The sequence below is a fragment of the Haliotis asinina genome, chromosome 4, assembly GCF_037392515.1.
Source record: "Haliotis asinina isolate JCU_RB_2024 chromosome 4, JCU_Hal_asi_v2, whole genome shotgun sequence".
In the NCBI taxonomy this organism is placed as follows: domain Eukaryota; kingdom Metazoa; phylum Mollusca; class Gastropoda; order Lepetellida; family Haliotidae; genus Haliotis; species Haliotis asinina.
Window position 1 is genome coordinate 79,577,427 of NC_090283.1, and position 144,179 is coordinate 79,721,605.

Consider the following 144,179-nt stretch of genomic DNA (forward strand, 5'->3'; position numbering starts at 1 on the left):
ATTGTGGACTCTACCTTACTGAGTGAATTTGAGTGGTTAGTTCATGATGACCTTTGTGGGAGTGATCATTTTCCCACTATATTAAAATCTGTGACACCTTCTGATGTCCCTCCATCATCACGTTGGAACTTTGCTAAAGCTGACTGGGATTTGTATGAAATTCGCTGCTCTGTTAAACTAACACCTGATGCTTTTGTTGATGTTTCTGATCCGATAAAAATCTTCTCTAAAGAACTTCTTCAAATAGCTGATGAATGTATCCCGAAGTCCTCTTCAAATCCACATATACGTAAACCATGGTTTACTGCTGACTGCAAACAAGCTAGGAAGGCTCGGAAGAAAGCTGAATAGTATTTCCGGCGTCATCCTATGGTCCATAATTTAAACAAATTTAAAATTTTAAATGCTAAAGCAAGGCGTACTTTTAAACAAAATAAACGCCAGTCATGGCAAAATTACGTTTCAAAAATAAATTCACGTACGCCAGTTTCAAAGGTATGGAACATGATCCAGAAAATAAAAGGTAAGGGCTCTAAATCTAGTATTCACCATCTTAAAGATGGGAATCAGTTATTGACTCATAAATCAGATATTGCTAATAAACTTGGTGACACTTTGGCGAAACATTCTTCCTCGTCAAATTATGTACCTGAATTCCAAAAATATCAAAAACAGCAGGTTACTTCGGAGAATGGGGAAGATTACAATGAAACCTTTTCAATACATGAACTTCATACTGCTCTTGACCAAGCTCACGATACTGCTTCTGGATCTGATGGTATACATTATCAACTTCTGAAGCACTTGCCAGAATCCTGTTTAGAGACACTTTTACATATTTTTTATGACATTTGGACAACTGCAAAATTTCCTCCTTCGTGGCGAGATGCCATAATTGTACCCATCCCTAAACCCGGACGTGATCATACTGATCCATCGAATTATAGACCAATTTCACTAACAAGCTGCGTTTGCAAAACCATGGAACGCATGATAAATAATCGACTTGTTTGGTACTTGGAGACTCGTAACCTAATAACAGATATACAATGTGGTTTCCGTAAAAACAGAAGTACCATCGATCATCTCGTGCGTTTAGAATCTTTTGTTAAGAATGCCATAATTAATAAACAACATGCTGTGTCAATTTTTTTCGATCTAGAAAAAGCATACGATACGACATGGAAACATGGGATTTTAAAAGATTTACACGACTTTGGATTACGAGGCCGTCTGCCTCAATTTATATCCAACTTTTTAAATGACAGGCAATTTCAAGTCCGAGTGGGTTCAACCCTGTCTGACCATTATACTCAGGATCAGGGCGTCCCACAAGGCAGTATTTTGTCTGTCACTCTGTTTAGTATTAAGATCAACAGTCTATCAAAGGTTTTAACTGATTCAATCGATGGATCACTATTTGTGGATGATTTTAATATTTCTTGTCGCGGTAAAAATATGCGCACCATTGAACGGCAATTACAGTTGTGTTTAAATAAAATAAATAAATGGTGCCTTGAAAACGGCTTTAAATTTTCTCAAACAAAAACTAATTGTATACACTTTTGTAGAAAATATAAACCGCATAAGGACCCAGAGCTATCTTTAAATGGCACTCCCATCAAAGTTGTAAAGGAGGCTAAATTCTTGGGTATAATTTTCGATTCTCATTTAACCTTCTTACCACACATTAAATCTCTTAAAGTTAAATGCCTGAAGGCACTAGATTTGCTGAAGGTTGTTTCCAATACTAAGTGGGGAGGGGATCAAACCACCCTCCTTCATTTATACAGATCATTGGTGCGATCCAAACTTGATTATGGTTCTATTGTATATGGTGGAGCCTGCAAAAGCAACCTGAAACTATTAGATTCTGTCCATCACCAAGGTCTAAGACTTTGTCTTGGCTCCTTTCGAACATCACCTGTCGACAGCCTCTATGTCGGGGCTGATGAGCCATCTCTTACCCAACGCCGTGCCAAATTGACTTTACAGTATGTAACAAAATTATATTCCAACGAATCAAACCCTGCATATAACTGTGTATTTAATCCCTTGTATGAGGATTTGTACAGCAGGAAGTCTTCACTTGTTCCCCCTCTTGGTATCAGAGTGAAACCTTTCCTTTCTGCTGCTGGCATTGAGCTAGAAGATATAGCTCCTGCTCGTTTACTTTCTTCTCCTCCTTGGCAATTGGTTAGGCCACAAGTTGACCTTACACTGACAACATTTAAAAAGTCAGAAACGAATGAATCACAATATAAACAAGAATACCATCAATTAAAAAGTAAATACAATACCTATAAATACACATGCATACCTGTTAAAAGGTGAAGATCCTCCGTTTTGTATCCCTTGTGATGAGAGAGTCACGGTCAAGCATATCCTGCTTGACTGTGTTGAATTCTCCATCACAAGGGAGAAATATTTCAATGTCAAAACCATCAAGGATCTTTTTAATAGTGCTAGTTCTCATTTACTTATTGGTTTTTTAAAAGAAATTGATTTCATGATGAAATTTGATTAATAACTGTTGTAGATAGCTATATTTTAATGATTGGTAGTGTAACTTAGCAACTGGTATTGTTAATGGCTGTATCCTCAAAGGGGGTTAAAGTATCGTAAAATTATTGTCCTCCTGAGAGGGTACGTAAGTCCCAAAACTTTCACAGTTTAATTTCCGCTTACCCGATTTTAAACGTAGTATATTTGTTCTTTTAAAAGTTGGCTAAACATTCGTACAATCGCCAGCGGCTGAAGGGATGGTGTAAATCCAACTAGGGTCCATGCAGGTAGCAAAGGTACTGTAAGACCCCATGGACCCTGGTATGGTGATCTACCTTCAGTTGTCGGCGGTCTATAGCCTGTTTTTATATTGTACCGTCCTCTATAGTTGAATTGTTTTAGATTTCATTACTAGTTTTAAATATTTTCCTGTGATAGTCTAGTTGCTTTACTGTCCTTCGTTGACAGATTTTTTACCATTCTCTATTATGTATGACATTAATGGTTCTCGTCACGATATGGCTGAAATATTGCCGATGTGACGTTAAATGTTAACTCACTCACTCACTCACTCATCAGGACGTTACCACACACACCCAACACACACACACCTCCAACCCCCGGCTTTTATTGGAAATGATGCATAGAATATACGTGCAAAACACATGGATTTCTTCCCGTTCACAATGTATTCACCATAGATACACTGATTACATAGACACCAATGATTCAAAATGCTAACTGTGCGTTTCTTTTTGCTTTGAGTAATTTATTTCCAATACAAAATTACTCAGAATATTTTTTAAAAAACTGAGTGAAGGACACATTGAATTAACATTTGAAAATATATTATTGGGTGTTAAGGGGGAAAATAACAACCCTCTAGACATTATCTGCCTAATAGCAAAGATGAATATTTACACTATGAGCAGAAAAGAAGTTAAACCAAACTTTCACCTGACCAAAAGTGACATAAGAATATACTACAAATCATGTAAATCCATTGCCTTTGCACACGGCAACCAAGCTAACAGGTATCTCTTGGGGAAAAAACTTGGAAAAACGTCCTAATATTTTAACATGTTAGTCCATTTATAAAAATACTCACTACTAAAAGTAGAACGTTCATGCGCCAACGCTTTACATATAAATAAATAAATAAAATTAAATCCATTTAGAATATACTTATCTTCTTAATAGACTAAATATTCCAACAGTACAACAGTCAATCAAGATCACTATAGCCCTGCTAAGGCGATTTCATTATAAGAGTAGGGGTGCATTTTTCATCTTTAATCAGCTTTGTTTTGTTTGCGACTGGAGATGTAAGCGAATAGAGATATAGGCGAATAGAGATTTAGGCGAATAGAGATGTAGGCGATTAGAGATGTAGGCGATTAGAGACTAAACCCTACATACATCTGGTGCACTCTGAGCATGTTGTTCTAACCTCGGCTTTTTACTCAAGTTGAACTTAGCTGAAAGCTGACACGTGTACATGACAAACAGTGCCACGCCAAGTCATCCAAAATGGTGAAAGAAAGCGGTTTGAACATTTACAGTAACCTAGGCTCTACCCTATGATGACGCCCACTTTGACTACAGTCTGAAACATTTCACGCACACAAGTACACCTGACAGTTCAATCTCTGCTCGACTCGTCAAGGTCATGTTGTATAGACTACAGGTTGTCAGTTCTACTTTTGTCGACAGGTGGCGTAACTGCGCGTCAGTAGATCCTACTACAAGTGTGGCCGTTCCACATTGTCAGGGGAGATATAAGCCCTAGCATCTCGTCCGTCAAGGGGGTTAAGTCAAGAAGTGACTTCGAACTGTCTACATCACAATCGCCCCCCCCCCCCCCCCAACCCCCCCCAACCCCCCCCCACTAAAAAGATGACCGTACATAACTCGAACTAACCCAAAGCAGGTAAGATCCTAAACGTATGCCTCAGGTCGTTACGTAACCAGTGTTGCCAATATGGCTGCGGCGTAGTATTTAAGATTGAGCACAGTTTATTTTCAACGGCTGCATAAATTCGCTGAGTGATGTGATATTTGAAGATTTGTAGCAAAGTTTCAAGATGGTATGTTATATCTCTCTGGCTTCTATTCTCGATTCACAGCGAAGACTAAATTGTGCCGATAAAAACTTCTTTCACACATTCGTTTAATTTTTGAAAGGGAAACATGCCTTTAGTTGAACGGTATTTGCAAGTAATAGTGATAGTTTTATGACTTAAAAGAATTGATGGGGTGTAATTGAGGTGTGTGAAAAATATGACATATCGCCGATCTGTTCAGATCCGCCATTAAAATGCTACACGCCGTTGTTTGAGTGTTTCTAGTTATTTCTTCAAAAACATCTTTCCCATACACCTTTATGCTTATGAGGGGAATATATTGTCAGGTGAGATGTGTTTGGAAGAAACAGTGATAGTTTCATAATCTAAAACAAACTGTTAGGGTGTATTTGAGGTGTGTGAAAAATATGACATATCGCCGATCTGATCTGATTCACCATGGATGTCTTGTGATGCTTGACGGTTATAGTTCAATAACTCCTTTCTTTCTAGTTGATCTTATTATTTGACAAAACGGGAAAGGCGTATACAACGTTTTGTGACAGTTTTACACTTTCTGTTTTTGAGTGGTGTGTGACAGTGCCGGTTAACATTTTGTTAATGTCTATTCAATTGCCCACATGCAATAAGATATGTGAACTGATTATTAATGTCAACAAAAATGTCTCAAAATAGATTTTTTAAAATGTTAACACATGTGTTCTTGCGTTCTTGAACATGTTTTGGGAGGGAAGGCCAAGGTGTATGATTTATTCTTTCATTCATTCACGAATGTACTTCTTTTATTCTTTTTCCTTATTTCTTGCATCCATTCATTCATTCATTCACACATAATTCTAACTCTTAATGCTTAGTATAATTCATTCATTCATTGTATAATTCCGACTGATACAATAAACTGGCCGAAGCTCTGTTAAACACAGCTGAAGTTGCGCTGGGAACGAACCAAGTCACTGTGTGCGTTGGAGCATGACGAGGCACACGTTAATTAGTACAAATGGTAAAGAAAGGAAGCGAGTGACCTATCCCTGTTGTGGAGTATCCCTGGTTGTACATTATCCCTGCCCAAAGTAAATTGGAAAAACACACCAACTCTGTAGAATTTTTGTTAGAATTTTTGTCACCAAATATTAAAGTTCTTTATCAAACCATCATTATTTTCATTCGATACTGCAAGATTTGTATAATTGGGTGTAGCAACAGCTCAGGTAACAGCCAGGTAAGAGAAAGGCACGTTCGATGTTGATTTCATCGATGGGGGAAGTCATCACACTGCTTCTGAATTGGATATGGAGTCGCTGCTGTCAGGGTCATCAGAATGCACTGGTATGATAACAGAATTGAAAGTCACCTGTTGTAAGGCGCCAGTACCGATTCTCCATAACATTTTCAACTAACTTTCTCAACTGATATTTTCCATGTTGTGAAATGATAGCCATGGATTCGTGGGCTAGATTTTGAACGTCTGTCATTTTATACTTTGTGTTGGTACTGGCAATGTCAGATTTGATGATACCCCAGATTAGTTCAGGCGGGTTCAAATCGCAGTGATAATGAGGCAAATGTATAACATCATGACCTTGTAATTTCGGGTAATGGTCACTTTTATTGATTTTAATGATTTCATGAAGTTTTGGTTTTTGTTGTGTGATGTGGAATTGCTGCATGTCTGACTTTCTTGAATTTGAAGTTGGGGCTCTATCAGGAACCTGGACACTATGATATGGAGCATTGTCCATGACAATTAAGCTCTTTGATGGCAACGCCGGTTCCAGTTGATTTTGTACCCATTCCATAAAAACCTGGAAATCTCGGTTGCCTTTGACTATAACCTTAAACACAAGAGAACACCAAGGGAAGAATTGCACAGATTTACAACCTGCATGAAGCACTATGAGTCGCTCTCCTCTGCTTATTGACAGTCTTCTGGAACATGCCTCTTCAGTGCTAGCGACCCATTGCGTTTCTGCAGTGCGGCTTGCATTCACCCAGGTCTCAACAAGATAAACAGACTCAAACCCCTCTCCCCTCTTTTGAAGTACAATATCTCATCTTCCACAACGAACACGTCTCACTTCCCCTCTAACTTTGGTGTACCGAAATCAATGAAGCAATTTCCAAAGTTGGCACTTGGACATTGAGAGGGAATGTTGAGTTTCCAGTTCTCTTTGCAATAAGCGTAGTGATAAGTGTCAGTGTCACCTGAATCGGGTTTCACACGTTGTACCCAGCACTTTAACCACTAGGCTACCCCACCGCCCTCGACTCTGTGAAAGTAGGTCTGGAGAGTTTATATGTGTCGTCCACAGTTGGGACAGTGTTGTTGATTACTAAATGGCAACCACGTCATACTCTCCACATATTAATTACTTTGGCATAGGTACATGTGATTTATCTTGGAATTCCCCATCATACTACTACATGTAGATATTCATCACGTTCTTGAGAGTGGTACATTTAAATCTTGTTGGTGTACAAGTATTATTTGTCCGTCAAATGAAAAGCGCGCATATTCTATTCGTGTTAAAGGTATCTTTTTAACCGGGTCGTGTCTGGCTTGATTTTGATTACGTGTGTACATACAGTGTAATAGTTCGTTCAAATTGTACCTGAAACATATTTGTGTCCAGACTGGAAAATGCAGGGTATTGCTGATCGTTGACTCATCTCCGTTCAGCTGTTTTTTATCTATTCTATTCATGTAAGATTATTTTGTTCTGTCTCAAGGTGACCGTCTGCCCTTACCTCGCGAAACCTACGGCAAGGCAAAACTCTCCATGGGTGGCCTTGTAACTTGTTGCGATGTCCCCATTGCTTTCCCACTGATGAGAATAACCGCAGAACTAAGAAATCAGAAAGTAGATATAACCTGAGCAGAAATCAGGATGTGATCATGAATATGGAAAGTGCCCCGAGGTCATGAACAAAGTTTCATGCTCAACTCAACTTCGTGCTCAATGTCGCGCTCAGTTGATTAACGTACTGGGAGATTATAAAGCGTTTTGAACAGGTGCTCGGCTTGGGAGTGCTCCACCATGATTCCGTATGCGATCGTTATCAAGTTTAACTCTAGAAAATATTACCACAGCTCTCACCATCGGACACAGCACCTTTTGCAACCCATCGAAACTGATGTGATGTAATGGAAAGCTAGATGAGGAGTAAATATCCATTGAGGCCAATAACAAATGAACGGCCCTGCTGAATGACAAGGTTCTGAACCGCCTTCCAGCAGATTACCGTAAAATATATAGTAACTGTTGTCCTCGAAATAGTTAGAAGGCAAAAGGCTTTACCTAATTTTATCATGTCTAAAGTTAACACGTGTAAGACATTTCATCGATCAACCATCAGATGTGCGATATACGATGTAAAGTATATGCCATCATTAATTATGAGTGAAAGGCTTTTAGTAACGTTATGACAACACACATCACAGACAGAGATAACGTCCAGTATGTACGTTTATTTTCGTAATTTTAAAATGGCTCTTGGTAAATATCGTGTTAAATTTGATAGACATTTATGTCAAGGTAACCAGGTTCAAAATGATAAATAACATGCAACAAAGAGTTAAATCACTGATGAAAAAATAGATCGTGATTGAACATTAAGAACGCATTCATTAGTGAAATCAGGCACTGGAACTGGGAGAGGAACCGTCTCGTGAGGAGTATTGCCCCACCTGAAACACAGAATATGTATTCTCCAGTTGGTATTGTTTAGGGTTGTTTATTATTATGTTTTACAGAGTAAGATTGATATGCAGCAGAGAGGGTTCGGGTGATCCTGGCACAGTCAGGCTGGTCAAACTCATCATCAGCTCAGGGCCCTCGCCCCCTCTACACGCAGCCCAGACAGCGAATGGGACTTCTCCCAGGAAACACTGCCTAGTCGAACCCATCAAGAACTTTCCGGAGAATATGGAGACTCCCCAACACTGCAGCCTTCTGCATTACCCAGATTGTCAGAAGGGCTGTGTTCCCGGTGGAGAACCCGGGCACTCTCCTGATCTGCGCCAAGAGATCAGGAGGTACCAAACCAAGGGCACCGAGAACAATGGGGAGCCTGACGACAGTGTACTTGGGATGCAAGTGAGACATTTCAAAGGCGAGGTCCGCATATTTATCATGCTTTTCCTGAATCTTGCCAATCACATTGCTGTCAAAAGGGACAGAAAATTCTATGATATAAATAATTTCATTGGCTTTATCAAAAAGAACAAGATCAGGTTTGCTGACTGGAATTCGTCTCAGGCTGTATATTGGCCTATTCCAGAGAAGTTTAAAAGCATCATTTTCCAGGACGCCCTGGACATGTTCAGGGTCATACCATGGATGGACCTCGGAGTCAAAGCCACAGGCATGGCGGGACGATAATAAAAGCAGCGAGCCATGCCATCATGTCTTTTAAGATATGCTGTTTGTGCCAAGGAAGGGCATCCACTGACAAGGTGTTGGACAGTCTCTGTGAATTCATTGCAAAGACGAGATTATTATTACACCGCTCCCCCACACTGAAGTGTGCCTCTCACAATTAGGGCACCTCTTTGTTTTCCCAGAATAGCCACATTTGAGGTTTTGTTTTGCAGGGAACCCGTGAATGTACGGGGTAGAATATAGCTATAGCTGGTATATTGCTGCTATAGCTGGTATATTGCTGCTATAGCTGGTATATTGCTGCTATAGCTGGTATATTGCTGCTATAGCTGGTATATTGCAGCATGCGCCTAGAACTCACTCACTCACTCACTCACTTTGTTTTGCAGGGACAGGTTTTACTTTTCGCTAGAAAGACCTCTTCCCAGATTTTACTTTTCGTTAGTAAATCTCTTCCCAGGTTTTACTATGTGCAATCATCCTTTCCTAACTGCATGATTAATGTATGAATATGGCATTAATTATGTATGAACATAACTCTGTGTGAACATCAACGGCATCTTATAGTAAAATACCTCAGGGAAGTTGATCTGTATCATAAGTTGTAGTTTTGTAAGAGAATAACGGATTGCTTGCTTGATGCATTTTCTGTTTGTGAATGGTGGTGAAGTAGGAGTGTGTGTTTTTGAAGCAGGACGGTTTTGGACCATGGACTTAAAATGGTAATAAATGCAAGCATGATCTTGTCACTCCATGGCTGGAATAATGCCGATGTGACGTAAAACCCAACTCAACTAAACTCAACTCAATGAACATCAACATTCAAATGATATATGAGTGTTTGAAATTGATTGAAAAAAATCGTTCAAGATTAAGCTCATTGTACAAATGTTCTCCTTGGCAAAACTGAAACTGAGACTCATCGATTTGACGGCCACCGAGCCAAAGAAGGAAAGGGAGTGAATTATCTATTTAGATTACTGTCATTAAATTGATTTTACGTGCGCTTTACTTATTGTTATGTAGCTTCATTAAATGATCATCTGCATTGTAATTATCCATCACTGACGGTATATATGTTATAGATTTCCCATCTCTCATATTACACCCTTTATCTCGCACATGCATCACAGCTCTCCACCTCTCATTTCACACCCTTTATCTCACCCCACCTCACATATCACACCCTTTATCTCGCCGCCCTACTGCCCATTTTCATCCTCTCTTGACACACCCTTTATCTCGCACTTGTACCACCGCTCTCCCATCTCTCATATTACTCCCCTCATCTCGCACCCGCTACGCTCTCCGGCACACAATATCCCTTATATCCCGCACCTGTACCTCAACGTCTCACTTCTTGTAGTAGTACAACCATCCCTTCTCCTCCTTGCCACGAGATGCCTTGGCCGCCTGGAGCTGGCACAGGGACTTAGTCTGGTGGTGGAAGAAAGCTCTGCACTTGGAGTTCACCAAGCAGTGGAAACTGCATGCCCCAAGGTCCAGGCTTGTCTTCGACATGACGACATTGGACGCCAGTATCTTGTCGTCCATGGAAGGAAGCCTGTCAAACAAACTCTGCTGTACCTCGGCGACGGCGCACAGCGAACCCATAAGGAGAGGAGCCAGGAATACCAACATCGTGGGTTTTCTCCCTTGTTCTGGAACAGAGGTAACGGGCAAGCTACAGTATTGATGTAGTAACAGTAGAGTAGGTGGTACTTTTCCAAGATACAGTATTGATGTAGTAACACCAGAGTAGGTGGTACTTTTCCAAGATAGAGTATTGATGTAGTAACAGTAGAGTAGGTGGTACTTTTCCAAGCTACAGTATTGATGTAGTAACACTAGAGTAGGTGGTACTTTTCCAAGCTACAGTCTTGATGTAGTAACACTAGAGTAGGTGGTACTTTTCCAAGCTACAGTCTTGATGTAGTAACAGTAGAGTAGGTGGTACTTTTCCAAGCTACAGTATTGATGTAGTAACAGTAGACTAGGTGGTACTTTTCCAGGCTACAGTATTGATGTAGTAACACTAGAGTTGGTGGTACTTTTCCAAGCTACAGTATTGATGTAGTAACACTAGAGTTGGTGGTACTTTTCCAAGCTACAGTATTGATGTAGTAACAGTAGAGTAGGTGGTACTTTTCCAAGCTACAGTATTGATGCAGTAACACTAGAGTAGGTGGTACTTTTCCAAGCTACAGTATTGATGTAGTAACAGTAGAGTAGGTGGTACTTTTCCAAGCTACAGTATTGATGTAGTAACACTAGAGTAGGTGGTACTTTTCCAAGCTACAATATTGATGTAGTAACACTAGAGTAGGTGGTACTTTTCTAGGTAACACTTTTTAATTTATGGGTTAGTTTGTTCCCAGTCTGTCTCACAGTCCCTGAACCACATTATATTGCCTACTGCCAAGCATTGCTAAAGCCCGAAATGAAGAAAGTCTAGATTTCCTCATTTCTAAATCTCTGGTCTCCCTAGCTGGCGCTCCTTTTCATTTAAAATGGAAAAATGGGTTTGTTTGTTAATATCATAATTACATGTATTGAGAGAGTAAGTATTAGTCTAGTTTGTTACTATCGAAGTTATTTATACTCAGGGACTATTAGTCTATGACAACACCAGCCTGTATTTTAGACACGGAGTGACGTTCAACGTGATGTAGCGTACCAAGTTTAAAGAAAAGGCTACCTCGTCACGTTTTGACATAGCACGATTTGACTACCTCACCTACTCTTGCAACGCCATGAGTCTACATAGGTAGATCAAGGAAACTCCTTTGTAGGATCCACCACTGCAGTTTGACTCCAGATTTCAAATAAAGGCAACATTTACGGGTTCGTCAATGAAATAAGTTGCCATTAATCTCAGTGACAGATTCACTTTTCAACATAATATGCTTACTTGTATAGTGCAGCCACTGGTCACCTTGCCCGTGTGTCTGTCTACCTCAGGAATCTGGACCCATGTCTTCACGAGTCAGACACAGTCACCTAGGCTGTGTATCAATATTGACGTGGGAACGTCTCTCGACGTATAGAAACGGGGAATAGGACACGTTACTTAATAATTCATAGCAATACAATACAGGGGTTCAATAAACCCATCGCCCGACGCTCGGGACAAGTCAGTTTTCATTTCGGGCAATCACATAATGGTATCTTACTTGATCGTGGACTGTTAGATCATTTCCACTTATGGTTTCAAACTACAAATAATCTTGTATATTTCATTTCATATTTGATCATAATGAAGCTATGAAAGTTCGCAGTAACAATAATAATATAGTTGAGCTAGTAGAGAGTGAAATTATCACTCTTCGATAAAACAAATCCAGTAAACACTAGCATCATTCATTGTGTCATAACATCAGGACAAGTTGAAAATTAGTCAAGGCAAGTCTTGAAGTCATTTGCCTTGTGACAAGTGGCTTTTCAAAATATTTGTGAACCCCTGCAATATATGTTTTTAACACATGCCGCCTCGCCTCGGTATCCGAGCGCTCTATAGGGACAAAACTTGTTACAAACTATGCCTATACTGAGAGTGTGCAATCCCAAATATAGCATATACAGTGCAACATGTGTTTGTTAAAAACGATAAAGAAATAAACTTGATGTCTTACTCGATTCTGAGTTATGGCGCTTGTTCAATGCTTTCCATCACGCGTACGGTGAAAGATCTCTTACAGATACAAAGGAAGAAATATCTGGACTCATCTTTAATATATTTACTACTTATACACCTGTGGACCACCTATTTACACACACGCGCGCGCGCTCGCTCACAGACAGGACGGCTGACAGCTGTATAGAGGCCCGTACTTTGTCACAGAATAACTGTCTTATCCTATTCATGGTAAACAATGATGTCGCATTTGCAACAGGAAATGGACCGTAACAGTCAAAAACGTGTTCAGTAATCTTTCTTTAAATGTTTCCTAAACCTTTATTTTCACAATGACTGTGTCTTGTCAGTCACAGTCAAAACTCCTTCAATATATTGTCTTTTCAGAGAGCACAAATTGGGTACTTTTGTACGACAGTTAAATTTTCCTTAGGATTATAGACATGTGACTCTTTAGTGTCTGAGGTAGATAGATAGATAAATAAATAAATATTCTTTCTTTCCTCCAGTTGAATGAAGATTACGATGTGCAGTTATGATATATTTTATGTTAAATGATTAAGATGGATTAGTGCTTTAGTCAGGAATGTTCATATACATACGCGCGTTTTAGCAAGTATCGCCATTTCCTTATAAATCTGCTTACATTAATCATTACTTTTGCCAAGACCCCCCGTTCTAGTTCCTTAATACATTCTGCTTGACATCCACCGAGTAGAAATGCAAGAATAGCATCATGGTCTTGATTCCAGATCTTAACAAAAGTATCTACATCCAGAATATCACATATGGAGTTATAGAGTTCATTTCGGTCATTCATATTAATCGTACATGCCATAAACACGTGCTTTACAATGTCATTGGCGACAGTTTACAATAACATTCTCTTGAAACGATTTCAGCTGATCCATTGAAAACAAGTGTTCAATATCAGTGAACAGGTCATTCTTCTCTGTGGTTAGCATCCTGAGATAATGTTCCTTACTGGTTCTTACATTGATATATCTTGACAGACTAGGTCTCGAGTTAAGATGGACATAAAATAGATCGTCTCTATGAGATTTAATGGCATCATTTACGGTCCTTGACCAGCTTTTCTTGTTAAAAAACTGACTGTTGTTGACATGGTTTGCTACATTGCAAGTAGAGCTATCCGAACACATAAACTGACCAGGGAGAACTAGAAACATTACTTTAAAAACATAGCCATACTTTGCATTACACAACTTTCCTAACAGGTAGAGTCCTCTTTTGTCTATAGTAGTACTGTAGTGGCACAATACCGATGGCATCCGATACAACAATACTGGGAGTGTGCTTGTGTAGTCCGTGGACTTTTTTACTAAATTGTTGTTGCACAACTTCGAGCATTTCATACTCTTTACAGACATGTAACTCTTTAGTGTCTGAGGTATGAAGCGTCCATATAATATCTTAACGGACACCACAGTGAGTGAGTGGTCTTCAACGGCACAACATCACGTCGAAACCATCGTAACACAAGACAGGCCTGGACAAACTATACACATGCTGAAAGCACTATATGTCATTCAGTTCCTCTCCTACCGACCGTCCGTCCGAACTATACACCTGGGAAATAATGGAGAACCTCCTGTTGTGTATTTAACGCTCAGTTCTGCTCGGCTGACAACCTCTAACTGTATTCTCATCCCCCCTAGTCATACGGCAAGAGGTACCCGCTGCTATTCCTTGCACTGTGCGGCTGCTCCACCTGAGTGCTGGCGGGTGCAATCTCAACAACCAGACATGATCCGGCAGTAGATTCCAACTTGCACCCATGGCTGTCTAAGGTAGCGCGGTGAAGGATGAATTCAAAAGAGTGTTTTAAAAACGTTTGCCCAAAATTATTTAATGTTTGGTAATTACAGGGAAAGATTCGTAAATTTTCTGTTTGTGTGCGCATCACCTAGCTTACTGCTGCTTTGATTCCTTCAAAGGTTAGAAAATTGGTCTTCAGTTGATACTTCTATTACAATTCTTCGAATGTTAATGTCCTACTATCGTCATGCATAATATCATTAACAAAAGCTACACCTTTAGTCTTCCAGTTTTCATACATTATCCGTTTGTCATCAAGAGTTATGTTGGAGTTACCCCAGATAGTTTGACTTTTAATTTGGTTTTCTGATAACAGTTTCTATGCATATTATGCTGGAAAGACTAGCTTCCCATACAGTAAAAACGTCTTTTCAAAACCTGTTGGATAAATTAGGAATACATATTTCTCTAATTTGCTTTGAGTTACCAGACCAGATGGAATATGGTTTAGGTATTTTACGTAGAATAATATGGCCCCATTTATTATTTGAAGTAATATGTCTATTTATTTAAGTTCTTGAGCATTACTTACGTTTCGTACGTCTGGTACCCTGATCCCACCATGTTCTGGGTTTAAAGTGGGTATGTTTCTTTTTACTTTATCCGGCTTATTATTCCATATAAATTCTGAAACATGTTTCTTTGTAATTTCTCTAGCAGTGGCTTTGGTGGATTGGGAAGAGCTGAGAACAGATGATTTATCTGTGAAAGTAGAAGGGATTATAAAATAGTATTTCTCCCAAAAGGAGATAAGGGACGCGTTGACCAAACATTCATTTGCTTTTCGATTTTTGCAGTTTTGTTCCTATAATTGTCTTCAATCATAGTGTCAAGATTAATATTAGATTATGTTTGTTTGTTTTACTTTGATGTGATGTTTTATCAAATGAGATGCTTGCATTCACGATCCACGGGTTGAAGTACCATGCAATTACCCTCCAACCTACAGCGTGGCATGCATGATGAACAGTTCTAAGTAATTAGTATTGTTGTGTGACAACACATATAACAAATGCGCTTTTAAGTAAACCTGACACCTGGAGATCCGGTTTAGAATTGGGCCCAGATTTTCGAAGCTCTCTTAGCGCTAAGATAGTCGTAAGTTAATGTTAAATATATGGCACTTACGACTATCTTATCGCTAAGAGAGCTTCGAAAATCTGGGCCCTGATCTTGAGCGACTTAAGGGATCGGGTTGTCGGGCTCGCTTTGGTTGACACATGTCATCGTATACTAATTGTTACCCATGCTACTGATCACTAGATTGTCTGGTCCACACTCGATTATTCACAGACCGTCGCCATATAGCTGGAATATTGCTGATATAGCATAAAACTAAACTCTCTTACTCGCTTATATGAAACTCTGAACAGGTATAAACTTGATCTCGTCACTATGTTGCTGAAATAACGCCAAGGCGACGAAATATTGAGACTCACTCAGTGCACACATTAAGAACATCCGTTGAGACAAGGGTAGCTATTGGCGCCTCGCAGTGTTGTGAGTGGCATCAGTCGAGCTACTGGAACAGGTGCGTCTCCCTCACAACAACAGCCTCATCGCCAATACAGGTCATTTGCTGTGCTGCATCAATAACAACCTTCACACACCCTGGCAGCAAGCTGACTAGTCTGTCTCACACCATATTTCTTCCATTCCGCCTACCCTGACTGTGTTGCAGAACACTTCATGAAACAAGTCAAGATTCGCTCAGGTTGAGGATCTTCCATCTGAACGGGTCTCCATTAGTGTAACTGAGTTATTTGTTTCTGTTAGAAACATATATTTTGAAGAGTTAAACTTTGAAGATGATTGACGGGCTGTTTGGTTGGTTGGTTGGTTTATTGATTAGCGCTGCACGCAACAATATTCCAGTTATATGACGGCTTTCAGTAAATAGTCCAGTCTGGACCAAACAATCCAGTGGTCAACAACATGAGCATCGATCGATCCACACGCAATAAAGATAGATGACAATCAAATCAAAAAGCCTGACGAACCGACCAGGATAGTCGCCTCAGCATGGATTACTGAAGACCAATTCTAACCCGGATCTTCACGGGTTCCTTGAAGATGGCTACAAAACCATTGTCTCGGGTGGATCAGTAGTACCAAGTATTCAACATAACATTTTCAACTGTAAATACTTACATCGGACATAATAATATTGCTTAATTAAAGTTAACATTGCACAATGAATAAAACATACTAATCCATAGAAGATCGTTTACATTTATTCAATTCAAACAAACAATATACATACGCTTAATAAGCTCGAATAAAAACGTGTGCGTGTTTTGAAGTCAAAAAGTAATGTCGCACGTTCCCTCATATGACCTTTGCTATCACTGATTAACGTATGTAGAATAATCGCATGTTACAAGGCACGACTGTATTGTTATTCCGATCTATTAACATGATAACGCATATCTATCGAATGCACTGCCCTACAGTCTCTGGCTGTCTTCTCACAGGCGAACTGCGACACTGGGAGCTTAAACGACTCGAGACCCATGCTGAGGTAAATGACAATGAACATTAGTTCAGCCCCAGAGAGCAGAACCCGTTTTATTTGCTGTAAATCGATCTCCCACTCCGAAAGTTTGCTTTGTTATTAAGCAGAGGCCGAGTTTATTGTACGCAATTTTTCTAGTTAATAAAACTATTATCTTGACGGCAGGTGCCCGCGCGATTTGTGTACTTCCGGTCGGTGTTGCTACGGCGACAAGGTTTGATCACGTGACCAGCAACCTCGCCAGTAGCGGATATATGGCACTTGTTCGGAACGTGTTTTGAGAAGCGGAACCGTGTAGTCTCTGTCTCTAGATCAGAATATTGTAACATCGAGTACTCGCCAGGATGCACAGATCATACACTTCCATATTACCTACGTCCAACAAGCTATTACAACAGCGGTGGGACTCCACATACTACAATGAGCACAGACGGAAAGTGAGTGAACAATCTTAGCTACCACTCGTTAAACGATAACTGTTTACAATACACAGATTTACAGCTACTGGGCTTTAGAGAATTGAGTAGGAAGAGAATTTATTACTGTTTTCGAGAACATGAACGCTCTGTAAATGTGATGAACTGTTTTGTTAGAAATTCATAAATCAATATTTGATCTATTATTATGAGTGAGAAAATTATTGCTTGAATGTTTGTATTTGTGAAATATTTATATAGTAATGTTTATTTATAAAGCCATATGAGTATTGAGAGAGGTGGTATAACAGTCATATCAACATATGTTATGACAGTGTTATAAATATTGTGTGAGAGAGTAGGGTCAGGATTTCAGTACAGTGTATTATTGTATACACAAATGTTTAAGTGTGTGCCATTGTGTTGATGGGTGCTAAGACCTATTCAAATACATCCTTGTTTTGTGTTATCACCCATTCAGCTGCGAACTGGCCCAGCCTAAGTGTGTTTATTATTTTCTGCATTAGTAAGAAAGGATTTTCTCAAACAAGTGTTGTTTTTTCCTAACTCTTTGCACAGAAGTCCACACAATATTTTTATTAAAGAATAATGATTATTCCCTGACTTGTGACCCCAACATTAGGACCCTCACTTGGATCATATCATTCTGTAATTGACTCTTTTATATCTGATCTGTGTAGTACATTGCAGTAAACAACAGTCTGTGTTTTCTGTCTATATCCACCAAACAGTGATCATTTGATCCTGACAGGAAAGATCGACATCTAGTCTTACTATCTGTACATATCAACATATGTCATATTTGGGATTTCACTTTCTCAGTAATGGCATCGTGTAATCATGTACATATCAATGTGAACGGAAACCATGTTCCAACCACCAATATTAGTTTATCTTATTATTAGTGGTTAAGTCATATTTCTAAATCAGATCAGTAAAACATCAGGGTTGTTTTTGTATTGTTTTTTTCTCCAAAGTTTGTATGTAGAGTGAGTGTGGTGGGGTACCCTAATGGTTAAGGCGTTTGCTCGTCATGCTGAAAACCCGGGTTCAATTCTCCACATGGATAGAATGTGTGAAGCTTATAAGCATAAGCTGAATGCAACGTAAAGCTATGCTCAGTCAGTATGTACAGTGTGATGTTAACCCCTAAAACAGCCAGAAAAACATTCACTGCCATTGTTCATGAAAAAATATGGAAATTAGTCATGAAATTAATGATTATATGGAAGGCCCTTCAGTTGTTGCGGTTTGTGTACATAATTATAAAAATTAAGGACCCCTAAATCAGAATGTACAATGTTATTTAAAAAGTGTCAGATGCAACAAATGTTATATTTGGGATTACACATACTTTGTGATTGGGGGCATTAGTCCCATCCACGATTCAAGCCTGACCTCTTCTTTGAAGATGTTGTAGATTGTGCTTTCATTGACTAGCTTGTTAGTCTATAAGCACTTGCTGCATTGCTAAGTTAGTCATTTCATACCCTTAGTATAACTTAAGAACTTACATTGCTTTTTGCCATTTCAAAAATCTGAAGCAACTCTAGAACAAGGTTGTAAGATCATAAATACTTGAATAGGTCTCTGAAGAAAAAAATGCTAGTGCCAGCAAGCAAATCCGTGACTCCAGAGGAGTTTGAAGTCGTAAGACAAAGAGAACACTTCTGTATGATCAGTTACATACAGATAAGAAAGCCAGATAACCTTTGATACACAAATGTTACATGAAAGCTACCTTAGCTTTGGCTCTTTTCATGAAAGTCAGTTCAGCACTCAGTGGAGATTTAAGATCAGTCTATTTTCAAATCTGTCAGCCATCTATAGGATTTTGCATGATTCATTCCAACATACTCGATTCAACAGTAATGTTCAGTATATTACCACAGTATTCTCATGTGATGATGCAGTGGTTATTTTTCTGATTAAGTGCACCTTGAATCCAAATACCTCGTCTAAATGCAAAAAAAATCCAAGCAGTTCATAATCATATTTTCTGGCCGTATCCTGCAACACAGTATGTTATGATCCATCATGGTGTAAGAAGATACTGTATTAGATTACATTCAACTCAGGACAATCTCACGAAATAGGCTTCACCATACTTCAGTTGGAAGTAATGTTGGAATACAGTGGAAGCTGTCTAAACCGGCACTCATTAGGGCTGGATATAATCCAGGTTAGACAATGTGCCAGATTGTAGAGCTGATGATAAATGTACAAGCCATGGGGATGGACTGAGATTCTATGACAGTGTTTACAACTTGCCAGATTAGACAGGTGCCAGTTTTGACAGCTTTCACTCACAAAATATTTTCATGACACAAATTTGGAAAATGACTCCCATTTTTCAAAGTCTTTGTAAAAAAACAGCATCCATTATAGTAAGTTACAAATATGTCTGTATCAAATACTCATATTACAAATGATAATCTTTGGACAATGCAACCATTAACTGATATAGCGAGATAGTGGACATGGACTAGTTTTCATGGCAACCAACCCCTGTTCCAGCTTAAATGTGTCTTATGACCAATGTCAGTGCTACACAATAAGATCGAAACAATTAATTACAATACACGAACTTGTAAGTCAATGGTAAAGTATGGGATGTACGAATGTCGTAGCACTACGATCGCCTTGAGGAATGGGGCCCTGTCCTCTCAAACAAGATATGGTCAGTACACAGTTACTTACCATGTTCATCGTGAGTCCGTGCAAGGATATATGGATGCTTCTAGCTGGTAGGATATCTAAAAACAGTGATACATCATAAACAACAACAAAACAGCTTGACCATTAGGCATTCAGTATTTCTGAAGTGGGCATATACCATGAGTCGAACACAGCCTGCCTGGGGCTGAAGTGTAGTAAGTTGCATTAGTGGTTGGTTAGTGGTTAAAGCATTTGCCTGTCATGCCAAAGGCTTGGGTTCTATCCCACACGTGGTCAGAATATGTGAAGCCCATTTCTGGTGTTCCCGCTGTGATATTGCTGTATGTTACTAGAAGTAGCGTAAAACTCAGCTCAGACTCATTCAATTTTATCTGGAATCTGAATGCAATATTCTCCTGAAGTCAACCTGAAAACAAGACAACAATTACCAAGATTATTTACAGTTGCTTGTGTGGAGATATGCTTGAAGAAGTACAAGTTTGGTACAGTAAAACTGTACATATTATGAGGCTTGCCCATACGACTGATTGAATGCAGGCATCAATCATGGAGGAACACCTTGTCAGTGAACAACCCAAAGATGCACTACACCTCACTGGAAATGTTTCATTGTTGTAAAGCTGAACAACCTGCAACTCCTTTGTTATCAGATGAACTCATGAGCTAGAAGCAAAACAAGTAGAATTCCATGAACCTGTTTAAAAAGGCCAGTAGACAGGATCGAAGAGACTAAAGATATCTTGAGTACTAGAATGAAAACAATCAGTACCTAATGAGGAAGTAACTAAATATTAAATGGTTGGAAACTAGAGCTATAGTCCTGGTTAATGTTTCAATCGAGAGTGGTTTTTAGACGTGTCTGACGGAGTTTGACATTTACTCTTGTTTCAGGTGAAAGATGCAGCACCGATGGTGGATACAAAGGCTCCACCCACATACATGCACCTGCATCTCAAACTGAAGAAGCTACAGGTGAGCTGCCAAGAAGCACTTGCTTTGTTATATGCTGGTCTCCTCACCCAAGCAGCACTTTGTTAAAATTTCTCTTTATCAGCCCATGCTAATGTCTCACCCCAAGCAGCACTTAATTAAAATTCACCTTTAGCAGCCCATGTTTGTCTCCCAGCTAAAAATTCATCTTTGGCAACCCATACTCATCTCCCCTCTAGCAGCACATTGTTAAAATTTATCTTCACCAAACCATGGTTGTCTGACCCCTAGCAGCGCTTTGTTACAATTGATCACAGGCATTACGGCTCTTAATCAAGACATACATTCAAAGTTTAGTGCCAGTTGTTGATTTTCTCCCATTTTTAAGTAACCCACCCCCACCATTACCTTTGTGTCAGACTGATGAAGTAGTGCAGGTGTCTCAGGAATACAGTGACGTATTACCTCCATGCCATACCTAGACTTCTTTGTGCATACAGACATATTTCATAAGCCTTGATTTGCAGATCCTGAATTCTGCAACTGGTTTTGTAATTAAGTTCATAGCAGCTTGACTGAACTGGTGCCATTTTACAAATATTTGATGGATGTGTATACAGTCAGGCCGCGTTAATCCGAACACGTCCGTTTTTCATCAAAAACGTTCGGATAGTGAAACGTACGGACTACTGAAACGAACTTGTGACTAGCAGCATTGTTACGAAGTGAGATCACGTGTCAACCAGGTGATTGCATCTGTCTGTCAAACGATCATACCAATCACAAAACATATCCGATGTCCGAAATTGTGCTCTTGCCGATAGACTGTCCGAATTCTTGACCAAAATGTTTACACATAAGATCAAAGTTGGCTTTAGGGTTTTCTCTTTTTTTCTTTGTGCGGCAGTAATTTCACATCTTTTACGCCTAGGGGCGGGACTTTTCCATTATGACTGACAAGCGTCAGGTGATCTCATTTTGACACGATCAGTGTTTTATACAGGAAGTAAGCATGACAGGTATTACTCCAACTAACCAAAAGTGAGACCTACTAATTGATCAAAATCACAAACTAACGACATCTTCAACTCGCAGGTGTCACTTAACAATTACCACTGAATGGGGCTCATGGTTTGAAGGGATTATCCCAACCTTTTTGATGTACCGCCGGATTAATGAAGCAAAACTATGTGTAATTAGCTAATCTGTTACCGCTGATTAACGTTCGGATACGAAGAGTGAAGCACCGGATTACTGAATCAACAGGTAATGAGTTTACATAGTAAACAAGATTGGTTACAGTTAGCTATCGTTCGGATATCGCAGGAATCGGATTGTCGGGGTCCGGACTAACGCGGCCTGACTGTATATTGTTCAAACTGAATGTGAAGTATATGGATGTGGAAAAGTCCTCATTGTCTCCTGGTCAAACCACTTGTTAAGTCCTGGATACTGGAGGGATAACCAAGTTATCATCCTGGCTTATTGCTGCAATGAAATTGTAACATGACAATCGAGAGATATAAGACTCTACCACTAAAGTTGGTTAGCTGTTATAAGGACAAATAAAACATTGTTGTTCAAATTTCACCTCTTTAAATATAATGGTAGGTAGGAATGATTTTTCTGTGTTTTTCAACATTGGTTTAGAAGTAAAGTACAAATAACACATTTATTCATATGTAACTGTTTGTTCAGTCAAACTCGATTTCTCTGTCAGAATGACCGTTGGTGCCAAGAAACAACCATGGTATCTAAAGGCTTATTTTATTCTTATCTTTTAAGAAAAATAGGGTCAGCACCAGAATTCAAGGGTCTGTTGGATAATCAGGACCACAGCAAAAAAAAGTTTTAAGAGCTAATTCATTTACTGTTTACAAATAGAAAAGGTTTGTGAAAACTTTTTGGAATGAGTAGAATGTGACCTCTGTGCTTTTATATACAGACGGACACTCATGAACCTGTTTCAATAATTGGGCGGCTTAGAAGTTGATGTATAACTTTGACATGTAAGATTTAGTAGCTGAATATTAGGGATTGTTTTGACATGTCTGTCTCCTCACGTGTGAAAAAAAGTCTGACAAAATAAGATATGACTGTGTTGTTGGTCAAGAGATTACCATGGGCTCTCCTAGGGGGTTGAGATTAAGTAGCTGACTTAACTTGACTGTGTGCTTCAAGTACTCGTCATTATCCAGGAAATGGGGGTCACTTACCTCACTGTTACACCCCAGATCTGTATTGTTCTCAATGGATCATGGGTATTTTGCCAGCAGATGTACATCATCAATGTTCGACACCAAATGTTGTTGGTATGGCACGTCAGCTATCAGTATGTTAACTTTCAATGTAGAAGAAATTTAGAAACCACAAGATCTAGCAATTTGAAACATTGATTTGATGAGAATTGTTATTGTTATATTGTAATTTATCAATTAAGACAAATTTTGAAAAGACTTGACTTGACTTGGGACATGTGAACAAAATTACACCAAAGAAAACCAGTTTGCACCCTCATCACATAAGATTTTTACAAGTGACTGAGAGACAAGTGATGTAACTCTAATAGTATGCTCTGTGTTCAGCTTCATTTTGTGTGCACAAGTAAGGATTAAACAGTCAGTGAGTTGGGATTCATGTTGCTTTGCCATGGTGCAGTGTTTGGAGTGTTGGCCTGGAGAGCGGTAGGTCAGTGGTTCTATCCCCAAGCCCACCTAACCAAGAGTTGTTAAAGGATGTTGTATGTTGTTCCTGTATCTGGGTCTCAGCAGGAAACAGATGAAAGGACTGCTTGCTCAAAGTTGGCATTGTCACTCTGGAGTGTTCCATGGTGAACTGTGCCATTGTATCTCACAAGACTAGCAGTGAAAGAACAGCTTTAGCTCAAGAAAAGCAAGGTTTATGGATCTAAACTTCTTTATTGTGAATAACACAAGCATATGACAGTGTTTGCTCTTGGCATAACAATTTATAACTCCTGGTGTCATGAAAGGGAGTGGTGGACATGTTTCTTGGAATCAAGTTTAGTTTGGAACTTTCATCAAGACATCAAATGTGATTGTTTAATAATGATAAAAAACAAGGTAAGGCAGGTCAGTTATTTAATCAATACTGAGCAGTTCACTAGCAACCAATAGAAATACAAGTTGAATAGATTACTTAAGGCCCAGTATCTTTACGTCAACAATGACGCAGACTTCCAAATTCTGTGCATATTTTAGATAACTTGTGTGTCCAATACGCTGCAATGCTGTAGTAATCATAAATGTGACAATATTAACATAGACTTCACATCCCAAAGCTACATGTTGACTGTGCAAGTGCACATGACTGGAAAGTGACTTTCCTTGTAAGGATGACAAGATACACAACATAACAAAGTGTTGCAGTGAAACAAGGATGATTGAACATTGATCTTTTTGAAAAATCAATATTCTGCATCAACCAGAGACATGCACAGCTCCAGAAAACAGATTTCCTCACCATGAAAAACTGACAAAAAAGCTAGATTTTATAGGATCTAAAAGGTAAATGTGATATGAGATGTACTTTCACTCAGGTTTAGATGATATCTCTTGTAACTACCAGGATTATAGAGTATACAGACAATGACAGTGTCGTTATCTCCCACTTGAGTGGTAACAACATACCACATCATCGCTACATAGCAACAGCGACATTGCCTGAATGTACTGACTGAAATGGCCGTCTGCGTCTTATCCAAGTTTTAGTCTAGGTCTACTCGGCCATGTTATATTAAGTTTAGAGAACAACCAATGGCCTATGTGTATAATGTACAAATTGTCCGTCCTGAGTGAATAAGTGTAACTCTTGAGACTAAGGCAGCAACAAATAATCTGTAATTCCAAGTAGGTATGACTGTATATTATCAGTTTGTGTATTTATGTATTAAAAGGGAAGATAAAGAAGTAAATGGCGAACGAGATGTCATCCACATGAAGAAACTTTGCTGGATGCAGTCTGTTGTTCAGATGACTTCATGGAATCAATTTCCTTATATCATAGTATAATAGAATTATTAGCAAAGAAGGACTGTGACATGTGGCATCTTCTGAGCAGAATCACAAAAATCGACATGAAAATGTCGGAAAGATATTTCACATGATTTTTCGACCCTCATTAGTAATAATCATCAATCACAACTGGAATTTTGGTTTTGGGTTTTTGTTAGCTCTGGAGAAATATGGAGAATTTAGTTTGACAGTGGGTTTTTCATTTTTGTTTCATCTTTCATTTTTCGTAGAGGTCAGTGTGTGGTTCAGTGAACACACCTGTCATCTTTTTGTCAGTCAACCCAGTCAGCAAGCCTTCAAATATGTAAGCATACATTTTAACATAACAAGGCATTCTTAATGTAAAGCCAGTATTCGCTTTTGTACGAGTGTGTGCAGAAATAAAATTATTAATATGTAGTCCATTGCACATGAAATGTTTATGCCAAACCTGAATCATTTCAGAATATATTGTTTCTTCAAGTGTTGCTGTTTTAAGGTACTTTTTAAAAATAAATAGATCAGAATCTATGCGTGCAAAACTCGCACACAGAATGTTCTTTGCATGTTTTGTTGATTTTGTTTTTTGCGTGAAAAATGCAGGTTTCAGTAAGCTGTCTTTCTGCTATCATGATGACAATTTACATAAAATCATAATAGCAGCCACCACCAGCAAAGGGGGTTACGTCAACAGTTTTAGAAATTCAAACACGTTATATTGCATTTTAACACAGAGGCATTATTTAGCAATTTCGTCTTCAAAACTCTTGTTTAAATATCTGTACTTAACCTCTGTGATGATTATAATGTTCATGTAAAGAGTTGAAATGTTTGAAAATGTGATTGAAAGTTTGATTCAGTCCCCAGGATATGACCATTACACCTTTGAGCCATGACACTGTCAGTAACTGGTGTCTCTGTCAACAAATGAGATATAATCAGGCCTTAGATTGAAAGGAAAGGGTGGTTAAGTCCTTACAAACCTATAATAATAAATGTGTTCTTTGGCTGCGAGTCAAGCTCTCCATTGTCAGGACCCATGTTAACCATGAATACCAAATGGCTTGGGTTTGTGCAGTTTGATAACAGTACGTGCCACACAGTTGTTTGCTAATGTACTGGATGCATAAGGGAGGAGGCATTTGTGGGCAATATGATCACACACAGATGTATGCCCAACCTTGGATCTACATGGATTCAATTAAAATGTCATCAGTGACTATACTGTTGGTGAAACGTTAAGCAACATGGTTGTGCTGATCCTAATGTCTGGGTGTGACCAGGTTGCTAAACTTAAACTAGAAATCTATGGATGGTGTAAAGGTGTGAAAGGACAACCTGAGGCACTGTGTTTAAATTAGAGGGAGGTTGGCTTGTGTAGACCCAGGGAAAACCTGAATCCTCAAAACCGCACATTAGGGTTACAACAAGGCCCTCCAAAATGTTCAAACTGAATTTCAAATACTACACTACCATATCAATATGGGCACTTTACATAAACATTCAGATTTCCTTCTCTTTTCATACCCCCACCATAATATGGCTGGGGTCATATAGGGTTACCCTCAATGTCCATCCATCTGTATGAAACAGGAAATGTTCTCTGTCCACTTCTCCTCAAAAACTACTTTATGAAATTCAATGAACTTATGCATGGGCTTGCATGGGACTTTTTGTGTGCATCTCACATTTTGTTTTGATATTTTTTTGTTTGGGGGTATATTTTGTAAGTTTAGAGACATTTGTAAAATTACCTCTCATCTGTTTACTTGCATCTTATAATAAACTTGGGTAGCCTACAACAATCTGTAAGATGCATCTTTCAGGGTTATAACTGCATTAAAACAAACCCAGCAAACAATTAGATGCTTAAGTTGAAGGATATCATCTTTGCTGACAAACATATCTGGCTATCTTATTGGTCAGCCCAAGTTAAAATGGGCTTTCAAAGAGGATTGTCCAAACCTGCTAGTATTTCACAGCAAGATTGCAGCAGTTGGCAGTAAAACTTACCAAAATGAGAGTGGAAATTCATGTGTAGATAGTCATTACCCATATCTTGGCTTCAAAAAGGTAGATAGTGACCTCAGATAGAGGTGGGTGTATATCATATCTTTCAGGACCAGCAAACTGGAAGAGCCTGTAAACATACGGTTTACATTGTTGCAGTGTGCAAATGCCTCAGATTTTGGGGATTGTTGAAAAACTTGTAAAGTTTCAATGTTTTTGTAATTTCCTATCAAATGCATTCTCTTCCCACAGAGGTTACTCCTGTCATATATTCCTATGTAACCTCTGTTCTAATACGGCCATATTTCCCAGTCATCGAGAAATCCCCTTGTGGCAAAAAATCGCAACAGGAATTATTTCCCTTGTTACTATCCAATCAGAACATGCGTTAAATAGACTTAGTTCCAATATGGCGGCCCCCATGGAGTTGGTTCATCAACGTGCGAAGGAAAACTTTGGTATTTCATGTTTAGCTGAAAATTAGGAACTGGCAATAGAGAGTGCAGGGATCAATCGCCATGATGTGTTTGTATAAACAAAAACTGGTAGTGGTAAGTTTTCCTGATGCATTCGGAATTACCAAGATCTTATGAATGTTCACTCTTGAAACAACGTCTCTGATTGCACAACTGAATCTGAACGCCTCCAATCGCGAGTCTTGAGCACTCGCACCATGAAAGGGCCGTATTAGAACAGAGGTTACATAGGAAGATGTGACAGGAGTAACCTCTGTGCAAAGAGAATGTTCAAATGAGAATCCAAGATAAATCTCCACTTTGGTTCACATTCATGCCCTACCTGTTGTAAATTACCATACTGCACGCCATTGTAACTAAGTAGTCGTCATACTCCTCATGTTGTAGTGACACTGACAGCCTTAGGATTAATGTCCTTACTGAGCCCAGATTTATACCTGACATTGTATGTAGCACAAGTCAAAATCAAATGACTAGAAACGTTTAAGTTTGGCATTTCTGGACCAGTTTTTCAGGGCTTAAATCTGCTGTCATAGCCGGACCCAGAGTGGGGTTGCAGGGGTGCACACCCCACCACCCACCCTCTGCAGAAGGTTTATGTAATTAACTTTGAAACTGACATGAAAACAGGTGAAAATGAACTGTGCATCCTCAAAAAGACATATTCGCCCCTGGTTTCTGATTGGGATTGGGAAATGTTAACAGTTTTGTGTTATTCAAGCATGACTAGCTACATTGTGAAGGTTTGAGGGAGAATGGCATGGCTGCTGGAGGCAAAAAGCAATAAAAAATATTTTATTTCAAAATCTGATCAGTAACAAGTCGATATTAGTTGTTTTGTTCAAGGACATGAGTGGACCAGTTACCAAAGTGCTGCTATTCCCAGTACATATTTGCATCCCTGTTCCTCCAATGTCAATATGATGTTATATAACAGGAACACTGACACTGACAGCATTAAGGCCAGAACATTTTGTTTCTTGTTTTACGGATCTTCCAGTCATATATGTTCAAGAAGAAGAAAAAAATCAATTTTCTCCACTCATGAAATACAATCCTCATGTTTTTATTGACCCAAAAATGTAAGCTTACAAGAATTAGATATTTTTAGATATCTGCTTCAAAAACTGTCAAAAGTAAAATACTTTTAGTCTTTTGTAGGAATATTACATATGCTGGTGGTTTTATTTTATTTATTTATTTCCCTCTTGGTTGGTATTATTGTCTCGTGATGCTCATGGAGGACGCCAGTTTGTTATTACCTACTGAAACCTACACTGATCATAACTGACTGCTGGTCTTCTTTCCACTGTCACATCAGGTCAAATTAATTCAGGTAGTTTTTGGGAACACAGGTAGTTTTAAACATTTTTTCGTACAGAAAAATATCTTTATTTTTTTTTACTTGTATTCATAAGCTTTATACATTATTTGATATCAGATTTTATGGTATATCTTCTTTAAACCCTACTGAATCATGGTGGTTTTATATTCACAGCTTGAGGAAGAGAGGCTGGCCACCATTGAGAGAGACAACCGTATTCTCCTGGAGAAGATGTCTTACATCATGAGGACAAGAGGGCGAGTTGACAACAGGAACAACTACGAGTACAGGAGGTATGTACTGCTGCACCATGAGTCTGGGTTTGATTCCGATTGAGATTGTTCTCAGTATAAATACTGTAAATCATTAAATTTTTGCGTTCATGATATTTTTGCGAAAATTGCGAATGAGTTGAGCTCGCAAAAATATCATGACACAATTTGCTGGTACATTTGCAATGAATAATCAGCAAACAACCTGTCCTATCTCCGCTTTATTATTCACCAGTTCATATAATTAACAATAGATCTAGACAATACATATATTAAACAATGACAACAATGTGGAGAATGACTAATTACTAGCATTACTCGTACTCACGTGTCACATGTCAAACAATGGATACCTGAACAAAAGTCACTCAATCAGTACGTCCGATAGTCCAGACAGGCGCCAACCACAAAACACACATTTCTTAGAGACTGTTTGAAAGGCCGAGACCATCCAGCGGGCGTGGATAGGTTTCATGACACTTGTCTGGAGATTAACAGCTTCGCTGACACTGACTAAACTGGTCCTTCATCAGTGCCAATTTATTAGTCATTCCATTTAATTTAATCCCTTTGAACTGTTTTAAACTTATCTTGCCTATGCCGCAAGTGTTGTTTTTAGGAAAACATCACTGATTGCATATATGCGGAAGTACTCCACTGAATGGTTTTGGCTTGAAGATTAGCGGCAAACTTTAATATGTGATTGGATTTACTTCAAATAAAACTTTCAGATGCAAGTAAGCTTTGAAACTGTCAAACTAAACTATGTTTTGAGAATTAGGCAAGTCGCAAAAATATTGTGACGTAAAAGCATCTGTTGGTCGCCACTCACAAAAATATCATGACGCAAACATTTCGTGATTTACAGTAATCAACATGTTGATGTGGGTTAGTGACTGAAGTCCTGAATTGTCACCCCAACAGAGTTGTCTATAAAGGTAGATCATAGAGAACAACAATCGTTGAATAAATATCAATCCAAAACGGAGAAATATCGGAGAAACAGCTGAAGCAAAAATGTCTCAAGGTCTGAAAGAAATCAATGTGTTTTACATCATAGGTGATAAGTGAGATATATATTCATGGATAACTAACAAAACAGCATCCTGAACACAGTTCAGAAGTAGCCAATGAATACAGACTTACTCTCCACTCTACCCAAACCAAGATTTTTAAAAAGACACATACTGTGTTGGAAAATCAGAGGTATATAACGCGATTATATACCTCTGAATGACTTTGATTAACCAATTACAATCCGGTATTTACTGAGGTCATGGTAGAATTCTGATTTGCAGTATTTTTACCCTGCCCTTTACCCCAGTGAATACCCAGCGTTGGTAACATTTTTCACAGGATAATTGTTGAAACTGGCATGATACAAACATTCTCAGGAGTTTGTGTTTATGTGGCCTAGGTATTCACCAGTTGTAAGAATCTGACTACAGAAGGTTATGCCAGTTACACAAACAATGGGGTCGAAGAAACATAGGTTTGCCAGGTACATAGACTTAAGTAGTTTTAACACTCTTGAAGATGTGAATCATGTGGATTATTAATGTGTGCTTCTTTGTTGTTGATGTTGTTGGACTTAAAAACTGCAATGTTGGCTGTGGTTTCTAAAGGGACCATTGTATGACCATTCACAGAAACATCTCTGTCACCATGGTAACCACCATGCATTGTATTGTGTTGCTAATATAGTCGTGACATGATACTCATGTTTCGATGACATCAGCTGGAGTCATGGACCAAACCTCATGTCCTATTGATTTCCTTCTGTGATAAATACAGGTCAGCATCATGTACCTGTAATACATTGATACCACTAGCCAAGATGTTTGCCGTATACGTCACACATTCCGTATGAAGCTGCCTTCAGGATGAACGATATCGACTTGTCTCTGTCCAAGAAAGTAAATGCATAAAACCAGCAATATCGAAGCCATCAAGGATGAATTCACTTTCTGCGTGTCTGTCCATACTCAAGTGCGAAGAAAAAGTATGTTCAGTTGTTTTCCTGATATGATCTATATTATGTGATATTTATTTCATCATCTTTTGAACAGTTTAGGTCAGTCAACAACACATAATGTACCAATGTATATACATCACGCTTTGTCATATAGAACCAAATTTGTAAATTATGGTAAAGGGTTTGTAGAACACTGTGATAATCACTATCGGGCTGTAAGTACTTGGGCAAAGATTGATTGGTACAGACACAAAAGTGTTGTAGACTATTTTCCAGCAAACACAATCACATTGGATCAATGTTGGCCCAGTTTCCTGCTTAATGTCCAGTGTACACGATTTTGGTTCAGTATACTTCTGTACAACTTTTTCATTGTGGTACAATCAAAAGCATAACTACATTTTGGTCTGATATTGTCAGCACATTGTACAAACATTATGTCACTACAAAGATCAGATACCATGTACTTGATTTCGTTACCCAAACAATTTGAATGTTATATTTGTTAAAAATCTTTTTTTCCTTTTTGCTGCTGCTGCATTTATCTTAATTCATAAGTTTAGGAGAACTCTTATCAGTTACTTTGCAGTTCATACATTCAACAATACCTTTCTTCAGACTTTGCCCTCAGTCAGTATTGCCTTTTGTGGATAACTTCATCACAAGCAGCTTGATAACAGTGTTAGTACCTACACCGAATCATCACACTCATTGCCATAAAGAAGTTGACTATCCATAGAACTTAGTCGTCCTGCCTTTTGCAGGTTCATGAGAACAGGTATTGACCGAATTCACCATATTTTAAGATTAACAAAAATTCACCTACAGTGTTGGCACAATGTTCAACTTATACTGGCCAACTGCAACATGCCAACATTCAACAACACTTACGCTCAATGTTTTCTTTGGATGACATATGATTTCATGTCTAAAATATTAGAGGTGTGAGAAGTCTTTTCACTCAGTGAAAGTGCACATGAATGCAATGTTGGAAACCCATTATTTGTGAATGTATTTTTCCCCAATAATCATCAACCATGTTTGTCCTCATTTTTAGTGTTAGACAACAGTTTGTAGATTATGAGGGAGAAAGTCAACATGGCATGTTTTGAGTTTTGCCAGAGATTTCTGCAGGACAGCGTCATTTGCATATTTATTGAATACTGTGTTTACAGGAAGAGTTTGTTGCGTGGATAACATGAGCTGTTTTCTGAAACTGTGTTTTGTTGCAGCTGATACTTCTCGCTAGATCAATATGTTCTGTTTGGATAATTACAGTGTTTATGACTTTGCGATTGTAATGTTTCAGGAGTTATATGCCTTTGCTGCAAACATTTGCAAGCAGTTTATGATGTTAAATAATATCAGGAACATACCTTGTTCTCATTGCAAAAGTGAAAGGTCCTTGATACTCACATTTAACGTTTAACTTTTTGCATTCAGTTTGAATCGTGAGAAGCGGCAGCGAGAATTGTTGCGCATCACTCAAGAAAACCAGTTGATACTGCAGCGTATCACAAACCGTGGCGCCGAGTATAGCGCCGATCAGCTGCAGCGGGACTGGGAGGAGAACCAGAGGTTTATGGACAGTATCTCACACTTCCCACAGGACTGGTGGGTGAATGACAAGGACAAGGTGAGAAATGGATGTAATTTAATGGAAAATAGAGAAACAGGGAGACATATGGCATTTATGAAATAGGGAACAGAGTACAAGGTGAGATATGGGAGTTTTCTCATGGTTAACAGAAAAGTGTGTGAGATATGGGATTTATCATATAGGGAACAGAGTACTAGGTGGGATCTGGGAGTTATCTCATGGAATAGAGAAACAGGACGAGATATGGGATTTATCATATCAGGAATAGAGTACAAAGTGAGAAGTGGGAGTTATCTCATGGGGAACAGAGAAACATGGTGAGATATTGGAGTTATCTCATGGGGAATAGAGAAACAGGATGGCATATGGGATTTATCATATCAGGAACAGAGTACAAGGTGAGATGTGGGAGTTATCTCATGGGGGAACAGAGAAACAGGGTGAGATATTAGAGTTACCTTATGGGGAATAGAGAAACAGGGTGAGATATTAGAGTTACCTTATGGGGAATAGAGAAACAGGGTGAGATATGGGATTTATCATATAGGGAACAGAGTACAAGGTGAGATGTGGGAGTTATTTCATCCACAGAAACGGTGAAATATTGGGGTGAAATATCTCATGGGGTAAAGAATAGATGGTCAGACCTGAGTTAGAGAAGAGGGTACAAGGTGAGTCTATGATATGTGTGGCTCAGCTGAATTTGAGGGCTGTTGGGACCTTTTGGTGACTCGGTGTTAGAATCGGTGTTCTGACTGAGGTGTGAGCCATCTGAAGTATTGGACTGCAGGGGTTACACCTACACTGGCTCACTTGTTTTGTAGGGTAACTAATCTAGGTTTTAGTGTCCTAGCAGGAGGACTCCTGTACCTAAAGTAAAACATCAAAATGTTTTCCCTTTTCAGAAGAAGAACAGTCGGAGAAGTAGTGCTGTGTCACAGAGGAAGCAGCGCCAAAAGGACAGCGCGTCAGTGAAGAGTGACTCCCCACAGGAGGAAGATGAAGATAAGGTGAAGGCCAATAATGATAATGATAAAGACAAATCGAAGAACACTAAAAGCAAGAAGGACTCTAACAACAGGAAAGAAGCAAAGAAACAAACAAAAGATTCTACAAAGGGAGGAAAGACAGAAGAGGAAACAGAAAAGAAGGACGAGGAACCTGAGGATGAAGAGAAACAAGCAGTTAAAGCATGAAAAAGTTAAATATAGAAATACATTTAATGATCAGTTACAATAACCACAGTAAGGGCAAGCCCTAAGTGAGCACTTGTGTAAAACTTTCATCAGATTATTGGCAAAAGGTTTGTATACATTTCATTTTTATGTTTTGATATTTGGAGTAGAATTAATCATGTTAATGGTGATTTTGTTCTCAGAATTTGAACTGTTTCATCTCATGTTTTTGGGTTGTGTCAACTGGCTGAGGTTTAATTCAGTAGACTGACTGGCAGCTGCTCAAGTTGTGAATAGCAGACACTGTGCAACAGAGTTCCCTTACGAAACTCAATCAGTGCTCATAATCTTGTCATTCTGCCCCATTCTTCCTTGGGATAAATGTTAGTTGTAGATTGTAAATTTTCACTGATACATTTGGCATTCAGCCTTCAGTTTGTATGAAAAGGCATTTAATATATATTATATTGAACACAAACGGGAATTAGGTAAATATGGAAGATGTGTGATATCTCATGAACATGTGTTGTTTCATAATTAGAAGTTTGGAATTAGTGACAGTGGTCGTATTGCTGTCACTGGAAATACTTTCTTCTCATGAGCATCATAATATGCTTTAATTTTCCCTGGATATTGACAGAATTAGTTGATGTTCTGTCGGGATGTCAGACGTTATGAGTTTGTGATGGTCCTGCTTCACCTGTCTGGTAGCATGGACATGTTTTGTGTGTCTGTTATTGTTTGTTTTGATCTGTGATAATTGTTATATTCTACTAGTTGAGAATAATGAAATGTTTACTGTTTGCCTTGTTATGTAATGTGGCATTTCCACCTGTGATGGTGATGCTGCATGTTGATGATGGTGGTGATGATGGTGGTGATGATTGTGTTGATCATGGTGATGCTGTGTGTCGATGATGTTGATGAGGTGACTCTGAATGTAACAAAACTCAATTAAAGGGAATGTATGCAGCAATCTGACTGGTTGAAAACATCAGTTTGATCTCAGAGATCTTTGGGACTTTTCACAGCATGTGGATTCTTTTGAGACACATCTTTTTCGACATTCCAGAATTTGAAATGTATGAACAATTTTCAAAATGGATATGACACTAGTGAGGTCATTCAGTCCAGATGTACAGAACATTTAGTAATCTGTAACAAGACTGAAAACACATATGTTTATATCCTAATGACATGTAAGTTATGGATGTAGAAAAGATGAAACTGGCTGTGTTATATATAATAGAGTTGACTCTGAAGAAAGGAACTACATGTATTTCATGGCAGAGGCAAGTCTTAATGACTACACTCATTTTTTCAATTTCAGTTGAGTATGAAATAAAGTGTTACATACAAGTCACAACATCGCCATGAAACATTTGTCCTCTTCAGCCTTGGACATAAGTTATTTGCTCAAACTAAGATCTTGTTACAGAACAGTGTTAGTCATTATTGCTCATTTTTATACCTTGATACTTCTGTGCTTGAATTAGATACTTGTTCAAGTCTTACAACAAGTATGTCAGATTTGAGGTTGTGCTCAAAATAAAGGTGAACAAGCAATGTTTTCTTTGTGGTGTGATGGTATGTATATTTATAATAATGAGGCACATATCTCTCAAAAAACAGCTCTTATTGCCAAGACAAATCAGTTGTATGTAATTAATTATTCCTGCTCTGAAAGTATGCAACCATATATAGAACATTATATAATAAAACATTATAACAGTCAGCCATGTTTATGTTTATACCCATGTGTCGTCCGCCAAGTGTTATAAGTGACGGCTGTGAACATGTTTGATTCCCTTTCCAATAAATAAGTTTCAGCAAAATGTTCAAATGTAGTCCCTGTGAATATTAAGAAGGGGAAATTACATCGCAGCAACTTAATTAAGACAATACCCACGGGAAGGACACCAAGATGCTAGATTTGAATCGTTTGATTCACACAGATTGGCTGAAGTGTACGATCCAAAACCCATGCTTCAAACAGTTCCAAATTAACATTGAGGTGTTTGGTAAGATAAATATGTTGTTCACTGGTTGACTCAGCCCATGCTGCCCTCGTGACCAGTGAACAACTTATAATAAAACATTATAACAGTGTTTATATTTACACTCTTCTGTGCCTTAAGAATGTATAATACTGAGCACTTTCTATTTAGTGGCCAAAAAAACGGGCATGAAGAAAAACGTAACACATCTTTCCTTTGACTTCCACTTCCATTATAAGTTATGCATGCAATAAGTATTTGACAGAATGTGTTAACAGTTGTTTCAAGTGAAATGGTACGTAAGACTGCATGCTTATTATTGTTGCTATTTGGAGCCAGGAATATTACAGCACCACAGAAACATATACTTAGAGAGCAAAATAAAGGAACACAGGAAAATTCATGTGTTTCTTTAATATTTTCCAGCTTTCATCACCAGCTTTGAATAGCGCTGTGGGATACCATGAAGAGCTGTTCCCTCATTTGTTTCCCTTAGTATATATTACAGCATCAGAGGAAGTCACTGTGTTATATGCATGTGTGTATAACATATTGCCTCAGAGGAAGTCATTCTGTTATATCCACATGTGAATAACATATTGCCTCATCAGAGGAAGTCATTCTGTTATATCCATGTGTATAACATATTGCCTCATCAGAGGAAGTCATTCTGTTATATCCATGTGTATAACATATTGCCTCATCAGAGGAAGTCACTGTGTTATATGCATGTGTGTATAACATATTGCCTCAGAGGAAGTCATTCTGTTATATCCACATGTGAATAACATATTGCCTCATCAGAGGAAGTCATTCTGTTATATCCATATGTGAATAACATATTGCCTCATCAGAGGAAGTCATTCTGTTATATCCACATGTGAATAACATATTGCCTCATCAGAGGAAGTCATTCTGTTATATCCATGTGTATAACATATTGCCTCATCAGAGGAAGTCATTCTGTTATATCCACGTGTGTATAACATACTGCCTTATCAGAGGAAGTCACTGTGTCATATCCACGTGTGTATAACATATTGCCTCATCAGAGGAAGTCATTCTGTTATATCTATGTGTGTATAGCATATTGCCTCATCAGAGGAAGTCCTGTTATATCCATGTGTGTATAACATATTGCCTCATCAGAGGAAGTCATTCTGTTATATCTATGTGTGTATAACATATTGCCTCATCAGAGGAAGTCATTCTGTTATATCCATGTGTGTATAACATACTGCCTCATCAGAGAAAGTCATTCTGTTATATCCATGTTTTTACAACTTTTGTTTGCTGCGTCAGAAGAAGTCATTCAGTTACATCATTTGTTTACACTTGTTTGTCGGCTGGTAGTGAGACAGATGATCCATTTCCCCATCCCTGTCATTCTTCAGAGAAACTGTATCCCGGATCCATCACAGTTTGTTGGTTCTGATGAATGGAGTGCTAAGTGTTGTGATCAATTATTCAGTAATCATTAGCAGCGGACTGTTTACCACTCAAGTGTTATGTCAATAATTTGCAGTGCTGTGTTAGATGCTCAGTCACATAAGGAGTCGACTGGAAGACCAAACATCACATCAATCATTTAGTCATCCTTTAAACTTGTGTGGTTGTTCAAATCCACTCGGAATTAAGCTTTCAAGTTCAATCGTGTTTGTGAGTTGGTACTGAGGAGAGTTGGCATGGGCATGTTTAAACTTTCATGTTTTCAGGATGGATGATATTCTCTCCATGAACTATTCACACTGACAGTTCAACATGAGGTTAACAAGCTTTAGTACCATGGTTTTTTTTAAATATACAAAGATAGAGTGAGATGAATCAGTCTGTCTTCGAGTTTGGTGTAGTCCTGATAATGAAGTATTTCAGACTAAGTCTATGTTATCACTATTCAGGTTTGTTCATGATTCAGACCAAGCTGCGTCCCTGAAAGCATGAAGGCACAATGGAACACCCCAGTCTTTACTGAAACAGTCCGTCATTATTCTTATCCAAAATGGCCAAAAGTCAAGTTCACTGACTCAGCAAAAGCCCCTGTAAGAAACAGGTTAATGATCAAGTATCCAAGCTGGCACTGGGGTAGCACAGTGGTTGAAGCATTGACACATCACACTACGGACCAGGTTCTACTCCCAATATGGGCACAGTGCTTGTAACCCACTGCAGGTGCCCCATGCTATGACATGACTGAAATATTGGATAAAATGACATAAAACTATGCTCACTCACTCATTCTGTCCACGTTGATTATTTTACAGTGTTATCACATGAAGCGTATCAGTACGACCCTCATTTTTGTATCTATGCCGTATATCAGAACGACCTCATGACCATTGATGCTATATAATTTTACCAGCAGTATTATGAGAGAACAGTAAGCCTCTGTAACAACGACACTTGTGATTACAATACATCTTAAATGACCTTCAGGTTAATATGTATACTATACCATACATTCCTAATATAAAATTTCCTAATATATGACATTCCTAATGGACATTCATTGTACAAAATGTTTAGATACTACTCTTATAGAAATGAATAAAGGAACATATCAAAATGCTAGTGTTCCTTTATTTCCAGAGTTTCAGTCGGAGCGATACATACCTTGTGAAGAAAACAGGAAAAGAATAAAGGAACACTTGTCTTTTCATATGCTCTCTTGTTCATTTCCATGAGAATATGCTTATTCCTAACTCTGTATATCTGGAAATCATCAATAATGATATTACGATCATAATGCATGAATGGAAACGGGAGATGGTACATGCTGAGTAAATATATGAATGACTGAGATTAATTAACTACAAGATACACCTACAGAGTAAAATGGTAATCATGCTTAAGTTAGCATCACACAATTTCTGTCCTTACTTTTCTGCAGTCTTGACATATTTCATTTTTTGTCATCCATGTCTTGAATGAAGGAAGGCTTTAAGTGGATGTGGCTTCAGAAAAGCCGGCAAGACATTCCTGCAAAAGTAAACCAAATATAATGTAAGATGCATTCTGGCACAGCTCCCTTTAAACAATTTTCCAGTTTGAACCCGGAAAGTCTGTTGCTGAAAGGGGATGTTCAAAGTATTCCACGTTTGTTATTTTGTAGTGAGACGCCTCATGACTGATGGAGGATCGGCTGCAGAATGTGTCCTTGGTGGATATTGGATCTCTATAAGATGTACATTTTGTATGTTTAGGGAAAGTGGTGTTAATATCTTATTTATATTTGAAAATTGTTTTTGAAGTCATGTTTTTGTTTACTCAGTATTTAGTTGTCTTGGAAAGACATTTATTCATGCAAATTAGTTATATGCCTTCTTTATTTTAACAGTATTACATCATTAATTTCAGCCTGTTTGTTAATGACGTCACCAGTGTTTGCTGTCTGTTCTTTCACTGCACTGTTAATAACATTCTTTGGAATAAATTTTGTACTGAATGATATGTTTTGTTATGTATGTAATTTGATTGATTACCCATGGTGATCCCCCTCTAGTTTAAGTTAACTATGGGCCCTGTAGAATATGGTACAGGGACAGTTTAATAGACACTCTGTTTAAGTACCAGTTGTTCAATAGGGCCCAATGTCTGAGGCACAGCAGTTCGTCCTGATGACCTCCCTTAGATGTGCCAGAATCTTGACATTGAATCAGAGTTCAAATCCTACACTGAAACTTATACTGTGAGTCAGATGTAGTTATCAACACTACTGAGTTGACCATGCCACCATGTGCGCAGAGCCAAAATGGTTTTTGTGTAAAAACATTCATCTAAGGACCTGACACACTAAAATATACGTGTATAATTCAGTTCCAAGTAGCAAAGGATCACAGTTCACTCACTCACTCCAGCCATTTTGATGTGGCCATGTCATTTCAAATGTTCATGGACTAGACATGTAGCATTCTCCATGGGGAAGACTGTGCAATTAGTGTCATCATTACAATCAGTGATTGAAATAATTTTTCAGCTCAACCTGACAGCCAGGCTGGTGGCCCATAAATGGTGCCATCTTGAAAGTTGCCTGCCCACGTTTAAGTAACCCTCTCTTTGATTGGTTCTTATTGAACCATGTGACTGCAGATATCCAATCATAGCGTAGCTTACTGAGCCAGACAGTTTTAGTGTCCTATCTTCACTGGCTGAAGAGTTGTCCATGTATAATTATGGAATATGCTCGTAGCTTTCATTCATCTTTCTTAAATCAAAATATGACATGACAATTAAAATGGAATAATCGTCCTGAGAGCGAACTGAAAGAAGGTCAACCTTAAACATTTCAGCCAGACAATCAGGCTGGTGGAGAGAATTTCCAGGCAGCCCGACTCAAAATTTACCGGCCACAGGCAGTTGGGCAGGCAGTTATTTCGATCACTGATTACAATGCTGGATTTAAATCCTACACCTCAAAAATGAGATCTTTCCTACCACATGTGACACATGGCGATACTGGGGCAGCAAGCAGCAATGATTTTTTCATTCTCATTCTCCCTGGATCTGTGTGCATTCAGTCTTTATTACCATTGAGTGAGGTTCTAGAATGTAAACACCTATCGTTGCCTGAAGAGCGGCATATTTCAAACAAAGTCACATTCATATGGAGATGCAACACTGTGAGCATGTTTCAAGGTGGGGCATCAGAATCTCCCCTGACTCAGCCCACATAACACAGTCACCCTGACGACTACTTTCCATAACTGGCATTAAGTAACTTCACCTGACTTGTGCCATGTGCCACCATTATGTCAATGAAGTTTTTCCAACAACCTACAGTGATGACAACAGTATAGTGTTTGTGAAGACAACAAGCAGCTAGTCGATGTAGGTCAAACAGTCATGTAGACCCCAGTCATCAACACACATCACAACAAATAAAGCAGAATAATGAAATAAACTTCATGTATATTTACACATGTTCAAACAAAACAGTACCCTAATACATATTGTAGTATATGTCACTAAAAAATGTTAAACACATAATCATTTTATCAAAAAATAACATTATCCCAGTCTAACAGGACACAACACAACTTGCTGAAACACATGGATATTTGAAGGAGAGTTTTAGCAATATATTTACAGTCAAGAAGGAACATTAATACTGTCAATAATAATTTATTTCAACCATCATCCATACATCTGAGAAACTGAGGTCCAGTAGTCATATTTACAAAGCATTTTTCACATGATCATTAAGAAACTATGCAAATATCACATACTACCAAGAGAAATGTCCCATGTTATACACTGAAAGATCGGACCACTCCTCCAACACCTCTAAATATCATGATTATACTCAGTAGCTAACACAAATTAACTAAAAACGTCATGCTCAAAAACAATCAAATTTAAGAATGAATTATCACAGATACTGATTTGCGCAACACAGTGATTAACATATTAGCAGTACGGCAACATTTTCACATCATGGAACACAGTATATTGATGTATGGAAATAACATAAACAATCATAACAATATATACTATAACAAGACTATGTAATCTGGAACAAATTACTGAGACCCTCACAGACTGACATCTGAGTGTGTTGACTTACACAAGGAGTTATACAGGTATTATGGCTACCAAGAGCAGGACATCTCTCAGTAAGACTTGGTTTCCTTAGCTGTGATGAATATCTTTTACTCTCAGACATAATTTCTCTTTACACATATCCTAAACACACCCTGATTTTCAATGATAACTATTTTGATTTAGCTTTCTCCGTTTTTGGAGTGTATGTTCACCATTTCTGTGCCAGACATCTTAAGACAAGTTGGAGCATGCGAACTATTCATCATAGTCTGAAAATTGCCACATAAACAACAAAGCATTGATTAAAAACAGTAAGGAAATTCCAAGAACAAATTTCATTTTGTTGTGGCCATATCTGTGAAGAACTGACATATTTCACAAATGAGAAAGTAAAAAGTACAATTCCAGTTTATCACAATTCGTCATGTTATCGCTTGGCTAACAGCAGTTGTGGATATAATGATTAGTATTCTCCTTGGCTCACCAAAGTATTAAGAGTAGTGACAGACTTCTAGTTTGCAAAAGTCTGAATCCCCAAAAACTGTTTGTAGTAAGTTTCTACTGTATTAAAGTGGTCCTGTATATAATGGCTGTACACAGATCTCCAATGTCATGGTTCAAAAAGTTACTGCTGACATCATGATCACCTTGCTTTCAATGATATCCTTCAGCCATTTTTCCCTGAACCGGGACATCCCAGGTCTGAAAATAAATAGATGGTGATCATCAACATAATATGATTACAACAATACCGACAACAGAATTACCACCACCACATTAAACATCACCCTGAAAGCAAAACTCTGCACACCATAACTGAAGCATATGGAGCTTAAAGCCAGGTGAGTGGGTGAGTGTGGTTTTATGCTGCTTTTAGCACTACTCCAGCAAGATCACTGTTGAGGACACCAGGAATGGGCGAATCAAGCCCCTGTCCTGAGGTGAAAAGCTAACACTTTAACCACTCACCTACCCCCTTGAGTCAGGTAAAAAGGTCAAAGGTGGCAAAAAATGAAACAAATTCCATAAAACCATACTTAAAATACATATAAATTGTTTGGGAAACATCTGGTACAGATTTAATGTAGTAAAACTGCTTTGCTATGGGTTGTACTATTTCGTTAAAAGAACCTGTGTCTTCATGTTTTTTAAATAGTACCAGTAAATATCTTTCTCACAAGTAATGTCACAAAGAGAGCTCACTAAAACCAGACTAAGTAATCCATTGTAAATGTTATCAAAATGGGGCAGTAAAAACACTGACAAATCATCTTGATTCAAGAATGAGCATAAATTTACTGCCAAAATACTTAGTGGCTATCTGTCACCATTATAAAGTGCAACTGACAGTCTGTATCTAGACATCACAGCAATCTCGGCACTCCTGGGGGTAAATCAATAGACGTCAACATGGCTGTAAGCTTGCCTAACAACAGTGTTACATTTGCCATAGCAACTCTTTCTTATTATCAATAAAGAAAGATCTGCAGGCAGATTTCATGCGAAACAGGTCACTGAACACATAATTACACTAGATGAAATATATGTAAATTTTAAATGTTTATGTCACTGGGTTTGTTTCAATATGTATAAATGGCTTAAAGTTACTGTTTTTTCAATACTAAACTTCTTCTGAGGAGCATGTACAAGACTATTTAGCTTGAAGTATAAATAATTACTTCCTGACTTCAACTGTACTAAGAAAGACTAAGCAAGTAAGAGTTACCCTGCTTTGAATAGCCATCCATTACTGTGTTATCACAATATGACAGTGTGGAGTCGCCTCATGTTTACTATTGATAATGTTTTCAATATTTTGATACAAGAAGATGAAAAGTGGGAAATAATGTGCTGTGTTCAGATCATTTGTTTTACAAAAGTCTAATCTCAAAGTGTGACATGATTGGATCTGTATGTATGCTTCAAACATTTCTCAAATTCATATCATATTTCCCCACTTACAACATCACAAAACCATACTCTGAGCCCGGAAATAACAAACCCTTCATTTGTAGTTTTCATTGAACATTACAATCCATTTACATATTGAAAATAACAACAGACTCAAATGCTATCCAGTGCAGGTCCTGCTGAAAGCATAAGCTTAGGACATGGTAGGATGTTGGATTGATTGGAGCCTGTTGCAACGGTTTATCAGTACTTCTGTTCTGATAAGAAATGTGTGGGCAGTTATGTCAGTTTTCTAACATGTAATCACTCAACCTCAGTTCGCACAAAGAAATCCAAATCATGCTTGATTGCTTCGTTTCCTCACAGTTCAAGATGAAAATGTTAGACATTATTCTTACAATAAATATGAAGTATCTATAAAGGATCTGCTAAATAAGACATAAATGACTCCTTATTGAAAATCTAATATTTCTTTTAATTTTTCTTGATATGTTTGAATGATATTTTGCTCAATACTTACTTGTGAACAAGACGGTTTGTTTCAAAAACATAGAAAACTTCAACTGGATAATTCTGAAAAAAAAACAGAGAAAATATGAGAGGACAAATGACAGATCCTGACAAAAGAAATGGGTGATGTTAAAGGTTGTTAATGTTATGAATGGTGTTATGATTTGTTTTCTCCTGCTTGATGATTAATGGGATATTCATTGTCGGACCATTCAACAACCACTGATAACATATGCTAATATGAGTGGAAGTTACATTAAAAGGTATTTGATTAGCATGATTACCCTGGGTTTTATCTTGGAGACAACGAATGTGAAATACACTGAAGCTGTTGCACGTGGAATGGGTTTCCTTCTTGTGGGAATACTCCATCGAACACGGAACTGAAAGCGTCTGTCAAACTCATGATCATCTTCACCCATGAAGTCAACACAGTACAGCCAGCTGTTCTCGTACTCCCAGGTCTGTTGACAAGAATAATCACGTCATAAAATCTATGTGTTCAAGCTTTCCTGAAATTATATTTGTCCTAAGGATATCAATATTATTACTTCAAATCATATCGATGAATGAGTAATGTTTCATAAGATCAGAATAAATCTGAGAAACATGTAAGCATCATGTATTAAGATGTATGATGCATATGACACACTGTCACAGTTACATGTGGAGGTTGACTTGACAAAGAATGATTTGGGGCTGATATCAGCATTTGCTTATTATCTTACTGACCTTGGGATCGTGCCAATTTATGCTTGTCAGTGAATGAGTATAGTTTCATGCCACTTTTAGCAATACTGCAACAACATTATGTCGGGGGATGCCAGAAATGGACTTCCCACAGTGTACCAATGTGGGGAATCGAACCCGGGTCTTTCGCATGACAGGTTAATGCTTTAACCACGAAACTAACCCAGAATACCAGTTGTCAGACTTCCATTTTTTGTGGAATCTGTTGTGGCCTAGTGGGTTAGATAGCTGACTTTGCGGGCAATGAGGTGCCTCACTCCAACTCCAAGATTGTTGGTTCGAATCTCTGGATGGCACTCAGACTCAAAAAGTACTAGATACTGTACTTTACTGAAATACTGTCATCCCAAACACAACAAGAGTTATATCTGACCACATTCTAAATGGCATTGTGTATTCTTACTAATGAAGAGCTGTGCAAACATAACAGACCGCAATGAATTCATTTATCTTCTTTTCTGCAGCATCAGGGGAAAATTCTTCTATTGTTAACCATTTGATATTCTCAACTTCATAGTCCTCCTCTCTGATTATTGTGGTCTCTCGAGAAGGAGGCAGCAGATCAGACCTTTGGGAATCGCTGGTTTTCTCCCGCTCAAAGACACCTGTCTCTAATCGTTTCAGTGCATTCTGTATGACTTCGTCCACCATAGATTTGGCCTCACCGGCATATTCATCACCTGGCTCAGACATCTGTAATTGTGGTCATAAACGTTGGATTGTAGTGTGTGGATTATTTTCCTTTACAATATGAGATCTACAGCCTTACAAAAAGGTAATAAATCTCAAGAATACTCCTCATCTGCGTTTGCTTTGTGGAACTGTGGTTGGTATTTTAATCATTTTGTTGTTATTGTTTTTCAAAATATTCATCATTATTCACTGAGGTTATTTGTTGGAAGCTCAATGATAGACAGTGCTGTCAAACAAATTACAACGAAAGACATGTGTCCTGACCGCTCCTCAGACCTGAGAAACAATGACAATGTTTGACATTATCTGTATCCGGTAAAACAGGAGAAGTACAGAAAAGAAACCTGAGAACAACACGATTTAGCATTTCTGTTACAAAGCCGTAATGTAGAGATACATGTAAAACGATATGAGGAGAGGTGGCATCTGGATCAAACTACATACCTTTCCTATATCGTGGTTTCCAATATCAAAACGATAAACGGTTACAAAATCCAAGTTAAGCTGTATTGTATTTACATCATGTAAGCCGCCATTTTGTACACTATACTGTTGCTATGCCAAACATCGACCAATAGAAAACCTTTGTACAAAGAGTAATAGTCAACCCGTTAAACATTGGCCATCCGGTTCTATTAATATCCAATGAGATTAATTGTTAGTAAGGCGAACGGTAGATCCATTTTCATTGGATAAATACATAGTTCTTTCAAAGATGGCGGGGGAAATTGAAGGAAGTGCTCCTCAAACATCTGCCGAAACCAAAATAAACCTTGTAAGGTTGAGAGAACGAGTGAGGAGTTACATTGATAAGGTAACAAGTACCTGAAATAGACATGCACCACCAACGTAGTTATCGACGTTGCTTTACTGAGGTGGAGACAGTTGACATAGGATCACAAATCTATCACTGGCATGATGTTTTCGAAAATGTGATGTTAACGCTACACAGCAAGAGAAATGATTGTATAGTAATAGTTAAAGAAATAGATATTCAGCACCTTGGGACAACATTTGGCTAGAGTGCAGTTTACCGGGCGCGCGACCCGGGACTGCTCAGCGCTCGCTAATGAGCGCGCTATAGTAATACTGAACTGTCTCACTTTAACGCGCTGATGTATCCTTAGGGTTAGGGACCCCCCCCCCCCCCCCCCCCTTCTAGATCCTTAGGGTTAGGGACCCCCCTTCTAGATCCTTAGGGTTAGGGACCCCCTCTTCTAGATCCTTAGGGTTAGTGAGTAAAGGTTAGGATTGGCTTACCTTAGATGCGATTATATCCATATATCCATCCACGAATCGAATATATCATATCATTGGCTGCACAACACCTTGAAAACAATGCCTAGGTGTGGCTTCTCGCTTTGATGAATGGGTAGGCGGGGCCTAGTTCTGCGCATGCGCAGTAAATGAAAACAAACCATAATAGTTTGTTTTCATTCACTGCGCATGCGCAGAGCTGGTGGGGTAATGACCCGTTAAACGAGCACTAACTACCTGTGATCGCACCGGTGGTCCCGAGGTAGCGTGTGCGCTAATTAGTCTAATTAGCCAGTTGGAATCCCACGACTCCTGCTGAGAGCGTTCGAGCCCCGCCAGCACAGCGAAAAAAATCTGAAAAAGCGCGCCCGGTAAAGTGCACTACTCCCATATATTTGTACATGTTTTCAGTGTTATATCTGATTCTGTATATATTTGTACATGTTTTCAGTGTTATATCTGATTCTGTATATATTTGTACATGTTTTCAGTGTTATATCTGATTCTGTATATATTTGTACATGTTTTCAGTGTTATGTCTGTATATGGCTGGACTAATGTGCAGCTAAGGATGGTACTTTTTACTGAAAAGACCACTTAATTGGAAAGTAAATGTTAAATAGTCTGTTCAGTATTAATTGTACAACACAGCTTAGAGATTGTTCTAATCTTGTATTTTTTAATGGTTTTTCTATGGATTCAAAACATGTTTCCACAATGAAGCATATGATTCAGAACATGTTTCCATAATGAAGCATGGTTTTATGGATAACAACTCCTTGTTTAATATATAGAGCAGATGTAGATTCTAACACTAATATCAGGTCATTGTTTTCTCTCCAGTCTAATGTGTAGAAGAAAGTTCAACCATGTTGTAATAGTGACTTATTTTCATTATTATCATACTCTACTTATGTTATGCTGAGTTCCAGCCAGGCTGCTCACACTTACAGGCACCATTGTGGTGCTTTTTCAGTCAGTGCATTATTTAGTTTTGATAGATGGTTTTCGGGATTTAAGCTTATTCATTCTTATTCATTCTGATCTTAGTGAAAATTTTGTTTTTCAGCACCACTATGATTCAGCATTGTTTTGGGCAGATAAGCTTGTATCACTGTCTGGAGGTATGTAATTAACTTTTTTTGTCATTTAGTACATAATCTTGTTAATGCATGTATTTCCAACTTCATGTTATAAAGTGTTGTTGGAGGTAAAGGAGCATCAGGCCTGAAAGAGGAGTGTCAAATACACTGGGTGGGAATGCAGTTTATCACAGACAGACCCGTGAAGGTCCCGGGGTAGAATAGGCCTTCAGCAACCCATGCTTGTCATAAAAGGCGACTGTGCTTGTCGTAAGAGGCGACTAACGGGAACGGGTGGTCAGGCTCGCTGACTTGGTTGACGCATGTCATCGGTTCCCAAATTGCGCAGATCGATGCTCATGTTGTTGGTCACTGGATTGTCTGGTCCAGACTCGATTATTTACAGACCACCGCCATATAGCTGTAATATTGCTGAGTGCGGCGTAAAACTAAACTCACTCACTCACTCACTATCACAGACATGTTGCATATCACAGACATCAGGACACCTTGTTTTCTGAGAGATATGACGAAGATTGCTTTGGAGTTGATTGTCTTCAAAATTGTCTACATTTAATTTATGTATCCAACGTAATCAGCTTCAAAGGTTTGTGGAGAATGTGGCTTTATACTACAATTGATGATACAAAAAGTAGTTACTTAGACTAGGTTATAGTGGGTATGGTTGAACTGAACCAACAGGAGAGAGAAAATGTGTCCAGAACTGATTGCTGTTGTAGTCTTTGTAACATATGCTACATAGATGTGTTATGTCATGCTCTATATTCCATTACTGATGAATATTGCAACTTAGCATGTGGCTTATATGTAAAGAATTAATGTTGTTAAAACAGTTTTTGTTAAAACATCTAATGCAGGGGGATATAGTCGAAGCCTCATCCTTCTTTAATCATTTTGTTTCCGGACTTAAAACTGTTCAGTATTTTCCAAACAAAATTGGCAGATACATCAAACAGAACCTAAGGTGGTGCCTTTTGTTATTTACAGGTTTTGCAATATTTATTTTTCTCAGTTTCTATGGAAACATTTTAGACTTAAAGGGAGGGGTGGCTTTCATTTCTGGAGCTTAACTAAAAAAACAATCAATATTTTTTGCAAAACTTGGCTGATATGCAAGCCAGATCCCAAAGTGGTGCCTTTTGCTATTTACAGATCTGTCATATATGTTATTCTCGGTCTCCATTTCTCAAAAGGGAGGAGTGGGGTTTCCTTTCCATAGCACAATTGAAAAAACGCTCAATATCTATCAGAAGGACTTGGCAGGTATTTGAGACACATCTTGAAGTGGTGCCTTTTGCTATGTAGAGAATTTTTGTCATTATTATTTTTTCTCGGTTTCCAATGATTCAGATTTTCAGAGCACAACTTAAAAACCTTAAAATATCTTTCCACAAAACTTAGTAGATATGTGAGGCAGATCCCAGAGTGTTGCCTTTTGCTGTTTACAGATTTTTGGCATTTTCACTTCATTTATATTTTTCATGATTTACATGGAAATGATTTTTTTTTAAATCAAGTTAAACCTTAGTAACTGTCAGATAATTTGTTCTTTCAGATATGTGGTGTCGGGGTGGTTTGTCATCTACTGATGACTCTTGTTTATTCTTGTGGAACATTGAAATTACTTACAGGAGCTTATAATTTCCTTTTCACTGTATACATGGTATAGTATAGTTGAGTTGAATTTAACACCCTCTTGGGCATGCTCGAATATCTCAGATATCAGTACACAAGCTGTCTTTGAAAAAGTTGATTTGTTTTCTTAAAACCGATTTCAGAGTATATTTATGTTTTCTGTTGGCAGGTTCTGTGGAAGATGTATATTGGTATGCTCAGACACTATATCTCACAGGTCAGTACCACCGTGCCTCACATCTACTGCGGAACAAGAAGTTAGACAAGGTGGGTTGTCTCCCTTTATGATATGTTTAGCGTAATATTGAAACATAGGCAGTATCAACAAATGAAATGTTTTAATCAGATTAATATGTCTCTCTGTCAATATCCGACATACTCAGATTTGACTCAAGCGTTCAAGTGGCGCTTTCTGACAACACTTACCAGGGAGATTTGATAATGCGTGGTACTGGAGATATGTCATCACTAACAAAAGAAATTCTGATTTTATAGATAGTTAGAAACAAGAGAAACTATTGGTGTAAAACTTAACCTTGAACCATAATTAGACCAATGAAGATTCAAACCAACTGGTTCCTAGTGTGCCAAGGGAACAAAACTTAGTGCAGGTGAAAATAATTAAAAACAAAATTTATGGCAATTGAAATGAATAAAAAAAGACTTCCAAAGAAGTCTGTGTTTTATCTCTGTAATCTCTGATCAGCCTTTTCAGAAATCATTCAACTGGCACTTACAGACTTCACCTGGCTCATAGGCATGTGAATTCAGCAGTATATAGCAATACTGAACATATCTGTGTGGAATGTGTTAGGCATTACATGATTTGAACCATGGAGCAGCGTTATCAACATTATCACAGTGATTTATACAATGTTCGTGTCTGAAATGCTTATTAAAAGCTTGATGGTACAATATTTTTGTCAGAAATGCTTAGTCAAAGTTTAATCATACTTTTGTATTTGATAAATACTTTGAATTGCACAATGATTCAGCATGTCATTTGGTAAGCCGACATTTTCATTTCAGACACATCCATCATGTAGATATCTTGCTGCGAAATGTCATGTAAGTACATGGTTTGAATTGTACAAAACTAGTTTACACTAAAAGTAGGCAAAAACAAAAGCAAACTCAGCTGGATATGGTGTTAGTCCAGTCAGAACTTGGATTATTGCTTTGTTTCTTATCAGAGTTCTAAATGAGTGTTTACTCACAATGATAACATAATATCATTTAGAAAGTGGTCAGATGTAACATGTCGTATTTGGGATTATACTTTCTTAGTAAAGTACAAATTCTAGTACTTTTTTATTAGTGTGCTGTCAATAAGGTGCCTGACTGAGGGTGTGGGTTCGATTCCAAAAATACTACTAGAATTTGTACTTTACTAAGAAAGTGTAATCCCAGATGTGATATGTGTTATATTTACTTGCAAGTTATTCACTTGTATTAAGGGTTTTCTTTGGATATTTATGCTTCCTTTAGCCCCTGTCATTGTCATCTCACACCAACAATATCTCCCTTGGAACACATTTTTGGATGATAAACAGTTTGTCACTGTTTGGGTCCAGAAACCGGGTGTGAGACTGAAAACATTCTGTGATTCCTGTTTCAGTATGAGTGCCGGGAGTGGCAAGAGGCACTCAACATCCTCGACATGGTGGATAATACTCACTCACTCAACACAGCACCACCTAAGTTCAACCTTACAGATGTTGAGTCTAACCTTCTTATCAAAGATGTACGTACAAATTCTGTCTTAAATGTTATATAATTAGGTAAATAAGTAGTTGTTCTATACTCAACTCCAAAAGAAACATGATACTGATACTTGGTTGTCATTTCCAGTGTGTTGATAATATTTGACAGTTGCATTTTTTGACATAAAGAGTACAGATTATGGTTGTATGGATGTCTTATGCAGGCCTTCCATAGACCAAAATCCTCCTTTTTGCTGCCATTTCTGTCACTGCATCATGTCTTTTCATATTAATCCTGTCCTTGGCAAAACCTTTAACCACTATACCCAAACACAACCAGTGTCGCCCCCAATATCACATTCCCCGTGTCATTACCTACATGTTCATGTGAACATGTCATATTCACATGTACCATGTGTGATTCAGGAGAACCTAAATGTATCGTTTGTAGAAATGCCACAACTGAATAATGATGTTGATTACGGGTGCTAGGGATGCTTGATGCCGGCATGAGAGTCGCTAATGTTGCACAAGAATTTGCTATTCATTGTGCAACCATCTACAGACTTCTGGAATGCCATAACCAATCCTATACCATACAGTGACGACCCACAGACAGGATTGTTACATTGTGAGCTCCCATTTACGTAGCAGATTCCTTTAAGCCATGACAACAGCCAATCAAACTACTGGTGTCCACAGTCGGTTCTGTGGTTACAATACATAGACGTCTAAGGGCAAAGGCACTGCACTGTCATCGGCCTTATGTTGGTCCGTGTGTTTTGGAAACTGATCTTTGGGGAGGGTCTTCCATTATGATCCGGAGAGGAATCAATCGGGTCTGGCAAGTACAAGATGTCATCTTCCAAAGCAGCGGTTTTGGTCGTGGAAGAGGTGTGCCTGCACAAGGTTAAGTGGATGAGGTGTTGCGGCTTGTTGTCCCGTTTTTAGCTACCAGACCTCAGTTGGTTCTCCAGCAGGACAATGCGAGAACACACACCGTCAGACTCACCCAACAATTCCTTACTGTCAATAATATCCAGACGATGAACTGGCCAGCTCTTGTAAATAGGCCAGACCTCAACCCTGTGGAACACCTGCGGGACGAGAGTGACAGATGTCTACGTCAGAGACCACCTGATCCATGTGAGCTTGGACAGTCAGTTTTAGATGTGTACAACAGCATCCCCTGTGTATTCATTAGGCAACTGTTCAAGGCCATGAGGAGACATTTGGCTGTTGTCAAAAATAATGGCAGCCATACTCGATACTGACAGTTTTTCATGACATGATAACATGACAATGTGTAACACATTGGTAACAGGCAATGACAATGTGGTAACAGGCATTCAGTCTAACATCCAGGTTATCACTGTTGAATGTTAGTAAAAAACTTTTGAAAAGCCATATCAGTTTTTGTTTATTGTATTTGCTTTGGAAGTAGAGGGATGTGTTAGCCATCACGACCACAAGTTACTGGTACCTTGTTTTATATGAGACTGGTCGTCATGTTTCTTTTGGAGTTGAGTATACATTTAGTAAAAAGATGTCTGGAGGATATTACATCATCTAGCAAGCTTGAGCAGGAGCTGGTTCATCTGATGTCCGTGAAGATCCAGATCTGAATTGGCTATTGCACGTGCCGTGAGAGGCAACTACTGGGATTAGATTTACTGACAAGGTTGACACATGTCATCGTAACCCCAATGTGCAGTCTGAGTAAACTCAGCCTTAGTACTTTTCGTTTACTGTCAACTGCTGAGTCTAACAAAACCTTATGAGAGATCGCGTCAGTTAATCTTTGAGATTGACTAATCGGAACACAGATTACCCATTTGCGAAAGTGGACGTTCGCACATGCCTTTTGAACTTGTTATCTCAGAAAGCTTTGTACCTGAACGATTCTGAATGCTATTTAGTGTATGATCGCTTCCAGCTGATGTGCATGGCACATGTTACAACCATGACAACGGTAAGTACACAGTCACTGAAAATACTGTTTTTTGGCAAAATTCAAGGATGTCATCTTGCAGAAATATTAGCAGATGGTAACCATGTCAACAGAAACCCCAAAGCATATATACTGCAGGTCAAAAACTGTGCTGATTTTTATTTGTGATGAGATCTGTGTCAGTGACCTGAATATTTTGTAAGTCCCTCCAATCCCTTAGTAGTAGTCGTTGTCTGATTGGCTAAATCTATTTAACCATCTCTCGTTTGATTGGACAGTCATAGGTAGCTCAAAGGTTACCCGACGCGACCTTCTACCAGGGGTTGTTACACTCAGTGGTGGAGTGTAACGAATAACACTGAGACTAAGTTGACTTAGACTGCCCCAATGTGTAGATTGCTACTCGTGACGTCAGTTACCCAGACCTTCGTCATGTTAAAGCAATGTTAGCTACTTCAGCAATAACCAACATCTCAAAATTTGAGGAAACACATATTTCTTTCACTGAAACATATCACCTGAGTGTTATTTTGTATGAAGAAAACACTGAGAACATTTGTGAAAACACAGCACTAGAATAACGTGTTGAATAGCCACAAATGACTATCCATCACCTTAACACAAATGGTGCGTTCACATGAATGTTGTCAGTATATTGGTTCTCCTTGATCTCTCTGTCCATCATATATATTATATATGATAAGGTTCATTCAGTACATGAGAATGAAATTATGGGTATCATCCAAATCATTTTTCCAGCATATTCAGTTTGTAATATTACAGAATAATAGATACATAGATAACCGTAAGATCAAGATGATTGGACTTAAAAATTGCATAAGAGTGTCCATTTTTTGTTGCCAGTCAGAGAACTCTGTGAACCTGCTCCGAGGTAAAATCTATGAAGCAATGGATAACCGACAACAGGCAGCAGTATGCTTCCAGGAGGCACTGAAGCAAGATGTCTACTGCTACGAAGCATTCGACCTCCTAGTCAACCATCACATGCTGACAGCAGAGGAAGGTAGGAGTTATCTCCCTTCCATCTTTGTTACAGCTTTTGATTTCACTCTTGAAAATGACAGTGTCTTATAAATCATTTTGTCTGCGTGAGAATGTTGATATGATATAGTCTGCCAATCTATTTCCCTGCACATGTCAAAGTGGGGCTGTCGAGTAAGTCTTGTGCTGGCCGGTGTGCATAAAGAAAGGTGTCTAAATGGCTTGGGGATTGTTCAGTTTGGCATTATCACTGACAAACCAGTGATTTAATATGTACATACTTCTAGGACAGGATTTGTAAAACAGTAGTGGCCAGTTTGATGTCATGTACAGTGGAAGTTGTAAAACTGGCAGTTGTCAAATCTGGCAAGTTGACAACACCAGCATAAAATGTCAAATGGCTAGTGCATGTGCTAGTGGCATATGGGTTTATACAGTAATCAGTGCTGTCTAATCTTGTGTGGGTGAAGCAGTCAGCCAGATGTGTATTGTCCCCAATTAATCCTGCGTTAAAACTGCATGGTTGCCAAGAAAGTTGATTTATTCATAGTTTGGTACGAGTATATTTGTAATGTAGATAGTGATTTGACACATTTTATTGTCAATGTGTGCAGTAATTAAGAGATGCAAAAATATATGCTGTGATAATCAGAACACTGCTGTTTTTCATCAGGCAGCCTTAGTGATTTACACGGTATCCAAACAGAAGCTAGCCGTAACCAATCTTGTTAACCAACTATGTAAACTCATTAACTGTTGACTCATTAATACGGTGCTTCACTCTCTGAATCTGGACATTAATTAGCTTCTGAGGTGAACGTGTCATTAGTTTGTGATCTTAATCAGTTAATTGGTCTCACTTGTATGTTCACTGTCCTTTCAACAACAAAGCGTGGATGACATCAGACATGTTTTGCGATTGGCTGAGATCTTTAGACAGATGCTATCACATGGTCAACACATGATCTCACTTTGTGACAACGCTGCCAGTCACAAGTGCGCTAATGTCATACTGACCAATGTCAAAGTTTATTTCCTGCCTCCCAAAACCACTTTGTACGTTGATTGATTGTTATGTAAGAAGTTTTTATGTTTGATTGTTATATAAATATCGAAGATTTTATGTAGTGATGTACATAATCATGATAATGGTTCAATTCAGTAATCCGTATGTTTCACTATTCAAACGTTTTTGATGAAAAATGGAAGCATTCTTATTATCACGACCTGACTGTGTTGCCTGGTTTTATCTTCATCTTGTCACCATGGTTACCTTGTTGGTGCTGCGTACAAAGACGAAGCAGGAACTTTCTTATGACTTGGTGAAATTTTGAAATGTTCTAATCAGGCCAAAATGAGTTATCAGTGCTGTAGTAGTAGTGTTAGTTAAAAAAGAGTGAATGATACATATTTCTTCAAGCAGATAAAATCTGTCAAAGATCTTTTGGTATTGTTTCACTATCCATTATAGTGTATCTTCCAAAATTATTTTTTGACTTGGTTTATGTATTTTCTACAACACATCCAGCAGATTGCGAAATAGAAATGGAGTAACCTCCCTTGTCTCAAGCAATAATCATCCAGTAGGTATAGACATCTAAGGCACTGGTACTGTACTTGAATGATATAGTCACTGTAGATTTTAGACTGTAGGAATCTGACTGTATATTGGATCACTAGTTTAATGAATCCTATCACACATGTATGGCTCCTTGACATTTAAACGAAGACCCATTTTTCCCTTTCTAAACGTTAACTGAAAATTATAAACAGTGTATCCTTGTTCAGAGAACTTTTTGGAGATGAATGTGCTGTGAACTGATCTATATTATCAACCGGAAAGTAAAGGAGCAAATTCAAAAACTGTTTTCATTTCAACAAAATTGGTAATATTCAGATCTATAAAGAATGTTGAGGAAGACATAGGTACCATTACTAGCAACACTAAGCTCTAAAAACCGTTGTTTTTCTGATAACCTGCACACAGCTTTAGGCTATGTGTTTTTTGTAAATCAGATAGCTGGTAGTGTAAAATGAAAGACCACATGTTGATGGCTGTACTTAAAAAAATAAGTGTACGGAGGAAATGATCTCTTTAATATTACCTTCAGAACAAAACATATAAAACGGTGTATATAATGTGTCTTACTTGTGGTTGTTGTGGAGGCTTTACCGTCCGAGAAACAGTGTTGGCGCCTGCCTTCATAACAGATGTTGTGATTCGTGTATACCCTCAGTCCATTCCAAAACAAGGCGTATCCATTAAGAGTTGGCTAAGGGCATCCATCGTTAATTCTTTGTTTCTCATCACCTGACTGCTCCAAGAATGGGGCGGGCGGGGGAAAATGAAAAAAGGGCCCCAAAAATGTGTATGTTCACTGATAGGGAGCTTGGTTACTGTGAGGATGGATTCTTTTTAATTTTTGCGACTGAAACTGTATGATTTCTGACAGAGTCTTTATAATGATATGCATTATGATAAGATAAAATTGAAATTTTAGCTTTGGTTTGTGGTATCAAAGGCTGTAATATTTTCGACTCTGCATATATCATCTTGCTACAATATAGCAACAGCATAGACATCAGTTTTATCATAATTTGCAATGAAAGTCATTTTGATGATAAAGATGAGTATAACATCAAGATTATCAAATCTCAAAAAAAAGTAATTATTATGAAGTTTTTCAGTGGCCCAAATGAACTAGTAACACAATAAGATGATTTATGATATTTATATATTATTAACTCAAGGGACATTTTGTGTGTATCATGTACGGTTCTCTAGTCTATAAAACATTTTAATGAGTACCTGCCTGTGATTGAAAGTCACAATACCATTATCTCTCAAAACGTAACACATACGAATAGATAGAACAAACCTCCATTCACAATGGCATCATGCTGAACCCACATTGTCTGTACAAAGCAAATATTTTCAGAAGAAGACACTGAAGTCAATATTGATGATGATGATGATGATGATGATTATGATGATTGTGATCTATACTTTTGTTACAGATAATAATTATTAAAATGCTATCTGTCATAATTAGTCTTCCAAATGTAAAGCGTTGTCCCTTGTAACACAATAAATGCTACAGGCTTGAAGAGCAGACTCTAGTGTTACATCCTTGTTCAAGTGGTGACACGTGGCTATTTTAATCGTGGATTCATTACATTGGTTTTTACTGTATGTGTTTCCGGAATATTGAAGTAAATCTAAGCATGGAGAAAATTATCCAAATATGGAGGGTATGAATAATATTAATACCAGGAGATTTTCAACCAAAGTGAACCAATCCTGCACAATTGCACTATGAGTAATGCACACAATATTCATACTCTTCTTGGTGGAATTAAAAGCATGGGACAAATATCACCACATTACCCTTTAAAACTTATGATGTTCTTGTCAGAATTATCCTGACATGGGACAGTTCAGAGAAGAAATATGAAAATTTTACATTGTTTAAATGACCTCAAAGTATGGCTTAAAACATTCATATTATCTTTAAACACCACAGATATGTTAATAGAAACGTCCAATTACAAATCATGAATTATCAGGATTTCATGATTTCGGATATTCTGTCCCCTCAATTCCTTCTTTGGGACTGTTGATTCTCTGTGACCAAGAATGAATGTTCCGTTACAACAATTTCATAATCAAATATTTTCTGTCACTATAGAGCATCTCAGTGTTTTAAATATGTGTCCGCTTTTCACTGATTAAACACCATGTGCTTCTTTATAGTGGGCGATAAACCCAATCAGATTGGTGATTGTGGATGCTACAATAATTTATTTAATCATTTTCTTCAAATATATCAATACATTATAGACAAATTATGACAATTTCAATTTATGACTTTCATGATTGTCAAGAGTTTTCTGAGTAATATAACTATATTCGATACTGAACGAACATAACATTGAGGTAAACATGGAATTAATTCCCCATTATAGCTGATCTTGGATGTCAACACGACATTTATTGTACGTTACCTTGCTTATGCTATATGTAATCACAAAGACTGTGCCACAAATAATGAAGTTTTTGTCGCAAAAAATCACAAAGATTCAACCCTCTCTGTAACCATGTCCCCTACCAGTGACGCACGATATTGTTTAGTTGACCGTCATGTATGTGCGTGAAAATCTTCCTAACATTGGGATTGTAAATAATAGTGGATGGCAATCTTAAGTCGTGACAGAGAGCAAAGATGGAAGAGTTGCTTCAGGCTGAAGATTCACTTTCGTTTTTCAATGAAATTTAATCCGAAATTGTTAATCAGAGGTAACAAAGATACCTGTTTTGATGAATTTGATTATGTTTAAAGAAATATTGTTGAAAACCAATAGTATTTGTTGTTGAATTTAATTATAAGAATTGACTGTGTATTTCTTTCATTGCATTGAGGTATGAAACTAAAAACCAGTGTGCAAACTGTAGCGGATTGTTACAAAAGTTTGCACATTGGTTTTTAGTTTCATACCTCAATGCAAATTTGCAATGAAAGAAACGCACAGTCAATCCTTAAATAAAAGTATAACTGTGTGTGTTGGATGTGTAAATTTAAACTTTATTTCTTCACAATATGTTATACAAGATGCTGTTGATAACAGTTTTTATATTGATAATCTTTCATAATTTCTTTCCATTGACAATATTTTCTTTAGAACAGAGCCCATCCATCAGCTTGTTTCACCTTTAAACTGTACATGTTTCAAGAAATGTATCCTGGTATATGTTGTACTCCATGAAGATATGATAATATACATGCACGCTATAATCCATTGCGTAAATTGTGCTTTAAAATATCAAGTGATAAAAGGTTGATCATGTTGATGTTAAATCAAATATCTCACAATTCTTTGCATGTAAAGTTCAAGACATGGTCCAAAATGAAATGAATTAAATAAATGTCGATCGATTGTGAGTTTTGCTGTGTCTTCAGTCTGCATACAGTAGATATCCAGAGAACAGGGAGTGTCTGCCAGTGTCTCCATACACATAGTATATACCCGCACTCAGCTCAATCCACAGCCGATCTCGTTCCATGAGGCGAACTGCAATGCTGTTGCTAACTCCCGTGTAGCCACCCGTCTCCCGGGAATGGACAGAGCTGATTATTCTTGCGTTGTGGAGCATTGTTAGCTCCACTGCTCGGCCATACTGGGATAAAGCATTGTAGGATAGGACATAGGTTCCATTGTACGGAGCTGTGAAGATGCCAGTGATGAGGTTATAGGCTGATCCTGGCAAGATGAGGAAAAATATGCAGGGTTAGTAAGGAGGATGGGTTCTGTGCAAAACTATTTCAGGGCTAAGGTGATGGACCAGGAGCTTATCTGGGGTCAGTACAAAACAGTGTTAGTTCTAAGGTGATGGACCAGGAGGTTATCTAGCTTCAGTACAAAACAATCTTGGTGCTAAGGTGATGGGCCTGGGGCTTATGTGAGTCTTGTACAAACACAATCTTAGGTCTAGGGTGATAGACCAGGAGCTTATCTGGGCTCTGTAAATAGCCAACTTAGGGCTGTGCTGAATAACCAGAGATTTATCTAGGTTCTGTACAAAATAATCCTAGTTTTAGGTTTGATGAACCAAGAGTTTATCTGGGTTCTGTACAAAACAATCTTAGTGCTAAGGTGATGGACCATGGATATATCTGAGTTCTGTACAAAACAATCTTATGATCTTAGGACAACAGTCATAGCACTAACGATGCTTCCTACAACAGCACCAGGCCCGTATACTATAAGTAAGGAATATACCGGTATATTATTATCAGGTATTGTTATTAATACCTTTTCTCAAGGTATTACTATTAGTCCGAAAGTGTCTCAGAACTGAAATATATTTCCCTATTAATTCATAGAAAATGCTCCATTGGTGACCTGTTTAAGGTAATACTTGAAAAATAGCTGGAGAGGATTCAGTGCTAAATCGTGTATTATTGGTCCAGAAAAACAAAAGAAAATAATTTTAAAATAATTAAGTGACTGTCAAGGGCACTTGTTAATGCCTGTAGTTATCAATCCAGAGAATTCTTGCTTATCTTAATGAGAAGTTTGGATATTCATTTCAGTAGTGGGTCAAATGAAACAACTCTGCAACTTAAACTGTCCCCATCATATTCTTTATTAAAATATAGTTATAAGAAAAAGCAACTGACTTTATCCATATTGACATGTATTTTTTTCTATGTGTCTCTTATATTATTACCATGAAGAAGGTGCATAAGATAAAATGCTTGCTCAAACAGTACATTTATACCTATGGTAATCAGTGGGTCCAGATATGTAGCAACTTGCATTAATCAAAATATTGATAATTTTTTATCAGCTTTTTAAAAACAAAATTTTCAATTAGGTTTTCATAATGTGAACCTGGATTCATTCATAAAATGAGTGTAAATATTTGAAATTTTCAAGGTTCAGTGACTCAGAAATAAACATAAGGTTCTGATATTCCTAAATGAACAAATCCACTGCATCCAAGGAGAGGGCAGCTAGAGCCTGCGCCTCCCTCCATCACCAACACCTCCACATCTTGTTCACATTATCTCGTGGGAAATGAATTAGGTGTTTTAGTGCAGTGTTTGATGCGGCGGCCCTCACAGGGTTCTGATCTTAATATGAACAAGAAGGAAATACCTCTGATTTTATGTGAAAAATATGGACGTGGTCTGTGATTTTATTCTATTATATTCAGATGGTTATCAGGCAATTATTTGAGCTTCTTGTGCTATATTCCAGAAGATATTTTTATGATTTTGACATGGTTTGGAGACTTTGTATTCTATTACATGAAAAGGATTTATTAGTTTTAGGACATCCGTGTGCTCTCTAATGATTATCACAATGTTATATCATACTATGTTTGCAGACAAGTTACATTTTCATGTGGACAATTTGAAAGCTTTGCTTCAAGTTTGAACCAAACTATGAAGACAGGATTGTTGTGACTCTTATGTTGGCCTGTTATGCCCAGTCAATTAAATCTTAAGAAGGACCAGTGGAACTTATTAAATGATTGTTCACTGCTTTAACGTGATGATAATGCACTGTAAATATTTCTTTAATTTGGAAGCAGAAGTCTGAATCAAGCTCAGAGCACAATAACAGCCTTAACAGCTTTCTGAGTATATTTCTACTTCTGTGACAGTATTACATCACAGAGATATGTAGATCACTTATGAGCCTGTTCAGCAATATCAGAACTATTGTCAGTTGGATTGGTAAAATTAAAGATAGTTTGGGTGTTTATCTTGATGATCCAAAAGGCTGTATCCAAGTAAAATGAAAGGTGTTGCTGTTTTTTTATTGTAAACTCCCTGTTTTTTGTGAGGGAGTGTACGTTACCTTCGTTCAGGATGATGTCCCTGTACTTTAGTGGTGTGGCCAGGTTTACGGGGCCCACATTTTCTGTAAGTGCGGCAGTGAATGCAACACGCTTCTGCTTCGATCTGCTTCCTTGACCTGAAACATATGAATTACATACTTTCTAATTGCCGGAGAGATCAGACGAAATGTGAGGATATTCCAGTAATTTCAACCATCTGATGTGGTTGTGACCTAATTTCTGGCATAGTTGTTGATGTAGCAAGAAACTGTAGTGACCCACTTACATGCAGAAGTAATCATGAATGAGGAAGTATCACAGTTTCGTAGCTTTGAAGATAAGCATGACTTTTAGTTAAAATTAAAATACATCCTGTCCATGTTAGAATTTGGTCCAGGTAGATCTGACTTGCACGGTTGTTCCATGGTATAATGGAACTTCTGTTTAGCTAATACTCTGTCAAAGTCAGACGCCAAATATATAGTGTTTATGGATGGATATGTGAATATTCAGTTTCAAAGTTTACAAAAGTTTGGTAAATCAACTGCAAGCAGAGTCATGATTTTGTCCTCTCAGCTGGAATAATGGGGGATATAGCAGTCCGTCTCTCCATCTATCTCTCTAGAGCAGAAGTAAAAGCTGATACAATGGAATGTTTCTTGATGAATTTGTGACACAGGTCAGTCTAGTGATGAACTGGTGCCTTTTGAAATACTGAACAATATTATTTAATTTTTCATCACTGAACTGAAGGTGTCTTGTCACATATGGTAAGCAAGATTTATGGATGTCAACGTCTTCATTGTAAATAATACAACAGTAACGAGTAAGAAGCGGACATCTATACATCTTGCTTTTCTTCTTCATTCCATTTCTAATGCCATTAAGAGATTTCGTCCTATGACTGACATACAATGCTAATCCACGATTTCCTAGATATATATATAATCCTACCTACATACACTTTCCATCAAAAGTTTAGACTAGTGTGAGTATAGCCGCATGCTTCAAGCAACTGTTCAAAACTACATTTTTTCAAAATATTCCATTCTATAAAATGGGTCTGTTGACACATGAACTAGTGTGTTCAAGAGAAAATCTGGACACTGAAAAGATTATTGTCATGAGTTCAGTAAGTGATAAAAATCAGTGAAAATTGTTGAATTCTTAGCAGAACTTTACAACAAAATGCAACTGTTCACATGCATGATATGTGCACATGCTTTTCTGCTATTTGATGTATATGTATGATCCTCATGCAATTCTGCATAAAGTTTGTCTTTGGCTCCCCAAAGTTAGTGGAGAAATCAATCTTTGATGTCACTATATATATAATTAGTGAGTGTCTTAAGTGAGTCTTAACTTATTATGGATAGAATATTACTAACCCTGTCTCACTGTCAGTTGTGGATAGGCCATAGAAGAGTTCTCTCCCTTCAGCAATATGCGGTACAATTACCAGAATTAATACCATTATAGTATTGTGATTACTTGGTGCCAGAGCCCCAACTGTATGAGCCTGTCTGGCTCCTAGTATCTGGGTTATATCTAATAATGTATGGTTTATATGTATGTTTGAATATAGGATGGGGTTCAGTCAGTAAGCAATTTTTCTTGTTCCTATAAATCTTGACTTGTGTTGGTTCACTGTTTCCACCTGTAACATGTACCAATACCAGCTTTTGCAGTAGAAGTCATTGTGCCTGCTTTTAGAGGAGAAACACTGTCTCCCTTCGAAATTGGCTGGTGAGTGACACTTTAAGTATGACAATTAAATTTAGGATAATCAGTCTCCTTTGTGATTGTTCAAAATCATGAAAAAACGTGCTATGCAAATATATAATGTTGCATGGTTCATTGTGTAAATATAGGTTTGTCATCTAGTGTCTTCATGACTAATATTCAAAATATTTTCACTTGGCCATGAAAGAATGAATTCCTGGTTGTATTAGATAGAAGTGCCATTGCACCACTGGATATTGATTGAGTGGATGTTTTTAGCTTTATGTCATATTGAACAATATTCCACCTAGAAGACGGCAGTCTGTAAATAATTCAAGTCTGGACCAAACACTCCAGTGATTATCAGCATGACCATCGATCTGAGCAAATGGGACGAAAACGTTTCAACCAAGTCATCAAGCCTAACCACCTGATCCCATTAGTCGTCTTATGACAAGCATGGGTCACTGAAGATCAGTTCTAACCCACATAGTGACTGATATTTTTCAGACTGTTTTGGTTACTCCCTAGGGAGCTGAGAATACATTTTTATATCCAGCTATGACAGACTGACCTGGTACAAATATGTAATTAGTATACACTCTGTTAGGGAGTCAGGATCTTTAGAAGTGTCCAATTATTTTAGGAATTATCAAACAGAGTAATCCTTAAAATGTTGATACAGGGAGTGTAATAAATCTTTCATTTTATTTTTATTTCTTTAACATTGTAACATGGACTGTAAGATATGCAAGTCTTTACAAACTGAATAAGTAGGTGTCAGCCTCCAGCGTTTGAGTGTATAGTTGTCCATCTTCATTTAAAGAAATCACAATGACAGAGATATCTAAGGAATGTGGAAGAAAAAAGAACTAGGGGAAAAAATCACAGAAGCCTAAAATGTGGTTATATAGAATGGCGCCCCCAGCTGTTACAAAGAACAGTATCACTGTGAGGCCACTCAGGCTTAACAACTCATCTCATTACTACAGATAAGCCACACTGTGCCCTGTCAGTCTAAGCTGATACCCTGTACACCACCATACACAGCCTCAGAATTACAGAGAATATTTTTAACAAGTTCAGTAGCCTAAAGTAAACTTATAGCTTAACCTTCGTAGTTTGTGTCTTGTCTCAAAGAAAGAAAATGTTTACTCTGTTATTGTCTAATTTACTCAGCTCCTGTTAAAACGTAAAGCTTTCAAATGCTGCTTGTCAGTATTAACTACCATCATTGCTTTAGCTTGACCTCAACACAATTTAGTCATCTGGGGCTAGCAGGCTATCATGTCTTTCAAAAGCTTGATACCTCACAAGAGCATATGATGTTATGCATTAAGATTCGATAGACCAGTAATGTACCTTGAAACCATATAAACTAATGTCAAAACATTAACCTTTTTCCATCCCTAATATGATTATCAGAACAATAAATGAAAAGGTTAAAGATGAAAAGATCAGTGTAAAGTGACTGAACCAGTGGCCGCGTAGCCCATGTGTCAGCCATATTGTCAGACAGTAACCTCAGCCTGGGTGCGAGACAATAGGTGATCCTGTAGAGGGGTTCTGCTGCCCGTTTGATCTCTACCATGGGGATCAGATGACTAGACCCACCAGGGCCACTTCATTTGAAATAATACAACTTGCACAATACGTCACTCAAGCGTGATCCCACAACAATTATACTACAACGTCTGGAGAATATCCAGCTTAAATTTCCATTATAAACAGCAAGTTTTAAGAAAGCAATATGTGTCCTTACAGACCAAAAATATTTCCTTGACATCAACATAAAAGAAGATGAAATATATACATAATCCTTCACAGTTTATTTATCATTGTCCCTGCTACTAACAGCTGACACAGTGTATAACACTTCAAACAGGGGCACTGGGAAAAGGATTGCCAGTACTGGACTATGTATGGTTCTATGTGTTATTTACATGACATCAAATTGTTAAATAGTGCAAATTGTGACTAAATGTGACTACGGATGGATTTCAAACAAATTGTAAGTAATTAAGTTTATTACATAATGTAAGTCACTTATTCATAAGGCAGTGGGGTAGCCTAGTGGTTAAAGTGTTCACTTGTTGGGCCGATAGTCTGGGTTTGAGTCCCCAGGGGACATGAGTACAATGTGTGCGGAGTTGTAGCCTAGTGGTTAAAGCTTTATTCATCACAGTGAAGACCCAATTTCGATTACCCATTACCCCCACCATAATACTGCTGGAACATTGGTAAAAGCAGTGTAAAAATAGACTCACTCACTCACTCATGCATATTTATCTCGTCATCAATACATGACAACATAGCATTATGTAATGTCGTACATGGCACATACGGTCTCACCTTAGGCAAGTGAGTTTGTTCAAATTGCCTCTGTTCACCCAGCAGAAAATGGGTACCTGGTGAGATAAGTCATGTGACAATAACATTCTAGTGCCGAACAGGCAGCTTTGGTTATCCGGGGTAATAATATGCCTGCTTTGACTGTTAGCGCTACGAGCATTCACTTCGTGAATGGAGTTTAGTGCAATATAACTGCACATGTTATTACTGTTATTGTTACAGCCTTGATTGTCAGATGGAACTTTGCATCCCAACACTTCTCACATCTAAACATATACAGACTGTGTTGGTACTTGTTGTATACGTGCCACTGCTTGTCGTAAGAGGCTACTAACAGGATCGCCAGGATCGCTGACTTGGATGGCACATGTCATCAATGATCATTGGATTGTCTGGTCCAGACTCGATTATTTATATACTGCTGCCATATAACTGGAATATTGCTGAGAGGGGTGTAAAATTAAACTCACTCACTCATTCATTCTTGTTTATATTTTGTTTAGTTCATCACGTTAATGAGATTCTGTGTACTATTTAGTATGTATTTTCTACTGATGATCTTCTTGGAGTCATATCTGTTGGTTAAGGCCTAACATGTTATTTTACTCTAGTGAAGTATTTACTTATTCCTTTCAAGTACATGTAGTAATTTGTCTCTGAATACATAATATTGTACATTACTCCATTGCTATTTAAAATCTGCATAAAACCACAAGTATCTCCCTACATAGTAGATATCAAAACTATATGATGGGCTGCCCATGGACCTTCATACACTACTGGAAGAGCCATTATATTTTCTTTTAGGGGACTGGGTCTTTTGCCGAAACTTTTTTTTTTCATCACTTTACGAGGACATTCTATTTCTTTCTCCAAAAAACGAACTAAATATTTTTAGTATTGTTTTTGAAATCTGAAAATAAAATGTAAAATTTCCTGGCAATATTTGAGGCTGTATAGAAAAAATATGTTTCTGGAAGAATTATTTAAACATTTAATGGGAGATTTGAGACTCTTTCCGAAAACTGAGCATTTGGTCTGCATTAACTATAAAGTGTATCATACCTTGTGATGCTGGCAATCCCGGCACACCAGGGGGACCCCGATCACCATTCCTGCCAGGAAGTCCATCTGCCCCTTGCAATCCTTGCAAGCCAGGTTCTCCTTTCTGACCAGGAATACCCATAGGTCCCAGAGGTCCCGGAGGTCCTGGAGGTCCTCTCTTGCCTGGGAGACCCTCTGGTCCCCGAGCCCCGACGGGACCTGGGAACCCTCGTATTCCTGGTGGCCCCTGAATCCCAGGGGAGCTTCGAAATGGCCCCCCTGATGCTGGTCGTCCTGGTTCCCCCTTCTTACCCTCTTGTCCTCGAGGTCCAGGAGGTCCAGGCGGTCCACGGACCCCTGACAGACCCGGAATACCCTTTTCCCCCTTTGACCCCTTCTCACCCTTTACACCACGCATCTGAACATTTTGTGGACTTGAACCGCGATATTGCATGTAGTTACTTGGATGGTTTCGTCGATAGGGTACATCCTGAGGAGCTCGCAAAGCTCTGCGTTCATGTCTTGAAGTCGTTTGGCCGATGACATTGCTGCAATCACACTTACACTGACTGCTGTCACAGACGCCAGGTTCACCTTTCGGTCCCCGCATCACGGGCATGGCCATGGGCATGACCGGCATGTACTTCACGTCCTTACCATCCTGGAACGACCATGTCGCTTCCTGCGAGTCATGCTTCTTGTCACATTTTTCTGATTCCTCACTAGCAGATTTACCAATAACAAGAACTGCCAATAGGACAAAATATACAACTCTTTTAAATGCCATTTTGGAACTGTCAACAAGTTGGTAAAATCCCTGATATTTCCAGTGTTTGAGAGCCTGTAGAAGTTAACACTCAGTGATACAGCTGTGGTGTTGTGAGGTAGGGAATGCCGTGTGATACAGGTGTATATCACACTGTGTGATATGAGAACTAGCTCCTCTCACCTGTATCGCCAGCTGCCCAGCCACTCAGAATCACTGGTCCCTCCTCCCACAGCTCAGAGCTCACTTCTTCATCTTCAGTGAAATGAGGCTCCACAGGAGGGGTGCAAAAGTGTTCACTCTGCTATTTGTTTGGAGCATAGTGTAGGTGATTTTGTTCTGCTGTGTTACAAAGTTGCAGGTGTAACCAAACTTACGTTTATCAATTTGAGGTTATCTGATGCTCTAAAACTGAAACTCTTTTACTATGCTGTAAGGTACCCATTGTTTTCTGTGATAGATGCTAGAGGGAATATCTTTTTTCCAGAACAACCACTGCTCCTTTGATGTAAACAGTTAACATCCCAGTACTATAATGTGATATTGGGGCATTATAGTTTTGGTGTTTGTTTAGAATAAAGTGGTTCAAAGGAAATGTTAGCAATAAGCATCAGCAGATGTGAATGGCTGGTTGGATTATGCTTGTTGTTTAGATTATCACACAAAGTTGGTAATGTTCATAATTCCTGAGTGCAGCAGAAGGATATGAGGTGTGTGTTCAGTAGCGAAGCAGAGAGGATGAAAATATTCACAAGTTTAAGGTCTAACATACATTCAACAGGTGGTGATATCAGCATTTTTGCTTTCCAATCAATCAGGTCATCTGTAACAGGGTGTGGTTGTAATGTCTCTTGGTTTTTTTAAAAGTATTTATGTACAAGTATGCTTGAAGAAAATCTATTTTGAATAAAATCTGCAAATAAATAATAAATGGTTCCTAAGTAACAATCATAAAATATAATCAAAAGGAGTCAAAACACTTTCATTTTTTTAGAAATTTAGACTTATCACATACACTAGACTTGCATTAGTTTTGTCAGCAATATTTGTTTGTGTTTTTTAATTGTGAGTTTTGTATTCAAAGTCTTCAAGCCATCAGGGGATACTTATCAGTCATTGTTGGTACATCTTTTGAAGAATATAACACCATGAGACTGTTGCTTGAGAGGATAGATTAATTATTAGACCTCGATTGTCTGAACCATGTTTATCCATATCTGCTGGAAATGGTTTTGTGGCTGAGGATACAGAGTACAATGGTTGGACAATATTGGGGCACTGGTTTAGGTAAAAAGGTGCAACTCAGCTGCCCAAACATCCCAGGCGTATGTTTAGAAAGGTGTCGCACATCTCGGTGGTCTGCATTACTTGGATGTGCCAACACCTCTGTTATGGCCAGTCTGTGTGGGACGTCTTGATCCAGGCAGACACAACTTGCCATATTGCCGTCTGCCTACGTCTGCCATATTGTTTACAGATAAATGAATTTATGTACATCTGCTGAAGAAACCTTTCATGCTGTGTATATAATTCTTTGGTTTTATTTAGTTCAGTTTCCTTTCTGAGGTAAAAGTCCAAAATGCCCATAAGGCAAATCACAGTGGTGGAACAAAATATTTATCTTTTTTATATTCTTGCATCTCCAAGACCTTCTACATGAAGAACGTATTTCTATTCAAAGGAGCTCTCCAGAGTATTGGGAACTTGTGTTATCCAGTCACTTCCATTCGATCTACAGAGTTGGGTCCCCTAGACAGAATTCTTATGACCCACGATTCACCTTTAATCTTTGTTTGTCATCAACATCCTGTGCCAATGTGCTTAATCTTGGTTTGCCATCGGTATCCTGTGTTCGTGCATGGAACTTTATTTCTCAGACTTGACTCTCACTTGAGACTGACAAGCTGTGAGATGGCTAAAAACTTGTTCAAAACAGAATTTGAACCATATTCAATCACTCACGCATTCACTCACTCACCTACCCACTCACCCACCCACTAAGTTATCAGAAAAACTTCATCGTTTATCAAACAGAGCTACAGATATGATTTAAGTGTTGTTGATTTGTCAGCTGTTTTAAAGATTTTACTTGATGATGATGCAGTTTATGTATATGATTTATATCCTGCAGTGTACATATTTTATATCCCACTGTGATGTAAATACAGCTTGTGAGGGTTAGTACAAGTAAGAGTGAAAAGTGAGACACAATGTCATGGTTTTATTCATGTTTCCCAGGCTTTAGAATATCAACCATTTTAGGTAAAATGTGAAATCTTTGAAGTGCACTTGCAAGTGTAATGCATAAGAAAGCAAGATTCATGGTAGGCAATTTCTTTATTCAGAGTGTATGCTTGCTCCTTCATCAGGTCCGTAAGTCATGCTTCCCTTAAGACAAGTGTGATTTCGACAAATTATTTTTATTCAAGTTTCAGTCAGATCATTGATTTTGAAAAATAACACTTGTGAAAATAAAACACAGTCAACAAGTAATATACATTTTTTAAAATGCCTTTTCAATAGTAGTTTAATCACTGTATCAACTACTGACCCAATATGTCATATACTTTCATCTTTTGATGATGCAGGGTGGTAGGGTAGCCTAATGGTGGAAGTGTTCGCTCCTCATACCTACAGCCTGGGTTCTGTTCCCCACATGTGTACAATGTTTGAAGGCCATTACCACATGAGCCCCCAAATATTGCTAAAAGTGGCGTAAAACCATGCTCACTCACTTTTGATGATACAAACTCAAAAACATTTGCTCAGTGTTCCTGCAGTGCTTAGACTTGCCAAAGTCTCTAAGGTAATAATTAATTTTGTAAATGATTATTTCTGAAGAATATTATTAAAATTAAACATTGTTCCTCCAACAAAATCATTCTGAGCATGACTGTTTATCTCGATTTGCCAGCAGGACAGAATAACGAAACATCCATGGGCTTACTTAGTATTTAGTACAGCCTTGAAGCAAGGCTAGGCAGTGTTGTATTCCTTGTTAATGACTACACAGTGCAAAACATAGAAGCCATGTCAGATATTAATGCCAATCGGTGTGGGTGACAAGTGTTTTTGGTACAAAGAGAACATGAAAGTCTGGTAGGATGTTGGTATGTCGGCACCTGAAGGACATGCCCTGTATTTCCGAGGTTTAATTGAAGCAGGAGGAAGTAGTCTGCAGTGTGGCATGTGATGTCTCCCTCCCACACGATGGCCCTGATAGACCAGGCGCTAATCACTCGGTCCAGTTCAGTACAGTGTCTGTGTGTTTGATGTTGACTAACATTTAGTCTCTGAAAGTGGATTATTTTTATCAAAACTCTATTTGAATTGAAAAGGAGCCCCAACAAGCTGAGAGATTCAGGTGTGGTACCTTGAAAAGTCTAGACTTGCTTCATTTAAGGTGTTTACATTTGAAAGGGCTGGGTGGAAGGAAAAATAATGTGGTTGCTCAGAGGTTATAGTCCCCATTGTATTTTGTGCTGGTGTTATACTTAACTGGGCAATGACTGCACATTGGCAGTCACCACTAGACAAACAAATATGGCAGATTCAGCATGTATTATACTGAAGAACACTCCACAAACAGGTCAACTCTTTTTGTAGCATTTTCTGCAATACTCAAGCAATTTACAATTACAAGAATGAGGGCTGTTGTTTCTTAAGTGATTCGGAAAGCCTGTAAGGTGTTTGGAAACAGAAAATGTAACACCAATTATCACCTACAACACTTGCCTAAATATTTTGTGCCAGCTGGCTATTGTCAGGAACTTGTATGCATGATACATGAAACTGAATGACCACAACAACAAATATCATTCGGATCTTCATTTTGGAAAAATTGTAATTTTTGAAAATTAGGTCCCATTTTCTCCTGTTGCTTCCAGTATTTGGAACACATGGTATAATAACTACAAATTGTCTTTTTTGTTCCCTTATAATGATGTTCAATGGTGATAATCTCTCTATTGTCTTATATTCATACAAAAAGCATTTCCTTTCTTATATATTTATGAAATTAATGATAAATAACTCTGATAATATGAAAGACATGATTGATCAATCCAGCCATGTGTTTTTGAACAATTGTGAAAATGTCAGGTAAGAGGGATAATTGTGAAGAAGAATATATTAATGTTTAATAAGATTTAATTAACTGGGCTCAATTTTTACATATTAAGTTGAACATGGCACCAATGGGATCTTTTTCTCTTTTTCACAGGGATATCACAAAAAATACAACAGAGGTCACAGCACAGCAACTACACTGTAAGGGTGTAAGAGCAATTTAATCACGCCATGTTAAGTACAGGAAATTACAAACCAATTATTAAAAGTTCAGTATGTTGCCAGTGGTCAGTTGTTATACCCATGACAACTGAGATTATGTTAGGGACATTTATACAGTATTGGGATTATATATTATGAAAAACATGCAGATAACATTAGTAACCCTAACTTTCAAGCAAATTTAAAATGATTATAATTGAAATTCTTGTCACCATTTATAATACCTCAATCATGCTTCCTGCAGTCACACATTTGAAAAAACCCCGTCTTGTTTTTCTTTTTCTTTTGAAAATAAAGAATCTGAAAATATGCAGTGCTGAGACAGTCCCTGCGCTCAGTCAACGATAGTTTGAGACAGAAATGTAAGATGTGTTTTATAGTCAGTTTTATGTGTTTTGCAATGTTTGTACCTCAGCTTCATCCCTTTGATCTAATGTTAAGACTGGTATTTAGAGCATAATACCATCCACAAGTTACAGCACAAGGTATTAAATGTGTCCAGCATCACTCAGTGAGGTATGGGATCTAGTTTTGTCTGACCACTTGTGGTGGGCATCGTGTTTCCAGAAAGTTAGTTTATGGACAAGTTGAAACCATTCAGCTTGTCTTAAGTTTTTCGGTGGTGTTCAGAAGTTTCTCCTCACTCTGGCTGTTCAGCATTTACTAAGAGACTTGTGTTTTGTTTCCTCTAGTTCTTCTTCCAGAGGAAGGGAGTTATTTGTGTTAGGAACTGGAAACCAAATACACTATTGGTTATTACAGGACTCGTGACTGATTATGTTCGAAATAAATACATTTTTAATGTAATTACCAATTTTAAGGGTTTTTTCCAAGTTTTTTTCTAATCAATTTGAATGTTTGACAAGAAAGTGTGGCCATCACTTGCTAAATATATCAGTTTAGAAAGGTAGTTAATGAATGTTACTCTGTTCAGGAATAATGTATACCCAAACATCTTTTCATATATTAGTAATTGACATGCATCACAGAATAGACCCTTGTAGTGGCCTGCTCAATGTGGTCGGTACTGTATTGTTTGGGGTGGCCGGTACTGGCCTGTTGATTGTGGTTAGTACTGGCCTGTTCAGTGTGGTTTGTGCTGGAAATTCAGTTTGGCTGGTACTGGTCAGTTCAGTGTGGTCGGTACTGACCTGTTCAGTGTGGTCAGTACGGCATGTTCACTGTGGTCAGTACTGGCCTGTTCAGTGTTTTCTGTATTGGCCAATGAAGCTAGTCAGTACTGGCCTGTTCAGTGTGGTCCGTACTGGTCAGCTGAGTGTGGAAGTACTGGCTGGTTTAGCATGGTTACTAAGTACTGGTCCGTTTAGCGTGGTTTAGTACTGGCTAGTTGGGTGTGATCATTACTAATCGGTTCATTGTGGTCAATCCTGACAGTTAAGTGAGGTGGGTACTGGCCGTTTCATTGTGGTCTGTACTCAACAGTTCATTGTGGTCAGCACTGGCCAGTTGAGTGTTGTCAGTACTGGCTGGTTGAGTGTGCATTCGTAACTACTCGTGTCATTCCGCCAAGCCGGATGGCATCTCGTATGTTTACGACTGGGTCCTGTCTAAGTGCAAACGGGCATGAAGATGAAAATACTCTAATAATACGGTCGTTCCCTTTGCAAATATCTTTCAGTGTTGAAAATTGTTCATCTTTTAGCTCAAAGTTTATGTTTAAATTGTGCTTTGTATAGTGTAGCGAAGTTTCAAAGTTCAACGGTTCCACCAATTTCATGGTTTGAAATGCATTTTACTATGCACAGTTTGATTGATTTGCCACGATTCTTGGCAATAATGGCATACGAGAGGGGTACGAGTCTTCTCGTAGGTGACGGAAAGAGACGAGTAGTTACGAATGGTTGAGTGTGGTCAATACTGGCCAGTTCAGTGTTGTCAGTACAGGACGGTTGAGTATGTGGTTGGCTTTCACTGGTTGCATGTTGTCAGTACCTGACCAGTTGAGTGTGGTCTGTACTATTCAGTTCGGTATGGTGAGTACTGACCAGTTCAGCATGTGTGAGTGTGGTCTGTACTGGTCAGTTCAGTGTGGTCACTAATGTCTGGTAGCACTACTGATCTGATTAATCACGTTTGACTGCAATGAAAGGTAAGACTACAATAGTTCTCTGCACTGTACAATATACAGTTATTTCAAGCTGTAAATATTATCAACATAGACAGAATTCATCTCAACAATACTTCCTGTCTAATTTGTCCAGTACAGTGATGCTACCCAGCAGTACAGAATATTTAAGTCTGAGTGGAGGGTGAGAGAAAGGTCAGTGTTTTCTGTGACAACAAGCTTGTTGTGGTGGTAGGCTACCTTATTCAGCTCACTGTGGGGAGTCAACACACTCAGTCCTTTGTTCCAGCAGCACTAAGTACATGTTTGAGACAACGTCATTAAAAGACCTACACAGGGGGAGTTAACCAAACAGTCTACTTACACACATATATGTCATTGTTGAAATTCTGTGAAAGCCTTTACAACTATTGTGCCTTGTGTTACTTAGACCTTGGGCTATTGTATAACTACACAGTGGTAATGTGAACATAAACCTGCTTTATCTACAGCTATGTGCAAACTCTTTGATAGACTTGCAAAATATGTAAAAAATGTTGTATGTCTTCAGAGGACAATATAAATATCTCATTACATGGACTGTTTTCAGTGGTTCCTCATAAATGCACACAAACTGCTGCAGATAGTTTTCAGGTTTCACTGACCGGAATATTCTCACTGGCTATTTAAGTTTTAGTATTAAATATCTTAGATTTTGCCTCCTGGATCTGGAGTATTGGGTATTTTGAACCCAAACATTCACCAGATATGTGCTGTTGCTGGGAGGGATTTCAGACTGTGTATTTGGGGCGGTTTGGTAGCCTAGTGGTTAAGGCGCTCACTAGTCATGTCATAGACCCATTTTTGATTTTCCATGTAGGTACAGTGTGTGAAGCCTGTTTCTGGTGTTCTCTTCCTTTCCGCTTCACCCGGGATGGTGCTGGAATATTGCTCACTCACTAAACTGTGCTCCAGCTCACAACAGTGATATTTTATGTGATATGCGAATGCAACAGTGACTCTTGAACACGTCAGACACAGCAGCTGAGTTGTGATGTTACCCCTGCCCTGATTCAGTCAGAAAATGCTAGAATTATGAGGAGTTAATGCAACTATTTTAAGAAGTAAACAAGCTGCCAAACTGTAGGGGGCGGTGGGGTAGCCTAGTGGTGAAAGCGTTCGCTTGTCACGCCGAAGACCCGGGTTCGATTCACCACATGGGTACAATGTGTGAGGCCCATTTTCTGGTGTCCCCCGCCATGATATTGCTGGAATATTGCTAAAAGCGGCGTAAAACCAAACTCACTCACTCACTCACTCACGAAACTGTAGTCAGTGGTTAGTGAGGAGATGTTGTTTTATCATGTAGTTTTTTAGTATTTTCATCTATATTTGTACACTGGGTTTTGCTTCTGTTTCTGTTGAAGAAAACCAAGCTGATGAAAGACTGCTATTTTCTATTCCTGCATAGCCTATATATTGTTGTAAGTTCTACATGGTGATAATGTAATTGGATCACCATGGTAGTCAGTCTGAAATGTTGAATCGTGTATACTCTCAATATATCACCTGTAGTTATGTTGGAAGCATTTTGATTGGACATATGCTGAATGAATTAGATATTTTACCAAGCTGCTAGAACACAGGTAGGCAGAAGGAATGCAAAACATGTCTCGTTCATGCTTGGTAATATCCTTTCATTACTTGCCATATGGTCAGGTGGAAACTAGTTGTATGCCAGCCAGTACATTCTGGCTGATACTAGCATCAGGAGAACTTATTCTCATTGAGATTCAGAAACAGCCTGCTGCCTGTGGAGCATCACTCAGCTTGTTGCAGTCAGCAGCAGGTGGATTTTCCCAATTTGTTGTTAGGAAATTAGTCTTGCTACATCAAGTCTCATTTTGTTATAGGTAGTTTCAAGATATGCCACTCCAATAGTATATGTAATAAATCTTCACAGTGATAATTGTGGCAGTTTAACACCTTTCGTTACGTGCTTTCATGGAAAACAAATTCAAAGAAAAACAATGAAAGTAACATGTATTTTTCCATAGTTTGATTTGTGGGTGATTGATCTGTAGCCTGGCTTTAAACGATTTCCCTGACATCCTTTGACTGTAGCAAACATTTTGAAACACAAATGATGCATTTCTCTACTTTCTGAACTAATGTATGCTGCACGTATTTGCTTTTCCTCTGTGTATCTTATCATAATTAATTAAAGATCAGTACTGTTGAAATTCAAATGTTTATATGTACTGACTTTAGGAAGCTCTGATGGTATGTAGGTGTAAAGGCTAGTGCTCTGTACAAGAGGCCATATTATTTCATTATCATAAATGACCCTGAGTAACCACAAGTAGATTTGACCTTCTACTTCATCTTAAACTGGCAGGTGGTCTGCTTGAAGTCATATGGCAAACTGCACACTCATTGTCACACTCACTCACTCACTCACTCACTCACTCACTCATGTGTGAAGCCCATTCTGGGGTCCCCCACCTTGATATTGTTGTAATATTGCTAAAAGCATCATAGAACCATACTCACTTACTCATTCACTATCCCACACACATATACTCGTTCCACAACACTTAATTCCATTCTGCTTACCCACCCTTCACTCATTCAGTATCACACAATCACTTTGCACCACTCCACCCTGATCACTGGCACACTCACTCACTCATTCACTATCATACACTCACTCTCTTTATCATTCACTATCGTACGCTCACTCACTCATTCACTATCTTAGAGTCACTGCTCTCCATCTGTGTGAAGCCTGTTACTTATGTCTCTAGAGTGATATTGCTGGAATATTGCTAAAAGCTGCATAAAACCATACTCACTCACCCATTCACTATCCCTCACACATACACTTGTTCCACAACACTTAATGCCATTCTGCTCTGCTTAGCCACCCACTGACTCATTCACTATCGTACGCTCACTCTGGTCCACCCTGCTCACTTGTTTATTCACCCACTCACTCATTCACTATCGTACGCTCACTCTGGTCCACCCTGCTCACTTGTTTATTCACCCACTCACTCATTCACTATCGTACGCTCACTCTGGTCCACCCTGCTCACTTGCTTATTCACCCACTCACTCATTCACTATTGTACGCTCACTCTGATCCACCCTGCTCACTTGCTCATTCACCCACTCACTCATTCACTATCGTACGCTCACTCTGGTCCACCCTGCTCACTTGTTTATTCACCCACTCACTCATTCACTATCGTACGCTCACTCTGGTCCACCCTGCTCACTTGCTCATTCACCCACTCACTCATTCACTATCGTACGCTCACTCTGGTCCACCCTGCTCACTTGTTTATTCACCCACTCACTCATTCACTATCGTACGCTCACTCTGGTCCACCCTGCTCACTTGTTTATTCACCCACTCACTCATTCACTATTGTACGCTCACTCTGGTCCACCCTGCTCACTTGCTCATTCACCCACTCACTCATTCACTATCGTACGCTCACTCTGGTCCACCCTGCTCACTTGTTTATTCACCCACTCACTCATTCACTATTGTACGCTCACTCTGATCCACCCTGCTCACTTGCTTATTCACCCACTCACTCATTCACTATCGTACACTCACTCTGGTCCACCCTGCTCACTTGCTCATTAACCCACTCACTCATTCAATCAACTCATTCACATCCACTCCCACATTTTAGAAGTGTGTCAGATCTACAATATGCTTGTTTAAGCTGCTGTTGTGGTATTAATAATCAACTCATCATCACTGCTTATATACCCTGCAGTTTTTTAAGACCCTTCTCAGCCTTGTTTCCCTATGAGAAGTCAGTATCCTCGTCAGGAACCGCTTGATGATTTCTTCACAAACAAGGTCAGCTGTCGACATTTTCTGGTAGAACGGCACTTCTCCAAGCAGTCTTATCTGATTCCTTCCTTCATCTCAGTGTGTCAGAACAAACCAGAGCTTCATGATTCATCAAACTGCATGTAACAAGATTGTGTTGAATGTATCAGATTGGAGGGAGGGTTTGCTTTCGAAACATGTTTCTACATGAGATATGGAATACTTCCTAAAGTAAATAACACCTAGGTCGGCTGACAGACTGTTTTTGAATGGTGGATTTGTTGTTTAGGCAAATTGGGGCTGCCTGCCAAATTGCATTTGATGACAAATGTTCTTGTTCAGACTGATTCAGATTATATTTATTGATATTTTAGTTATTTGTTTTCATATTTTGGGGTATTAAAGAAAAGATGGATGTAATTAACTTTGAAAGTTTCAATATATAAAGGATCCTTATTTTAATCAGATATTTGTGTTAAATTTTGTGGGGTTCAAGAGGTCTGTCATATATGTTTGACTTTTGTTCCAAGTGGGTTCAGGGTCGGTGGAGTAGCCAGTTGGTAAAAAGTAGGACTGCACGGTATTAGTGGTATACCGTAATACAAAATTGTAACAATTACGTATCAGAATTCATTTATGATGTACAAGTATACCGACAAAGATTTCTTTCTTCAATTTTAACCCATTCAAAACCCCAGGGAAGACTTTCGCCCACGTACCCCCTAAATTTCAATGGCAAGAAAAAGATAAAGATGTATATTCAGGTAATGTGGGTGGTGGTGTTGGGTGGGGCTTGAGCAAAAGTTTTTTTCCAAATGATTGGCAACAGGTCCACTTTAAAGTTGTCAAATAGCAAAGTACCGACATTTCAAAGAAATCATTAAAATTGAGTAAGCAAATGAATAAAATCAAAAGTTTTCATGAATGTTGTGAAATGTACATCTATGTTACTATTTCCATTTTTCGTGCAATTATGTTTTGTAAGTCAAGTGGCATCTCCGCTCTCAGTCTTTCATCATGTCGATATTCATGCTCTTTACAAATCATGAACCTGATAGCCAACTGTGTCGAAAAAGCATATTTAGAAACCAATCTTTATCGAATAAAATTGCTGCGTTCAATGGTGAAAATACTCCTGGCATTGTTTCGTTGATATCATGATAAGAGCTTTCGAACAAGACCTTCCATCAAATGAATTTTCTCAAGTGCTGTTCATACGTAGCTTCGAAAGTGGAGGCATTTCCCAATGTTGTGTCATGTGACTGGGCGGAAAGCCACATCTGTTGGGAAATAGGCGACTGTTCATGTGATGGAATTAATCTTAAGTAATTATTTTCCGATTACATAAAAATGAAAACATAAAAGAAATAAACAGTGCTCTATTATGGCATATTACAAATGGATTAAAATAGCAGGAGTTTGGGGGTTATCTGGACATAATAAGTATGTAAACTTGTAAATTTCTTTCAGAAATAAACTTTGAATACACAATGGCATTTAGAAAGTGGTCAAAGGCAACATATGTCACATTTGGGATTTGCTCCTTTTGGGTTGAGTCCCATCCGGTGCGGGTTTGAATCCCGGATCAGACTCAAATCCCAGATAGGATGCCCCAAAAAAGTACTAGAATTTGTACCTTACGAAGAAAGTGAAATCCCAAATATGAGATATGTTGCATGAACGTATTACAGTTAAGTTGTATTATTTGGATAACAGGATAAAATTACCTTTTGTATTTTTCAACAGTTGGATTAGACCTAAAAATTCTAAATGGTGTATGACATGTAGTAGCAATAATGTTTCATGAGTTGATATTTTCCTTGATAAACATAGGCTTCTATCATATACATGTATAAAGCTATGTTTATCATGTTTCATGATTTTTTCCCATTTTCTATTCAGTCTAAATAAAGTGCACTTTACCTAATACAGATTGACTTTTGCTAATCTCGAGTGTTTTGTTCAATCATTTCTTTATGAGAAAGTGTCTAAATTGACTAGCCCAGAGGACAAGTTATACTTTTTAGTTATTGTTGATCTCTGCAAAGTTTGTTAAAATGAAAATATATACAGAAGAATGTTCTGGGTTTTTTTCCATGTTTTTCTTTGAAAGAATCTATACAATGATACAATACACAAAGGTTATTCAAATATCCTGTAGTTTTTTAAGATAAAAGAAAGTTACAAAGTGGACAGATCTCAATAGCTTATCTTTTCAAAATATATCGCAAGGAAGGAGAGTGTATCACAATATGTCGCAATAAGAAATTTCGTGGCAATACACAGCGCTAGTTAAAACGTTTGCCTGTTGCCCAAAAGGCCCAGTTCAGTTTCAAGCATGGGACAAGGTACAATGTGTGAAGCCTGTTTCTGGTGTCCCCTGTCATGATATTGCTGGAATGTGGCGTAAAACAACACTCACTCACTCACTCACTCAATCATTCACTCCATGGGGTTTCAGCAGGTCTGACATATTTTTGTTCCACTTTGATTCAAAAAGGTTTGATGACCTGAGTTTGTCAAGGAATCATGATCTCAAGAGTTCCTGTGATATGAGAGAATCATGGTCTCACTTGCCCATCCGGTGAGAAAATCAGTATCTCACACTTCCATTGACTGAGAGAATCAATGTCTCACAGTTCCATCAGGTGAGAGAATGTCTCACAGTTCCATCAGGTGAGGGAATCAGTGTCTCACAGTACCTTCCGATGAGAAAATCATGGTCTCACAGTCCCATCCGGTGAGAGAAATCAGTATCTCACAGTTCCATCAGGAGAGTGAATCATGGTTCACGGTTCCCATTACGTGAGAGAATCCTGGTCTCACAGTTCCATCAGTTGAGAGAATCAGTGTCTCCCAGTTCCTCTCAGCTGAGAATGTTATTGGAGGGAGCTTAAGACATTAACATTAAGAAACCACTAATGATTCCAGGATAGATATTTTCATGCTTGAGGTGTAATAGCTATCAAATATATGCACTGCTAATCTGCACTGTCTGACCTCTCTACCTGGGCTTAATATGGATGGATTATCAACATATACCTGTGACCTGTGAAGATAATTATAATTGAGTGAGAGCTGTTTTACACCCCTTTCAGCAATATTCCAGTATTATCACTGCTGGAGACACCGCTCATACAATGTACCAATGTGGGGAATTGAAGCCAGGTCTTTGGCATGACAAGCAAACGCCACTAGACTACCCAGCCACCCTGGATAATGGGGAGGTTCAGACTGCACATTAGGATCAACTTTGATCAGTGTTTGATCAAATACACTAACATATCTTTCAGGTGACATTTAATGTTGATGCACATCAAAATACAGCCTCAATGTAAGGGAACACTGCATAGTCAGATTTGTAATACAGTCAGTCTGAAAGTTCAGATGGTATTTCCAGATTTTTCAAGGACTACACAGCATGACTATCTCCGAACTTCAATTTCAGCTACCTTGATCATGGTAGCCAGCATGTGCTCAGAATGATTGCACTGTGTGTAATTAGTATTTATATGAGTAACATGTAAGTTGATCATCATATGATCTCTTACACTAAAACGATACAATGGTTCATAACGAGTATGGAACTGTGGTGGGTTCTCAGATGTGTCACAGGGCATTCATCAAAATTCTTAGGTGTGCTCTTTTGAAATAAACGATAGGATAAGTAACGTTTATCATTAATCTCAAGGAATTCATTTCCGAATACCTAACTGTATATTGTGTATCATGTTAAATTTCACATGTTAATCATATTCAGAGTGTTTGTCATGTTTATTTGTGGTTCTATATTATAAACATTTCAACAAGGTATGTTTGTTGAATAAATAGTCTATGAGTGTGTAGCAGGGCGTGGAGTCATCCCACAGATGACATCTTTACCTTGTCAGCTTGCTGACGGGGTTAACCTCTTTGGTCATGTGGACAAGGCGTCCGACTTCAGATCAGAGGGTCCGTCGTTCGAATCCCAGCACGGGACTCGGAAATTTTGTGGCCGCTACATTGGCGCCCAACGTGGGGCTGAGCACGTTCATATGAAATTTGAACAAAATAAGCCTCAGTACCCAACTATGCGGCCCGGGACGTGCCTTCTGTTGACGGGGGAGTATGTAGCAGGACGTGGAGTCATCCCACAGATGACATCCTTACCTTGTCAGCTTGCTGACAGGGTTAACCTCTTTGGTCATGTGGACAAGGCGTCCGACTTCGGATCAGAGGGTCCGTCGTTCGAATCCCAGCACGGGACTCGGAAATTTTGTGGCCGCTACATTGGCGCCCAATGTGGGGCTGAGCACGTTCATATGAAATTTGAACAAAATAAGCCTCAGTACCCAACTATGCGGCCCGGGACGTGCCTTCTGTTGACGGGGGAGTATGTAGCAGGGCGTGGAGTCATCCCACAGATGACATCCTTACCTTGTCAGCTTGCTGACGGGGTTAACCTCTTTGGTCATGTGGACAAGGCGTCCGACTTCGGATCAGAGGGTCCGTCGTTCGAATCCCAGCACGGGACTCGGAAATTTTGTGGCCGCTACAAGTGCATTCGTGGGCATCTTTTTCAACCTTAAACGTTTAATTTTCAAACATGCTATTGGTGATCTCCTATCCTCTGAAGTATATTTTGTTGAGGAGATTTGATCAGATTTGTAATTATTTCCATATATATTTATAATTCATGTATAATATCCTCGAGGCATGACATTAATGGAAGTAGTAATTAATGGGGTACATACTTGACATCGATTTAGTTGATGCAATGACAATATGATTGTTGTCAAATGAACTTGTTTTTATGAAAAGATGTTTTTCAATTTCTTTGTTCACCCAATGGTGACACATGTTCATCAGTCTATCAACGTCTGGATCCCTGCGTCCAGACTTGATTATAAGTAGGCTGCCATGATGTTGAAGATTTCTGAAATTTGTAAACAACGAAATCTCAAGCCTGCTTGATTTTGTGCAACAATTGCTATGTAGAAACTATGGTAACTGGAAACAAAAAGGATACCGGTACTCTGAAACAGTAACAGTCTCAGCTGTGTCGTTTGATGATCAACTTCTTATCTGAAATTCTGTTTGTGTTTCCAGAGCGAAGCCTGCTGGATTGTCTCCCCTTCCACTCCCAGTGTCCAGAGGAAGAGGTGGACCTGGTCAAGTTCCTGTATGGAAACAAACTGAAGAAGGTGAGGACATGGCTGCCTATTGTCTGTGTGACAAGAGAGTGTCCTGTGCAGATGCACCCCTCTATCTATTCCTGTTGCTGCCATGCGCTATGAAGCGCCAACTGTCAACAATGATGTTTATAATGATGATAGTTTGTTAAACAACTTTTTGTATGATACAGTTTATGGTAGATGAAAAGGTGTTTGGGTATATGTCAGTCATGAACATTTTGCCTTGAAATATTTATTAGCTTCCTTTATAAACTGATATGTTTAACAACTTTCTAGTCAATGTAGGTTCTGTGAGCAAGGAGAAGTAACTATGTTCAGACAGCCAGACAGTGTTGTAGTACCCACCAGCTTGGACAAAAATACTTTTTAATTTCTCTTTGTTGCACAAATCCTGGCTGCGACCCATCACAGGGTGTTGCCTTAGGCACGAAACATACCGTTTTGACACTGAGTTTAATGGTGAAGTTTGGGGGGTCGGCTTATCTATGCGGTGGGCTTATCTACTGTTATATACAGTAAGTCCATGGTAGACCCAAGTTGTCAGAACAGCTGGAATAGTGACTGCAGGAAAAAGCATGTTCTTGTCTTCTAAATGTTGTGACTTTGATGCTTTTCACCATGATCCATCTTGTTTCAGTACAACAAGCCGGGCGACATTACCCTACCTTCCTCCCTAGCATGTCTCAATGACAACCTTGACATGGTCGTCAACCTGTCCGAACGCCACTACTACAACTGTGATTTCAGAGAATGTTTCTCAATAACATCAGAGTAAGTAGCAGCAAGGAAACTGAACTCGATCACTGAAGCAGTGTGCACTCTATACATATTCTCAACACCCTGGGGAGATACGCAACTAGATCTAATTGTGATGCATTACCAGGTTAACATACACATTACCATCTCTTCCCACCTGGTACCCATTTACTGCTGAGAGAATGGAGGCATATATATGAGTCACTTGCCTGAGAGTCGACACTGTTTTACGAGTGTTTTAATTATGGACAGGTTAAAACCCAGTCAACTCAGGGGGCAGTGGGGTAGCCTGATGTTTAAAGCATTCACCAGTCACTCAATGAAGGCACGGGTTTGATTCCCCTCATGGGTACAATGTGTAAAGCCCATATCCAGAGTCTCCTGCTCTGATATCGCTAGAATATTGCTAAAATACGCATTGCTCATTTCTGCACTACTCTTTCCTCAGTCAAGTCCATTTTCAATGTTTCCTATCTCCTTCTCGGTGAGACTCATTAGGCCAAGATATTTCACACTTTCACATTAACTACATAAATTGTAGATATAAATGCAAAAACACAGTTTTTTTCTCCAACAGTACTTTAACACTGTTATCAAGCAAGTGATGAACAGATAGGGAGCATGTGTCGTTACAGTGTCTGGCTTCATAATATCTGGTGTACTGTACAAACATCTCCTGTAACTTACATATGTTTCAGTGAGATTGTGAAATCAGTCTCATCATGAAATTACTAACAATTTGTGTCATTTCATGAAATGACTAAGAGGATCAGTCATTCAGCATGATGGTGTCTGTGTTCCAGGGTATTGTGTAAAGACCCATACAACAGTAAATGCCTGCCACTTCATATAGCTGTGTTAGTTGAACTGAAGAAAGCCAATGGTGAGTTCCACTGACATTTCTTATGTCTTCTAGGGCATTTTGTCAGAACAAATTTAGAGTTGTTCTAAGTGACACATGTTCTGGAGGTTACCATGGTAACATGTGTACTGGACAATGGACATATTACCTCAGGTAATAAAGTACTTAAAAACATTTATAAGGAAAAACTGATCCATTTAACTCCATGGAAATCATTGGATAATCTGGTCCAGACTCAATAAATTACTTGTTGAAGACTTATTACAGGATTTTGATTACGTTGGACAATATACACACAATCAATGGTCCAGTATGTAGTAGAATCATGTCTTTCTCTCTTTGTTTCAGCATTGTTTTATATAGCACATAAACTAGTGGAATTCTACCCAACAAAACCAGTGAGTGTGTTGTCAAAACTACTAAATATTTCTTTATGGAATAATCACAAGTCCATCAACATAATCCTAACTTTAACAATAGCAAGAAGCTGATGTTGCAGGTTATCAAGATTAATCTCATATTTATTTACATATGTTTTGGAATGTAATTTTAAAATATAATTATCAGCAAATATATAATCTAAATAGTAAAGCGTACACCGTCCACTGAAAGTGGAGGCAGGTGAACCAGTAAGCCATGGTGGGAATGGTCACATCCTTAGACATTTCACGTAGTTGGAATCCAACAATCCTGTGATTCATGGCTCCAGTGTTTGCTGTAGTTTAATTTGCCAGTTGGCCATCAGGGCCTGTTGTCGCTTGTAGACTGTAATATCTACAGGCCCTGAATAAAATCTGCAGGCCCAATTAGCTGTTTTTTTAAACGTCAAACCAATCAAAACAAAATATGCTACACAGTACACAGTTTCACACTGTTCCTACAATATCACTTAGTGAATCATATGGCACAGAGAGACGTTTTTATTTGTTTACTTTCCTATATGCAAAGCGCTGAAATACCCAGAAGTGAAGCTGTAAGTTATAGTAACATGAAGGAAGATTCCTGAAAACTGAGAAAGAATAAACAATAAGGAAAGATTCTAGTGGAGAAAATTGCAGAAAATTTACTTGAGGCCACAAGGGCATGTAGGTATTTGAACCTGCCTTCCCCATACAATAACAGCCAATGCTGAGTGTCCAGGCTGGCGATTATTGTCTTTCAAACGCTGCACAGCTGAACTGCAACATACCTGTGCTCTTGCAATCCACAAAATGGAGATCTGCAACAGCCAAGATACTGTGATATAACTGAAGGTTGGAACAACATGACACTAATCCCATGTCTATGTGTGTGCTCTCCAGGTGGCCTGGTTTGCAGTCGGCTGCTATTACCTGCTTATAGGTAAAAGTGAGCCTGCCAGACGATATCTCAGGTATGTAGCAATATTAATACTTATTCCGAGACATAGTTAACTCATTAATGAATTCAGATCGTCAAAATATGTAGTGACATTTATGTGGAGGCAAGTGTGAACTTGTCAAAACATTTCAAGACTTGTTTTGGAAGTGTTATTACATTTATTCACCTGTCTCAGAGACAGAGACTAGTGTATAATCTGAGCAGACTTGACATGATGAAAATTTACTATAAGGGGCAGTGGGTGGTCTAGTGGTTGCAGTGTTTGCTCATCACGCCAAAGACCCGGGTTTGATTGCACACGTAGGTGCAATGTGAGTCGTGTACCCTACAATGATATTGCTGCAATTTTGTCGAAAGCCATGTGAAAACCATACTCAATTACCCATTCATGATAACAATTGCATATTGAGTTGTACAGAGTCAGTCTCAGTCCCTCAATGGCAGTGTTGTGCAGTGTCTATGCCCTACAGTGTCAATGTTGACACTGATGAAGCAAACACAGTCACTGTTGTTGACAATCATCAGCTAGATGTTGTGTATTCATATGAAAATGTTGACAATCATCAGCTACATGTTGTGTATTCATATGAAAATGTTGACAATCATCAGCTACATGTTGTGTATTCATATGAAAATGTTGACAATCATCAGCTACATGTTGTGTATTCATATGAAAATGTTGACAATCATCAGCTACATGTGTATTCATATGAAGATGTTGACAATCATCAGCTAGATGTTGTGTATTCATATGAAAATGTTGACAATCATCAGCTAGATGTTGTGTATTCATATGAAAATGTTGACAATCATCAGCTAGATGTTGTGTATTCATATGCAAATGTTGACAATCTGATTTCAGTAAAGCCACAACATTAGATCGAGCGTATGGACCTGCATGGCTGGCGTTCGGACATTCGTTTGCCGCAGACAACGAGCATGATCAAGCCATGGCTGCTTACTTCACTGCCTCTCAAATCATGAAAGGGTTAGCAGAGTTATCTCCCTCTACAATTCCTTGATCTATGCTGGCCCTAGATTTTCGAAACTCACCTAGCACTAAGACAGTCTTCAATGCCATACATTAACATTAACTTACAACAATCTTAGCTCTAAGAGAGCCTCCAAAATCTTGGCCTTGTTCACAAAGTGATCACAACCATGTACCTTGCCTGACAGAGTAGAACCTTAATAATCACATCTCTATGTTCGCTGTGTGGAATACGGCTAGGCAAACTGGGATCAATATCTGTCCTTTAGTGAAGTGTAGCTTCCATTTAATTCAGAGTTTGTAGGAACAGTTTAGAATCCATATCTGTACAAATTTTAGTTATTTTGAAGCAAATCCAAATTTCAAAATGAAGTTTGGTTCAACCAGAAACTGACAGAATAACCTTTTGCTCAGTTTCATCAATACGATTCAAGTTCAGTTATTAATATATGATGTCTGGAGAAGACAATATTGGTGATATCCTAGTGGTCTGCAGCTCATTTTGGAATTATGGTTATGTAGTATATATCTTGGCACTCCAGATTGTTACTTAACGGGCAGTGGGGTAGCCTATTGGTTAAAGTGTTTGTTTGTCATGCTGAAGAACCGGTTTTGATTACCCACATGGGTACAATCATCCTCAATATCTCCAGGGTATACATTCTGATAAATCTCCATTATACCTGGGATGCATCAATCCATTGGCATTACCCCATTTGACTCACATTTTATCATATCAGGTGTTTATGCTGGGAAGTGGAGCATACCAGTCACAACTCACTTTCACTTTTTAAAATTATCAAACAGATAAACCTTGACAACACAAATCATGCCTAGGTACTCTGAAAGATGTGGAAGGAGTTCTCGAAGATTTCTTAAAAGTTTCGGACCTGTTAATTTGTATGATTTTTCTGAAATCTGAGTGGCACTGACTCTGGTAAGCTTGGTGGTCACGTCAGGTTAGCTGATTGTGAGAATGTGGAGCCAGCAAAGGGAGGCAGTAAAATTATTGGTAGCCATAGATGCTTCCAAGGTGTAGTGGAGATTTATTTTAGAATGTATACCCTGAAGATATCAAGTATGAGGTAGAAATGTGTGAAAATCATTTCCTCTATGGTGATATTGCTGGAATATTACTAAAGGCAAGGTAAAACCAAACTCACTCAATCACTCACTACTAGTTTTGTGAGACTGTAGGGCATTATGTTGACTGCACTTGTGCAGATCATTGCTCATGAATTTTATCACTGGGTTGTCTGGGTTGATTGTTTTACAGATAACTGCCATATATCTCAAATATTGCTAAGTGTAGTGTTCAACAAGACATATGAACTGCTGATTACACTATGGACATATCTGTTGAAGGTGTCACCTACCAGTGTTGTATATTGGTCTGGAGTACGGACTCACCAACAATGCCAAGTTAGCCGAGAAGTTCTTCAGCCAGGCCCTCAGTATCGCACCCGAAGATCCTTTTGTCCTTCATGAGATGGGCGTCATAGCCTACCAGAACAACGAGTGAGTCAGTTCACACACACATACAGAATGACACCATGGTACTGTATCCTTCGTAAGTCAACAGATTTATCAAAACTAACAGTCACAGATGGCAATTATTCATATCCTTTATGTCTTAATTATGGGTGGAGGGTTAACTTTTATCAGTTACCTGAAGTAAACTTGCAGCTGTCCTAAAATCTATAATACATTAATCTATAGTCACATGTGGATATATATAATGACATGCAGTTATCTGCCATGACATGCTGTTGTCTCCCCTGCAGCCTGGTGGAGGCCGAGCAGTATTTCCTGGAGGCTCTGAAGAAGGTGAAGGCCATCAGCAAACAGACCATGGCGGAGAAGTGGGAACCACTACTCAACAACCTCGGCCATGTCTGCCGCAAGAGAAAGTAGGTCACTCTTCCTTTCTCTCCTTGATATGGGTTAGAAGTGATCTTCAGTAACCCATAAGAGATGACTAATGGGAGCGGATGGTCAGGTTTGCTGACTTGCTTGACACATGTCATCAGTTCCCAGTTGTGCAGATTGATGCTTTTGATATTGATCACTCGATTGTCTGGCCCAGACTTGATTCTTTTGTGACAACTGCCATATAGCTGGAATATTGCTGAGTGCAAGGTAAAATTAAATTCACTTAATCATATTGTGCCGCTTAGCTTGTATACATTTGACAACAGCACCATCTCCTAACTGTTGTCTGTTACCAGGAAGTACGAAGAAGCCCTTGAATACCACAAGCAAGCAGAGATGATCTGTCCTCAGAACCCTTCCACATACTCCGCTATTGGCTACGTCTACTCCCTCATGGGCGACAACATGAAGGCCGTCGACTGTTTCCACCGCGCCCTCGGGATCCGCCGAGACGATGCTTTCTCTACCACTATGTTGGGTCATGTGATCGAGGCCCTGATGATGGATATGTCACCATGTGAAGGTAACGTAGTGTGGCCAATATGTGTTCAGTATGTGGTGCACGGACATGTAATATTTGTTGCATGACAGTCGTGAGATTTAGACACATTTCTTACAAAGATATTGTAGATGATGTTGCCTGGTAACTGAAGTCAAGGCAACAGAGGTTGTTAAAACATGTTGACTGCCGATACAAGTATACTGGTAGCATTAATTCTGGCCAAATTTGCTACCACAATTTATCTCGTAGCTATATCAGTGGTATATTAAAACAAGTTTTGCATGTTGGCAAAATAGGCACAAGAAACAAACGTCTCCTGGCAAACTTTGTCACCACCAGGAGTCAGTTGCTGCTTGTGCCTGTTTTGCCAACATTTGCCAGACATTGATGCAGTATACTCATTGTGACTGTCAATCTGTAGAAATCATATTGATAACGAAAAACAGTTCAGTGACTTGAATATCATACTTCTTTCTTTCACATTACTACGTTCTGCCTTCCACGTGTTATCGCTACACTTGCATGTTATGATGATTCAGTGTTATTACTACTGACTTTTGATTTACTGATATACGTACGTGAATATTTTTTTCCTTTCACTTAATTTTCATGTTTTGGATGTTTGATCCAGTTAACCGGACGTCTCGCTATCCCGGCTATTTTCGAGTGAAACCAAAACGTCCGGGTAAACAGGTTTCGACTGTATATGGAAGTCAACATTATCACATTTTGACTGAAAAACATTTTGAAGAGTTTGGGCAAAGCGATGCAACTCAATTTTTATATCTATCTACCTAAAATCAATCATATTTATGCTGCTATTAGTATATCAACCCAGTTGTTACTAACTGGGGTCACCCGTGAAGGTCCCGGGGTAGAATAGGCCTTCAGCAACCCATGCTTGTCATAAAAGGTGACTATGCTTGTCGTAAGAGGCGACTAACGGGATCGGGTGGTCAGCCTCGCTGACTTGGTTGACACATGTCATCGGTTCCCAAGTGCGCAGATCGATGCTCATGTTGTTGGTCACTGGATTGTCTGGTCCAGACTCGATTATTTACAGATCACCGCCATATAGCTGGAATATTGCTGAGTGCGGCGTAAAACTAAACTCACTCACTCACTACTAACTGGGGTCTTATCTCTATTTATGCCCTCAGTAAATCACTTAAAATGATGTTTTATTTCAGGTAGTGAAGAAGAGGTGCCAAAGTTTGACAACCCAAAATTCAAACTGGTGGCTACACCTACAGCAATGTCTGTTGCTGAGGACACGTCGCCAACTGCCACACCCCCTAACGACAGTCTAGCGGACACCAGCCTAGCAATAGATGAGGTTGAGATGGATGCAAGTGACTGAAAGAATGGAGACAATCGTTTCACTAAGTCCATGCTGGACCGACAGCTCCCATCAACCACAGCTTGGCATTACCAATATGAACTTATGTGGAGGAGGGTGTGGTTAGTGGCGGAGATTATTGTTGTGAAGCCGACAGTCAATAGCTGATAGGGAGAACTGTTAACACAGAAAACAATTTCATTGAACTCTGGTGTCTTCCAAGCTACCACTCTAGGAAAACAGTTGTCAGAGTTGAGGAACTGCCTGAGATGAAAACTGCAAGGGTCATCAACAGTGCGACATGAGTGGAGAATGCATTGGAAGATAGGGGCAAGGTGTCTACATTTTGTCTCAAACTTGGCCATGAACTGAACATGATGTAGCTTCCAGTGGAGAGAGCAAATATACAAGATTAACCTCCACATATGTGCAGTTTGTGATTCTGAACTGTGTGCTTGTTCATCTTATTTAATTTCAAGGAAAAGGAAAGTTGTTGTTATCAAATATAACACTCACACCACTGCCTCCACTGTACATGAATGTTGCTTTACACAGGAAATGTAAAGACATGCCTGGTCCAGTCACACTGTCAAGTTATGCTCCCTCTTAATGGTGTCTGAAATAGGGGATTAGGGATTGAAATGAAACATATTTACAAACAAGATAACACGAAGGGTAAACCTGGGTTTCTGCAGCAATGGAAATGTTTCGGACTTAGTCTCAAAATGGAGGGGTGGGCTTCGTTCCCCGAGCACAACTCGAAAACCATTTCATATCTTTCAACAGATCTTGGCAGATATATGAGACATCTTGAAATTATGACTTTGCTGGTTAGAGATATGTGGCATTTATAATTTTCATGAATTCCATGGAAACAATTCAAACTTAGTCTAAAAAAACAATGAGTAACTCTCAGATTATTTGTCCTTTCAAACATGTGGGGGCCGGGGGGATTTGTCATCTTCTGATGACTCTGGTTTGTTGTTGTTAAATTGTCGGACCTATCAATGCGTCTGTATGATTTCCCCCAAATCTGAGTCGCACCACGAACAAACCTTCGCAGCCGTGACCGCTATCTTTGTTGACACTGGCAAATTCAGTTGTAATGGCCTCTTAGCCAAATGGCTACTGTGAGAATGCGGAGCCAGCAAAGGGAAGTAACAAAATCTTCGGGCCGAGATGTAGATGCATCCAGGGTATAGTGGCGATTCATCGGAATATATACCCCGGAGATATCAAGGATGCATTCACTCATGCTCACATACATTCACATCAACACTCACACCACACTAGCCTACATTTGCTCAACCTTTCACAAACCAAATGGGTTTGCTCACAGACATGCTCTGCCTACGTAAATATTCTCTGTGCCAGTCCAACTTATCCTTGTTTGCCAGTAGGCCTATAGAGAGGTATTCAAAAGAAAGCAAATGCTATAAGTTGTCATGGTAGCAGGGTTGATCTGCTGAAGTTCTGGGTATTCAGAGATATGTTGGGCTGAACATACTGGTGACCTGTATCTGGTTGGAGCTGTGACATCATGCCTCTTCTGTGTATATAAATGAATAAATGTATGTAATCAGTGATCATTGTACTTGTATCTGGACATCACCTAGTGTCAAAGTCTGCAGGTTTCCACAGAGCTGGGACTCAAATGTGTGCATTTTGAGGTTGCATCATGCACTCGGTAAATGAATGATCCATGAAGTTGTAGCTAGCCAAACTGGGACCAACCTCCTTAGCGCTGAATTTTTCACTCTCCAAGACAAGACTTCCCATCAAGTACCTACTAGTTTGGCTATACTGTTCACTCATTCCAAAGACAACCACCTCCAGTTTAATTCAGAATCCGCCGCAGTAATGTGATTTCAGTTATATCAAGATGACCATCATGACAGGCAGTATTAGTTTGCCTACTCCAGGCTATTGCTCATGTGCATGCACATTCAACCTTAAATCATCCAAAATACTTACGGTTAACTTATTCTGACATAATTACAAACCTGCCGTAAGGTATTCGTTTTCACTTGTTCTATAAATACCTCTTGCAGAAACAAGAGTCATCAGAAGATAACATATCCCCCGGCCAACACATTTTTGAGACTAAGTCCAAAACGTTTCCATGGAAACCAAGAAAATAATAAATCCCCAAAACCTGTCCATAGCAAAAGGCACCACTTAAGGTTCCAATTGATACATCTACCAAGTTTTGCAGAAAAATATTGAATGGTTTAAGATGTGTGCTCCGAAAAAAAAGCCCATCCCTCCATTTCGAGACTAAGTCCAAAACATTTCCATGAAAACGGAGAAAATAATAAATCACAAAAACCTGTAAAGAGCAAAAGGCACCCCTTTAGGTTCTGATTGATAACCTACCAAGTTTGGAAGAAAAATATTCAATGGTTTTTTGAGTTCAGCTCCGGAAACAGCCCACCCCACCATTAGACTAACACCAACATGTTCCATGGAAAAAACAAAACAAGCGTCATCAGAAGATGACATATGTCCCCGGCTCCCACGTTTGAAAGGACAAATAATCTGAGATTTACTCATTGTTTTTTTAGACTATGTTTGAATTGTTTCCATGGCATTCATGAATATTATGAAAGCCATACATCTGTAACCAGCAAAGTCACAATTTCATATATCTTCCAAGATCTGTTGTGCTCTGGGAACGAAGCCCACCCCTCCATTTTGAGACTAAGTCCAAAACGTTTCCAAGGAAGCCAAGAAAATAATACATCGCAAAAACCTTTAAAAACCAAAAGGCACGACTTTGGGGTCTGCCACACATATCTGGAAAGTTTTACTACCAGATAATAAGAAGTTTTGGAGTTCTGCTCTGGAAATGAAACACACAGCCCACTTTTTCAGACTAGGTCCAAAACATTTCCATGGAAACCGAGAAAATAATAAACCACAAAAACCTGTACATAGCAAAAGGCACCACTTTAGGTTCTGATTGATATATCTACCAAGTTTTGCAGGAAAACATTGAATGTTTTTTCAGTTCTGCTCCACCGGAAACGAAGCCCACCCCACCCCACCATAAGACTAACACCAAAATGTTCCAAAAAGTACATAGCAAACAGCACAACCATAGGCTGAGATTACTATCTATCAAGTTTGGTCTAAAAATATTGAACGGTTTCTGAGTTATGCTCCAGAAACAAACTGATTATGGACGAACAGATAGATGGACAGACAAAGGGGTCAACTATATCCCCCGTATTACATGCCTGGGACATAAAACGTGCCAGTTAGCATTTATGTCTAGTCCAGAAAGCCTACATCTCATATACACCTGCTGATTGTTCCCTGGAAGATCCCAGTTTTCAGATATCATGCTTTCTACATATCTGGCTGGTGTGACTCGCTGATATAGTATATTAACTGAATAGATCACTGCTCTTGGTGTCCTAATTTTTTTCAAGACCAACATACAAATGGAGTACGTCTGGTTATACAAAAAACAAAAAAAACGTATTCCCTGGACATGTTTTATTCTTGTCTGTACAATTGTATTTACTCTTTGTCCGACTTTCCTGTGAGCTGCTTGGTACCACGAAGACGACCGGTACGCCTGGCAGCGATGAGACCGACCTAGAAGAGGAATACAACAACATACAATATAAACAAACAAAAACAGACATCCTCTAAACCTGACAACCTACCATGTATTGTGTACGTAAATCCTTAGAGGGAATCTGGGCAGTGTTAGTAGCTTGAATAATGAGTGAGTGAGATTAGTTTTACGCCACACTCAGCAATATTCCAGCTATATTGCGGCGGTCTGTAAATAGTGAGTGAGCGAGTTTAGTTTTAACGCCGCACACAGCAATATTCCAGGTATATGGCGGCGGTCTGTAAATAATCAAGTCTGGACCAGACAATCCAGTTATCAACAACATGAGCATCGATCTGCGCAATTGGGAACTGATGATGTGTCAACCAAGTCAGCGAGCCTGACAACCCGATCCCATTATCGCCTCTTACGACATGCATAGTCGTCTTTTATGGCAAGCATGGGTTGCTGAAGGCATATTCTACCCCGGGACCTTCACAGGTCAACTTGAATAATGAATGGAGAACTATTACTACTTACTATAAGGAGAAGCATACATTGTACAAACTCAGAGACTAAATAACACCAGCCTACCTTTCTACCAGCAGAGGTGTCCCTCCTGACGGTTGAAGCCTTTCCAATATGTTGATGGTTACCACCACCGTGGGGATGCTCAACCGGCTGAAAAACACAACATGGACTCAAGAGGCACGAAGATACTCCAAAGGCCAGAATTTACATCTGTGTGTAAGACACTACTAAAAGTGAAATCACAGCAGGGGCACGTCACATCGTGGCAATGCACTTAAAAGCATGTGTAATATCAAAGGACAAGTTAATCAACAGAAACGTACATCCTATGTCAAACACTATTCCAGTGAGATTACAGATAGGTAGGTACATGTCACAGCACGGTAAAGGACTTAAAAGCATATGCAATGTATCAAAGCTACGTTAGGCAGGACATTTCCTTAACCATAAGCCTCCACAGACAAATGGTTCTGTCCCAAATACATATTTATCATGCAGCCTGTGTACTCTGGGACAGCAAAACACTAACACAGTAACTGACAACTGTTTTCAATCCAAACTGAAGGGCCACAAATTAATGGATTCACAGAGTCTAAAGATGGAATCTTGGATAAGAAACTGATTATTTGGTTTGAGATACTGAACACAAATGTTTCCAATCACATCAGCAGAAGAAAATGAGGCCTATACTCACGTTCATGGCAACACCTCTGACTTTAGGCCAGCAGTTTCTCTTGGCCTTGTACTTGTGGTAGGCACGTCCAGCCTTTAACATGGGTTTGTCAATACGACCACCGCCAGCAACAATACCTGCAAGCACATTTGGTGAAATGCCTAACTTGCCACACAAGATCATTGCACATAACAAAAATCAGCTCTACTTCTCCATCAAAACCCAAATATTGCAGAGGTTTATTTTGATAACAAATTTGAAAAATCATATTGGAAATTCCCCTACTTCAGTTTACAACTACACACATTTTACCAAAGACAGCTAGAGCCTTTGGGTTATGTTCATAATGCATATAACACTGCACATATATAGATAACAGTTCAAGGAACAAAATCTGAAATTGTTCAACACTGATTTAAGTTTCATCCTTGAATACAGACTTATGAGGGTCAAAGATCTAAAATACTTTGAAGCAGGTAAGGAGAACTGAAAATTCAAGAAAGTACTGAAAAGTGTGGGTTCAAAAATGACAAACAATGTCTTCATTACTCACCAACCATAGCCCTGTTTGTTGAGGGAATGGCTTTCTTGGAACCAGATGGAAGCTTCACACGTGTCCTCCGAGTATCTGGGTTGTGAGAGATGACTGTGGCATAGTTGCCTGAGGCACGTGCAAGCTTGCCACGGTCCCCGGTCTTCTCTTCTAGACTGCAGATAATGGTACCTTCAGGCATGGAGCCCACTGGCAGCACATTGCCAACTTGGAGGTTGGCTGAAACATGTCAGAGACAGTCACAGATGGTTTCTTTGCTGTACAGGCTAAGCACTACACATTCAGGCAGGTAACATTTAACAGAATTATTTATACTCAAATGTACAGCTCTAACAAACCTAACAGGGACCAGTAGTTTTCATTCAACTAAGATATACAATAAGTGATATGGACAAAATAAAACCTGGTCTGATATAAGCATGTTCCACATACTTGTTGCCAATCAGGCCTGATAATGTTACATGATTCGCTGACATCATATCCCTGCTCATAGTTTTTAAGATTACAACATTTCATTTCCAAAGTACTATTTACAGGTTCCCATTACATACTGTTAGCATACCCCAATTACCTCCACAAATCTACAAGTAATCTTCATATACACAACGGAAATGATGGTCTTCATTTTCACAGATGTTCAAAATACAACTGCAGCCAGGAAAGTTAGAAGACAGAACAGCTCAGAGCTCAAATTCTCAACATAATTATTCAGGTCAAAGTGAAGAATTATTTTCTAGCTCATCATTGATGTTACTTTGTCTATTTTGCACATTTACTATTGCTGATGTGTGTCTCTCCTGTGTATTCCAATGTGAGATAAAAAGTCAGACAGGAAGTTGTATTATTTGTGTATGATCAGTCTCAGATCAATTTTCAGGTTTAAAAGTAAGATTTAACACAAATTTTAGCAGCGCTCCATCATTCCAAAGAGTAATACAACAAATACTTTCATATAATAATGTTCGCATCAAACTTCAACAGACACATTCAATAGCCCTGTTTATGAAACGCCAGTTGTGAGTTTCTGTGATTCCATGCTGAAGTAAAACACCTCAACCAACATTATCAATAACAATTCATTTCACTATTTTCAACTATTCCTGTAATCAGATGTGTACACTGAAGACAATATTCAGACCTGGCCTCAAATACTTCACCCGAAGACAATTATTCACGTATAGCTACTGCCAACTGTGTACATGCGAGGTAAACGGGTGATCTCATATTAAACGCTTCAACTTGATTATCCATGAAGCCATCCATAAAATATTACTTCCAAATTTTAAATTTAACAGCATTCCATCATTCCAGAGAGAGATCAGAAGTGGGCTTCACACAATGTCTTCAGTGAGAAGGGCGAACACTTTAATCACTTGGCTACTCGACTGTCACTTTCAGGTTATGAAATCAGCATGAAAACACATTAACATACCACTTCCCTTGCCCATTAGGGAGTTTTCACTAATGTTGGCTTCAGAGCTTGTCTCTATTAATCTCTAGTTTGTCTTGGGCTCACTAACAGATGCATGGGCAAGAGACAACACATCAAGTCTAAACATCCTCAACATGAGAAGAATCCCACATCTGTTTGGAAGATGAGTGACTGCCCATCATAATAAATATGTGTAACAGTGAAATACTGCAGCCATTTAGAAAAGCAGGTTAACAGCTCAGAGCTCAAATTCTCAACATAATAATTCAGGTCAAAGTGAAGAATTGTTTTTAGCTCATCATCGATGTTACCATCTATATCATAATAACTATGGTTAAAGTATGGACGTGTTCAAGACATCATTCTAGAATGCCTATCAAAGATATGTGTTCAAGACAGTCTGTTCTGTGTAATATAGATATACTCAGAATTAAAGAAAAAAAATTGTGTTCATAAAGGAGTGCTACCTCTAGTACAACACTGTACAGGGTTCAACTTGAGTTAAAAATTTGAGTCATAATCTGTTGTAAGATGGTATTAAAACTATCACACAGCAAAGTTTACACTTCATTATGATTATACCTCATCTGTCTAACAAGCAGCCGTCATCAAACGCTTAACAAGCCAAACCCTTTGAGCAAACCAGATAGGTTGCAAAGCTTTTCTTTAGACAGTATTCAGGACTTGCATAACCTATTTACCAAAAATGACGTATAAGCTTAAGCTATTTTTTAAATAATGATAGCTATGCCCTTGGCCATGTCTGTCAAGCCCATGACTGAAACTCACCTTTCTTTCCACAGTACACAAACTGTCCAGTGTACATACCCTCGGCAGCAATGAAAGTCTCATTCTTCATTTTGTACCTGTATGGATCACGGAATACAACTTTGCACAGTGGGGCTCCACGGCCAGGGTCATGGATGATATCCTGTGGCAAGGGAGGTAATTTTGGAGCAAGATGGATGAAACCTGAACTTTCAAATTAACATTCCACATATGTCCACCCGAGGTGGGAGAAAACCGCCAACAATCTTTGACCCTTCACTGACTTGGGAATATATTATCAAGCATAATTTGGCACCTCATGCTCTGTAAAGTGTATACATGCGCCACTAGTTTCAGCAGAAATATAAATTTAATCACAGTGTCCTTATGCTGTGTTAGAACAGCAACACAGCTTGAAATCTCACATTTTAATTATGATACTTTATCACTGACAATTGTCACCAGACCACTAAAATTGCTGTTTGTTCCTTCAAGTGTGGCAGCTAAATGTTTGCTCAGAAGGAAGAGGTGCAACAACTTCAATACCTGTGTAACGTACGGAACATGCATAAAATATGAAGTAAAATATTTACAATAATGTATAGCACAATTCAAACTGACACCCCATTCCAATATGTAACTTAACCCACTGTCAGCAATGGTCAATATTTTGACTTCAAATTTGACAGCACCAAAAATATGTTACTTGAAACATCTATCAACTTTTCATTAACTATTGTATGCATTCCCTCCATTACCGAGATCAGCAATGAAAACTAGACAACATACACAACTATTTTTGGGTCAGTCATGTCAAGCGACTAATTTAACATCACTGTAGCATTCAATGATCCTGCAGCAAGAGACAATGGCAAACCCACCTTAATGATGCCCTTGATGTAGCCATGTCTTTCAGCATAGTCAACGGCTCGAAGTTTGGCTGCCCCTTTCCTGTGTTTTGTGTGGGCCTTGAACACACTTCCTGGACCCTTTCTCTGGGAACGGATAACACGTCCCATGGTGACTAAAAGAAATACAGTAGAAAATTCATTACTGCCTTTGCTCCAGGACCACAAATACGCTTTTCTGATCAACAAAGTGAAGAGCCACTCTAACGTTTGACTTTTCATGAATTTGCAATGAAAATTTGTGACACCAACATTTTACCCTAAACATGTCCTAATTTCCAACTAGCTTTTGAAAATAAGCAGGGCAGGGAGGGTGTTGGGAGGTCCAACTTTGACAAACAAATGAGGATAATCGGTCGCCAAAAATGGGTTCCATTATTTCCTTACATCCACTTAATGACAACCTTTTATGAGAATACAACAATTACTTTCATATAATAATGTTCGTATCAAACTTCAACGGACACATTCAACAGTCCTGTTTATGAAACGCCAGTTTCTGTGATTCCATGATGAAGTAAAACACCTCAACCAACGTTATCAATAACAACTCACTTCACTATTTTCAACTATTCCTGTAATCAGATGTGTACACTGAAGACAATATTCAGACCTGGCCTCAAATACTTCACCCGAAGACAATTATTCACGTATAGCTACTGCCAAATGTGTACATGTGAGGTAAACAGGGGTGATCTCATATTAAACGCTTCAACTTGATTATCCATGAAGCCATCCATAAAATATTACTTCCTAATAATAAATTAGAGTATAGAATATTTATTTTTCTGTCTCAATATAACTGATGTTCATATATTTATCACGATTCTCGCGGATTCACACACATTGAATATTACTCACGTCCTCACCTATAAGGCCGTAAACGGGTAAGAGACAGTGCCCGGATGTTAACTTTGCGACATCGATGTGCTACATGTAAACATCAGAGTCCTTTCCGAAAAATTACAAACACGGCTTCTGTGAAGGGGTATACTTCATCGAATCTTGAAAATATTTGTGTAATTATAGCTGAAGAAATATCATATAACTATTGCAACATTTCGCAAACTGGTATTTGTAGTGCGTATGACAGTACATAAAGGACACTGAGCGTCGTACCAGTCCAGAAACATGCACATAAGTAGCATAATTTGAAATTTTCAATCTTGAAACTACCAGCAGAGAGTTCAGTTGGAACAAGTAAAATACTGCTGTAATTCAATGCTTCGTAGGTTGTTGTTAGGGGCATTGAATAGCACAGGGGAAAATCATAGTTCGATCCAAATTGTGTTTCTCCCATCATTGCACCTACATCTACAGCTGTCATACATCTAAATGATGAGCTCTGCAACCTCATGCTGATAAACATAAAAAGTTGATTAAAGCTGATCAGTGTAAAAAGTGCGAAATCATATGAGCTATAGTGAAACTTAGATCGCTGACTTAGTGTACTGGTGAGTTGGTGCCCTTATATCCAGAAAGTTTATCATATGACCCGTGAAATCGGGTGAAAATTACATGTGCACCCTTCCTATCCATCTTTCTCAAGAGCGTGCACCCGCCCCCACCCCACAGCCCCCTTTCCCAAGAGTGTGCACCCCAACCTCTTCTTCAATCAGCTGTATCCGCACCTGAAACAACACTAGAATGTATTTCCCTTAGAATCTGTATCTTGCTGAGAATGTACATTCTACGCTACATCTGACAGCTTCGTCAGTGGCACTATACATTCAAAATATAAGTAATGTTTTTATGTACATCGGCATATTTGTTTCTTAAAAGTTGAACGTTCGAATCAAATGTGATTTAATTCATTATAGCTCCGCAGTACCAGACCTGAACTTCATTATATAGATCGATAGCTGCAAGCAGGGATAATCTACAACTGTATATAGCCTCCCCTCTTTAAGTACGTCATTTCAAATGTATTGTACAAACTGTTATGTGCATGAACACAACACTACAGGGTTGTTAACAGTTGTCCCGAGCAGTACAAAACACTTTCAGATCCAGAACACATCAGAGTATTTATATACATTCATAAACTAATGAAATGAAATGCAGTACAACATACAGCGTTAAGACGTTATATAATGCACCGCATATACACAATATTAATGCTGAAATTTGTTATATAAGCCGCACGGAGTACAACATACAGCGTTAAGACGTTATATAATGCACCGCATATACACAATATTAATGCTGCGTAATATGGTGAATCTCACGAACAGTGTATTACTGGCCGAAATGAACGAATGTAGGAAAGAAAGAAAAAAAGCCGGGAAAAAGGAAGAAAAAGAAAGGAATCGGGGAAATTGGTGTATGTTTAACACATTTTTATGAAGTTGTGAGTATAATTGGCACCATAAACCTTAAATTGCTGTAGTTTTAGTGTGTTCTGATCTGTGATCAAGATGTTTTTCTCAAGTGTTGCAAGCACTGTTTTGGTAGCATTTCCGTTCTCCTAATAGGCTAATTAATCCCCTATATGACAACAAACAACGTCCCAACCGTGTCATTGTCCGTGTCACCACCCGATCACGTTAGTTGCCTCTTACGACAAGCATAGTCGACTTTTGTGGCAAGCATGGGTTGCTGCATGGGTTCATCAAAGGTCTATTCTACCCTGAGACCCTCACGGGTCAGGTAAGAAAGTGGAATCCCAAATATGACATATGTTGCACTTGACCACTTTCTAAATGGCATCGTGTAATCTTCGAACTTTGTAAGCGTCGAATTAGTGATCGGTTGCTTCTTCGCGGAATACAAATTTACTTTCACCATGTGGCGCACCATCTAGTGGGTGCTGAGGGCTATTATGTGTCTGAACTTCAACTTTAATACCGCCATATAGCTGGAATATTGCTGAGGGCTATTATGTGTCTGAACTTCAACTTTAATACCGCCATATAGCTGGAATATTGCTGAGGGCTATTATGTGTCTGAACTTCAACTTTAATACCGCCATATAGCTGGAATATTGCTGAGGGCTATTATGTGTCTGAACTTCAACTTTAATACCGCCATATAGCTGGAATATTGCTGAGGGCTATTATGTGTCTGAACTTCAACTTTAATACCGCCAAATAGCTGGAATATTGCTGAGGGCGGCGTAAAACTAAACTCGCTCAACTTTAATATCAGTTGTCAACTCCATAATTAATTTTTAACACAATTGCAAGCAAACTTCGGACAGAAGAGGGAGAAGCATTTGACACTGGTCACCTTACTACCCTCAGTAGGCGGCTTGTAGCGTGTAAGGTTGGGAAATGAGGCGGAATTAGTAGTGACTGAGTGAATTCAGTTTAACGCCGCAGCCAGCAGATGTGCTGGCTTTCCGACTGATAACCTTTGGAGAACTGATAAACGTACGAAAACACAGATCCCCGAAAAGTATACTCTATGCTGACCTGGCACATGAAGATGTTGTATATATCAAGTATCAGTGCACACCTGACCTATGTAGCTCACATGTTGCCAGTTGTAAAACGGTTTGTGTTGCACATTCAGGACAATCCTGGTTACCAACACGTTCAGTTCTTCAACTTTGACTTAGAGCTTCGATTTACAACCAGATCACGAGAGTTTCAATGGTCATTTAATAAACTTTCTGGACAAAATGACTACCATGCGCGCTCACCCTGGATCCACAATTTGCTAATACAGTTCATCTTGTTCTTATTACTGATGCTACTTCTACTAGGTGATTATTACACACACAGTGCAGTAACCAAACATGTGACTTAAGGTCAAGCCTGTTCGTATTCACTGGTGTCTGATGTCCTTAGTTATCTTTGTCGCGAAGTCGTAATTCGAAGGTGTCTCATTGTTGAAGTGCCAAGAGTTGATTTTGCTGAAACTGCGAAAGGAAATATGATGCAGGTAATAATTATTCCAATACTATAGCCTCAGTGTCCCATGTTAGGCAGCTTCCTTATATCATTTCATCAGACCTCTAACGTTTTGTTGATTATGTTCAATCCAGACAGTGTGAGAAGTTAAAATGAAGGTGGTGTGTACAGAGTGATTGCATGCACAGATCTCGAATGGCCGAAGGCTTCCATTAATCACGCTCATCACACTTATCCCTATCATAAGGTTTATTACACTCATCTTAGAAAACAAACATATCCTACACAAGATACAAAGCCGCTTTCCCACTTTTGACAGTTATCTTTCTATGGTCCACTTGGCATGAGATAATTGATAATCTAAGGCGAGTCATGATACTGCATACACATAAGTCAAACCTTTGTGGCCAAAGCTGTAAACATTACAACTGTGTTGAAGCCTCCGAGTTCTACAACAAATCAAAGCTATTCCAGTGCCTTGAACAAAAGACAAAAGTCGTTTGTTTTTATCATCTTTATTGCATTCAACTATAAACATTCAAAATGCCCAGATGTAACACTTGGTCATGTAGACAACTTTGGCTTGCTCCAGAGAGAATAGGTCATGGTAATGTAGTTTGCTCACACAACAGATATTCACCATGGAAGAGCCATTTGAAGGTAATACTAGGAATGTGCAGCCATCACCAGGAATACTCCCAATGCTGTACATTATAGTACTCATTACTTAGTGCCAATACAAACCATCAACCTTCTCAATATGAGTGATTTATATGAAGGCATTTGGATCATCCATGGTAATAGGTGCACATATATTATTCACTAATCAAACTTATTTTTGGAAATAAATTACATAGCATATGTATCTGAAATTATCAAAATGGGTCATATGCTTATGCTGTGAAAGACATTTGTGACTGTGCCGATAGGGTACTCTCTCATAGGAGGAACACTCTCAGGACTAAGTATCTTTACATACCCTGGAAGTGACTAGCATGTAGGCACTGTTCAAGAAGGCAATTAGCCTCGTTAATGATTACAACAAAAAGTTAGTACCATCCTCTTTGAATGATGGCAAGCAATAAAAAATATGAAGGCCTTCAAAATGGCTCTATACATCTCTAAGATCTAAAGTAGATGAATAAATTGTTTTCTAATGATATCACATTTTGATATTCATGTGGACTGACCGACCTCAAGACACTGCTTGAGGACATCATAAAAATACTGCACCTCAGATCTATCAATAACAAAATAGTCATGTGAACAAACATTGAACTGTGCTTCACAACTCATTCCACAACTCTTCAATCATTCTCATATCTCTGACCTCAGGTGTCAAACCACAAACATTTTGTGCTGTTTAAAAATCTTCAAAAACTGATCGTGTCATGAAAGTTCATTCCGACAAGTTCAGTGATTATTTGACAAACAGACTGAAACACAAAATCTGGACTCACCAGTACATTTGAGTAAAGGAGTTTGTGTAGAATGACATACAGCACAAACATCATGGCATACATTAAGTCGACACATCACTCCATTTTTCATGGAGGTGACCAAATGTAACATCTCGGTTAGCCAGACTTTTACACAACTAAATAAGTTTGTCAATATGAGAAAAATGCCGTCCCATATAAAAATCAACTCTCTCCTTAGTGCTTTAGAAATATGCCTCGTGGTTCTTAATTCAACCATTTAAAACCATGAAATGGTACATGTATAATATAATGGCTTAAGTATCACATAACAATGCAAACAAATACTACAGAGTATTGCTGTATAGAAAAAAAACCTGCAATCCCATTGTTTGTGCAGAGAACCCTTTGTTCACACATACATGGCAAAACATTCTTGGGAGTTCTTGGGCAAATAACCATGTTTTGGTTTAACAAAAGGTGGGCAAGAAATAGTTACAAAAAAATGGGAGAAAGCTTGTTCAGTTTCTGTTGTTCATCTAGGTTGATCAGGACTGACATGGCTGCCCAAGAATCAAGACCTGTGTTTTACCAAGGTATAACCTCCTCCTACCTTGTGCTATTCACCACGGGTCTGGCAGGGAGACTGAATGCCACTGGATTATACTGGTTTCAAAAGGGGCTGATCACATAGCAACCAACAGCCTAATTGCAAATCAAGAGCTGTGTAACAGTCAGATCTAAGTTGGGAGGAATACATGTCATTTGTACATGACTAGTTCAGGACAATACAAATAATACTAATCAATAATAAAATCCCTGCTCTATCTCCCGGTCAGGGCTTCCCTGAGCTTAAACTTTACATATGGATCAACATGTTATATCTTTGCGCAGTTAAGAGGTCAACATTATTTTAAAAAATAACATGTAAAAAAAATAATGTAGTTTGATTATCATAAAATCCATGATAACTTTTATGATACATGATCAGAAAGAAAATTCAGAGATCCTTCAAATAAGTACTCTGATCATGTCAAACAGTGGAGACTACGTCTCAGTAAAGCAAGTAATGTAGAGTATTGATAAAAAGACATGATATGTTAGGCTCACCAATGCCAGCGAGTTTCATCTACACAATGGACGACTGTTACACAGTCAAAATTTGAGTGGAAGGAACAGTGAATCTTTTCACTATGTGATCATAAGTTAACATTAACAGCATATCAAGATCATACCAACAAGTAAAATGCTCACATAAAAGAATGGGTACCTCTTCAAAATGCACAATACCCCATAATCTGCAGTTGGCTAGAAATGAATGACGCAATACGCCCTCATAGTCATCACAGATTGTTCAATGTGGTCCCTGGCGATATCAACATAAGTAAGCAAGTACTTCAGACATCAACAATGCTCGACCCTGAGCAGGACCAGACAGACTTGCCAGCTGCCAACAAGTCAATTGCAGCCTCGCTCGCACACGCGTTCACACACGCACACTTCAGGCAGGCAGGCAGGCACCCACTCTCACAAATATGGGAGCATTCTTCACAAGTCAGTGGGTAGGGAAAAGACGTAAGCACCAAAGTCTCCGAGACAATAAGTTCCACTAATCAGGCTTGCCCAATGAACGAACGAACATACCGTAAATTCATGCCAAACTCTCCCCAAATCTGTTTGTAGCAAGGCCAATATACTGATGGATCATTATACAGGGAACTAAACACAAGGCTATCTCATGTCATGAACAAGATCTATCACAGATACTGGGCTATGAAATATGTGATATTCAAATCATTCTCAATGGAAAAGGTTCACCAAGGCAAGCCTGAGATGTCTCACAGATCGAGGCACCTATATGTGCTAGATGGTCTTGGTTCTATCCAAGAACTTCAATGACTATATGGGCAAGAGTTTGAATGGAGGCTGATTAAGATAACATGATACTGGATGAAAATCACTTATGCTGTATTATGAAGTTGTACATAACATGGAATGTTGTATTATCATGTCATGATCAATTTGACTGTAGCGGACTTGAAACATCCTATCACTAGCTATAGGGTTTCTCTGCAGCTAAATGGGACCAGCCTATAGATACAGATTGATCCTCTATAGACGTAAATACTGTTGTATAGTGTACCATATTCTACCATACATGACAAAACACTAGTCATCATCACTTCTTAACATTGCACTAACTTTGGAGTACAGGATGTTGGCACTTGAAATGCAAATAAATAGGCTTCGATCATTCGTAAAATGGGTAGTGGAATTTCAAAGTTAATTCAGACAGTTATACAATATACATCGCATGACAATGGAGAACGAGGCAAATGAATGTCATGTTAAGTTCTAACTATAACAAAGCATAATATTTCAACTGACGGTTCCTTTATAAGTGAATAAATGTACTGCATATACTAGTTGTGAAACATTAAAATAATATTGAACATTCTTGCAGATCATTTAGCTGTGTTAGCAAAAATGGTCCCACACATTTAACTTCTCAACTGATCTCAGAACCTATCCCAGTAATCATGCTTTGGTGCATTAGCTGATAATTTGGGAGCAGATATTTTGAGCTATCCCCTAATTTAATAATGGATACTTGTATTTTCCTAACACCATATTAAATACATATAATTCAGAGATTACTTATATGCAACTTTTAAAGCTAAAGGAAAGAGTTTCACAATCGATGCACAGGGTTTAAGTAGTGAACATGCAATGAGGCACCATTCTTAATTTCAATGATGCTCAGTGACATCAAGACTTCTGGAAATCAGAACAGCCTAACCTGGCCTGCACAGTTCCAGAATGTGTCTTTGTTACAAATGTCAAACAATTTGGCAAATGTTTTGATTCAAACAAATATGTTAACACTTCTAGAATAAATGCATTTCTTGAGAGGATGAACAAGATGTTCATCAGGCCGGGCATTCACGGTAAGACGTGTTAACATATAAAGTCTCCAAGAAGTGCCTGGCAAGTGTGAAATGTACTGGTCACACGCAGTAAGGTACAACTCATTACATACCTTCACACAGATTAAAGGATAAACAACACAAGTACAATTACAATTTTGTAGAAATATGGCACTTCAGTTTGACAATGCCCTATTCAGGTAGGGAGTTGCAATACATATAAAACCCTGTGCTTCTGTTTTCTGTTTGTATGTGCTACGAGGCTTAGGAAATTATCCCTGTCGAACACAGTCAACTAACTATGATCAGCCATAGTACCACATTACAACCAATCATCTATCTATGTATCACTAATACTTTCCTCATTAGTGATCTGTCAGTGGACTTGGATTTGCACATACACGACCAAATCTGAATTTATCACAGGACGGCATCTTATACACAAAAACTAATCTAAAATATAACACCAAGAAAATTGTTTTAAAAATGATGATAATAAAAAGCCTGGCTCTTTAGATGGAAACAGGTGAAGAACCAGTATAAACATGTCAGGGTTACAAATTGTTTCGATAATTTATCAGTTGTAACAGATGAACGATTACATTTAAAACAAGGTTCATAAAAGTCTTCCAGCATTGTTGGATGGAAACATTGTTCCATCTAACAGTCAGTATTTCTGCATTATAAAATAATACAATTTGCTCATCTGTTTCCACGAGTGAAGACATGTCACCCAACAAGTGATATTTTGAAAGACAGCACAACTGTCTAAACAGACGCTGAACTAATCCAGCTATTTTCATGTAAAATTTGCAAAATAATGGACAGTTTTTTTTCCCTTCATCTGTAACTTCAGAGTGTAACAGAATCCTGTCTCGAGGTACGTTGTGATACTATTGAACAGTGCAAGGCGGTATGATGCCTTGCCAGGTTTATGTATGCAGAGTCAAGACGACACAAGAGTCTTGATCATGCAAAATATCATACAGTCAAATAATTGTTACTGGTTCCATCAACTGTTTGCCAGTCAAAATAACAAAGTGCACCGTTTCCAAGCAATATGTGAGAAGGGGAGGTAACTGCACCGACAAACCCAAACTGGTGTCAAAGGGAGACAACTGCAGCATTTGTCCCCTATTCCAGCATATGGAGGTCAGCAGTGATTTAGTTGCCCCACCAGTCGTTAGCAGCTGGTTGTTGGTTGTACGCTCCTCCGTAGTTGCTGTACTGGTTGTACTGGTTGTAGTGGTTGAAGCCTTGTTGCTGGAACCCAGGGGTTGCAAACCCACCGGATTTATTCTGCTTATTCTGTTGACGATAATCACGAGCTCCAAATCCACCAGATCCATAGCTGCAAGGGCATTGAGTAATTAATTAAAGTCTTTCCAAATGGGACACATACTTATTATGGTTATGAAGCATAGTAGTATAATTAATGGTGGCACGAAACCATTAATCGTGCCACCATTAATTACACTACTAGCATATATATACTTGCTATCATGAGGTAACATTCAGAATTGTACTGTTAGCACACAGTAAGGTAAAACGATCACACACCGCCAAACAGATCACAGGTAAGAAAGCCCTGAGCAAAAGCAAATGATGCATGCAGGATCAGGATTTAACTTTGCAACATATACTACTACCTCCACACTGTGAATCATTTCGTCCAAGTCAAACAATAATAAAATGTAAGCAAGAGAGCGACCAAGTTCTAAGCATGCGAGTGAGTTTGGTTTTACTCTGCTTGTAGCATATTTGCAGCAATATCATGTCAAAAATGGTCAGAAATGGGTTTCAGACATTGCACCGATGAGGGGAATGTTTTAACCACTAGGCTACCCCATCGCCCCTAATGAAATGAAAGAAGATCTGCAGTGGACACTAAAACTGCCCTTGTAACTCGATATTGTTTGATGTTTCATTCAAACAGTACATTCAACAACATACCGTCTCCCGCCGCCACGCCTGCTTGTTCCGCCAGATGAACGAGCCTCATGAGCCATAGACTCAAGCCAAGTTGGAACTTCCTGATTGGCTTCCACTAGCAAGTCCAACAGATCACGGATAATGTTCTTATTTTTCTCATTGAAGAAAGACGTGGCCAGACCTGAAAACAGAAACATAGTCACAACCATACAAACACGAGTAGGCCTGATCATGATCATGAAAAGCTTGTTAACTGAAATGTTAAAGGCATTGAATTACAGGCATTCAATTATAATCTGGGCTAAAAAGATAATCACATCAATTGTCACCAAATACCTATACCACAAGTCACTGTGGCTTGAGATACATGGATCAAGTTTGATCACAAATAATACTAGCTAAAAATACCTATGACATGAAATGCACCTTAACTTGTGACAAAAACCTTTACATTTGATTCCACAAACTTATATCGGCATTACAATCAATACAATCTAGGCTTATTGCATGTATTATCATTAACATATCTGGCCAATGCTTTTTGGGTGTTATTCCAGTGGCAGTTTAGAAGTTATGAAATACAATACTGAACCTTATGGATAAGCACTTCCTTTACTTCATGAATTCTTACCCATATAATTATTCAATGTAGAATGCTTTTATTTTCCAAGATTCAAGCAGTTACACATCCTTCTAAACTTATGGGGAATGAAGTTGTGAGTAGCAATGATCCAATATTATGTCTCAGGAATTTGGAAAGTTCAATACCTTCATTTCTATAAATAGAAGCTGAGCAGCATCGTAATGGTATCTTGTTCAAGCCGGACTAGTTACAGACTACTGATAAATGGTTTCAGGAGTGCTTTAAAAAATAATTTTTCTTAAAAATCTTTATGGCTGCACTTTCTGACTAGCTTGTCTTACCCATATCCCAAAACACTAATAATGAAGTTATTCACTCAAATATTGCTACCAACTTCAAAAAGAATACACTTACCAAGGTTGCCAACACGTCCAGTACGCCCAATTCTATGGACATACTCTTCAATGTCACTTGGCAGATCAAAGTTGATGACGTGACGAACATTGGGAATATCAAGGCCTCTTGCAGCAACCTGTAAGTATTAAACAAGTAGCAGTTAGTGTTCACTTATAACACATTACTTGAAACCACTGGACAGTATGGGACAATTCTGAACATGACAAAGGCAGACACTACTCCATGGATAGTCAATCTGACAGTAATAGCTTTAAACTTTTACTTTAAAAAGAAAAAAAACCCCAAAACCCAGAACCAATACGTACTGCTGTTGCTACGAGGATAGGCCGGTCTCCTGAACGGAACACCTTCAGTGCATCTTCTCTCTCACGCTGTGACCGATCACCATGGATACTGGTTGCAGGATAACCCTCTTTCTGCAGGAACTCTTCCAGAGCATCAGCACCCTTCTTTGTCTCCACAAAGGTCAAGGTCAGTGATTCTGGACCTGAAGAAAACATGCCTTTCAGACATGGAGGAGGACATTAGACTTCTGCTAAAGTATGAAAGATCCCCTGAGTGACTTCACTCCAGTGTCAGCATGCACACATAAGCCCATCAGACAATGAAAATGGTTTCAAATCCACATAGGATTTCAATACGAGGAATTCACACATCATTTGGGCTAATTGCTGAAAGACATTTTTCACCATTATATTTTTAGTTTAGAATTACATACTTACCAGAGATGTTATTAAAATATATATGAGAAAGGTAAAAGTTTGCAGGAAGAAGCCAAAGGGATTTAAGTTGTGTTGCCAAAGCTCAGAGAGGTTTGTATTTGATTGACAAAAATGTGGAAAATGTTATCAGCAAGAGTAGGTAATAATAGGTGCTTATACAGTATGCAGGATACAGGATGTTTATACAGAATTTTCCGGAGTATTATGCACGATAGTGTAACAGGTAAAGGCCCATCCTTCGCACTGCACCAATCAAACGTTATGTTCAAATTTGAACACCACCAATAGTTTTCATATTATTGGTTGAACGCATATTTAAACTGCTATCCAGGAATAATCAAAATACCATAAACAAAATTGAAACTGCATCTTTTAAGTTATTGACTGAACCAAAATATCCTTGAAAGGACAGAATTCCCTGCTATAACCATATACCCTCAACCATTTTAAGTCGAACCATGATAACTTCAGAAAATAAGCTCCTTATTAGTTCAGAACTGGTATATGCTTGTCAGTAGGGATAGGGTTATGATAAATCAAAATGATCAAGTTTGTTCAAACAAATCACATATGCATAGTGAGAATGAAAGGCATGTACCTGCAACACCTGATAAAAACATTCCAGTTTGCTTTCATGGGCAAAAAATCACTTACGTTTAACACAATGATCATCACATTAATATGCTGGACAAAATAAGTTGTTGATATTGGTATTTTTATGATTGATATTTATCAGAATGTCAATGAATAAATACATCATTATTCATAATTTCAAAATTTACAGACAGACAGACATACGTATATATTTTTGTCCAATATATATATAATGGCAAATGCATGTAAAGAAATACAGCTAAAAAGCAATCAGGCAAAAGAATTTTTACCCATAGATATAGTTAAACACAGGCTTGACAGACTTACTTGTCGATATAGACAACACGAATGCCAATAACCAATCAAGCAAAATAACTTTATACAAAAGCCCCATTAATGAACATGCAAATAATTAATGCTATGCTTTAACAAAAATGGTGACAAATAAAGCACAGTTGAAGTATGATGGTGTTTTGCTAGGCTACCTGATGCATTGATAAGGTCAAGGAGGAAGGATCTCTTCTCATTCTCCTCCACCCATACCACTTTCTGTGTGATGTTCTCACTGGTACTGCCAACACGGCCCACAGCCAAAAACACATAGTTCTCCAGGAAATCACGTGCTAGGATCTGAAATGAATTTGCAATGTAATTTGTTTTTGTATTTATTTTCAATGAAATTTGAGCAGCATTTGGTACTGAACACTTCCAGTGATGATCCAGTCATACTACCACTTGGGACACTAAGAAGTGACTTCACACATTGTTTTGTGGGGAGTTGAATTACATCTTCAGAGTTCCCTGACCCATATTAATTTAATCAAATCCCAATCATTACTTTGAACAGAATCAACCACAGAAAGAGACAAGTATGCATCAGAAGAAAGGTTGAAGATCATTTAAATGCACACCCTGAACAAACTTTAAACACATACAAATCTGATCAAGAAATTGTCAAGTTATCTTGGCTTTTGAAAGGCCACACCCACCTGGATCTCTTTGGGGAAGGTGGCGCTGAACATGAGAGTCTGACGTTCTCCTGATACAGGCATGCCATTTTTCTCCACAATGAGACGAATCTGGGGCTCAAAACCCATGTCCAACATACGATCAGCTTCGTCAAGAACCAAGAACCTGAAAAAGACAATTTTATCTTCAATAAATGGGTGAAGTGGATGAAACATAAGAATTTATCTAGCAACTGAGTCTGGACTAGACAATGCAGTGATCAACAACATGAGCACTAATCTGCGCAAATGGATCAGCAGCAGTCAACCCCTCAGCATGTCTGACCACCCGATCCCGTTAGTTGCCTCTTCCAACAAGCAAGGTTGCTTTTTTTGGCAAGCAACGTTGCCAAAGACCTTCTGCCCCAGATCTTCATGGGCTTATTTCCAAAAGGACTTCATAAAATCTTGCAACAATAATTAAACACTGCATTCCAAATTGACAACTAAAATCCTTGATCAAAGTCTGATCAGTTAAACTTTATTATGTAACACAGTAACTGTAGGTAGTTTGACTGACAATGTACAGTTGCTGTACTCGATAATAAAGTTTAACTGATCCGACAAACCACCTACATTGCAACCAGATTACAAAATCCACACATTAACAGAGGCATCTGGATTTTGTGCCACGTCTTGAGTTTCATTATGCTGATCTAGTCTAGTAGGAATGTTAATTAGGCCAAGAACTGAGAATCAGAATTCAAATGGGCGCCCATCAGACAATGAAAATTGTTTCAATTCCAAAGAGGATTTCAATACGAGGAATTCAAACATCACTTGGGCTAAATTGTGAAATAGCTTTACATTGTCAATTTGAGCACAAGTCAAAGTTTTCCGCTACTTCTGAACAATATAGAAACAAACCTGAACAAAACTGCAAATGCACTTACTTGCAGTATTCAAGCCCAATCTTGCCTCTCTCCACCATGTCGACAAGACGACCAGGGGTGGCCACAAGCATATGGCATCCACGATCTAGATCTCTCATCTGTGCACCAATATCTGCACCTCCATACACCACACATGGCCGAACTCGGGATCTGTAAGCAAACTAAACACAGACCCACAATAATGGTCAGCTGCACGACGGGGACACAATCAGTTGTGTTCAATGCCACAGTACTGCAGTCATATCATGGAAATTCAGCTTTACACATGCACAACTTAGAAACAACTGGGAAGAACCCAGTGTTCAAACCAACTATCATAGGTTCTTCACTATCAGACACACTTCTGTACAATGAATAGTTGTCACTTCATTAACGAAGCTGAGAAAATTGCATGTCAACACACTCAGCAGTAAAATAAGATCGAGTTAAACAATCAGGAAAGTGTTCAGCATTGGTAATGAGGAACTTTCAAAACAGTTCACAATGGCTTACATATAAATATTCCCTTAGCCTGTAAACACAGAATGTTGATTACATTCTTTGAAAGGGTTTGACTGTTCATAGCTAAGACACTCTGCAATATTCTAGGTGTTATACATTAGTCTGCGAATATTCATATCTGATCACATATCCTGTGATTAATATAGGAATTTATCCATACATTCTGGACAGAATACTATGCATAAATCCACCAAAAGGGGAACAGAAAGGGCTGCTCAAGACCAATTCTAATATGAACCTGCAGAAGTTATTGATTTGTAGTGTCCTGTGCTTAAAAAGCACAATACATTATTGAACTATTATTGCATTGGTATTATTATTGTATTAAAAGCTTACCTTTCTTGCTTCATCATAGATCTGAGAGGCCAGTTCTCTTGTAGGGGCAAGAACCAAGGCAATTGGGTACTGCTTAGTGCGCTTTCCATACTGCCTTTGCTGCATGGAAAAACAATATTACAAACAATACAGTGGTCATCCTCATAGACCCAAGCATTGGGAAGACATCTGTAAACTGTTGTGTAATTAAAGATTCAATATATGTGAACACTTTAACAAATATAACTTTAACACTTTAACAACTTCATAAATCATCTAACCAGTAAGACTTCATGATACAGTTAATATACTGCAGGACTAACATTTCCATGGCTATACTGACATGTGTCTGTGTGGTCAGGTGTGATGGTATTATTTAACCAATATACATTTGCAGAGAACAGGCAGTTGTTAAACATTGTTCGAGAAACATAAACTAAGTTATTAGGCTTTGACGAACTACATACACACGATTCTTAGAAAGTGTGCAATATACATAAGCATGAACAATTATCATAGTTTGTCCTAAGTGACTGGATATTTACTTTATACAGAAGAAACAACTATAACAATAATTCCAACCATACCTGTTGTGGGACTTGACCTGGTCCTTTATCATAGATCTGGTTGAGGATGGGCACAAGGAAAGCAGCAGTTTTGCCAGAGCCAGTCTGTGCACATGCCATCAAGTCTCTACGGCCGAGTACAATTGGGATAGAGTACTTCTGGACAGGTGTCGGCTTTGTGTACTTGCTCAGTGCAATGTTGTTCCGAATGATCTCACCAAGTTCACAGTCCTCAAACTGAAACATTTAACAATAGTGTTTGGCATAGTTGCAAATGTATACTCATGGAAACGAATAAGGGAATACATGAAGGTTCAAGTGTTCCCTATGCTTCACTAGCTTTCTTCACAAGGTATGTATTGTACTGAGTGAAATAACTCAGTCTGAGTCTGGAAATAAATAGAGTTCTTGCACCAACATGTGTTCCCTTATTAGTTTATGAGTAGATCATTCATGGCGAGGTTGCACTGTTCAGATTTGGTGATTTAGATATATAAACATAGCTTGTAAAATGTAACTCCAGTGATATTAATGGCAACATTTCAATAAATAACCAAGGAATATTATGGATACTAACTTAAACCAGAGTTGTCTACAAACCACATAATATTGGTTAATAGGCACCGAATATTGGGAATCTATTTTCCACTGCATTATAGTGATTACCAAATTTGAGGTTTAATCATGAACCAACAACAATTTGCATAAATGGTATTTTCCTGTGTGATAGTAAAGAAATCTTACACTGTCAGCAGCTCTTGGAAGGTTTTCACCACTAGCATCAACTGGAATATCATCGTATTTCTCAAAGTTGATACCGGTGCTGCTTGATCCAAACAGCTCCCTGAAAGATAGTTATTGTAATTAACGTCCAGCTTCAAACTGGAACTAGATCAGTGATACATTTACTGTGTCTATCAGTTTTATGTTCTATGTAATTTACATTAACCCAAAACATGACATGTTAACTGAAATCTGACAGATACACTCACTGTTCAAGTCTCTCGTTTTTCGGCAAAGGGATAGACCAGTCTTCATTGCGGATATCCTGGTTCCCATTACGGCCAGCCCATGCGTCTCCATCAGTTCTGTTGTCCCACTTGTTGTGTCCCCACTCTCGCTTCCGTGGGGTGCGATCCTCAGCCAGGGCATCCCATCGGCTGCTTCCCACAGGTTGTGGGGGCAGGCTCCCCTGGCGGTCATACTGATCACCACCCCATCTGTTGTCCGGTCTGTATAAAGAGAATGACTTACTTATGTCTACACTGTACAAAATAGTTTTACTACAGAGATTTACAAAATGTAACTATTCAGGAAGTTTGACTTTTAGAAGTGCATAAAGTACAAGGGTGCTACCTGTCATTCCTTGGGAAGTTCCCCCCACTTCCTCGGCGGTTATTGAAGTTGCTGAAGTTGCCGCCCTGTCTTCCACCTCTGTTGAAGGTGTTGTAGCCTCCCTGGTCCGGCATCCCTGAACACAAAACCAGAACATTAACAGATTTTATTTACATGCACTTGCACACACATCATGTAGGGTGAAAGGAAAAGTGTACAATAATATTTACAATAAAATAAAATCGCAACTGATGACCTCAAGGGTCAGATCTGACATCTAGGCCTCAATAGGTAGCAAACATGTCACAGTTTCAGTTACGACCATTGTTAATGCAAACTTTTCATAATCAATGAAACCTATCTTAAAACAGTGACAATGAAAACAGCTTCATCCAATTTTCAAAAGTGCCCTGACATTATCTCAAGACTTCCAACATTGGCAGGCACTGACATTCTGACTGCCCAAACATGCAAGTTGAGTCACCAAGCATAATTTAAGCCACACTTTAGTGTTGCTGTTTGGTTTACCAGCTTGATTTAGGCTGAATATATGTGAGTGAAGAAGTTTAGTTTTATGACACTTTTGGCAACATCGAGGCAGTGGATCCCAGAAATGAGTTTCACACATTGTTCTTGTAGGCTGTGGTTATAGACTGAACAAAGCACAAGAGAATCATTTACCCTGTGGGCCAGGCATGGGAGCACTATAGCCTCCTCGGTAACCTCCTGGGCTGCTGTTGTAACCTCCACGATAGCTACCGTCTGAAAAGTATTATCACCATTGTTACACTGTCCAGGAAAACTATGAACAATCATTACTGTGCAGCTACAACAGATAAGCCACTTCAGTGGCAACAGTTTTGACAAATGCAAAATAAAAAGTACACACAATACACAAAAACCATGCTGTCTTCTGCCTGTTTTTAAAAAACTGTCAAAAACATTAAATGGTGATCTCCCATCACTGGACATAATTAATACACCCAACAATTCATTCTGAGGAATAGTGTAAGCATTGCAGACAGCCTGGGCTTCTTTATTTCTACAGTGAAATGGATACTGAAACCACTGCAATCCTTGATCTGACCATTAATATACTTCATTTAGCCTTGCTTCCAACGAATCCCAAATGAAATGCATACTTATGAAACTTTCACACTGAAATTCAGGTTAGACAAAGTTTGACAAGGCAATGATAAATACATCTAGGTTAGTAATTAACAACAACACACTTGAACACAACTGACCTCTTCCATCACCCCCTTGCTGACCATAATCTCGACCGCCACCCCAACCTCTCTGCTGTTGCGGTTGTGGGGGAGGCATTGGTGGGGGAACCTGGGGAGTCGTCATTATCCCTTGGGGTCCCCCTCGCATGTGAGGAGGCACATAGCGCCCAGCCTGAGGAGGGGCACCTGCAAAAGATAAACCAATTTGTCACGAGAGGGAGCAAACACATGTTCAAGATAATTATAGGATTTAGCTTACACATTACTCAGTAAATTTTGGAGTAGTGTTCAGTTAAAAATCTTCCACCCCACAAAGTATACAAAAAACATTTGACAAAATATTTGCTTTAAAGATGCTACCACCAATAAAGGACAGTCACCAGATGCATCAAAATCTGATTATGTAGGGATGGTCAACTAACTGGTCAAACAGTAAAAGTAGACATGTGGATGTTGATCATAAATTTACACCATAAATTGCTTATCTGCTGTCAAGGTAACAAATATTGGAGAGTGCATACGAACAATACTGGCATAGCAAAAAGAAACCAAAAACTTGTGAAACGGTGCAAAAGTAAACCAAACAAGTTTAACATTTGCCTAAGAATACAATGCTTATTAATACAGAAAAGGAGTACAATGTTTACACAACCACAACATAGTTCGTGTTTCTAGATTCACTTGCTCATCATGCAGGTAAATACAAGTTCTTCTTGTTCACAGACAGAAACACACAAGACTGCTTCAATCAGTGGATTAAATAGATTAAGGACAATAAAATGTAACAATGTACCAAAAATGACTGAATACGTCACTTGTTAACAAGTTAACACACCAAAATGTTCTCATTTGTATTCAGGGTTTCTTTCAGGGTTTGCTTGCTTTTCATTTTTTAGATGAGTTTATTTTTCTGGAACAATTAGTAACTGACATTTGAGATGAGATTTGCAGTATCAAGTTTAGAACTGTTGGGTGTAAACTGAATGGAATCGTGGAAATGCCTTGATCCCTGCTACACTACAAGATAACCACAAAGTCAGATATAAATGTACTCGGTACATATTTCCACAAGCTGTTCAAGGACAAGGACCAACTTGCTTGCCAAATGGTAACTGACCTTGCGAGTCAACAACCTTTGCTCTTCACAAAATTTCAGAATTCAGAAGTCTATGAGAGGAACCCATAAGAGGATTGTTTTACTTCAAAGATATCTAATTCCAGCTGATTTACCACTGTCACAGTCAATATACTGACATGGTTGAAAATTCTTAATGCTTCAAGGTAACATCTACATGTCGCATTTCTGGAATATATAAGTTGTGACAATTTCTGCCAAGTATATGTTAGTTTGCTTAAATTCCAACTATATACAGAACTTCTGATACACATGCTAATAAAGACATGATGTCTATAGGACATCCCACTAATGCAACAAGAAACAAGAACTATGTTACAGTCATTGTTTAATCTGAAACAACCAATGATACATGAATAGGTAATACATTAATATATATGCTCTTGGGAACACCAGCTCTACTTGTGAAAGTTGGCTTAGTGTGACATTCTGATCCAACAGAACTTGTCTGAAAATTGTTAGTTAAGTGGGATAATGAATGTTCTAGATGCATAACATCTCTGCCAAGAGTACCAAGAAGGTACTGTTGAGTTGGACTATTACTATTGCTAAAATAATGTTCAATGTAGTGTTCAAAAATAGTTTATCCAAAACCACACTAGCAGCAATTAGCCTGTTGCCCTTCTGTTCCTTGTGCCAAGTGTTCATGCGGCCAAAAGGACCGCCTAAGAGAAAGACCAATGAACTACGAAACTGTGATGGCAAACATTGTTGAAACTGTTCAGACTGCAATGCATCAATAAAAGGTTGATAATTTTGACAAAAATACAAAAATACAGTGGAGGACCATCACACATGAAATGAAATTTTAAGCAATCATATAGGTATATTTTGTAATCTTCTAAACATCTTTGCTATGCTGTTTGTTTACTGCCGAAATACCTTAACCAAAAATGAGAAAAATTTCACTCGGTTTTGTCTTGATATTCCTCAAAACAAACAAAGTAACATTTTGACAAATATTCTGAAACTGAACAGATTTGCTTCAAATTGTCAATCAGATCAAAAAACACTGGGGCAATCGTTTTCTGGCCCTAATCCTTGAGTATATAGACAAATGTTCACCACATATATATACAAAAAAGAAGAAAAATATGAAAAAAAAAACAAAACAAAAAAACCCAAAAAGTATACATGTAGTAAGATCATATCCACACTTGGCTATCTTCAATACTGACATGCTGACCAACAGTAAGTTTTGTACTATTTATTCAAACTCGTCATACATCCTTACAAAAAGCATGCTTAACTAACTTCAGATTTTAGACAGAAGTAAAAAAACAAACATCTACACTCTGAAGTCTGAAATGTCAAATGTCATGCACCAATCCCAAAACAGCAATACTGGACGTTTGGACAATTCTGTCTGTTTGAAAACAATAGCTCACTACACCATTCAAAAGATGAGAAATACTACGTAATCTAACTTAAATATTGAAGAAAGATAACAAAAGCAAAATACAAGCTTGGGCTAATTATTAAATGATAGCACAGAGCATGAGTATCAAATATGATACAAAACCTTGCCCGTAGAATACGATTTGCTCAGGCGGATATCGGTTGTTTGGTCGGAATTGGCCATCTACAAAACACAGTAACAAGCAGTAAATGGAAGTGCTCTTGCACATTTGGATATCAGTTACTAGCAAACTCAAAGAAACAACTTTCCAGACCCCATCAAATAAATTCAAAAGCTGCTCTTGATCACTACATGACATTTGAATATGAACTGCTAACTAGTCTGTATTTAAACAATTTCCCCGGTGAAACCCAAGACATGTAAACATCCACACTCGAAGATCAGCGAATGAATGCGAACCCAGCCTTGAATCTTGTCTCAAAACATGGTTGACAAATTGACACTTCTGATGGATCATATAAAACAGAAGTAAGTGCAAGATCACTTCCACAATCATTGCAATTTGATGTACAGTATTCAACTTGTTAAAAGCATTTAATATTATTCAAGAGCTAAAATGTGAAGAAAAAATTCATATTCACAGCAAAAATATATACCTCCACTTCACAATAAATCTTAAATTAAGACAAACAGGTGTAGTGTAAGTTGTATTTCAAATCAAAACAATAAGTACCACCAGCATTTACAGCGACACAGTGATGGTAATGACAAGAGGCGAGGAACGCACAAGTCAACGGTAACTGGTCAAGCGGGAGCTCACATGCACCTCAGTAAGTCAATACTCAAAAGGGAAAGAAATACATTCTACTTTTCCTATAAATAGCATCACTTTACTAAGACTTCTCAATAACCAATACAACACAGAATTTTAATTTCCTTCAGCTGCAAGGATAAATCTCAAAACATTTCTCATACTGAATGGTATTTCCTCCACTTATACAAAGCACTGATGTTCAAGACAGACCCACCTGGGAACCACTGCCAATATCCTCAAGTTGGGATAATACCAGCATTGCATTAACCCAAGACAACAAGACTGGAATCAGACATTTGGCAGATAGATGCTTTTTAAAAATATGCAACCCCAGTTTAAAAATATGCAACCCCAGTCAGGTATCACAAACATTTTCTTAACATGTTGGTGTTTCCGCTGACTTAATTATTTATCAGACACTGTGTCCGACAACCTCAAACTTTCACTGCTCACAAATGAAATGAGACAGTCATATCCTATTATCTGAAATTTAAAGGTTGTCTGCCTTCAAGGCATTTTGACAGAACATATGTCATATTTGGGATTTCACTTTCTTAGTAAGTACAAATTCTAGTACTTTTTCCGCGACTTCCAGGTGGCTGAGCAGGCTAGGTGGCTGACTTTGTGTGCTAGCGATTAGGTGCCTGACTGAGGGTGCGGGTTCAAATCCCGGAGGGGACTCAACCGAAAAAAGTACTAGAATTTGTACTTTACTAAGAAAGTGAAATCCCAAATATGACATATGTTGCATTTGACCACTTTCTAAATGGCATCGTGTAATCATTTTGACAGAAGGTTGTACAATCAGCCTTGGTATTTCTGAAACAATGTTTTCAACCATGAAAGCAAAGACAAGACTGCCATTTCACCCACCCATGATTGTTTATTTTGATACATGATTAGTTACCGGACACAGTGTCTGGCTGGCTTTCAATTCACTGGTCCTAAAAACATTTCACTGGCAATTTTCAAGTATATCGCAGAGAACAGAAACATTGCATGTTCAAAGGAAGTATCTTTTTTTTAGTCATACCATTCCAAATGCAAGTACAGAAAGTCCTAGTTTCGATTTTACATAGTATCTATGGTAACCCTTACATTATGAAAGCATGCACTTGTAAACATTTCTATACAGCACTAAGATCACAGGTCGACCATCAAACTAATATTTTACTGCTATTTGTTTTCAAAACTGGCTAGAAAACACTATCATGAAGCTGAGATGTTTTAACAAATAAGATCCCAATGAGAACCTCTTTGAAAACATTTCGTAACAAATAATTTTCAGTTAAATGTGGTACTTCATGTTTTATTGTACATGGCAAAGATCAATGGTAGGCCTGTGGAAATAAACCAAATCTCCCAACCAACATTTCGAAATACCGCTGAGCAGGTGGTGCTACCGGGAATACCTGTTGTCGAGCTGCGACAACTACTACTCACTGTTAGGTGGCCCAGCAGGGAAAGCCTGGGCAGTCCAGTCACCGCGACCACGGCCTCGGCTAGCGCCGTTCAAGTCTAGCCCAGCAAACTGTTAACATAAAACCAGATATAGAACTGCACAGATGCAACAATTAAAGTATGATTGGTATGTCAAATCACAGGTTTTCAGGTGCCACACTGTGGGTTACTCCTGTCCTGTTACCAATCATGACAGATTTTGGCACAAAGCTAATATCTCTTAAAGCAAAAGATGTTGTCTGACTTAAATCAATATCATCCAACTATGTCCAGTTTCCATGCTCCATGGCAAGTAGAATGTAACATCATATCATATCACTGGTTTGTCATAGTCTTACAGTGTAGCTCTACATCAGCCACGACACACACCTGCATTATGCTCTGCAGTAAAGAAGATGCATATAATTTTTTTGAATGAACAAAACCAGACAACAGCTTTTGGAAATCAAAACAAAACAACAAAGTAACAGTCTTTGAGCGCTCTCTACATCAACTGTGGTACAACTTATGTTTAACTAAGTTTCCATGTCAACATAGTCAAAGTCATAGTCAAAGTCAGTGCCATAGGCATGCAATCTGGAGGTTTTCAGCATTACTTCCCAAGAACACCAATCAGGTTCATCTGGTATGGAAATCTGCTGGAATACTATCTACTTCACTGAAGTCCTATGTGTTAAAGGTGCAAGATCATAACTTAGTCATCTGTGAAATTTGGCGGAATATGAAAAATCAATTTGTTGCTGGATTATGTCTTATTCTGTTTAAAAGCATATGTTTTCAGGTGGCAGTATTTACTTGCTCACACGAGGTAGGGTGCATCAGACAGACACAGTATATACCCAGATCATGGCTTGTGTTTAAGATAATATAGTGTGCACAATCTTCTAAGATGTCTTAGAGTTATCTGGCACAAAATGACTTAAAATCCTCCAAAAACCCATAATATGATGACATTCCTTGCTCATGAACTTCACTCTCAGGATATTAACCATAATGTAGATTATTACACTGGTTAGTTCACTTAGTAATATGAAATCGACCTCTGTACTACTGTAGGCACTCATCTACACAAATACAGAAATGTAAGAAAGTGTAAGCATACGTAATAAACAAGCATTGAGTATTTAAGGGGCTTTTAACAACATTCCAGCAATATCACTACAGGGAACCCCAGAAATGGCTTCAATGTAATGAAAGAAAGATTACCAACACTACCCCCATGTTATCAACTTTATCAAATTTGTTGAGAATGGTATTTTTAACAAAGAGGAAAGGAAGAAAAGACTACATGGGGAAGTTTACCTTTGATTCAAGCATAATTTTGAATGCAGGAAATTCTTAGTTCAATCATAACTTTTGAATTTAAAAGACTTATTACAGATGCATGTTTAAACTAAAACTGTGCTTTCCTCAAAAGGTTCTCCTGCACTTGTAGAAAACTGGGCTTGAGCACGAGCCAGCCACTACTATTTACTATCCTTAGGGTTAGGCACGCTTTGTGATCCTTAGAGTTTGGATTTTGAAGAACTGAAAATTGGAGAACTTTAAGTAAGAATATCAACTACTTACAATTTGGAGCAATCTATTTCATATCACATTACATCCAGATTTTCACACGTTAACTAAGATCATGAAAGTCCAAAAGCACTTGAAATTCCCATTGTCCGACACCATGCGGTCTTGTCTACAGTTATGGGCCACGCGACCCCATCCCCGAACCATGGAAAATTTTGTTCAAAAGATTTTTTTCAAACCGAAAAGTGAGTCATGAGACGGCATATTTACATCGACGAAGTCCTACTAATACATGATTTTATTATTTAAAACAAATGAAAGGCCCAAAAGAAACAGACAGACATAACAAAGGTGGTGAAATATCTAAGCCCAGTGAAATCTCTGTTCACGCTCTCTTCACGTGGTCTGCGAGATCGCCATGCCATTTCAGAGCACAAAACAGAACGACACTAATTTAGGTAAAAATCGCTGTTTAACAAACTATTTCAGAAAAAGCTTCGACAGAATACGTCAACACAATATACCTGCTGCTCTAGACCCTTTCCATTTTGATGGGTATCATTGGGATTCATACGGAAGGTTGTCGTTTCCCTTTACCGACGAAAGATGGATAAAACAAGATGGAGTAGAGTCCACAAAGAACGCTTCTATTTATAGTCTCATTTCACTGACTTGGGGATCAGTCAGTATTTTGACCCGTGAATGGACCGCTACGTAAAATACTTTAGCTGTTAACTTACTTATTCACGTATGAAGCTATAAATGTATATATTGCTATTAAAGGTTCAGTAATGTTCGTAATTTTCATACTGTAAGTAATGACTAGTTCTTAATTATGTTAAAACTTCTAACCATTAAACTAATGTCTCCCTACAGCCATACCCAACACTTAAAGGACAATTGACGAAAGCGATAAATTCACAATGCTTGAAACAACATTTATTCTAGGTACATTTGTAAATTCAACACGCCACTCTTTATTTGATGTTACCATTATATGTACACACATTATATGTACACACTCTGCTATGAAATTACATAGATTCTTATATATATTTCAATGATGCCCAATGGTGTAAAACACTTTCTTTTTTTTAGAAAAAAATATTATATACCCCATTTATTAATGTAAATTACATGTAATATGGAGTTTACTTTGGATTCTCATTATTATATCCATAGAAATCAACCCAGGCAAGCCTCTCACACAAATACAAAGAAATCGCCTCCATATTATACCGCTTTCCAAATGGCACCGATACCTACTAAATGAAAGATCAAACAAAGTAATTAATACCGGGGGAGGGGGGGGGGGTGTGGGGGGATGTTGTGCACAACACCGTCGACTTCATGATGTATGTAAGCGTACATGTATTTTCTTCAAGATCCTGAATCCATGCGACTAGGTTTGTAGCGCACTGACTCAGAAATATAATATTACTATTTGAAAACAAAAACAGAAACACACACACACACACACACACACACACACACACACACACACACACACACACACACACACACACACACACACACACACACACACACACACACACACACACACACACACACACAAAACAAAAGAACCCCCCAAGTGATCACGGGTATCTGGCGTGCGTGTCCATGGGAGCTATAACTCTGCGGCGATAAGATACTTAGACAACACGATAATAGTTGGAGTGAGTGAGTGAGTGAGTGAGATAGGTACTTTTTCATAACAACGTTCAGGAAAACATCACTGAAGCACCGTCATTTTCTGAAAACACATCGACATTTGACGGTTCAGTATCCCAAAAGAAACGGGCAGTACATTGTACCCATTAGGGAAGGCGAAGTCATGTAGGTATAGACTATACACTCAAAAGAACAACAACAAAGTGTGCAGATCGTTTCTTAAATAAACATAATCTAACAAGTGCCCAATAAATGATGGCTTGGAATTTTCCACGTGACGTATCTGCTTCATGACCTCTGCTTCTGACGCGTTACTAAAAGTAGCGTGATAATATAAACGTAGCGTGATAAAATAAACGTAGCGTGATAACAAACGTAGCGTGATAACATAAACGTAGCGTGATAACATAAACGTAGCGTGATAACATAAACGTAGCGTGATAACAAACGTAGCGTGATAATGTAAACGTAGCGTGATAACATAAACGCAGCGTATTTCCTCTACTACGCAACCGACGTCTGTTAATTTCAGACGAACTGTTGACCTTGAGCCATTTCTGTTTGAAGCCGGTAGGTGACCAATCAGCACCGAATCCCCCCAAATACTCACTAACACAAACAGTCCATTACTACCGTATATCCTCGATTAAACACTACGGTGTGTACTTCCCTTCCGGGCGTATTGTCAAGACGTGGCGTTTGCAAGTTCGGTCCAAGCACAACACCCCATGCTTTACATGAAACTATTTTTATTTCATTTGTTTGTCTAACTGTCATTTGCTGGAGGAATTACGGTACATATCTCAGTGATTGGGACTCGGAGTCAACAGAGGCCCAGCTCTATTTACAGAACAGAGTTCATGACTGTGCGTCACTTGAGGCCGGTGGGAATATTGAATGCCATTTAGAAAGTGGTTAAATGTAATACACGTTATATTTGGGATTACACTTTCTCAGTCATGTACACACCGACTTCAATGTACATGTACATGGAATTGTTTTATTTGTTATTACACTGTCTCAGTAAAGTACAGATTCTAGTACCTTTGTTCGGTTGATTCCCTCCGGGATTCGACCCCACACCCTCAGAGTCAGGCACCATGTGTCCAACACAGAAAGTCATCCGCTTAACTTACTTTGTGGAAGTGGTGCTGGCTGAGTGGGTTAGACGACTGACTTTGTGTGCTGGTGACTGACTCTGTGAGTTTGGGTTCGAATCCCGGAGCGAACTCAACCCAACAAAAGTATTAGAATCTGTAGTTTACTGAGAAAATGTAATCCCAAAAGCATTATATATGTGAATATTGGGGCTGATGAGTACTGGACTGGATGTGCTAAGATTTAGTAGTTATAAAAGTCACAACCGGAAACAAAGAAATTATAAATAAATGAGGTTATGACTGGGGCTAGCCATCTATATTGTTTTGCTTTTGTCAGCAATATCGACATATTACACAACACTCGTCACAGATGAGCTAGCATTTGGACTATGCATAGGAAATAAAACATCCAGATTCATATGTACGCCGATGGAGATGGCAAAAACAGAGTAAACGCTTCCTCATAAACATGCCACATTTTGATACAATACATGCATTGTAAGTCTGACATAAAGGTGGGACATAGAGGGGTTTAACGTCACGTCCCAGATTACCGTACAGATACAGCGATTGAGCAACCAGCAAGCCAGTTATCTCCCTTCCGGGCTCCGGATGTCTCTACTTGACCCTGGAGGCGGACTATCACGTGGGAGTAGACGGACATATAGACAGCACCAAGCTGTAAACACCTGTATACATCGGCTGGTAGATCTAGTCTGACAGCACAGAGCTGTAAACATCTCTGTACATCGGCTGGTAGATCTAGTCTGACAGCACAGAGCTGTAAACATCTCTGTACATCGGCTGGTAGATCTAGTCTGACAGCACAGAGCTGTAAACACCTGTATACATCGGCTGGTAGATCTAGTCTGACAGCACCAAGTTGTAAACACCTGTATACATCGGCTGGTAGATCTAGTCTGACAGCACCAAGCTGTAAACATCTCTGTACATCGGCTGGTAGATCTAGTCTGACAGCACCAAGCTGTAAACATCTCTGTACATCGGCTGGTAGATCTAGTCTGACAGCACCAAGCTGTAAACATCTCTGTACATCGGCTGGTAGATCTAGTCTGACAGCACCAAGCTGTAAACATCTCTGTACATCGGCTGGTAGATCTAGTCTGACAGCACAGAGCTGTAAACATCTCTGTACATCGGCTGGTAGATCTAGTCTGACAGCACCAAGCTGTAAACATCTCTGTACATCGGCTGGTAGATCTAGTCTGACAGCACCAAGCTGTAAACATCTCTGTACATCGGCTGGTAGATCTAGTCTGACAGCACCAAGCTGTAAACATCTCTGTACATCGGCTGGTAGATCTAGTCTGACAGCACCAAGCTGTAAACATCTCTGTACATCGGCTGGTAGATCTAGTCTGACAGCACCAAGCTGTAAACATCTCTGTACATCGGCTGGTAGATCTAGTCTGACAGCACAGAGCTGTAAACATCTCTGTACATCGGCTGGTAGATCTAGTCTGACAGCACCAAGCTGTAAACACCTGTATACATCGGCTGGTAGATCTAGTCTGACAGCACCAAGCTGTAAACACCTGTATACATCGGCTGGTAGATCTAGTCTGACAGCACCAAGCTGTAAACATCTCTGTACATCGGCTGGTAGATCTAGTCTGACAGCACCAAGCTGTAAACATCTCTGTACATCGGCTGGTAGATCTAGTCTGACAGCACCAAGCTGTAAACATCTCTGTACATCGGCTGGTAGATCTAGTCTGACAGCACCAAGCTGTAAACATCTCTGTACATCGGCTGGTAGATCTAGTCTGACAGCACCAAGCTGTAAACATCTCTGTACATCGGCTGGTAGATCTAGTCTGACAGCACCAAGCTGTAAACATCTCTGTACATCGGCTGGTAGATCTAGTCTGACAGCACAGAGCTGTAAACATCTCTGTACATCGGCTGGTAGATCTAGTCTGACAGCACCAAGCTGTAAACACCTGTATACATCGGCTGGTAGATCTAGTCTGATAGCACCAAGCTGTAAACACCTGTATACATCGGCTGGTAGATCTAGTCTGACAGCACCAAGCTGTAAACATCTCTGTACATCGGCTGGTAGATCTAGTCTGACAGCACAGAGCTGTAAACATCTCTGTACATCGGCTGGTAGATCTAGTCTGACAGCACCAAGCTGTAAACATCTCTGTACATCGGCTGGTAGATCTAGTCTGACAGCACCAAGCTGTAAACATCTCTGTACATCGGCTGGTAGATCTAGTCTGACAGCACCAAGCTGTAAACATCTCTGTACATCGGCTGGTAGATCTAGTCTGACAGCACCAAGCTGTAAACATCTCTGTACATCGGCTGGTAGATCTAGTCTGACAGCACAGAGCTGTAAACATCTCTGTACATCGGCTGGTAGATCTAGTCTGACAGCACCAAGCTGTAAACATCTCTGTACATCGGCTGGTAGATCTAGTCTGACAGCACCAAGCTGTAAACATCTCTGTACATCGGCTGGTAGATCTAGTCTGACAGCACAGAGCTGTAAACATCTCTGTACATCGGCTGGTAGATCTAGTCTGACAGCACCAAGCTGTAAACACCTGTATACATCGGCTGGTAGATCTAGTCTGACAGCACCAAGCTGTAAACACCTGTATACATCGGCTGGTAGATCTAGTCTGACAGCACCAAGCTGTAAACATCTCTGTACATCGGCTGGTAGATCTAGTCTGACAGCACCAAGCTGTAAACATCTCTGTACATCGGCTGGTAGATCTAGTCTGACAGCACCAAGCTGTAAACATCTCTGTACATCGGCTGGTAGATCTAGTCTGACAGCACCAAGCTGTAAACATCTCTGTACATCGGCTGGTAGATCTAGTCTGACAGCACAGAGCCGTAAACATCTCTGTACATCGGCTGGTAGATCTAGTCTGACAGCACAGAGCTGTAAACATCTCTGTACATCGGCTGGTAGATCTAGTCTGACAGCACCAAGCTGTAAACATCTCTGTACATCGGCTGGTAGATCTAGTCTGACAGCACCAAGCTGTAAACATCTCTGTACATCGGCTGGTAGATCTAGTCTGACAGCACAGAGCTGTAAACATCTCTGTACATCGGCTGGTAGATCTAGTCTGACAGCACAGAGCTGTAAACATCTCTGTACATCGGCTGGTAGATCTAGTCTGACAGCACAGAGCTGTAAACATCTCTGTACATCGGCTGGTAGATCTAGTCTGACAGCACCAAGCTGTAAACATCTCTGTACATCGGCTGGTAGATCTAGTCTGACAGCACCAAGCTGTAAACATCTCTGTACATCGGCTGGTAGATCTAGTCTGACAGCACCAAGCTGTAAACATCTCTGTACATCGGCTGGTAGATCTAGTCTGACAGCACCAAGCTGTAAACATCTCTGTACATCGGCTGGTAGATCTAGTCTGACAGCACCAAGCTGTAAACATCTCTGTACATCGGCTGGTAGATCTAGTCTGACAGCACCAAGCTGTAAACATCTCTGTACATCGGCTGGTAGATCTAGTCTGACAGCACAGAGCTGTAAACATCTCTGTACATCGGCTGGTAGATCTAGTCTGACAGCACAGAGCTGTAAACACCTGTATACATCGGCTGGTAGATCTAGTCTGACAGCACCAAGCTGTAAACACCTGTATACATCGGCTGGTAGATCTAGTCTGACAGCACAGAGCTGTAAACATCTCTGTACATCGGCTGGTAGATCTAGTCTGACAGCACCAAGCTGTAAACATCTCTGTACATCGGCTGGTAGATCTAGTCTGACAGCACCAAGCTGTAAACATCTCTGTACATCGGCTGGTAGATCTAGTCTGACAGCACCAAGCTGTAAACATCTCTGTACATCGGCTGGTAGATCTAGTCTGACAGCACCAAGCTGTAAACATCTCTGTACATCGGCTGGTAGATCTAGTCTGACAGCACCAAGCTGTAAACATCTCTGTACATCGGCTGGTAGATCTAGTCTGACAGCACCAAGCTGTAAACATCTCTGTACATCGGCTGGTAGATCTAGTCTGACAGCACCAAGCTGTAAACATCTCTGTACATCGGCTGGTAGATCTAGTCTGACAGCACAGAGCTGTAAACATCTCTGTACATCGGCTGGTAGATCTAGTCTGACAGCACAGAGCTGTAAACATCTCTGTACATCGACTGGTAGATCTAGTCTGACAGCACAGAGCTGTAAACATCTCTGTACATCGGCTGGTAGATCTAGTCTGACAGCACAGAGCTGTAAACATCTCTGTACATCGGCTGGTAGATCTAGTCTGACAGCACCAAGCTGTAAACATCTCTGTACATCGGCTGGTAGATCTAGTCTGACAGCACCAAGCTGTAAACATCTCTGTACATCGGCTGGTAGATCTAGTCTGACAGCACCAAGCTGTAAACATCTCTGTACATCGGCTGGTAGATCTAGTCTGACAGCACAGAGCTGCAAACATCTCTGTACATCGGCTGGTAGATCTAGTCTGACAGCACAGAGCTGTAAACATCTCTGTACATCGGCTGGTAGATCTAGTCTGACAGCACAGAGCTGTAAACATCTCTGTACATCGGCTGGTAGATCTAGTCTGACAGCACCAAGCTGTAAACATCTCTGTACATCGGCTGGTAGATCTAGTCTGACAGCACCAAGCTGTAAACATCTCTGTACATCGGCTGGTAGATCTAGTCTGACAGCACAGAGCTGTAAACATCTCTGTACATCGGCTGGTAGATCTAGTCTGACAGCACCAAGCTGTAAACATCTCTGTACATCGGCTGGTAGATCTAGTCTGACAGCACCAAGCTGTAAACATCTCTGTACATCGGCTGGTAGATCTAGTCTGACAGCACAGAGCTGTAAACATCTCTGTACATCGGCTGGTAGATCTAGTCTGACAGCACCAAGCTGTAAACACCTGTATACATCGGCTGGTAGATCTAGTCTGACAGCACCAAGCTGTAAACACCTGTATACATCGGCTGGTAGATCTAGTCTGACAGCACCAAGCTGTAAACATCTCTGTACATCGGCTGGTAGATCTAGTCTGACAGCACCAAGCTGTAAACATCTCTGTACATCGGCTGGTAGATCTAGTCTGACAGCACAGAGCTGTAAACATCTCTGTACATCGGCTGGTAGATCTAGTCTGACAGCACCAAGCTGTAAACATCTCTGTACATCGGCTGGTAGATCTAGTCTGACAGCACCAAGCTGTAAACATCTCTGTACATCGGCTGGTGGATCTAGTCTGACAGCACCAAGCTGTAAACATCTCTGTACATCGGCTGGTAGATCTAGTCTGACAGCACCAAGCTGTAAACATCTCTGTACATCGGCTGGTAGATCTAGTCTGACAGCACAGAGCTGTAAACACCTGTATACATCGGCTGGTAGATCTAGTCTGACAGCACCAAGCTGTAAACACCTGTATACATCGGCTGGTAGATCTAGTCTGACAGCACCAAGCTGTAAACACCTGTATACATCGGCTGGTAGATCTAGTCTGACAGCACCAAGCTGTAAACACCTGTATACATCGGCTGGTAGATCTAGTCTGACAGCACCAAGCTGTAAACATCTCTGTACATCGGCTGGTAGATCTAGTCTGACAGCACCAAGCTGTAAACATCTCTGTACATCGGCTGGTAGATCTAGTCTGACAGCACCAAGCTGTAAACATCTCTGTACATCGGCTGGTAGATCTAGTCTGACAGCACCAAGCTGTAAACATCTCTGTACATCGGCTGGTAGATCTAGTCTGACAGCACCAAGCTGTAAACATCTCTGTACATCGGCTGGTAGATCTAGTCTGACAGCACCAAGCTGTAAACATCTCTGTACATCGGCTGGTAGATCTAGTCTGACAGCACAGAGCTGTAAACATCTCTGTACATCGGCTGGTAGATCTAGTCTGACAGCACAGAGCTGTAAACACCTGTATACATCGGCTGGTAGATCTAGTCTGACAGCACCAAGCTGTAAACACCTGTATACATCGGCTGGTAGATCTAGTCTGACAGCACCAAGCTGTAAACATCTCTGTACATCGGCTGGTAGATCTAGTCTGACAGCACCAAGCTGTAAACATCTCTGTACATCGGCTGGTAGATCTAGTCTGACAGCACCAAGCTGTAAACATCTCTGTACATCGGCTGGTAGATCTAGTCTGACAGCACCAAGCTGTAAACATCTCTGTACATCGACTGGTAGATCTAGTCTGACAGCACAGAGCTGTAAACATCTCTGTACATCGGCTGGTAGATCTAGTCTGACAGCACAGAGCTGTAAACATCTCTGTACATCGGCTGGTAGATCTAGTCTGACAGCACCAAGCTGTAAACATCTCTGTACATCGGCTGGTAGATCTAGTCTGACAGCACCAAGCTGTAAACATCTCTGTACATCGGCTGGTAGATCTAGTCTGACAGCACCAAGCTGTAAACATCTCTGTACATCGGCTCGTAGATCTAGTCTGACAGCACAGAGCTGCAAACATCTCTGTACATCGGCTGGTAGATCTAGTCTGACAGCACAGAGCTGTAAACATCTCTGTACATCGGCTGGTAGATCTAGTCTGACAGCACCAAGCTGTAAACATCTCTGTACATCGGCTGGTAGATCTAGTCTGACAGCACCAAGCTGTAAACATCTCTGTACATCGGCTGGTAGATCTAGTCTGACAGCACCAAGCTGTAAACATCTCTGTACATCGGCTGGTAGATCTAGTCTGACAGCACCAAGCTGTAAACATCTCTGTACATCGGCTGGTAGATCTAGTCTGACAGCACAGAGCTGTAAACATCTCTGTACATCGGCTGGTAGATCTAGTCTGACAGCACCAAGCTGTAAACACCTGTATACATCGGCTGGTAGATCTAGTCTGACAGCACCAAGCTGTAAACACCTGTATACATCGGCTGGTAGATCTAGTCTGACAGCACCAAGCTGTAAACATCTCTGTACATCGGCTGGTAGATCTAGTCTGACAGCACCAAGCTGTAAACATCTCTGTACATCGGCTGGTAGATCTAGTCTGACAGCACAGAGCTGTAAACATCTCTGTACATCGGCTGGTAGATCTAGTCTGACAGCACCAAGCTGTAAACATCTCTGTACATCGGCTGGTAGATCTAGTCTGACAGCACCAAGCTGTAAACATCTCTGTACATCGGCTGGTAGATCTAGTCTGACAGCACCAAGCTGTAAACATCTCTGTACATCGGCTGGTAGATCTAGTCTGACAGCACCAAGCTGTAAACATCTCTGTACATCGGCTGGTAGATCTAGTCTGACAGCACAGAGCTGTAAACACCTGTATACATCGGCTGGTAGATCTAGTCTGACAGCACCAAGCTGTAAACACCTGTATACATCGGCTGGTAGATCTAGTCTGACAGCACCAAGCTGTAAACACCTGTATACATCGGCTGGTAGATCTAGTCTGACAGCACCAAGCTGTAAACACCTGTATACATCGGCTGGTAGATCTAGTCTGACAGCACCAAGCTGTAAACATCTCTGTACATCGGCTGGTAGATCTAGTCTGACAGCACCAAGCTGTAAACATCTCTGTACATCGGCTGGTAGATCTAGTCTGACAGCACCAAGCTGTAAACATCTCTGTACATCGGCTGGTAGATCTAGTCTGACAGCACCAAGCTGTAAACATCTCTGTACATCGGCTGGTAGAACTAGTCTGACAGCACCAAGCTGTAAACATCTCTGTACATCGGCTGGTAGATCTAGTCTGACAGCACCAAGCTGTAAACATCTCTGTACATCGGCTGGTAGATCTAGTCTGACAGCACAGAGCTGTAAACATCTCTGTACATCGGCTGGTAGATCTAGTCTGACAGCACCAAGCTGTAAACACCTGTATACATCGGCTGGTAGATCTAGTCTGACAGCACCAAGCTGTAAACACCTGTATACATCGGCTGGTAGATCTAGTCTGACAGCACCAAGCTGTAAACATCTCTGTACATCGGCTGGTAGATCTAGTCTGACAGCACCAAGCTGTAAACATCTCTGTACATCGGCTGGTAGATCTAGTCTGACAGCACCAAGCTGTAAACATCTCTGTACATCGGCTGGTAGATCTAGTCTGACAGCACCAAGCTGTAAACATCTCTGTACATCGGCTGGTAGATCTAGTCTGACAGCACAGAGCTGTAAACATCTCTGTACATCGGCTGGTAGATCTAGTCTGACAGCACCAAGCTGTAAACATCTCTGTACATCGGCTGGTAGATCTAGTCTGACAGCACCAAGCTGTAAACATCTCTGTACATCGGCTGGTAGATCTAGTCTGACAGCACCAAGCTGTAAACATCTCTGTACATCGGCTGGTAGATCTAGTCTGACAGCACCAAGCTGTAAACATCTCTGTACATCGGCTGGTAGATCTAGTCTGACAGCACCAAGCTGTAAACATCTCTGTACATCGGCTGGTAGATCTAGTCTGACAGCACAGAGCTGTAAACATCTCTGTACATCGGCTGGTAGATCTAGTCTGACAGCACCAAGCTGTAAACACCTGTATACATCGGCTGGTAGATCTAGTCTGACAGCACCAAGCTGTAAACACCTGTATACATCGGCTGGAAGATCTAGTCTGACAGCACCAAGCTGTAAACATCTCTGTACATCGGCTGGTAGATCTAGTCTGACAGCACCAAGCTGTAAACATCTCTGTACATCGGCTGGTAGATCTAGTCTGACAGCACCAAGCTGTAAACATCTCTGTACATCGGCTGGTAGATCTAGTCTGACAGCACCAAGCTGTAAACATCTCTGTACATCGGCTGGTAGATCTAGTCTGACAGCACCAAGCTGTAAACATCTCTGTACATCGGCTGGTAGATCTAGTCTGACAGCACCAAGCTGTAAACATCTCTGTACATCGGCTGGTAGATCTAGTCTGACAGCACAGAGCTGTAAACATCTCTGTACATCGGCTGGTAGATCTAGTCTGACAGCACCAAGCTGTAAACACCTGTATACATCGGCTGGTAGATCTAGTCTGATAGCACCAAGCTGTAAACACCTGTATACATCGGCTGGTAGATCTAGTCTGACAGCACCAAGCTGTAAACATCTCTGTACATCGGCTGGTAGATCTAGTCTGACAGCACCAAGCTGTAAACATCTCTGTACATCGGCTGGTAGATCTAGTCTGACAGCACCAAGCTGTAAACATCTCTGTACATCGGCTGGTAGATCTAGTCTGACAGCACCAAGCTGTAAACATCTCTGTACATCGGCTGGTAGATCTAGTCTGACAGCACCAAGCTGTAAACATCTCTGTACATCGGCTGGTAGATCTAGTCTGACAGCACCAAGCTGTAAACATCTCTGTACATCGGCTGGTAGATCTAGTCTGACAGCACAGAGCTGTAAACATCTCTGTACATCGGCTGGTAGATCTAGTCTGACAGCACCAAGCTGTAAACATCTCTGTACATCGGCTGGTAGATCTAGTCTGACAGCACCAAGCTGTAAACATCTCTGTACATCGGCTGGTAGATCTAGTCTGACAGCACAGAGCTGTAAACATCTCTGTACATCGGCTGGTAGATCTAGTCTGACAGCACCAAGCTGTAAACACCTGTATACATCGGCTGGTAGATCTAGTCTGACAGCACCAAGCTGTAAACACCTGTATACATCGGCTGGTAGATCTAGTCTGACAGCACCAAGCTGTAAACATCTCTGTACATCGGCTGGTAGATCTAGTCTGACAGCACCAAGCTGTAAACATCTCTGTACATCGGCTGGTAGATCTAGTCTGACAGCACCAAGCTGTAAACATCTCTGTACATCGGCTGGTAGATCTAGTCTGACAGCACCAAGCTGTAAACATCTCTGTACATCGGCTGGTAGATCTAGTCTGACAGCACAGAGCCGTAAACATCTCTGTACATCGGCTGGTAGATCTAGTCTGACAGCACAGAGCTGTAAACATCTCTGTACATCGGCTGGTAGATCTAGTCTGACAGCACCAAGCTGTAAACATCTCTGTACATCGGCTGGTAGATCTAGTCTGACAGCACCAAGCTGTAAACATCTCTGTACATCGGCTGGTAGATCTAGTCTGACAGCACCAAGCTGTAAACATCTCTGTACATCGGCTGGTAGATCTAGTCTGACAGCACCAAGCTGTAAACATCTCTGTACATCGGCTGGTAGATCTAGTCTGACAGCACAGAGCTGTAAACATCTCTGTACATCGGCTGGTAGATCTAGTCTGACAGCACAGAGCTGTAAACATCTCTGTACATCGGCTGGTAGATCTAGTCTGACAGCACAGAGCTGTAAACATCTCTGTACATCGGCTGGTAGATCTAGTCTGACAGCACCAAGCTGTAAACATCTCTGTACATCGGCTGGTAGATCTAGTCTGACAGCACCAAGCTGTAAACATCTCTGTACATCGGCTGGTAGATCTAGTCTGACAGCACCAAGCTGTAAACATCTCTGTACATCGGCTGGTAGATCTAGTCTGACAGCACCAAGCTGTAAACATCTCTGTACATCGGCTGGTAGATCTAGTCTGACAGCACCAAGCTGTAAACATCTCTGTACATCGGCTGGTAGATCTAGTCTGACAGCACCAAGCTGTAAACATCTCTGTACATCGGCTGGTAGATCTAGTCTGACAGCACAGAGCTGTAAACATCTCTGTACATCGGCTGGTAGATCTAGTCTGACAGCACAGAGCTGTAAACACCTGTATACATCGGCTGGTAGATCTAGTCTGACAGCACCAAGCTGTAAACACCTGTATACATCGGCTGGTAGATCTAGTCTGACAGCACAGAGCTGTAAACATCTCTGTACATCGGCTGGTAGATCTAGTCTGACAGCACCAAGCTGTAAACATCTCTGTACATCGGCTGGTAGATCTAGTCTGACAGCACCAAGCTGTAAACATCTCTGTACATCGGCTGGTAGATCTAGTCTGACAGCACCAAGCTGTAAACATCTCTGTACATCGGCTGGTAGATCTAGTCTGACAGCACCAAGCTGTAAACATCTCTGTACATCGGCTGGTAGATCTAGTCTGACAGCACCAAGCTGTAAACATCTCTGTACATCGGCTGGTAGATCTAGTCTGACAGCACCAAGCTGTAAACATCTCTGTACATCGGCTGGTAGATCTAGTCTGACAGCACCAAGCTGTAAACATCTCTGTACATCGGCTGGTAGATCTAGTCTGACAGCACCAAGCTGTAAACATCTCTGTACATCGGCTGGTAGATCTAGTCTGACAGCACAGAGCTGTAAACATCTCTGTACATCGGCTGGTAGATCTAGTCTGACAGCACAGAGCTGTAAACATCTCTGTACATCGACTGGTAGATCTAGTCTGACAGCACAGAGCTGTAAACATCTCTGTACATCGGCTGGTAGATCTAGTCTGACAGCACAGAGCTGTAAACATCTCTGTACATCGGCTGGTAGATCTAGTCTGACAGCACCAAGCTGTAAACATCTCTGTACATCGGCTGGTAGATCTAGTCTGACAGCACCAAGCTGTAAACATCTCTGTACATCGGCTGGTAGATCTAGTCTGACAGCACCAAGCTGTAAACATCTCTGTACATCGGCTCGTAGATCTAGTCTGACAGCACAGAGCTGCAAACATCTCTGTACATCGGCTGGTAGATCTAGTCTGACAGCACAGAGCTGTAAACATCTCTGTACATCGGCTGGTAGATCTAGTCTGACAGCACAGAGCTGTAAACATCTCTGTACATCGGCTGGTAGATCTAGTCTGACAGCACCAAGCTGTAAACATCTCTGTACATCGGCTGGTAGATCTAGTCTGACAGCACCAAGCTGTAAACATCTCTGTACATCGGCTGGTAGATCTAGTCTGACAGCACCAAGCTGTAAACATCTCTGTACATCGGCTGGTAGATCTAGTCTGACAGCACCAAGCTGTAAACATCTCTGTACATCGGCTGGTAGATCTAGTCTGACAGCACCAAGCTGTAAACATCTCTGTACATCGGCTGGTAGATCTAGTCTGACAGCACCAAGCTGTAAACATCTCTGTACATCGGCTGGTAGATCTAGTCTGACAGCACAGAGCTGTAAACATCTCTGTACATCGGCTGGTAGATCTAGTCTGACAGCACCAAGCTGTAAACACCTGTATACATCGGCTGGTAGATCAAGTCTGACAGCACCAAGCTGTAAACACCTGTATACATCGGCTGGTAGATCTAGTCTGACAGCACCAAGCTGTAAACATCTCTGTACATCGGCTGGTAGATCTAGTCTGACAGCACCAAGCTGTAAACATCTCTGTACATCGGCTGGTAGATCTAGTCTGACAGCACCAAGCTGTAAACATCTCTGTACATCGGCTGGTAGATCTAGTCTGACAGCACCAAGCTGTAAACATCTCTGTACATCGGCTGGTAGATCTAGTCTGACAGCACCAAGCTGTAAACATCTCTGTACATCGGCTGGTAGATCTAGTCTGACAGCACCAAGCTGTAAACATCTCTGTACATCGGCTGGTAGATCTAGTCTGACAGCACCAAGCTGTAAACATCTCTGTACATCGGCTGGTAGATCTAGTCTGACAGCACCAAGCTGTAAACATCTCTGTACATCGGCTGGTAGATCTAGTCTGACAGCACCAAGCTGTAAACATCTCTGTACATCGGCTGGTAGATCTAGTCTGACAGCACAGAGCTGTAAACATCTCTGTACATCGGCTGGTAGATCTAGTCTGACAGCACAGAGCTGTAAACATCTCTATACATCGGCTAGTAGATCTAGTCTGACAGCACCAAGCTGTAAACATCTCTATACATCGGCTGGTAGATCTAGTCTGACAGCACCAAGCTGTAAACATCTCTATACATCGGCTAGTAGATCTAGTCTGACAGCACCAAGCTGTAAACACCTGTATACATCGGCTGGTAGATCTAGTCTGACAACGACAAGCTGTAAACATCTCTATACATCGGCTAGTAGATCTAGTCTGACAGCACCAAGCTGTAAACACCTGTATACATCGGCTGGTAGATCTAGTCTGACAACGACAAGCTGTAAACATCTCTATACATCGGCTGGTAGATCTAGTCTGACAGCACCAAGCTGTAAACATCTCTGTACATCGGCTGGTAGATCTAGTCTGACAGCACCAAGCTGTAAACATCTCTGTACATCGGCTGGTAGATCTAGTCTGACAGCACCAAGCTGTAAACATCTCTGTACATCGGCTGGTAGATCTAGTCTGACAGCACCAAGCTGTAAACATCTCTGTACATCGGCTGGTAGATCTAGTCTGACAGCACCAAGCTGTAAACATCTCTGTACATCGGCTGGTAGATCTAGTCTGACAGCACAGAGCTGTAAACATCTCTGTACATCGGCTGGTAGATCTAGTCTGATAGCACAGAGCTGTAAACATCTCTATACATCGGCTAGTAGATCTAGTCTGACAGCACCAAGCTGTAAACATCTCTATACATCGGCTGGTAGATCTAGTCTGACAGCACCAAGCTGTAAACATCTCTATACATCGGCTAGTAGATCTAGTCTGACAGCACCAAGCTGTAAACACCTGTATACATCGGCTGGTAGATCTAGTCTGACAACGACAAGCTGTAAACATCTCTATACATCGGCTAGTAGATCTAGTCTGACAGCACCAAGCTGTAAACACCTGTATACATCGGCTGGTAGATCTAGTCTGACAACGACAAGCTGTAAACATCTCTATACATCGGCTGGTAGATCTAGTCTGACAGCACCAAGCTGTTAACACCTGTATACATCGGCTAGTAGATCTAGTCTGACAGCACCAAGCTGTAAACACCTGTACACATCGGCTGGTAGATCTAGTCTGACAGCACCAAGCTGTAAACACCTCTATACATTGTCTGGTAGATCTAGTCTGACAGCACCAAGCTGTAAACATCTCTATACATCGGCTAGTAGATCTAGTCTGACAGCACCAAGCTGTAAGCGCCTGTATACATCGGCTGGTAGATCTAGTCTGACAGCACCAAGCTGTAAACACCTGTATACATCGGCTGGTAGATCTAGTCTGACAGCACCAAGCTGTAAACACCTCTATACATCGGCTGGTAGATCTAGTCTGACAGCACCAAGCTGTAAACACCTCTGTACATCGGCTGGTAGATCTAGTCTGACAGCACCAAGCTGTAAACACCTCTATACATCAGCTAGTAGATCTAGTCTGACAGCACCAAGCTGTAAACACCTGTATACATCGGCTGGTAGATCTAGTCTGACAGCACCAAGCTGTAAACATCTCTAAACATCGGCTGGTAGATCTAGTCTGACAGCACCAAGCTGTAAACACCTCTATACATCGGCTGGTAGATCTAGTCTGACAGCACCAAGCTGTAAACATCTCTATACATCAGCTGGTAGATCTAGTCTGACAGCACAGAGCTGTAGACACCTCTGTACATCGGCTGGTAGATCTAGTCTGACAGCACAGAGCTGTAAACATCTCTGTACATCGGCTGGTAGATCTAGTCTGACAGCACAGAGCTGTAAACATCTCTGTACATCGGCTGGTAGATCTAGTCTGACAGCACCAAGCTGTAAACATCTCTGTACATCGGCTGGTAGATCTAGTCTGACAGCACACAGCTGTAAACATCTCTGTACATCGGCTGGTAGATCTAGTCTGACAACACAGAGCTGTAAACATCTCTGTACATCGGCTGGTAGATCTAGTCTGACAGCACCAAGCTGTAAACATCTCTGTACATCGGCTGGTAGATCTAGTCTGACAGCACAGAGCTGTAAACATCTCTGTACATCGGCTGGTAGATCTAGTCTGACAGCACCAAGCTGTAAACATCTCTGTACATCGGCTGGTAGATCTAGTCTGACAGCACAGAGCTGTAAACATCTCTGTACATCGGCTGGTAGATCTAGTCTGACAGCACAGAGCTGTAAACATCTCTGTACATCGGCTGGTAGATCTAGTCTGACAGCACAGAGCTGTAAACATCTCTGTACATCGGCTGGTAGATCTAGTCTGACAGCACAGAGCTGTAAACATCTCTGTACATCGGCTGGTAGATCTAGTCTGACAGCACAGAGCTGTAAACATCTCTGTACATCGGCTGGTAGATCTAGTCTGACAGCACAGAGCTGTAAACATCTCTGTACATCGGCTGGTAGATCTAGTCTGACAGCACAGAGCTGTAAACATCTCTGTACATCGGCTGGTAGATCTAGTCTGACAGCACCAAGCTGTAAACATCTCTGTACATCGGCTGGTAGATCTAGTCTGACAGCACAGAGCTGTAAACATCTCTGTACATCGGCTGGTAGATCTAGTCTGACAGCACAGAGCTGTAAACATCTCTGTACATCGGCTGGTAGATCTAGTCTGACAGCACAGAGCTGTAAACATCTCTGTACATCGGCTGGTAGATCTAGTCTGACAGCACAGAGCTGTAAACATCTCTGTACATCGGCTGGTAGATCTAGTCTGACAGCACAGAGCTGTAAACATCTCTGTACATCGGCTGGTAGATCTAGTCTGACAGCACAGAGCTGTAAACATCTCTGTACATCGGCTGGTAGATCTAGTCTGACAGCACAGAGCTGTAAACATCTCTATACATCGGCTAGTAGATCTAGTCTGACAGCACCAAGCTGTAAACATCTCTATACATCGGCTGGTAGATCTAGTCTGACAGCACCAAGCTGTAAACATCTCTATACATCGGCTAGTAGATCTAGTCTGACAGCACCAAGCTGTAAACACCTGTATACATCGGCTGGTAGATCTAGTCTGACAACGACAAGCTGTAAACATCTCTATACATCGGCTGGTAGATCTAAACTGACAGCACCAAGCTGTTAACACCTGTATACATCGGCTAGTAGATCTAGTCTGACAGCACCAAGCTGTAAACATCTGTACACATCGGCTGGTAGATCTAGTCTGACAGCACCAAGCTGTAAACACCTCTATACATCGGCTGGTAGATCTAGTCTGACAGCACCAAGCTGTAAACACCTCTATACATCGGCTGGTAGATCTAGTCTGACAGCACCAAGCTGTAAACATCTCTATACATCGGCTAGTAGATCTAGTCTGACAGCACCAAGCTGTAAGCGCCTGTATACATCGGCTGGTAGATCTAGTCTGACAGCACCAAGCTGTAAACACCTCTGTACATCGGCTGGTAGATCTAGTCTGACAGCACCAAGCTGTAAACACCTCTATACATCGGCTGGTAGATCTAGTCTGACAGCACCAAGCTGTAAACACCTCTGTACATCGGCTGGTAGATCTAGTCTGACAGCACCAAGCTGTAAACACCTCTATACATCAGCTAGTAGATCTAGTCTGACAGCACCAAGCTGTAAACACCTGTATACATCGGCTGGTAGATCTAGTCTGACAGCACCAAGCTGTAAACATCTCTTTACATCGGCTGGTAGATCTAGTCTGACAGCACCAAGCTGTAAACACCTGTATACATCGGCTGGTAGATCTAGTCTGACAGCACCAAGCTGTAAACATCTCTGTACATCGGCTGGTAGATCTAGTCTGACAGCACAGAGCTGTAAACACCTCTGTACATCGGCTGGTAGATCTAGTCTGACAGCACAGAGCTGTAAACATCTCTGTACATCGGCTAGTAGATCTAGTCTGACAGCACCAAGCTGTAAACATCTCTGTACATCGGCTGGTAGATCTAGTCTGACAGCACAGAGCTGTAAACATCTCTGTACATCGGCTGGTAGATCTAGTCTGACAGCACAGAGCTGTAAACATCTCTATACATCGGCTGGTAGATCTAGTCTGACAGCACAGAGCTGTAAACATCTCTATACATCGGCTAGTAGATCTAGTCTGACAGCACCAAGCTGTAAACATCTCTATACATCGGCTGGTAGATCTAGTCTGACAGCACCAAGCTGTAAACATCTCTATACATCGGCTAGTAGATCTAGTCTGACAGCACCAAGCTGTAAACACCTGTATACATCGGCTGGTGGATCTAGTCTGACAACGACAAGCTGTAAACATCTCTATACATCGGCTGGTAGATCTAGTCTGACAGCACCAAGCTGTTAACACCTCTATACATCGGCTGGTAGATCTAGTCTGACAGCACCAAGCTGTAAACACCTGTACACATCGGCTGGTAGATCTAGTCTGACAGCACCAAGCTGTAAACACCTCTATACATCGGCTGGTAGATCTAGTCTGACAGCACCAAGCTGTAAACACCTCTATACATTGGCTGGTAGATCTAGTCTGACAGCACCAAGCTGTAAACATCTCTATACATCGGCTAGTAGATCTAGTCTGACAGCACCAAGCTGTAAGCGCCTGTATACATCGGCTGGTAGATCTAGTCTGACAGCACCAAGCTGTAAACACCTCTGTACATCGGCTGGTAGATCTAGTCTGACAGCACCAAGCTGTAAACACCTCTATACATCGGCTGGTAGATCTAGTCTGACAGCACCAAGCTGTAAACACCTCTGTACATCGGCTGGTAGATCTAGTCTGACAGCACCAAGCTGTAAACACCTCTATACATCAGCTAGTAGATCTAGTCTGACAGCACCAAGCTGTAAACACCTGTATACATCGGCTGGTAGATCTAGTCTGACAGCACCAAGCTGTAAACATCTCTATACATCGGCTGGTAGATCTAGTCTGACAGCACCAAGCTGTAAACACCTGTATACATCGGCTGGTAGATCTAGTCTGACAGCACCAAGCTGTAAACATCTCTATACATCGGCTGGTAGGTCTAGTCTGACAGCACAGAGCTGTAAACACCTCTGTACATCGGCTGGTAGATCTAGTCTGACAGCACCAAGCTGTAAACACCTCTATACATCGGCTGGTAGATCTAGTCTGACAGCACCAAGCTGTAAACACCTGTATACATCGGCTGGTAGATCTAGTCTGACAGCACCAAGCTGTAAGCACCTGTATACATCGGCTGGTAGATCTAGTCTGACAGCACCAAGCTGTAAACATCTCTATACATCGGCTGGTAGACCTAGTCTATCTAACATTAGTTTCCCTGCGATGCTAAATTAAGCAAAAAATGAAGCACGTCTATAGGTTTCCTGACACAGACCTCTTTTCTGTTT

At 39.6% G+C, this 144,179-nt stretch overlaps 6 protein-coding genes across 11 annotated transcripts; 2 read left to right on the plus strand and 4 right to left on the minus strand.

Annotated features, from left to right (window-relative positions):
- Nucleotides 1-17,121: 17,121 nt before the first annotated feature.
- Nucleotides 17,122-35,582, plus strand: LOC137282754 (sperm axonemal maintenance protein CFAP97D1-like). The gene is made up of 5 exons (XM_067814540.1): nucleotides 17,122-17,393; nucleotides 20,964-21,044; nucleotides 29,000-29,118; nucleotides 32,516-32,708; nucleotides 33,578-35,582. Exons 1-5 carry the CDS (start codon nucleotides 17,301-17,303, stop codon nucleotides 33,866-33,868), a joined length of 777 nt encoding a protein of 258 aa, XP_067670641.1. The 5' UTR covers nucleotides 17,122-17,300; the 3' UTR covers nucleotides 33,869-35,582.
- Nucleotides 35,583-40,729: 5,147 nt separating this feature from the next.
- LOC137282755 (A-kinase anchor protein 14-like) lies at nucleotides 40,730-45,822 on the minus strand. The gene is made up of 5 exons (XM_067814541.1): nucleotides 45,691-45,822; nucleotides 44,986-45,246; nucleotides 44,088-44,267; nucleotides 43,814-43,866; nucleotides 40,730-42,084 (listed from the first exon to the last, which is right to left on the minus strand). The coding sequence occupies exons 2-5, from the start codon at nucleotides 45,244-45,246 to the stop codon at nucleotides 42,000-42,002; spliced, it is 579 nt and encodes a 192-aa protein (XP_067670642.1). The 5' UTR covers nucleotides 45,691-45,822; the 3' UTR covers nucleotides 40,730-41,999.
- A 117-nt stretch (nucleotides 45,823-45,939) lies between these two features.
- On the plus strand, nucleotides 45,940-91,838 carry LOC137281944 (cell division cycle protein 16 homolog). Its single transcript, XM_067813676.1, has 16 exons — nucleotides 45,940-46,060; nucleotides 47,573-47,627; nucleotides 49,411-49,508; nucleotides 50,271-50,309; nucleotides 50,860-50,985; nucleotides 53,760-53,919; nucleotides 82,426-82,520; nucleotides 83,149-83,282; nucleotides 84,071-84,150; nucleotides 84,478-84,527; nucleotides 85,431-85,501; nucleotides 86,351-86,476; nucleotides 87,845-87,997; nucleotides 88,264-88,389; nucleotides 88,708-88,934; nucleotides 90,104-91,838. Exons 1-16 carry the CDS (start codon nucleotides 45,962-45,964, stop codon nucleotides 90,271-90,273), a joined length of 1,809 nt encoding a protein of 602 aa, XP_067669777.1. The 5' UTR covers nucleotides 45,940-45,961; the 3' UTR covers nucleotides 90,274-91,838.
- Nucleotides 58,460-67,377, minus strand: LOC137281945 (complement C1q tumor necrosis factor-related protein 2-like). Its single transcript, XM_067813677.1, has 3 exons — nucleotides 66,385-67,377; nucleotides 61,266-61,382; nucleotides 58,460-59,156 (listed from the first exon to the last, which is right to left on the minus strand). Exons 1-3 carry the CDS (start codon nucleotides 67,148-67,150, stop codon nucleotides 58,852-58,854), a joined length of 1,188 nt encoding a protein of 395 aa, XP_067669778.1. The 5' UTR covers nucleotides 67,151-67,377; the 3' UTR covers nucleotides 58,460-58,851.
- A 1,900-nt stretch (nucleotides 91,839-93,738) lies between the features above and the next one.
- Nucleotides 93,739-100,309, minus strand: LOC137281946 (large ribosomal subunit protein uL2). 3 transcript variants are annotated; one of them, XM_067813678.1, is made up of 7 exons: nucleotides 99,552-100,309; nucleotides 98,656-98,798; nucleotides 97,796-97,937; nucleotides 95,575-95,793; nucleotides 95,043-95,158; nucleotides 94,412-94,498; nucleotides 93,739-93,855 (listed from the first exon to the last, which is right to left on the minus strand). In XM_067813678.1, exons 2-7 carry the CDS (start codon nucleotides 98,791-98,793, stop codon nucleotides 93,778-93,780), a joined length of 780 nt encoding a protein of 259 aa, XP_067669779.1. In that variant the 5' UTR covers nucleotides 98,794-98,798; nucleotides 99,552-100,309; the 3' UTR covers nucleotides 93,739-93,777. The 3 variants fall into 3 exon arrangements, with proteins under 3 accessions (XP_067669779.1, XP_067669781.1, XP_067669780.1); XM_067813680.1 differs by having other exon boundaries at nucleotides 99,544-99,589; XM_067813679.1 differs by having other exon boundaries at nucleotides 99,528-99,558.
- Nucleotides 100,310-103,039: 2,730 nt separating this feature from the next.
- On the minus strand, nucleotides 103,040-123,921 carry LOC137281952 (ATP-dependent RNA helicase DDX3X-like). 4 transcript variants are annotated; one of them, XM_067813687.1, is made up of 17 exons: nucleotides 123,785-123,909; nucleotides 121,728-121,815; nucleotides 119,633-119,692; nucleotides 116,994-117,161; nucleotides 116,428-116,508; nucleotides 115,768-115,882; nucleotides 115,404-115,643; nucleotides 115,156-115,255; nucleotides 114,433-114,648; nucleotides 113,867-113,965; nucleotides 113,030-113,190; nucleotides 112,119-112,263; nucleotides 111,615-111,759; nucleotides 110,119-110,315; nucleotides 109,811-109,928; nucleotides 108,835-108,994; nucleotides 103,040-108,232 (listed from the first exon to the last, which is right to left on the minus strand). In XM_067813687.1, exons 1-17 carry the CDS (start codon nucleotides 123,830-123,832, stop codon nucleotides 108,046-108,048), a joined length of 2,328 nt encoding a protein of 775 aa, XP_067669788.1. In that variant the 5' UTR covers nucleotides 123,833-123,909; the 3' UTR covers nucleotides 103,040-108,045. The 4 variants fall into 4 exon arrangements, with proteins under 4 accessions (XP_067669788.1, XP_067669789.1, XP_067669790.1 ...); XM_067813688.1 differs by having other exon boundaries at nucleotides 110,119-110,300; nucleotides 123,785-123,906; XM_067813689.1 differs by lacking the exon at nucleotides 119,633-119,692 and having other exon boundaries at nucleotides 123,785-123,921.
- Between the last annotated feature and the right edge of the window lie 20,258 nt (nucleotides 123,922-144,179).

What these genes read in the sequence shown, in the direction of transcription:
- LOC137282754 (XM_067814540.1), top strand. Translation starts at nt 17,301, where the DNA reads ATGCACAGATCATACACTTCCATATTACCTACGTCCAACAAGCTATTA. An exon ending in ACAATGAGCACAGACGGAAA is followed by an intron (nt 17,394 to 20,963) that starts GTGAGTGAACAA and finishes CTCTTGTTTCAG; the next exon opens with GTGAAAGATGCAGCACCGAT. An exon ending in GGGTGAATGACAAGGACAAG is followed by an intron (nt 32,709 to 33,577) that starts GTGAGAAATGGA and finishes TTCCCTTTTCAG; the next exon opens with AAGAAGAACAGTCGGAGAAG.
- LOC137282755 (XM_067814541.1), bottom strand. Translation starts at nt 45,246, where the DNA reads ATGTCTGAGCCAGGTGATGAATATGCCGGTGAGGCCAAATCTATGGTG. An exon ending in AGATAAATGAATTCATTGCG is followed by an intron (nt 44,268 to 44,985) that starts GTCTGTTATGTT and finishes TCTTGTCAACAG; the next exon opens with ACCTGGGAGTACGAGAACAG. An exon ending in ACAAACCGTCTTGTTCACAA is followed by an intron (nt 42,085 to 43,813) that starts GTAAGTATTGAG and finishes ATTTATTTTCAG; the next exon opens with ACCTGGGATGTCCCGGTTCA.
- LOC137281944 (XM_067813676.1), top strand. Translation starts at nt 45,962, where the DNA reads ATGGCGGGGGAAATTGAAGGAAGTGCTCCTCAAACATCTGCCGAAACC. An exon ending in GCTTGTATCACTGTCTGGAG is followed by an intron (nt 47,628 to 49,410) that starts GTATGTAATTAA and finishes TTCTGTTGGCAG; the next exon opens with GTTCTGTGGAAGATGTATAT. An exon ending in GGATATGTCACCATGTGAAG is followed by an intron (nt 88,935 to 90,103) that starts GTAACGTAGTGT and finishes GTTTTATTTCAG; the next exon opens with GTAGTGAAGAAGAGGTGCCA.
- LOC137281945 (XM_067813677.1), bottom strand. Translation starts at nt 67,150, where the DNA reads ATGGCATTTAAAAGAGTTGTATATTTTGTCCTATTGGCAGTTCTTGTT. An exon ending in GGGATTGCCAGCATCACAAG is followed by an intron (nt 61,383 to 66,384) that starts GTATGATACACT and finishes CATATGTTTCAG; the next exon opens with GTCAAGGAAGCAGATCGAAG. An exon ending in GGACATCATCCTGAACGAAG is followed by an intron (nt 59,157 to 61,265) that starts GTAACGTACACT and finishes TCATCTTGCCAG; the next exon opens with GATCAGCCTATAACCTCATC.
- LOC137281946 (XM_067813678.1), bottom strand. Translation starts at nt 98,793, where the DNA reads ATGGGACGTGTTATCCGTTCCCAGAGAAAGGGTCCAGGAAGTGTGTTC. An exon ending in AACAAACAGGGCTATGGTTG is followed by an intron (nt 95,159 to 95,574) that starts GTGAGTAATGAA and finishes ATGTGCTTGCAG; the next exon opens with GTATTGTTGCTGGCGGTGGT. An exon ending in TCAGAGGTGTTGCCATGAAC is followed by an intron (nt 94,499 to 95,042) that starts GTGAGTATAGGC and finishes TGTGTTTTTCAG; the next exon opens with CCGGTTGAGCATCCCCACGG.
- LOC137281952 (XM_067813687.1), bottom strand. Translation starts at nt 123,832, where the DNA reads ATGAATCCCAATGATACCCATCAAAATGGAAAGGGTCTAGAGCAGCAG. An exon ending in AACTTCCCAAGGAATGACAG is followed by an intron (nt 115,644 to 115,767) that starts GTAGCACCCTTG and finishes CTCTTTATACAG; the next exon opens with ACCGGACAACAGATGGGGTG. An exon ending in TTCCAAGAGCTGCTGACAGT is followed by an intron (nt 114,649 to 115,155) that starts GTAAGATTTCTT and finishes TAAATGTTTCAG; the next exon opens with TTTGAGGACTGTGAACTTGG.